At 42.9% G+C, this 102,121-nt stretch overlaps 2 protein-coding genes and 1 pseudogene across 2 annotated transcripts; 1 reads left to right on the forward strand and 2 right to left on the reverse strand.

Annotated features, from left to right (window-relative positions):
* Nucleotides 1-3,852: 3,852 nt before the first annotated feature.
* Nucleotides 3,853-6,052, reverse strand: LOC115796509 (E3 ubiquitin-protein ligase TRIM21-like). The gene has a single exon (XM_030752940.1). It carries the CDS (start codon nt 5,918-5,920, stop codon nt 4,286-4,288), a length of 1,635 nt encoding a protein of 544 aa, XP_030608800.1. The 5' UTR covers nt 5,921-6,052; the 3' UTR covers nt 3,853-4,285.
* A 23,719-nt stretch (nt 6,053-29,771) lies between these two features.
* Nucleotides 29,772-88,637, forward strand: LOC115798549 (NACHT, LRR and PYD domains-containing protein 12-like; annotated as a pseudogene).
* On the reverse strand, nt 49,730-52,256 carry LOC115796491 (E3 ubiquitin-protein ligase TRIM39-like). The gene is made up of 2 exons (XM_030752921.1): nt 52,166-52,256; nt 49,730-51,541 (listed from the first exon to the last, which is right to left on the reverse strand). Exon 2 carries the CDS (start codon nt 51,530-51,532, stop codon nt 49,892-49,894), a length of 1,641 nt encoding a protein of 546 aa, XP_030608781.1. The 5' UTR covers nt 51,533-51,541; nt 52,166-52,256; the 3' UTR covers nt 49,730-49,891.
* Nucleotides 88,638-102,121: the final 13,484 nt, after the last annotated feature.

The raw sequence follows: 102,121 nt of genomic DNA on the forward strand, positions 1-102,121 counted from the left end.
AGCAGAGTTCAGTCTGACTCTGACAGGAAGAGTCACTGCAGCAGGATATGCTGGTTCCTCAGAGCTGATGGTAGCCTCAGGTCTGCTCTCTGAAGCAGGATTAGAGCCTTAGCGAGCTAACTTCAGGTTTAACCCTGAGTTTTCAGAGCTATGAAGGTTCATCACTCCCTGCACTGCAGACCTAACCAGTGCCTACTGACCAATCAGATCTCTGGAAAAGAGCATCACCATCCCTGGAAGATCCCTCAGAGTGCAGATAACAGGAAGCTCTGCATTTCTTTAAGAGACAGTTTGAAGCAGGGTGTCAAACTTATTTTAGCTCACAGCTACAACAGCCAGTCATCAATGAGAAGTTCATTCTGGAAACGCTTACCTGAGCCACAACCAAGACTTGAAGTAATTGAAGCTCAAAGTGAAAGACGAGCCTTTAGTGAACTCCTTAAAATGTTCCTCACAGTAGAAGCTCTTCTTTAATGATCAGTCCTGTCACAAACTGATGAAGAACAGCCTGAGATATCTTCAGATTAGGGCTGGGCAATATGGACCAAAAGTAATATCTCCATATTTTTTAGCTGAATGGTGATATACGATATATATCTCAATATTTGTTCTTACCAAAAAGTATAAACAAAAAGGCACTTCAGAGTCAAAGCTACGTGTCCCAAATGTCACACACACATTTTTATTAATGTTCAGCTGTAGATATACATGAGAAATTGCTCAAAAATCAACTATTGGCATATTTAAATAATAATGCTCCTCAAATAAATTAATGCTTTTTCCTCTATAAAAAGACTCACAACTGTGCTATTAAAATGTAAATACAAAAGATACAGCACGGCGGTGTGGATGGATGGATGGATGGATGGATGGATGGATGGATGGATGGATGGATGGATGAGAGAGAGAGAAAAGATACGGAGCAAAAATAACAAAAGTCAACTTCACTGAAAAGTGCTTCCTCCTGTGTGTACTCCTGTACTGTGACAGACTGAATGAACAAAATTCCATCTGCAGGATTCTAGCATCACAGTAAACCCATAAACACTTGCGCTGACGTATCACAACAAAGGGCCCACCCGCTCAATGCAGCGTCTGCAAACACGCGAAAAAGACCCAGTTCCACTAGTTACGTCATGTGACTTAAGGCACAAGCCAACTTCTGCTGCCTATAGCAGGGCCCTCTTACTAGTCATGTGCGATACTGCACGATTTGGTATCAATCCAATACCAAGTAAATACAGGGCCAGTATCGCCAATACTGATACCAATACCAATACGTTTAAGTGTTTTGTGATTTTTTTTTCCCTTTGGATCATTAATTCGATAAAACCCAGAGTATAATTAGGCAAAGTTTATAGGTAAAGAGAAAATACATTAACAAAATAAGTTTTTAATCTGAAACAGAAAAGTAACAAAACAATTTTCCCCATACATGGTGATGTCTGGATTTATTTATTAAATAAAGTCTACAAAATGATCACTCAAGAACAAATTAAAACTTTTTTTCCAGGTAGACTATTCAGAAAGTATAATACAAAAATGTAATAAAAAATATCCCTTAATTCACAAATTTTCTGGATTTTTTTCTTAAATAAACAAGCTGTACAAAATTATCGCTCCACAACGTTATAAAACATTTACGCTTCCGGCCTCACCCCCTACTTCTGGCATGCAATTTGATGTAAAAAATATAAGACAATTTGGCCCTTTAGGTTAATTTTTTGACATTTTTCTACCTCATCTCAATTGGAGGGGAAATTGAAATGTCAAAAAAGTAACTTAAAAGGCTAAATTGTCTTTTTGATGTCAAATTGTGGGCCGGAAGTAGGGGACGGGGCTGGAAGTGGCCCGTGATCCGGGAGTGTGAGACCGCTAGTAAAATATGTTGTGTTGTGTGATGGCATAACCTCAAAACACTGCGGGGAGGGGGGGAGCAAAGTGTGGCTGCTCTGTGTTGTGACAGGAGGAGCACTTAATCAGTCAGCTCGCATCTTTCATGAACCCTCAGTACTGCATACAGGAGAGAAACTGAAGCTAAAATATCGATCTCATTACACAATGAGATCTCATTAAACAATCAATATATATACCAACATTGGTATTGATATCGATCAATACCAATATTGATATCAATAGTATCGATATTTGGATTGATATGCCCACCACTACCTCTTACCTGCAGCCAGGGACTCTTGGGGGTCCTGGCAATGCCAAAGCATAGGAACTGACCCATTACAAAGGCTGTATGTAAAGAAAGCATGCCGACTGCGGAGGATTTCAGGTATCCAAAACTCTCCGACCTCTCCGGAAAAAGTTGTTAAATTTGTCGCTAGTTGCTATTGGGGAAAAAAAGTTGCCAGCAAAGGCTGAAAAGTTGCTAAGTTGGGAACACTGCTATGCGGTCACTTCCTGCATGATAAAAGAGTGAAGCGGAGAGAGGCGGGCGGTGTGAAGCTGTGCAGAGACAAACTGCGAGAAAAGGTGAACTGGTGGAGCTACAAGTATGATTGTAGCAAGACCTAGACTATATTGATACTAACGTTATTGTCTCAGCTTATATCGTGTCTGAAAATATATCAGTATTTTTTAAAAACTCAATATATCACCCAGCCCTACTTCAGACCAACAGCGCATCTTAGTTTTACACATTTGAGTCTGCTGCCATCACACGTTCATTACACTTTATAACTACAACATTTTTCTGTCTCCATGATTCAAACTGCTCATTGAGATCCAGAAATATCTGAAACTTTCCAAACAGTTTCTCTCCCAAAGGAACAAATATCCATTTGATTGGAATATTGGGATGAACCACAGAAAGCCGTCCTGTGGGGCTTCCTCTGATCTTTCTCTGCTGAGCATCAATAAGAAACACAGATCCATGGGAGCAGCTTTATTCTTTAGTTTTTACTTCTGGCTGCAAAACAGTTTTCAAACATTTTCATTGTTCTCTGAGCTTTAAAACAGAGTTCAGTCTAAAACAGCAGCTGAGCCTTGAACTCTGACCTGACCTCAGACCAGCACGTAGGCCTCCTTCAGTGTGACTGTTTAACAGCTCCAAACCTGGTGCTGTTTAACAGTCACACTGAAGGATTCCTACGTGCTGGTCTGCAGAACAGGACTAAAACTGTCCTGCACACCAGAAGAAAACATCTCAGCAGCTCCTGAATTGAATAAAACCTTTTTGATGTGAACACACTCGTAGTTAGACTGATAAACTCTGGGCTGATTTATCCTGATGATAACCACCTTCATGTGATGAAATATGAAATCATTAATTAAGACAAATTTATCAGACATGAGGAGTATCCGTGAAAGAGGCCGGAAGACAACAAGGTGAGTATCAGCTGATATCCAGGAATCTGCCCAGCTTCATGTGCAGCTGTGTGCAGATGTTCGGAGCACACAGCCTGAAACCTTGAGCTGAGGGATCCACGGCCGACTCGTCCTGTGGGAGAAAATGACTGTGAGCTCCACAGCAGCCTCACAAACACATACATGCTGATTTTGCTTTAAAGAGTGATAAAAGAGGAGCAGAGGAAATAAGGACAAAATGAAGCCAACATGTGCTGAGAGAGAAGCTGGAATAAAGAGAAACTCTCAGAGTGACACACTGAAGCAGTTCTGATGAGCTCAATAATCACTAATCAAACACACACACCGGTTTAAATGGTTTCAATAAAGCACAGCAGCAGAGACTGAGCTGGCCTGGCTCAGAGCGCCCTCTGCTGGATGTTCACTCAAAGTGCTGCATTTACATTTCCAGCAGTCATCTTAATGCAGGCTGAACATCAGAGAGGAAACATAATGATAATAATAAACCATCAAAGGAGACAATAAAAGTTCATATTTTTATTCATGTCATTGTGAACAAGCGTGTTGTACATGTTAAAACAGCAGAACAGTTTCTCCATCCTGTTTCTGATCTTTAACACCAGCTGAATGAAAAGAATCAAATATTAACAGTACATTTGTACTCATATCCGTATACAGTATCTGCTTTAATGTCTGTGCCTTTAAACACTGAAAGAAAAGAAAAGGAGAGTTTCTACTTTCTCACACTGGACTTCCTCAAATGGATCATTTTCTTCAACTTGAAAACACTTTAACAAAACATCAACTAAAGCTCAGCTTACTGGCTTGTTCTGCAGCTTCTGACCGTATCTCATGGTCTTCATCAGCAGGTGCAGTTTGCTCGCTGCTGTTTTTAGGACTTCTTCTCTGTGTCGGCTTAAATGTTGAGATTAATCTGTAATTAATCCAGTTTCACCATGGAAACAGATCAGACTGATTGATTGATAGGACAGATGATCAGAGGAGCAGAGTTTTCACCACCATCATTAACTTCAGGAGAGAAGAATGGGTGGAGTTTCTCAGTGAAGGAGCAGCCAGTAAAGGAGTAGATAAGAGCTGCATCACCTACATCATAAAAGGAGACCAGACCCTCCTCATAATCCACAAACACCCCCACCTTCTCAGGATCAGACTGAAGAGAGAGACGAACTGGAGGATCATCAAAAGCTACATTAATATTTTTATGTAATGCTACAGTCCAGTAACCATTCTCAGGATTCACTGTGATGACCTCCTTCCTGCTGACTGACTCTGTGGCCACTCCTAAAATCAATTTGGTCTTTTCTTTAACCTGAACCTCAAAGTAAAATCTGCCTGAAGAGAAACTCTGATTTCCTAAAACACCTTTAGAAAATCTCTCTGGGTTGTCTGGAAGATTCTTCTCTTCATCTCCACAGTGAACTTGTTTTCCATCATCAGACAGGATGAGTTGAGGATTTGCTGTATCAGGATCAAGAGTCACATCCACTGCATACTGCTGGATCCTCTTCAGATCAGCCTCAAACAGTTCTTCAAACTCTTCATTGAGTGTCTTCTTCAGCTGATCCAAAGCTCTCACCACAGTCCCCTCATATGATGGTGGGTGGACAGTGACCTCTGTCCAGTCCTTGGGGGGTGGAGCAGCTTTCAGGGATGAGAAGCTCTGGAGGAGGTGGAGGTGGTCTTTAGAGCGTGAGAGCTGCTCCACCTCAGAGCTTCTCTTCATCAGCTCAGTGATTTCCTGTTCCAGATCTTTGATGAAACCTTCAGCCTGTTTCTCTGTTGTTTCCTGTTTGTCTTTGATTTGCTTTATGACCTCGTTAAAATTTCTCCTGAGAGACTTCTTCAAAGCAGTGAAGACCTGAACACCTTCTGCTTTCTCTCTGTCTGCAGCATCTTTACTCATCTTCACCGACTCTTTGATCTCCTCAATCTTCAGTCGTCTCTTCTGGACCATCTGTTGAATTTCAGCCTCAGTCTTCCTCAGTTCTGCCTTCTTTCCTTCACATTCTTCTTTTAGAGTAACAAACTCACGAGTCTTGTGGTCTTTAACAGAGCAGAGCATGCAGACACACGTCTGATCGTTCTTACAAAACAGCTCCAGAGGTTTATCGTGCTTCATGCACATCCTGCCTTCCAGGTTCTTCTCAGGATCGATCAGCTGATGTCTTTTTAGACGTGAAGCTGACAGATGAGGCTCCAGGTGAGTGTGACAGTAGGAGGCCAGACACATCAGGCAGGACTTCAGGGCCTTCAGTTTGGTTCTAGTGCAGACGTCACAGGGAACTTCTCCTGGTTTGGCAGCTTGTTGCTCTGAGCTGCTGCTGCTGACTTTCTGCTGAGCTTCATGTCTGAACTGAGCAACCATCTCAGAGATGAAAGTGTTGATGTGCAGCTCAGGTCTGGTGTAGAACACCTTGTTACACAGGGGACACTGGTACGGGAAATTATCCTTCCAGTGTTGAGCAATGCATGTTTTGCAGAAGTTGTGTCCACATGGTGTGGTGACTGGATCAGTGAACACATCCAGACAGATGGAGCACCGAAACTGATCTTCAGATAGAAGACAGCTGGCAGCAGACATGTCTGCACTCTGAGTGAGAAAGAAAAGAAACTGATTTGAGTTCAGATTCAGTTTGAATTCTATTTAAAGTGGACCTATTCTGCTTTCCCTTCTTTCCTGTCACATATCTCCTGTTCCAGTGGTGGATGTTCATGTTAAACATGACCAAAGGTTCAGACTGCTCTAAACACTCAGTGTCACACAGAATATGACTCTTTCTGTCTGTGACATCATTGTGAGCAGTATTGTCAGTCTCATGTTTTCCTCCTCAGACTCAGGGGATCCAATCAAACTAATAATACAAACAGTTTAACTTGCCAGAATTAAATCCTCCTTCCTCTCTCAGGTGTTTGGTCAGCTGTGCCATTAACTTCAATATTTAATGTGGAATCATCTCAAACTTCAACAGCACAAAATGCTGATATTTAAAAAAAATAATAACTATCTCTCTGCAGTAGATTCCTAAGAAAACAGTCTTTTTTGATGATGGACTTTTTCTGCTTTCTTGCCTAAATCAGCGTGACTCCCTCTTTGACCTACATGGAGCAGGATCCGGATCAGCAGCGTCAGAGATCAGGACTGCCGGAAGTAAATCTTCCTGATTTCATTAGTGTTTACAAAGTGTTAAATATCTGAGAGAGAGAATGGATTTTACACTTTTATAAAAAAAATAAATAAATAAATTTAGCATAGGGGCAGACCAGAGGTAAAGAAATTCTTTCTGCCTCACCCACGGTGAATCATAGCGTATTTACAGGTTATAAAGAGAGGAGGATCCACAGTTGGTCTCTAAAACAGGTGTTCATGATCGTCTGTACTCACCAGTGTTGGACATAAGCTCTGCTGTGCTGTTGAGAAAGGCTGGATGAGCCCAGGTTAGTGCTCCTTTGAAGACAAACAGAATTTGTAGTTCTCATTTGCCGACTCTTATGCTGAAACTCGATTTTCAGGTGTTGCACCACCTCTGACAGTCGGTTCCTCAGCAGGACAGGAATGTTTCTCACTAAACCTGATAAGGGGGAAAAATAGAAAACCACAAATTATTCATGGCCAAATACTTGTAGTGAACTTCCTGGAAGAGAAGCAGCAGTGGCACCTGGAGAATGGCCAGAAGACCACACCCACACAGGTGGAGAACAGGAGGAAATAGTAGTACTAGTAGGAATAGTGTCTGTGTTTATTCTCGACTGATTCCTGCATGACTGTATTTAGGGGTTGCACCAGTAGAGTCAACACTTTAGTAGCCACAGTGCTTCACTACATTTTTGGCGTTGTTGGCAGGATTTTTAGGTCGGCTCAGCCTGTTGTATTTCTATCTCTCTCTTTTTATTTTTTAGTTGGAACGGTCCTGATGGTTTTAGTTTAGCATATTTTGTGGAGAGGTTGGAGCAGGGGGAGAGAGGGAAGAGAGGTAAGGGACAGTGGCATATCATCAGTGATGGAGGAGCCAAGGATTGGTTAGACCACCTGCTTCAACAATGGCTGAATTACAGGCCCTCTTGGAGTAGCTGCAGCAGACAGTTAAGAGAACAGCTACAAGGACGACCCCCAGTGTTGGACCCAGTGCCAGGACCATTTACTGCTCAGCCAAATTTGGCCTCAGTTAATGAAATGAGAAATCTTTATGTGTATGCACCTTACGAGCGTAAATGTCCTAGGTTCACTAGGATATTGTCAGTGGACCTGTTAACAGTGGATCACTGTGTGGAGGAGGTGTGCAAATGCCTGGAAATCCATGATATGCCAAGAGCTGAACAAGTTATGTTTGTAATAGATCATCTTGATGGCAATACTAAAGCTAAGGTCTATTTTCATCCAAGTATTAGCAGGGGTGCCGAGCTTATTCTTATGACACAAACTGTCAGGTCATCGATGGTGTCAAGGCCAGGGCACACACCATCATTGCTAAGCCTAGGGATGGCATCTTGGAGATAAAAAAAATGTCTTCGTAGACAGCAGGCCCAGTTGGACACAATTATGAAACATATCTCTACCAGCTGTATTCAGCCTTCTCAAAGTGGTGTGGCTCCAATCTTCAGTTCAAGTAAGCCATTCCGTTTCCAGGTGGATGGCAAGCCATTTTGCCAACGGTTTAGTCATATTCACTATTTGTGGTCACATTGCCAGGTTTTGTAGGGTCAAACCTCCCGGGGGCAAGCCTGATGGTGGATCTACAACTGAAGGAGAAGTTCGTAGCTTGATGGTGGAAGGGGGCTCTGATTCCCGGCTATTGGGAAACGAAGAACCTCTGGTACAGAGAGCCAGGCATCTGGAAGGTAGGCTCATCTGAAGTGGTGAAGGAGAAGCCCTCTCATTTAATTGAGAGTTATCCAGTGGTGGAAGTTGAAACTGGGGGGCGTTATGGTCCCTTGCCTTCTGGGCACTGGATACATGGTCACCACTATTCAATTTTTTTTGAGAAGCACTTCTGGTCACAGGGGTGAGGTGGTTGAAGAAGTGTGGGTGGTTATGACTCCAGGCAGCTAATGGATAGTAAATTCCCTATATAGCCTACATGGACCTTGATGTGACTGTTTTGGGGGAACCATAAATAAAATGGGAGTGTTTGTGGTGGGGGACCCTCCAGAGGGCCTCATGCAACAGCCTCAGCATGTGCCTGGTCTCTTAGGCATGAACATCATTGGTTATTGCTAACATCTACTATTGGAACAGTTTGGTCCTGGCCTTTTTGAATCCCCTGCTCTAGAAGGCGCCAGTAAGAACCGGAAGGAAATTCTTCATAAGTTTCACCGGATTGAGGCTTTGAATACATCAGGGTATTTGGGTAAAGTTGAGGACGATTGTTTTCTTCTTCTGTGAAAACCGGAGGCTTCTCTGGAAAAACACAAGCGATCCGTTTACCCAGTCCACATGAGGGTGGGAGAAAAAGCTATTATCTCACAATTATTGTACTCAGCTGACACTTCAATAAATCTCATGGGAAAAGAGATCCTGTGTTCTGTCGAGGCAAAAATCATGTGCACCACTGATGAACTGTAGGCAGACTGTCAACCGAGGAAGCACACAGAGTGATGATGGTACAAATAGACACAGAATTTTTGTCTCATGTTCAACCTAAAGTGTTTTGGTTACAGCCAAAGACTGAAGATTCTATGCTGAACAAACAATGGAAAATGAAGGAGCTCTGGGTATGAAGGAAGCTGAGGAGCCCAGATTGCCCTACACTTAATGATTGACTTGAAAGATGAATCCAAGGACTATGAACTGTGCTTTGATGAACTGATCAATAAAAAAAAAATCTTTTTGCTGTTGACATTATCGGTTCACAGGGCATGGCTGCTGCTGTTACTCTACCTGAAAACTTGTAACAAGTGACAAATACTGCGCCACATGTCACTGCTGGTGGCTCGTGGACATACTCCCATTACAAAGAGCTGAAATTTTATTTGCTGAATGAGCTTCAACAGCTGAACTGCTGAATTGCTGAATAGCTGAACTGCTGAACAGCTGGATAGCTGAAAGGCTTGGCTTTATTTTAAAGCTTAAATGGTGTCTCTAGCTGAATGTATGCTGAAGTTATTCTATTTCAAAGCACAGCTGAACAGCTGGACTGCTGGATAGCTGAACAGCTGAATAGCTGAACTGCTGAACAGCTGGATAGCTGAACAGCTGAATAGCTTGGCTTTATTTTAAAGCCTAAATGGTGTCTCTAGTTGAAATGCCAGGAAATGCTCCAAAGAGCTTGAATCTGGCTGAAAGACTTTAAGCTGGTGAATGAATGCTCAATGGAAAATGGGACTTGAACCTGCTCTGTCTGCTTCTTGTGCATTGATGCTCTGTCTGCTTCTTGTCCAACAGTAGTTGGCTCAGTGGTAGAACTGAGCCAACTACTAGTGCAAACCTCACAAGCAGTGAGGTTTGCAAGCATACATATTGGAGAGCTCTGCCAAGCTACATGCTTGTAAATGCGCCAATTGAAAACACCTGCCAGGTGCACTGCTTACCAGCTGAGATGCATGCACTCTGTCAAATTTGCCTCGGCGCACCTGTCAAATAACTACTTCTAAGTCAAAAACCGTAGCTCCTATCAAAATCATTTTTGAACTGTGAGCGTCACAAGGACCTGCTCTAAACAGTGGTGTAATTTTATTTTCCTGGGCTCAAAATTGTGGCCGTGGGAGCAGTTTAAAAAAGGTGCTCATTTCTGCATTGGAGAAAATCATCTCTCTGAAATTACTATGGAGGTAATGAAGGAGTTGGAAGGTACTCCCTCTGTTTGAACGCTTATAGTTTAAAAAGTGTACATTTGACAGGGTTTAGAGACACATTTTTTGAAAGTAGAGAAGCAGCTCTACATTTTGAGCATAAAATGATGGCTGTAGCGCAAAGAGTGTGGACACAGCGGCAGTTTAAAAATAAATTTTCCACCCGAAGGTCTCCCACTCTACTAATCAGGCTCCCACTCTAGCAAACGCAATACACAACCATTATAAACTCTGAAACGGCTGAACAAACACCTTAAACTTAAACGCTCACTGTGCTTAAACTGTAAAAGATTTTGAAATACCAAGTAATAGCTGAATAGCTGAAAGGCCTGGCTTCATTTTAAAGCTTAAATGGTTTTTCTTGCTGAAAGTATGCTGAAGATATTAGCTTTTAAAGCCGGAAAGGATTTGAAAAGGATTTGAAACTTCCCCATTCATTTTGAATGGTATAAATAAAGATTATAAAAAAGTTCAATATCTTAAAAAGCATAAAGGTTACAAAAAAGAAAAGTAAAAGCATAAATCTTCAGAACAGGCTGAACGTTTTGATACCAGAACGGTGTCTGTAGCCCAAATGCTGCTTGAGTTTTTAGTGACCGAAGGTTTTTGGAGTACAAGAACAATACTGTGAATGCTTTGCAGCATGCACAGTAATTATCATTTTAATACAAGTAGTTGTTGAAACAGGTTCCATCTCAACTGAGCAAAACAAATGTGGTAAGGGGTCAAATTTGCCCAGCCTGGTACAGTTGAGCTGAAACCTGCAGTCAAATTACCTTATTATATGAAGTCATTTATATTCTTGTATTGATACATATTGATACATATATAGAAGGGAAAGTTGGGAATGTTTTTTATCACTGTTATATTGATATTTATTGTCACTACTCATGTATTTAAATATATTAGTTGCACACACTGAATTAATGAACACTGTATGCTTTAAGGTTACAGGGGTAAAGGTAAGGCCTGATGTATCTATATGCTTGAGGCCTTGGTGGGATGCAGGAACATCTTTGGGTCGCATGACTTGTAACCTCATGTTGTATTTTAGGAAGTCTTATGGCAAGTACGCAGACCCGCCTGTTTTTTTGTAACTTAGATTAGCAGAGGTTTTAATAGAAAGAAGATCCTTCATTATTACACCTGCCAGAGCTGTTGTAAATCATTGAGGTACCCTGGTGACGTTTGTTTCTTTAGTCCACGTGGGACACAAGTTGGCAGAGCCTCAACAGATGATTGGTTAGGGTTCAAGTTTCATGGGTGAGACTTTATGTAAATTAGGAGGAGTCAAAGGCAAGTTGTTTAAGATATAAATATGTTTCCCTCTTCTCTGTGTGTGTGTGTGTGTGTGTGTGTGTATATATCTCAGTCTTAACTATGTTACTGTCTGTGTCTTGCGTAACTAAGATGTCTAATAAACAGCCTGCACCGGAACCTGCTCATCCCAGTGATTTTTGGAAATTTTGGATTTAATTGGGTTTGAATTTTCAGCCAAAAGGAACATGGAGACCCCTAAAATTAGGAACCAACAGCTCTGACTCCTGAAATTTGCTTTGAACTGATGACACAGGATCGGCTTCCTGCTGCTTGGACTGCTGTCACTGATTATTTTAAATATGTTTGTCTCATAGGAAAAAAAACCTGAAATGATGAGAAACTGAATCAGATCAGGTGGGAATATTTTATTATTACAGTTTGACAGAGTAACAGATTAAGTGAATCACAGACAGAGTTATTAGTTTGGATCGGTCCTTCAGGCTGTCAGAGCATCACTTACAGCATTTGGCTCTTCTCCAGAATACTGCGTTCCTTTCATCGAGGTCAGCACTGAAGAGAGAGTTACACATTCTTCCTGACACAGCACAAAGCATCGCTACTGGCATGACAGAAGCATAATGATTATAAACACTCATATACCTTTTCCAACATTTCCCTTTTGTTCTATAATAATTATGCTATTAAAAAACAAACTAAGACAAAAACAAGCAACACTAAAGTATGAGGTATATAAATCAGGAGTAGTATAAATATGGCGGCACCCCCTGATAGGTTCAGATCATTTTAAAAACTCAGAGAACAAACACACAACTCTTTTGAACTTGCGCAAGGAGGAGAGATCCGTTCCTTGAACTCAGCTCTCAGCTGAGCGGAAGTTATCTGTCCTGGCGAACTGCTTCCTGCACAGCGCTTTTATTCGGATTTTCACAATAAGATCACGTGGGTTACATCAAACACAGTTTACAGCATGTAATAAACAACATTCTTGGCTTTTTCCTTACCATATATGGTCGTAAGCATACTGTGACATGTGCGCATGTAACATGGCGTATACGAGACACGTATCCTATATGTGTTCTCTGCAGGCTGAGAGCAGCCTGCAGGTAACTACAACTTCCTTTGTAAGAAATACCACCACGTGTTCCCATTTCAAACATAAAAACAACAGTATCATATGTACATAAAACAACTTATAGAAAATATACAAACAGAAGATATGATAATTTATAATAAACAGAATGGAATTTATACCATAACTCCAACATTTCCCCCCTGTTTATCATAACTTCACTGGCATCTTTTTACCACACCACTTGCTTGCACATTTTCAGTGTGGGTTTCATTCATTGCCAAATATATACATATTTACAAAATATCTGCAGTCATTTCAGCGTCTTGGTCGACCATCTGAAGCTGCAAATATGACACAACATAACCAGTAAAAATCTTTGTTATCATGGACCTGATGCAGGGCAGAATGCACATTGTAAACACACAAATCAACACTAACACACACAAAACAGGAGTGGGCATTTCAACAATACCTGCCACCAAGTTCCCGCATTTAGCCAGGAAAACCAATCACTCTGGCTTTCCTGAGTGTGCTGTTGTACATATTTTTGTAATTCAGTCAGTCTGTCGAGTGCCTCCCTTATGGCTCCACCAGTATTATCTTCATCTGGGATGTAAGTACAACATGTCTTACCAATAATCTTACACACGCCACCCTGGGACGCTGTCAAAAGATCTAATACTATCCTATTTTGCATCACCATTGCTCTGAGTGAACTTAACTCTTTTAAAGTTCCTTGTCCTAGAGCTATGGTTGTATTTACCAGACGTAATATTACATAGCGATTTATTTCCACTTGGTCACGCACAAATCCCAGTCCAATTCCTGGAAAGATAGACTGGGCAATCTTCGCTCCGACTCCCCAAATCCGGAGCTCCTCTGGGACTTCTGAATGGCTCGTGAGCCACTCTCCAACCTGTCGCTTCGTCTTGTGATGTGTATGACTGGCCTGGTACTGCATGAAAAAGACATGATCTGACACATATGCAACACTACACAGGCCTCCCCAATCTGGGGGAAGGGACACGTATGCTTTGTGACCACAGATGAAATACCAATCCGCTAACACTCTTGTTCCCTTGGGTCCTGGTGCTACTCGTGAGCACTGACTCAGCTCTCCAGTGTCCATCTGTATTCTGTAGGCCAGGTCAGACTGACATTCCTTCCTCCGTACAGTTAGATTATTATAACAAGCAATATTTTTGAGGCAGGTCAGGCATTGTCTCTCATCTGTTGGTGGACAGTACGAATAGGTAGCATTACAGAGAGTGGCTGGTAATCTACCCACCTTGATGGTTCCATTTGCTATAACACATGCTGGAAAAGCTTTCTCTGGCAAATGAGTCAACATCAGTACCTCAGGAAGGGGGTTAGCTAACTGGGGCCAAGTGAGCAAATCTGTTAACATAGAACAGTTTCTATTAATGGGAGAACTCATCCCCTTTACGTTAAGAATTGAGGTAAAATTTGCTTCACTCCATTTAGCTCTTCTCCCTGGATGTGTAGCCAACCCATAGAGACACCACGAGTGCTCCCAGCTAACATTGTAAGGCCTCAGTCCAGTCTTGTGTCCTGCCACTGGCATATGTGCACACACATAACAATTTGTCCAATTATTAACATGAGCTGTGACGTTCATTAACTGCCACCATTCATTGGTTGCATATTCATGTGGGTACTGGGTGTAATTTAATGAAGATGTTCCTCCTAAAATTAGCAGTGTGCTCACGCTGAAAATAATTATGAGGCTGCAGAAGGGCGCCATTCTAAAGGAGTAGGGATCAGTTGTTTTCTTCACTGGGTTGAGACGAAAAAACCACTATAAGGAATTTCCCCCTTTGTAACCAGACTTCCACCTTTACTCCGAAGTAATTGGCTCCACCTTCTTGCAGTGACTCAGATGAATCCACGTAGATCTTTCAGCGATTTTCACTGCTGTTGGTGTGGTCAGTAGAACTTGATATGGACCGTCCCACCTCGGGTTCGACCAGCACTTCTATTTGATGACCTTGACCAGCACCCAGTCTCCTGGCTGTATCAGTGGCACCTGTGGAGAGAAAGAAGATGCTTCTGGCAGCTTGTTAGCATCAGTTGTTTGCTTTATAAAAATTTCCTCATCCACTCACTCAAATCACAGCTCTCTTCTGCCTTCTATTACAATGAATATATTTCTTATGAATGTATATATATATGCACCAGTGTATACTTTATACATCTCTTATTTTCTTTAGTTTTAATATACCTTTTATTTTCTATATATTTGATTATATTAGATTATGTTATTTTCATTTTAGTAAGTTTTGACTTTTTATTATATGGCACTAAACAGGAGTGACCCTCCAATCTCATTGTATATCCTATATAATGACAGTAAAACCATTCTATTCTATTTCATACGGAGTAAGTCCTAATTCTGATGGTGTTATGCGCATGTACATTTCCACTAATAACAAAACTTTAACCCAAGAAAGTCCTGTCTCCTCATAACATTTGGCCAGTTTGTTTTTCAAAGTATCATTCTTTGTATCCCCCCTTTGGAGACATGGTCTGACCCATGACTCCATTTTTGCAAACCAAGGGAAGGCAGACAAGGTTTTTTTTTTTCTTTCTTTCTTTGAAGAAACCATCCACGAAGGGTGGAGGTACACTTAGCTCAAAAACGACACTCCTCCAGAGTAGCAAAGGCTTGAATCCCTGAAACAGAGGATCAGAGCCAACATGGTTGACACCATCAGGTAATCTGTGAAAGGAGCCACAAAAAAAATGGCATGTGGATTAGGTACTATAGGGGCTCTGGGAACAGCCCTATTTTTAACTCCACAGGGAAAAAAGGAATAGAAACGGGAGAAGACATGAAACAATAACTCCAGTAGCCAATAAGGAGTTAAATACTTGTGTTATGCCAGCAACAGCCTCTGGTTTAAGAGGATATTGTTTTTAACAAGGGCAAAAAGCAGATTTCAGTCTGATAAAAGGTTCACAGTCCCTAATAGGGCCTACATCATACTTTGGCATAAAATCAGAATTAGGACTCACCAAATTGCGTATTTCATCTAAATTTTTTAGAAAAATGAATTTTGACTTAGTTTCCACTGGTAGATATAATCGGACAAAGTTAGACTTAATTTTACTCCTGGAAGCTAAAACATTTTAGGCACTAAAAGACTGGGTGAACAGTTGTCCTGACTATTTTTCCTGAGCTTGGAACTGCAAAACTTATTTAACTGTATTCCCAGATGTGGACATTGAATAGATGTGGCGTCCACTTTAACTTAAATGAAACAAATAATGCATATTCACGGACAGTAGAATTTTTTGCTCCCGAATCAACCAAAAAAGAAAAATTTTCCCATTTACAATTAAATTTAGCATAAGCATTTTCCTATGCAATTCCAATGCAACTGTACATGGATGCATTAAAATAATATGTTACAGGAAACCTGCTGAGCAGGTTGCTGCACGTGTGCTAGACTGTGTGTTAGACGCCAGTAATGAATGAGTGTGTGTGTGTGTTATCTCACTTCCCTTTTCTGCTGATCAGGCAACTCGCCTTCATCTGACTTGTCTGGAGTCCTCCTCTCCGATCAGTGTGACACAGTCTGGTTAGTTCATGTTCCCTTCACCAGTCTTGGGCATTCGTTTCACCAATGACCCATCAGGCTGCAGTTGTAACATCTGTCATCTCGACGCACCTGGAAAAGTCACCCCTTCTTCTTCCACGGGCAACACTTTACCTAGTGACAACGATTCAGTACAGAGTCAATGTTGCTGTTCTCTGTCAGCATCTTATTTGTCCTTTTTTCTTCTGGTGGTTCTTCTTCTCATTAACCATCTCCTGCGCATGCTGCTCAGTTCAGTGTGACGGCTGTCACACTTCAGGTCTCTGCTCTGAGCAGCCGATCTGGTCTGTCTCCATACAGGAGAGAGCAGTATTAAGGGCTCTTCTGAGGTGGAGCTGTACTGCTTGTCTGCAGGTTGTGGTGCAGTAGCGACTCAATGAAGAGGTGGAGGTGGTGGGTCTCGTTTTTACCGACAATCATTCTGGTCCAGACGATGTCTGATCAGAGGGCAGGAGTCCAGATCTGGGTCAGAGATTTTCAGCGCTTATAAATTTGCCTGCAAAAAGGGCACAGAGAGATGAGGTATCACAAGTAACAACAAATGGAGTTGGCCCCAAAACCGCCACTCCATTAATTGGGACTTCAGCTGTTCTGCTGCTCAAGTTCTGCTAAGATCTCGCTCTCCACCGACTTCTTTAACTATTAATTTTCTATTCCTACGTTCCCATTTCCATTTTCCTTAACACTCAAACATTTCATTTGTTTTTCATATTTAGTCGTTTTACAAATTTTCACTTTTTTCTGCACACTCTAACCCAAAAATTTACAGATCCCAAATATTTGGATCCATATCTCTATCTCATTTTCATGTGGCACTGTCAGGGGAAGGGTTAACATCACTGCTCTAAGATCCCATTTTTCCTAGTGAGACGTCTCTCACAAGTTTTCTTCAATGTCTAGAAAACAAAGAAAAAGATCACATTCAATGAGGCCTAATCACCTTAAGTCAAACAACTTATCTTTAACCTCTTTTACACGTGCCTCAGTCTGCGTGCCACCCACTTGCTGGTGGGTGTTACGGCCGTGCCTCTAAGGCAGGGTTGTTGAATCCAGGCAGCTGTCCAAAAAAGAAGTGAAAATTCGAGTTCCTCAATTTGCAAATGCAAGAGGACTGAAGCTTTTTTTTCTTCAGCTGGGCCAGAGACTCGTCACTCTTTGTGGAAAAACTCACTGGATCTTACCAACAATCACCAAAATTGTTATAGAAATGTATTTATCAAATGAGGGAGAGAAGATTCCTTTACATACTTTATCACTCGTGCAAGGATTAGTCACATACATACATTCCTGAGTATGTATATGAATTCTGCCTGTTACAGAGAAACACAATGCACCTATATCTTTTTACACCCCCCTGTTCTCCCCCTCCTTAACCCTTCCATAAAGAAGAGGAGATCCTCCCCCAGTTACATGTCCCTACATAAAAGACTAACCAAAGGACAATAAAACTAACAAATGTGACCCCCATTAACACAGGAGATCCTGAGGGAGGAAGGGTGTGTGTAGGTTACAGATAAGGGAATGCTCATCTGGACAGTTTTTACAACCTACATTGATTCAATTCTATAGAATGCATGTGGATTATTTTTATAGCAAATTAAACATGCTCTAAAAATTTTATTTTTTATTTATTTTTTTTAAATATTTATTAAAACCTTTTACATTTAAATATTTACTTATCTTTACCATTCCCCCCTGTTGAGGCATGGTAAGGCCCATGGCTCAATAATGCTACAGTTGTTTTTTTGTTGGTTTTTTTTTTCCTAAAAGATAGATATCGCCTCATCCTTCCTGCTGTTAAATTTAATTGCTGCACTAAATCCCCCTCCTCCTCAACCTGTAAATTACCATCTGCCCCCTGTAACTGCGGGGGAGATGCTTGGGCTGGGGGAGATGGTTGAGGTGGGGGTTGCACCCTACATCCTCAGCCCTTAACAAAGCAGCAAGTTTCTTTGTTTTACCTTCTTTTGTTCTCTACACACTGCCCTTTTTTCTGCCTGCTCCAACCACGTTTTTGCCACCATTAACTCTTTCTTTTTCAACTTTCCTCTTCCCTTCTTTTGTTACACTTATTTTTAAATCTCCCACCAAAGTTTCATATTCTCTTAACTCCAACTTTCCACTAAGACCATACTTTTACTTCCATTTATCACAAAATGTGCTGCCCACATGCTGTCCATACATTTTAAATCCCCTTCTAGGGCAGGCTTACTCAGTTTACTGTTCATAATCCCCATTTTACTTCCCGTGCTTTGTCCCGATCGGACCACGTGTCCTTCTGGGACCTAATAACAAATCCGCCCGTCACTGTGTACTTCAACAGGCCGTAAAGTTCGTTGGCACCCGTAGGGTATCCCTTCACGCTGCTGCTTCCACGTCAAAAGGCGGCGTTCAAGCTCTCATTCACTCACATTCACACACATATACGCGTATTTTCGGCGCCTATTTTAAATCTCTAAAATCCGAATTTGGGAAACCTCTCTTCCTGGCGAGAGTTGCCTATTTACTTTCTTTTTATTACCAAAAGTAAACCCCACAGTACCGTCTTCTCCGCGGGTGCAGCCTGCCATTCCCAATGCAGCGTAACCACTGAGGATAACCAATTTTCTCCAGCCCGAAGCAGACCTATACCTCACTGGTCCAGAAATCTGGACCAAGGTTCAGAAGTATAGCGGTAACCACTGGAGTTCTTTTTTTACGTTCTTCCAACCTGAGCAGACCTGTGCGTTTCTGAACCGAAAACCACAGCGGTAACTATCGGATAAAACGGACTCCTTTCGGCGAGCCTACCTAATTTATAACGCGCGGCTTTCACATACCTGTGTTACAGTTGGTGTTACGTCCCCTCGGACTCCGGGAGAGCGATGAACGGCGCTGGAGGAGCGAAGCTAATCACCGGCCTGAAGACGAATTCACGGTTCAGGACTTCTCTTCAGGTCAACTGATGATCCTGGCTGTCAGACAGTCTTCGGTGTTCGTCTCCTCCAGCGTCAGTCAGCAACTGTCCCGATCCGGCTCGAAGGACCAAAAAATGATAGGTTCAGATCATTTTAAAAACTCAGAGGACAAACACACAACTCTTTTGAACTTGCGCAAGGAGGAGAGATCCGTTCCTTGAACTCAGCTCTCAGCTGAGCGGAAGTTATCTGTCCTGGCGAACTGCTTCCCGCGCAGCGCTTTTATTCGGATTTTCACAATAAGATCACGTGGGTTACATCAAACACAGTTTACAGCATGTAATAAACAACATTCTTGGCTTTTTCCTTACCATATATGGTCGTAAGCATACTGTGACATGTGCGCATGTAACATGGCGTATACGAGACACGTATCCTATATGTGTTCTCTGCAGGCCGAGAGCAGCCTGCAGGTAACTACAACTTCCTTTGTAAGAAATACCACCACGTGTTCCCATTTCAAACATAAAAACAACAGTATCATATGTACATAAAACAACTTATAGAAAATATACAAACAGAAGATATGATAATTTATAATAAACAGAATGGAATTTATACCATAACTCCAACACCCCCTCCACCACCCCACCTCCCATCCCCCCATGGTGCCTGTTTATGTTCGTGCATGTGCGTGTGTGTAAGCCTCGAAAAGTGGCGGCACTGTGTTTGCATGACATTGCGTGTCCTAACATGTCCTACTAATCCAAATTAATAAAAATAAAATATATTAATGTGATTTTTAATTAGAGTAGGTTTTTAAAATATAATGCATACAACTTCCCCCCAATGGACAGTACCACACTTTTTTTCACGTTAAAGCAGAGACCGTCGGCCAGGTGACACGGGTGATCAGCTGACACAGAGTTTTTGTTGTTTGGATTCACTGTTACAAACCAGGATAGTAAGAAAAGCCTGATGCTAGTGGATGTTTCCTAAGCTACTACTGCATTAATTCTGATGTTTAATTGTGAGGCAGTCACACAGGCGGCCTTTTAAATCAGCCTCAGCAGTGTTGCAGAACAGAATGTCACAAAGGCTGAAACAATGATGCTTTTCATGTGAACATAGATGTTAAACTGGCCAAAGAAGGATATAAAGTGTGAAGGCTGATGAAGCATAAAAAAAAAAAAAAAACATGACTTTGCAATGAAGAGGCTTCCTGCTCTTCCAAGGTGGAATTTTTTTTCCTTTTTTAGATTGGATTAATTATACTGCTCAGCTAAAAAGAACTTCTGTTTTGTTGATATTTAATAAAACAGAATCCAGTTTAACACCACAGAGCAAACAGCCAGTGTCACAAACCGGTCTTTAAGTCCGAAGTCTTTAAATCCAGTGATGTTGCTGTCGTTCCCAGCTCCAAATGCTCCTATATGAGCAGCAATGGCAGAACCAGTGACAGTCACTATTACAGAAGGTTGTAACATACCTTATCAACTGCAGCCATTTCCTCTCTTTCTCATCTGTAAAATGACAGCTGAGTGTTTTATTATTTTTTTTGGATTAGTTAAAACAATGCATTGTGGCATATTGAACACGAGAGTTTGGTTCTGGAAATGGAATTTTACGTCATCCCTTAACCGGATTGAAAAACTTCACTTTGAGGCTACACTCAGTAACAGAAATCTCCATCAAGCATTTTTACATGTTTCTAAATCCAGACTGAGCAATTCCTACCATTGCTCCTCCCTCCATACACCCCTCTGGGTGTTTCCTTCCTTCTCAACGTTCCTCTTTACTGAACTTCCCATTTCTTCTGCTGATGCTGATCGTCTCCATGTGAAGCTATGTAAAGGTAATGGAAGCGGTCTGGAATGGTTTTCTGGCTAACATTAGCTGTGTGCAGCTTATTTCCAGCAGAAATCTGCTGCCTCTCTCTGAGCAGGTGTGAATGATTATTTTCCTCTGTAGACCATCTCTAGCCTGTATAACAAAGATGGCAGTGGACTGTGTTGAAGCCTTGATTTGAGCGTTTTGTCTTCAGTTCCTGGGAGTTTCAGTTGCTGTTTGATGTTTATTGTCCTGGATGTTTGTGAGTCCGAAGGAACAAAGACTCTATGAGGAGTCTGAAAGTTTTCAGTGATCTGCAGTAAAATAACAGTGAGGAGCTTTTGTCACTCTCAGCTGGTGTTTGTGCTCAGCATGTAGGCCAGGTTCCAGGTGAAGGCTGCAGCTCTAGCTCAACAGTCTGAATCCTGATGTAACTGATGACTGATGTAAAATTCTTTCTGATGGTTTCTGTGGTCTAAAAGTCGATGATGCTCACAGATAAACATTCATGTTTTCAGCCTTTGTTCCTTTTACGCTCAGTTTCTGCTGCCAGAAATGTCCTGATTTGATGAATGTGCAGCTGCAAACATCTGGAGTTGGTCAGGACAGGTTCAGATGTTGATCAGCAGTGAAGCTGGAACAGCAGATTTCCTCTCAGTGTTGCAGGATCACAAAGTCCCACATTCAGAGACTTTTGGAGGCTACTGATCACTTCCTGTTGGCAGTGTTCTGGCTGAGATGATGCTGCTAACTTCAGAGAGGGTTCAGCCTTCACAGGAAATAAAAGAGGAAAAGTTGTGAGTCTGAGGAAAGATGTAAACGTTGCTGTGCAGTGACCTCCCTCACACATTTGATCACAGACATACAGCAGCTTCACTGCATTCAGTTGTCTGTTAAGACACAATCACTGCTGTGTTTCTGTGTCCCTGCTGGAAGTGCAGAGGGATGTTAGAGAGACAGGAGCGCCTTCACCTTCCTCCCAGGAGCCCCCGGAGCTGAAAAAGCAGCAGAACACAAAGAGAAGGAAAGACGTCTTTCCAGGAGCTCAGAAGGAACCCGCTTCATTTTCCTTCCACTCAAGAAAAGTTCCAGCAAATCAAGTATCTGAAAGATTAGAAATGAGAAGATCAAATCTATCAGGGGTCAAATGGGCAGAAAGATGACCTTTGACCTGAGCAGGAAGAAGAGAACTGTCACGTATCGTTGCGATAGGCAGGATTGAGGACCCAATGCAGGACTCCAGAGACAGACTTCAACTCAAAAATCTCAGCTTATTGCTGGAAAACCGAACTGGACAAGGCCAGCAGCATTAACTAGAAAAAACACTCACAGACAGAAATGCGCACAGCAGAGGAACACTATGACGACATCGCAACAGAGAGCAGAGGGATATGCAGACAATATATGCACAGGGAATGACGAGGGACAACAGGAGGCAGCTGGAGGGAACAGGTGGACAGAATCATACTAATGAAAACACGGGAAGCAAAATTCAACATGGCACACAGGGAGCAGGACACTAGGAAAATACAACAGGCACTGTAGCACTGTAGCTTTCACACACACATACATATTCTTCCCACTCCATACACTTACATACACCCAACATATCACTCCAAACACGCTGAGTGGGAGGAGGGGGAGGGCGGGTCCTCCACACCCCAGTTTCATGCACCCTGCCTGGGGTAGGGACTGGCTAGTGGTTTGGGGCCGGGTTGGCTGCTTCGCCGGGGTGCCACTGGCTCTGTGCTGGTACCCTCTCACCCACACTTGGTGTCCATGTAAGTTCTGTGTGTGTGCGCATGAATGTGTGACAGTCATTTGTGTGAGTATGAATATATGATTTGTGTGTGTGTGTGGTGCATGTGTGTGCATGTGTATGTGTGTGCGTGTGTATGTGTGTGGTACATGTGTGTGCATGTGTGTGAATGTGTGGACAGCAGGGCCTGGGCCTGTGGTTTGCTGAGCCTTGGCACCTGTGGGACATGGTTGCGAAGGGTGGGAGTCACCCCTCCCTATTACTCCTTATCGCTTCCTGCTGCTTCCTGCTGGTTGCCACTGCTGCCCCTGGAGTGCCGGGTGCCCATGGGTCCCGGGGTTCGCGGCCGGATGTCTTGGCGTGGTTCTTGACCCGCTCCCTTGGCGGTTGTGGCCTGGGGGTGGCTCGGGCCTCTTTGGCGTGGGGGGGGGGCTCTGCTGGGTGTCGGGCGGTTTTCGGGCGCCTGGGGCCTTGGGGCCGCATTCGCGGCTCGTGCGGGGGATGCCGGCCTGCGGCGGGGGTTGGCTGCTCATTGCCTCTGGCTGTCTGGACTCTTGCCGTTTGGCCGTGGGGGGGTCCGTCTGGGGTCTCCCTCCTTCCTCCTCTGGGGTGTGTGCGCAGTTGCCATCAGGATGTGTGGCCTCTCGTCTTCTGATGTCCTGGTGGGCCATGGCCGCGTCCCCTGGGTCCTTTCCCGTTTGCCTCTGGATCACGGGGGGCAGGATTGCAGTTTCTTGCCTCCATTGGTGAGTACGTTCCATGACAGAGGCACATGCAAGCAACAGCAGGATTGTGTGTGTGTGTGTGTGTGTGTGTGTGTGTGTGTATGTGTGTATGCGTATGTATGTGCATGTGTAGATATGTGGATATCATTCTTTGATTATTCTTTTCTCACCTTTGTTTTGTTTTTCTTTCTCACTCCTTTTCATACCCTTTCCTTTCTGCCTGTCACGCCTGGTATAAATAAATAAAATAAAATTAAAATACAAACTAAATACATGCTAACAAGAGTAGCCTATTATAGAACTTAAAGAGCTATTCTTGGAAAAGCAAATATGTTTGGTACACCAGCGTATTCGGATCATATTCTGAGTGCGAAAACTGCCAGATATGACAGGCTAAAAAAAAAAAAAAAAAAAAAGGAAAATACAACAGGAAGTAACTAAACAGAGACCAGGACTAGGATACATGAACTTGACACAAGGGGAGAGAATGAACAATAAACACACACACACACACACACACACACACACACACACACACAGGAATGCAGGGATGACTACAACGACCAAAGGAAACCGGAACTCATTACAGATAACCATAACTATAACAAACCAAGGATCGAAACCAAACTCAAACTCAGAACAGAATCTCAGGGAAGCAAAACACGAGACACGGGGCAAAAGGTCCTGGACAAGAACAACCTGAGGTTTCTCTGTTTTACAGTCTGTGACATCAGCACACGTAACAACAGCTAAGCAACCACCCTTCCTGTTTCTAAACACCTCTCTGAGCCCATATGTGGTGCAAACACTAAACCACTAACAGTTGCATGTGACCACAGGCTGTTCTTCTACTTCCTCTCCTAGCAGGCAGATATGTAGACAGCTTTGCTCTGTGGGTCTGCAGGTTTAGATCTGATAAAAAGCTGTTTCTTTCTACATACAATCTATATTTCCAAACACCTCACCATCATCTTATCTCCACTTGTTGGCAACACAGCCCACCACACTGAAAACTCCACAGATTTTACCAACAAGGTCCATAATCTTGTACTGAATCCAGATGAAACCATGGTGTCCTTTGTTGTGGTTTAACCTTTCACTTGCATACTCACAACTGAGGCAGTGGAGATCGTCAGAAGACGACTACAGGAAGACGACACCTTACAAAACAGAACCAGCTTCACCCCAGATCAGATTTGTGCACTTTTAGATCTCTGCCTTACCACAACATATTTCAAATACAATGATGGATTCTACAGACAAAGCATGGATATGCCATGGGCTCCCCAGTGTCCCCCATTGTAGCCAGTTTTTACATGGAGAACATGGAAAATGAAGCTCTTTGTTCTTTCAAAGGGATGGTACCTAGACACTGGTATGTAGATGACACCTGGGTCAAAATTAAAACCCAAAAAGTAGAAGCCTTCACTCACCACATCAACTCAGTGGATAAATACATACGTTTTACCGGGGAGGACATCAGAGATAACAAGTTACCATTCCTGGACTGTGCAGTGCTTATTGAGGAAGATGGAAGCCTCAACACTGAAGTTTACTGGAAGCCCACACACACAGACCAGTATCTCCTCTTTGACTCCCACCACCCTCTGGAACATAAACTTGGGGGGATCAGGACCCTACAACATCGGGCAGAAAGTGTTTCCCTTGAGGCAGAAGGGAAACAAAAGGAACACACATGTAAAGAAAGCCCTCAGAACATGTGGTTAGCCCAAACATGCTTTAAGAAAATGAGCCAAGATGCAAAGGAAAGAAGGTGAAGCACAAACTAGGGAGAATAAGAATGACAAGCGGAACAACACTGTCATCCCTTGTGTGGCAGGCTTGTCAGAGAAACTCAGAAAATTTTTTTCCAAGCATGACATCCCAGTATACTTCAAACCAAGTCACACTCTGAGGCAAAAACTGGTTTGTCCCAAAGAAAAAAGACCTAAACACAAAGTAAGCAACGTAGTATATCCTGTCCAGTGCAGTGAAGAGTGCTCAGACCTCTACATTACACCAAAGTCCTAAATAGTTTTCACCTGAAACCACTGATTGCAATAACCCATGCATCGTTTCACACCTTGGCACATGTGATTATGCAAATGAACAACAGAGGGTCACAGCCACCTCCAGGGGACTACGCCCACTGGGATTTAAATACTCGGGTCTCACCAATTTTTGGTTTGAGAACTGAAGAAGCCTTTCAGATGAGAGGTGAAACATCTTCAAGAAGCAAAAAAAAGCTCTAGAGACCAACTAAGAAGTTTTTCAGTTGAATTTCAGTAAAAAAAAAAAATCCTGTTAAAACTGTAACTCTGTTTATTAGGAACCTGGTGATTGAAAGCATCACTGCTGTCTGCAGCATCTGTGCAGAGTTTGAAGAAGAAAGCTAAACTTCTTCAGTCTCATGATGTTCCTGTGTCTCTACATCGTTTTCTGTGACTGCAGCTGTGTTTGAATGCACTGGAATGTGGTAATTGGAGCAGATAATAAGGATTTGATCTGGAGATAAATAACTAAATGCTGCTAATCTGTACTGGAACTCCCAGCAGCATCACGTGATTTCTTTAGGTTCCTTTTGTCATGGTGGGGGGGCTGTGTGCAGAGAGAAAGGACCCAAATGGAGGACAAATGCAGACTTAAACTAAAACTGTTTTATTCGCAGGAACTCGAATAATACAAAATACAAAAACCCGAAATCTCAACCAAGGCAAAAAAACAAACCAGAAGCCTGGGAGAAAGCGAAAAACAAAACACACAGCTAAGAGGGGAAAACAATGACGACGACGCAACAACGAACAGATGAAAACTAAGGGCTTAAATATACACAAGGTGATTAGGGCAAGTGAAAACAACAGAGGATGACAGGTGAACCAAATGAACCTAATGACAAAGGGGAAGCAAAACTAATCACAAAGCACAGTGAACACGAGACTGTCAAAATAAAACAGGAAGTGACTAAACATAACAGACGCAGACCTAACACTGAAAATTTGACAAAGGAAACATTACACAAAAACAACAAGGGAAACCAAACAGCATACTCAAACAACAAACTAAGAAATTAAACTATAAGAAACACTAATAAACATAACCTGAAAAGAACAACAAAAGAAAACTACATAAAAGAAACTCAAAACACTGGGCCACCGGCCCAGGACCATGACACCTTTGATCTTTAACCTTAGCGTAGCTCTGAGGCTGAAAGCAGTGTGAAGCCTGTGTCAGCAGCAGCTTGGTCCTGGGCATTGTTAGTGAAATAAATCTGCTCTCTGCCATTTCTACAGTCAGTTTGACCTGTTGGTTTGTAGGACTCCAGGAATGGAGGTATTTGGAGGCTGAAACCGGCTCTCTGGGACACGTTTTTGTAGTGAACTGATGTAAGCTGTGTCTCAGATGGAGTGGATGTTAGTCCAACACATCAGACATGAGCTCTGCAGCTGTCAGTTGATGTGAATGATGCATGAATGATGTGTGTTTCCTCTGCAGGTGAAGGTAGAAAGTGTGTGTGAGCTGATGTGAATTCAGCAGCATGGATCAGTGTGAGGACAGAGAGGAGGGAGTCCCTCCCTCTAAAACCACTCTGTGTGGGGAACATGAGAGCCAGACCAAAGCTCAGAGGTGAGATGACCATCTCTAACTGTCCATGACTCTTCTCCATGTCACAGCTCAGCACTCACATCACTGCTGCATCATTATTCACAGGAACCAACCTGAACCTGAACCCGAACCTGAACCCAGCTGTGAGTCATTGGAATATCCTCCTCCTGATTTTAAAGTCCAGCAGGCATCTGCTGCAGAGAGGTGAGCTGTTTGTACAGTAACATGAACTCTTTGGGAGTTTATTTAACTGCTGCAGTGTTTGTTTTTGTGCTCCAAACGCTTAGTTAATGAAACAGGATCTGTAATCTTATTGGGTAGAGTGATGTAGCTGATTACAGATGTTTTTCTTTAGGTCTGAACACTCAGAGAAGGAAAAGTCTGTTCCAGAGCAGCTGCTGGACATGCTGGATGATTTGGAAGAACAGGAGCTAAAACGTTTCCACTGGTACCTGCAGACTGTTTCTGTAGGTGATTTTCCAACCATCAAAAAGAGCCTCCTGGAGAAAACAAGCAGAACGAGAACAGTGGATGTTCTGATAGAAACATACACTGAAGGCTGTGTGATGGAGGTGGCGACATCAGTTTTAAAGAAGATGAAAAAAGGTCAGTCGGGGGAATAATACGTGAATCACTCAGTGCGGCATGAAGACACAACACTGTTAAATTTATTTGATGAAATGCATTGAAGCTTCAGTTGCTTTGAAACCTCACAGGTTTCTTTCAAAAGGCAGTTTTTGATTCCAGATTCATTGTCCTTCAGCAGGAACGTCTTCAGCCCAGGAAGCTTCATCAGATGGTAAGAGTCAACATCAGGTACAGGGAAGCTACACCCACATCATTAAACATCACCCACACATCTTTGCCATTTAAACTGTGGTAACACATTAAAATAACTACATAATAAGCATTAGTGATAATTAGTTAATACGTAATTCATCATCTATAAAGCATCATTCCTCCTAAGTATGTTATTTATAATCATGGATATAAATCTTTAATCTTGATTAATAAGCTCATCTATAACATGTTTATTAGCAGCATTTTTATTGTTTATAAATGATGGATTGACCATTTCTGAATACAAACAAGCTATGAGCTGTTAATGGATCATTTTACTATTTAAAAAAAGATACATGGATGATTAGCAAAGATTTAGATGCACAATTATTCATATGCAGGCTATGAAATGAGCTTTCTCTATATTGTATGTCATGGTTACTTCAGACAGTTAGCCATCATTAATTAAGTATTTTGTGTGTGTGTGTGTGTGTGTGTGTGTGTGTGTGTGTGTGTGTGTGTGTGTGTGTGTGTGTGTGTGTGTGAGACATCACCTGAAGCAAGGACCATCTATACCAGGTGTTTTCAAACTATGGCCTGTGGGCCAAACATTAAGATTAAGATTAAGATTAAGATTAAGATTAAGATAGTGTTTATTTGTCACATGCACAGTTATACACAGTACAATGCACAGTGAAATGTATTTTGTACCTGCAACCATATATACACACACATATAAATAAGAAGAATAAAAAAAAAAAAAAAGTAATTCACACTATACACTATACTCTATATACTATACACTATACACACTTTTATAAATTATAATATTTACATTGTGCAATAATGGTCCATTTAGGGCTCAGAGTTGAGCAGACGGATGGCTTGTGGGTAAAAACTCTTCTTCAACCTTTCAGTCTTAGCCCTCAGGCAGCGGTAACGCCGGCCTGATGGGAGCAGGGAGAAGAGAGCGTGTCCGGGGTGGCTGGGCTGTTTTAGGATCTTCATGGCCCTCAGCCTGCACTGCTTGGTGTAAATGTCCTGCAGGTTGGGGAGGGTGGTTCTGATGGTCCGTTCAGCTGAACGAACCACCCTTTTTAGGGCCATGAAGTCCTGCTTGGTGCAGTTTCCCATCCAGGTGGTGATGCTCCCACGCATGATGCTCTCGATGGTGCAGCTGTAAAAGTTCCTGAGGACCTTGAGTGGGAGCTTCAAGTCTCTCAGCCGCCTGAGGAGGTAGAGACGCTGTCTGGCCTTCTTCACAGTGATGTTTATGTGATGAGTCCAGGACAGGTCCTGTGAGATGGTCACTCCCAGGTATTTGAAAGTGTCCACTCTTTCCACCTCAGCACCACTGATGACAAGAGGATGGTAGTCCCTCTGCTGCTTCCTGCTGAAGTCCACGATCAGTTCCTTTGTTTTGCTGACGTTGAGCAGGAGGTGGTTCTCCTGGCACCAGTTCTCCAGGCGGGAGACCTCTCTCCTGTAGGCTGTCTCCTCATTGTGAGAGATTAGTCCCACAACAGCAGTGTCGTCAGCAAACTTGATGATGATGTTGGACTCTGACATGGCCTCGCAGTCATGGGTGTACAGTGAGTACAGCAGAGGGCTGAGCACACAGCCTTGGGGGGATCCAGTGTTGAGGGTGAGGGAGGATGAGGTGAGGTGACCCACTCGTACCACCTGTGGTCTGCTGGTCAGGAAGCTGTGAACCCACCTGCACAGGGATGGGCCCAGGCCCAGGTCCAGCAGCTTAGAGACCAGCCTGGAGGGAACTATGGTGTTGAATGCTGAGCTGTAATCTACAAACAGCACTCTCACATAGTTCCCCTTACATGGCCCGAGCTCAGATTTTATGTGGTCCATAAATGAGTTTTTGATTTTTGGCCCGCCAGCACAAGCAATGATTACAACTCAGCATGCAATTCCTCTTGGAGGAATGAAGGTAGGGTTGAATAACAGATGTCTGCTAACTGCTTCAAAGCAAGTCAAAGATTGATGATTAACCATTCACAGCCCATGATCTATACCTTAAAGCAGGTGTGTCCAAACTTTTTTCAAGTAAGGCCAGATTTGACAATGAAAGTGCCCAAGGCCCAACAGCTCCTGATGACATTATTGCCCATTACTGCCTCGGTGAGTAAAAAAAGAGGAATTTCATCATTGCTTGTGCCAGACAGCCAACCACTGAAAAAGGAAACAAAGTGAACAGTCTCTCATTTTTGTAATAGTTTCAGGTTAATGGAGAGAGACAGAATATCAACCAAAAATCCAGAATAAAAGCATGTTGCATAAAATTTAGAAACTGAGTCTTTTGAACCATTGCATTACGCTCATGTATTGAATGTAATCTTGAAACACATTTTAAGAAAAACTTCTTAAACATATAATTCAATTCAATTCAATTTTATTTATAGACCGCCAAATCATAACAAACGCTCACCTCAAGGTGCTTATGTATGAATCTCATGATTTCTAACTTGTCTTTGATTCCAAGAATGTAATAATTTGCAATGTAATGGCTTATTTTATGAGTTTGAGCAATTAGGGCTGGATCAGTTGAACCTGAACAATCTCTTAGTAAACTCAATAAATTTAAAAGATTATCACAAGGGAAAGCAGCACAAACCTACATCACCAATGTGGTTTGTGTGAAGTCAGAGTTTTGAAACCCTAACAAGATTCTTTTTCAAAATGGAAAAAATAGAAAAGCTTCCATGTACTTAAAAACAAAGCTCAGTTCTTCTTCAGATCCGAGGGGAAATGCCAAAATGCAATAAAGGGTTCAATGACTGTCCGGCGTCAAGCTAGCATGGATGGATGGATGGATATTTTTTTTTACCTTACATTATATAAACCACTCCACAACAGACTGCTAATGTTAAGCTCTGTTAAAAGTGTTTTTACTTTATTTTCATTCAGAAGCTCTGCAGAGGTGTCAGCCTGAACTCAAGTCTCATCTGAAGAAGAAGTTCCAGTATGTGTTTGAGGGTATCGCTAAAGCAGGAAACCCAACCCTTCTGAATCAGATCTACACAGAGCTCTACATCACAGAGGGAGGGACTGCAGAGGTCAATGATGAACATGAGGTCAGACAGATTGAAACAGCATCCAGGAAACGAGACAGACCAGAAACAACAATCAGACATGAAGACATCTTTAAAGGCTCACCTGGAAGTGATGAACCAATCAGAACAGTGCTGACAAAGGGAGTGGCTGGCATTGGGAAAACAGTCTTAACACAGAAGTTCACTCTGGACTGGGCTGAAGACAAAGCCAACCAGGACATCCAGTTCATGTTTCCATTCACTTTCAGAGAGCTGAATGTGCTGAAAGAGAAAAAGTTCAGCTTGGTGGAACTTGTTCATCACTTCTTTACTGAAACCAAAGAAGCAGGAATCTGCAGCTTTGAACACTTCCAGGTTGTGTTCATCTTTGATGGTCTGGATGAGTGTCGACTTCCTCTGGACTTCCACAACACTGAGATCCTGGCTGATGTTACAGAGTCCACCTCAGTGGATGTGCTGCTGACAAACCTCATCAGGGGGAACCTGTTTCCCTTTGCTCGCCTCTGGATAACAACACGACCTGCAGCAGCCAATCAGATCCCTGCTCAGTGTGTTGACATGGTGACAGAGGTCAGAGGGTTCACTGACCCACAGGAGGAGGAGTACTTCAGGAAGAGATTCAGAGATGAGGAGCAGGCCAGCAGGATCATCTCCCACATCAAGACATCACAAAGCCTCCACATCATGTGCCACATCCCAGTCTTCTGCTGGATCACTGCTACAGTTCTGGAGGATGTGCTGAAAACCAGAAAGAGAGGAGAGCTGCCCAAGACCCTGACTGAGATGTACATCCACTTCCTGGTGGTTCAGGCCAAAGTGAAGAAGGTCAAGTATGATGGAGGAGCTGAGACAGATCCACACTGGAGTCCAGAGAGCAGGAAGATGATTGAGTCTCTGGGAAAACTGGCTTGTGATCAGCTGCAGAAAGGAAACCTGATCTTCTATGAATCAGACCTGACAGAGTGTGGCATCGATATCAGAGCAGCCTCAGTGTACTCAGGAGTGTTCACACAGATCTTTAAAGAGGAGAGAGGGCTGTACCAGGACAAGGTGTTCTGCTTCATCCATCTGAGTGTTCAGGAGTTTCTGGCTGCTCTTCATGTCCATCTGACCTTCATCAACTCTGGAGTCAATCTGCTGGAAGAACACAAGCACAAGTTCTTCAAAGTCTTTAAAATAAAATGCAAACCAAATGTCTTCTACCAGAATGCTGTGAACAAGGCCTTACAGAGTCCAAATGGACACCTGGACTTGTTCCTCCGCTTCCTACTGGGTCTTTCACTGCAGACCAATCAGACTCTCCTACGAGGTCTGCTGACACAGACAGGAAGTAGCTCACAGACCAATCAGGAAACAGTTCAGTACATCAAGATTAAGCTCAATGAGAATCTGTCTGCAGAGAAAAGCATCAACTTGTTCCACTGTCTGAATGAACTGAATGATCGTTCTCTAGTGGAGGAGATCCAACAGTCCCTGAGATCAGGAAGTCTCTCCACAGATAAACTGTCTCCTGCTCAGTGGTCAGCTCTGGTCTTTATCTTACTGTCATCAGAAGAAGATCTGGATGTGTTTGACCTGAAGAAATACTCTGCTTCAGAGGAGGCTTTGCTGAGGCTGCTGCCAGTGGTTGAAGCATCCAACAAAGCTCTGTAAGTAAATATTTACCTTTATTTTTTTCAACTGAGTCAGTGATTTGTTTGAGCAGAGGTCACTAATTATTGTTGACTATCTTCTCCTTTGAAAGAATTTGCATCCCAAAGTATGGGAATTGTTCTCCTACAACTGCAACTACTACTCTACTACAACTACTCACAAGAAAAACCTTTACAAACACCAGAAGGACAGAGATTTGATACCATAACTGTCTTGCTGTGACAGTATGTGACAATGTTAAAAAAAAACACTATCATCATTAAATTCACTGTGACATAACATATCAAAATTTCCATCACTGGCAGCTCTCACTATCTGGAAGTCTTAGTAAAGTAGTTCAGATATCCCTCATAAAAGTTTTCCAGCTTCTCCTAGTGAGGCTAAAGTATAAGGTATAAGAACAATGTGTAATCCCTCCAGTGTGACATGCAGTACCCTGGGATATCCTATTAATTGGCTGTACCTAGAAAATAACAGGGGGGAGGCATCCAGGAGGGATCCTTATCTGAAGTTTGAACCACCTCAACTGGCTCCATTAGACATCAGGATCAGCAGTCTTTATCCTCTAACAGCAGCCCCATCAACCATACAAACCCATTGCTCACCAGAAACTGAAAAGAAATCAAATGAATCCCACTCATTTTAGATCACTTGGACCTCGCTCTATTATACCACACTAAGCAACTCAGTTGCAAAGTGCTTAGAGAACATAAAAAAGGCACAAATATAGTCAGCAAACTAAAGTTTAATTACTAGCTGGCTAAACCTTCATTGCATGCTATTCTCCTATTTTCTTTCACCGTATTTCTGGTCTCTTATCTTTCCCTTCATCTACTCAACAAAATGATGTGAATCACACAAAGTTGAATACACAGGTTTCCTCTTTGTACAGCATATCCTGCCTCACTCAGTACTTTGGGGAGTTTGTGGATTGGTACCAAGGTTATTGTTGTTAATGAAACTGAACGAAATGATGAAAACTGCAATTAATAAAGCATTTCTGTTAACTGAAATAAATAAAAATGATGATTAAAAGGAAAAAAATTTTAACTGACTAAAACTATATTGTGGGTTTACAAAAGTAACTGAAACAAACTGAAAATTTAGATAAAATGACATTTGTTTTTGTTTTTGTTTTTTATTTAAAAGCCTTGTGCATTGATATGAAATCATTTTTTCCCCTCTAGCAGTTTCAAGTGGCAGTGCCATCCAGCAACTGTGTACGGGTGTGTAAAAAGTCCAAAAAGTAATGGCAGCAGTCTGCCAAGAAAGCAGCGTAGCAGAGTCCCATATAGAGTTTCTTTGAGTAAGATAGCACAGATTGTAGTGAGTGTCTTGCTGTGGATGATTACAAATCTGATATTGGCAATAAGTCACCTTCACCTCCATCCATTATTCACAGCAGATGACTGCCCCTCCCTGAGCCTGGTTCTGCTGGAGGTTTCTTCCTGTTAAAAGGGAGTTTTTCCTTCCCACTGTCGCCAAATGCTTGCTCATAGGGCATCGTTTTGACTGTAGGGTTTTCTCTGTATTATTGGGTTTTTACCCACAATACAAAGCACTTTGAGGTGACTTTTTGTTGTGATTTGAAGCTATATAAATAAAATTGAATTCAGTTGAATTGAATTAAATGACATTGTCTATTTAAAATTATGTAGCAGCAGGATACTGAATCTCCAAGTCTCCATTTCAATTTCTGTCTAATGTGCAGACTTCAATCTATGTATCAGTTTTTAAATTGTGTTGAGAGAACAAATAAAACCAGAGTTATAATCAACAATTATTGTCTAGTAGAAAGAAAAAAATCACATCATCCTCTTTATAATTGTTGGGAAAATGCACCACATCAACCAATCAAAGAATTATATATCAAATGGTGGCATTTGGTTGTTGAGGAACCAGTAAAAGTTGAGGGACTGAAAGTGTGTTGTGTAGTGTAGTGTGGGGTCATGTAAAAGGCAAACAGTAACCAAAAAGCCACCAAAGGCAGACTCAAATGTAAACACTTTCTCCAGGTGTACAACAGGAGGAGGGACACACCTGGAAGTGAACTTTTTTTTTTTTTTTTGTGGAGTGGCACAAATAACTTGTGTAGCATTTTATTGACATCTAATTGTTTTGTAAATAGTTGTACAAAAATGCCTGAGGCATTGTCTGCATTTTAATGTAAGTAGTTGTATATAACTATATTGTTGATGAATTTGTATATTTTTTGTACACATGTTTGTGGTTTTCACAGCAAAACTTTTTCATCTTTTTCCTATTGGGATTTTATGTTTTTTGTGAGATTTTAGGTCCAGTGTGTATTTGGTTTACCATGTATCGTACTGTAAGCCGTAATTATTATTATTATTATTATTATTTTGCTTATACTTAATATACATACTTAATGATACTTGATCACAAATATCATGTTCTTTCAGATTAATTAATTGTGACCTCTCAGAGAGAAGCTATGAAGCTCTGTCCTCAGTTCTCAGCTCCCAGTCTTCTAGTCTGAGAGAGCTGGACCTGAGTAACAACAACCTGCATGATTCAGGAGTAAAGCTTCTGTCTGCTGGACTGCAGAGTTCACACTGTAACCTGGAAACACTCAGGTCAGATCAAGTGATATTTGTTTTTTGTTTTTTTTTTTTTCAAAATAAACATTTAAAGATTTTAGCCATTAAAAGGTAATACTGTAATCTTTTACGGAATTAAGAAAGCCTTAAAAAAAAAAAGGATTAAATATTAATAAGTCAACTAACTCTTTACCTCGCTGCACCCTGATTTGACTTAAACAGCAGTGTTTGTTGTGTTGTTCATCTTTTATTTTTCAGACTGAGTCACTGTAACCTCTCAGAGAGAAGCTATGAAGCTCTGTCTTCAGTTCTCAGCTCCCAGTCTTCTAGTCTGAGAGAGCTGGACCTGAGTAACAACAACCTGCAGGAATCAGAAGTAAAGCTTCTCTCTGTTGCGGTGCAGAGTCCACACTGTAAGCTGGAAACTCTAAGGTCAGGATTCAGATTTTCCCACCAATTCATATTATTGTACAAATAGCTAACCTTTATAGAATTATCAAGAGACCTTTTAAATTTTGCTTTTGGTGGATTATTAGACTCTAAATTACTGTCTAAAGAATTTTTGTATTCAAATATTTTTTTTGTTAAAGGAAAATTACTTCATGCACTGGTCAATTAGAGATTTAGGGCTATTTGCATCTATAACATAGTAATTTCCTTTCATAGTAGTAGAATTGCTCATTATCAGATTTGGAGTTATACAACATTTTATAAAAATAAATACAGAAAATACAGAAATAAATAATCAGATGGACTGTTTGTGGTTGGAAAACATGAACCAAGAATTTTGACTCTGACTTTTTCCAGTAATCAAATTTCTGTTGATTGTTGACTGTATTTTGTTAAAAGTGTTGCAGCCTTGCTGCATATGCCTCAATATTGTAGCATCATCATTTAGAAAACCTTTATGATGCATATTTTTTATGTGTTTTTACTATTACATAAAAAAGCTAGGGCTGTTCACTATTGGGCATTGATACAAGAACACAGGAACACCACATGTTTCTTTCAGCTGTGTAGCCAGTGTGGCAAAGAGTCTTTGCTCTGTTGAGCCCTGTATTCCTTTAGCTCTATGTAGTAATAACCTACTGAATATCTTCAAAAATAACATTTTCACCATCTCAAAAAAATTGGCACTACAGTGGTGAACTGGTTAGCATTGATAATGTTTTATGAGCAGTAAAAATTTGATTATCTGTCTATTAGCTGTTGTATATTAATGTCCAAACTGCCTCTGATGTAATAGATACCCATCATGTAAAAATCAAGTCCACAGGTTGAACCTTCATAGTCTTTTATTTACAGTTTAGAATGAATGTGCACATGTGTATATAAAAGGAGTGATATCAGTCATCTGTAGGTTTTTGTTTTTAACCTGTAGTGAGGCAGTGACGCACGGTCTGACTGGACTAACAGCTCTCTGTTTAATCACATTAATCAGTTCTGTGAAGTCTGAGGATCATAAAGTTATGTGATAACAGCTGAACTGAGTTTACAGACAACATTTTAATGATCATTTAAAGGCTGATCATCTTAAAGTGTTAGAACAATGGCTGCAGCCATTGTTCTAACACTGTTTATAAATTGAACAGGGCTTGGTGCTGCTACTAACAGTGCTAGCTGCTTCGAGTTTTATTTGTAAAGAACAGATTAGCTTACTAAAAACAGTAGCTAGCTATTCCTGACATGAAATCCTTTCACAAGCTAACATGAGTTAATCAGCAAAAAGGATACCATGTAAGAGCTATATGCTGCTGCTAGCAGAGTGGGGCTACATGCAGTAATTCAATTCACAACCTGTTACACAACCTGAGATGACATGTTGTCCACTGGGAATTGTCACTTATTATATAAGAATTATAATCAGAACTGCGGTAGAAGCTGAGAACTACAGGTTGGATGTGCTTGGGGAGACTTTTTATGTACAAAATAGTGCTGCCATCTGCTTTGCCAGCTGATTGCACCACTCAGTTTGTAGACCAAACCCGATTAGTAAAAAATCAAACTGTCTGACTCCAGCTTGTTGTTTTGATGAACCACTGTTGCAGCTGATTCAGACTCTCCACACAGTTCTCATTTATAAAGTGCTCTAAAAACCCAGACATTATGACTAATATTTTCATTTTTCCATTTCAGTGCAGCTAGCCAACAATGAAGAAACACTTACTTACTGCTTCACAGAGGGTGAAAGTGGACTGTGTATCTTTGGTTCTTAGATAAACTCATTGCTGCAGCCATTAGACATACAAAAGTGACACCCTTGGGCTGCTTTTAATTTGAGTTTCCTGGTTTTCCACTGAAAAGAATACAATACAATTTAACACCACAGTTTTTATTTTATTTTTGTATTTGTGTTCTTTATTTTTCAGGCTGAGTGGCTGTTTCCTGTCAGAGAGAAGCTGTGAAGCTCTGTCCTCAGTTCTCAGCTCGCAGTGCTCTAATCTGAGAGAGCTGGACCTGAGTAACAACAACCTGCAGAATTCAGGAGTGAAGCTTCTGTCTGCTGGACTGCTGAGTCCTCATTGTAAACTGGAAACTCTGAGGTTGGATTAAAGGATATTTTATTTTCATCAAATTACATAATTAACCAAGTACAAAATTTGGCTAATAAAAGTCAGCTTCATCTATTTCTTGTGGTGTCTTCTATTTTTCATATTTGTAAATCAAAGTAAAAATGTCACATTTCTAATGAGTTTTCAAAAAAATGAAAAAAGGATTCCAGCCAGCCCAGAAACAATACTAAAAACTGTTAAATCTAACAACTTATCACTGGACCATGAATGCACTTTAATGATTTTTTTGGGTTTTTTTTTTGTTCTTGCATTCTTTATTTTTCAGACTGAGTGTCTGTAACCTCTCAGAGAGAAGCTGTGAAGCTCTGTCCTTAGTTGTGAGCTCTCAGTCCTCTAGTCTGAGAGAGCTGGACCTGAGTGATAATGACCTGCATGATTCAGGAGTGAAGCATCTGTCTGCTGGAGTGGAGAGTCCACGTTGTGGACTAGAAACTCTCAGGTCAGGATTTTATAAACAGCTAATGCTTAAAGAATTGTCAGGTACCTTTCATTTATTTTTGGGTGGATTATTAGATCTATCTATAAAGATTTTCAGAACACTGTAGGAATTTTGTCATTTTTGTTCAGTTTTTTCCTTTAATGTTTGCATTAAAGTAGTGCTGCAACAATTTCTTGTTATGCTCACTGTGCTGAGGATTTTAGCTGTTATTTTTTCTTTATTTCAGCTATTACCTCCCAGAACAGATCGCTACAGCCACAGTATGCTAGCGGGTGCTTCCGTTAGCACTAGTGATCATTTGGTACTGGTACTTATTTGACTAATTGATGGAATAATCAATAGAATACTTGATCACTAAAAAAATCGCTAGTTGGAGGCCTACATTAAAGATAAATTTAATACTGCTTTCTTTCTTGTGATTATGAAAAAATTTAGAAAATGGTGGTTATTTGTTGTTACTTTATTAAGCTAACTTTAATTGAATAGATGGATAAACGAGGGCCATTGTATCTGAAAAACAGAAAAAGAAAGACAAAATGTCGACAGATGGATTATTGTTTTGTGTGTCTGCAGTCTTTCACACTGTCTGATCACAGAGGAAGGCTGTACGTCTCTGGCCTCAGCTCTGAGTTCCAATCCCTCCCATCTGAGACAGCTGGACCTGAGCTACAATCACCCAGGAGACTCAGTAATGAAGCTGCTGTCGGCCAGACTGAAAGATCCACGCTGGAGACTGGACACTCTCAGGTATGGAGAGAATCTCTGATAAAGGAGGAAGAGCTAGAAACCTTTTCTGTGTCCTTCAGTCACTTCCTGTTTGTTTCATGCACATGTGACATGAACAATCACACATCCAGGAACATTTTTCCTTTGCTCACAACAAAAACACTCTTGGAACTGAACAATAAGGGATATTAATGTAGGGGGTCTCCAATGAGAACTTCTCCAGGAACAAATTGTATATATCAGTATATTTAACAGTGCAGGATTTTGGGAAAAAAAAATTTTCCCTCTGAGCCTGTTCAGATTAGATTAATCTGTGTACAGAGAGTCCGAGGACATATTTCACCTAGCTTCCTACAAACTGGAAGCAGGGATACTGTTAGCCTAGCTTCATCCAAAGAAGGACAAACTGAAGCAAAAATGAAAGGTTTCTAATCAGCGCTGTGGTAAAAGCTGACAACTACAAGGAGATGTTTTCATTTAAATGCAGCAACCCTGCACAAATGCATTTCTGTACTTCTAGTGCTTTTCACAGACAAAGGTGTGCTTTGAAAAGCCAATACACACTATAAAATAATGGAAGTGACAACAATGCAATAAATCAATGCATTTAGAGAGAGATGACCCAGGTGCAGATACAGAGGCAGGAAGGAAGTGAAAAAAAGGAGCATTTATTGGGCCAAATGCAAAAGTCCAAAATGAGGAAACACAAAGTCCATCAAAGAGAAATCCAAAGCAGACACAGGAAAAGAGGACAGCATATCCACTGGGAGCTACCTGCAAACCAGACAGGTGGGAGCAAAGCACAGGTGCAGACGTTTAGAGAGTGTTTGGTGGGTGAGAGACGAGCTGATTGAACGGTGTGTAAATGTCAGGATTGGGGGGTTTTTGAATTCTTTTTTGATGGTGTTGCTCCTGTTGCTTTTTCTTGGATTAAGGGTTACACACTTGGGACCTGAGGTGTGATACTGACCCACAGCCTGTATTGCTCCGCTCTGGTACCCGTACCTTTTTCTGTAAGCTTCTGACCAGGACCGTTGCTAGGCTCTGAAACATTGGGGGCAGAGCCCAGCCCTAAAATCTTTTGGATTTTCACTCAATAAGGGAGCTGTTCTTAAAGGTTTTTACTATATTTGATGGGATGCATTTGATCCACACACTGAGCTCCACAGTGGAAGTTGTCCTTCTTTGTGAGATTATTCTGCATGATGTAATTGGCAGATTTCAAACTACTAGGAGGAGTATTAGGGCCACATTGAGAAAGAAAAATTGCACATTTTGAGAATAAAGTCAAAATTTCAAGAAAAAAGTCGGAATGGGTACAGCAGTTGGCAGTTGTTTCAAGTCAAACAACTGCCACGTCTGCTATACCCTCTCCAAACTGTCTTGCATACATGAGTTAGTGAAACTATACTTTTGAATCGATTTTTTTTTCTTTTTGTACATAAACACGATGCAGTGATAAGTATGAGGACGTATGTCTGTGTAGATTCTCAGTCATCCAGGTCATAGTAGTCTCTGGAGCTTGAAAAAGGCGACTGGACTTCTTTTTGTTTCTTGAAGACGTTTCACCTCTCATCCGAAAGGCTTCTTCAGTTCTCAACCAAATGAAAGGCTTCTCTCTCCACCATTTGGTTGAGAACTGAAGAAGCCTTTCGGATGAGAGGTGAAACATCTTCAAGAAACAAAAAGAAGTCCAGTCGCCTTTTTCAAGCTCCAGAGACTAAGTATGAGGACGTTAAAGAGATGGTGCAGAAAGCTGCCTCTGCTCAGAAAGAAAAAACACACAAACTGGCAATGGACAGATGCAAGAATATGGATGGTTGCACCTTCATGCAGTACAAAGGGGATATGTAGAATCACAAGACACAATAAAACAGCTGATCAACTTGTTTCATCTACCTGAGGTATTTTGTAGAGGGTGTGGCAGCCATGGGTGTTTGTTTGACCTGAAATGATGACTTTAATCGCAAAATTTTGACTTTATTCTCAACAATTAATTTTTTTTTCTCAACGTGGCCGTAATACTCCTTCGTATCAAACCAATTGTCCATTTTGAGTTCATTTCCAGTTTCAAGTTTTTTATAAAATAAAAAATAGAACTAAAAATATCAAGAAATAAAACAGAATTTATAAAAATACATAGATTGCAAAAAAATAAAATAAGCATCTACATACATAATGAAGATGATGAGTATTGCACTTGGTGAATGAATGTTGCACTAGTGAATGAATATTAGATATTGCACATTATAGGAGTGATAGATATTGTTCATTATGAATATTATAATATTGCACAGAGATGTGGGTGTTGCACAGTTGAGTGGGTGAATGTGAGAGTTCAGGGTGGTGATTGCTCTGGTGAAGAAACTGTTCTTGAGTCTGTTTGTTCTGGCTTTGATGCACCTGTAGCGCCTGCCAGAGGGCAGCAGGTCAAACAGTTCAAAGTCGGGTGTGAGCTGTCCTTGGTGAAAGGAGCCCACCCACCACTTTAATCATACTCTGGATCTTGTCCTAACATATGGCATAGAAACTGAAGACCTAACAGTATTCCCTGAAAGCCCCCTCCTGTCTGATCATTTCTTAGTAACATTTACATTTACTTTAATGGATTACACAGCAGTGGGGAATAAGTTTAATTACAGTAGAAGTCTTTCTGAAAGTGCTGTAACTAAGTTTAAGGATCTAATTCCTTCATTGTTATGCTCTTCAGTGCCAACACAGTGCAGAGCAGCTACCTAAACTCTGCTCCCAGTGAGGTTGATTATCTCGTCAATAGTTTTACATCCTCACTGCGTATAACTTTGGATACTGTGGCTCCTCTGAAAAGGAAAGCTTCAAATCAGAAGTGCCTGACTCCGTGGTATAATTCACAAACGCACAGCTTAAAGCAGATAACCCGAAAGCTGGAGAGGGAATGGCGTCTCACTAAATTAGAAGATGCTCATTTAGCCTGGAAAAAGAGTTTGTTGCTCTATAAAAAAGCCCTCCGTAAAGCTAGGACATCTTACTATTCATCATTAATTGAAGAAAATAAGAACAACCCCAGGTTTCTTTTCAGCACTGTAGCCAGGCTGACAAAGAGTCAGAGCTCTGTAGAGCCGAGTATTCCTTTCACGTTAACTAGTAGTGACTTCATGGATTTCTTTACAAATAAAATTTTAGACATTAGAGAAAAATTATTCATAACCATCTCAAAGATTATTCTTCATGTTCGGCTGCTTTCAGCACTACTGGTATTTGTTTAGACTCTTTTGCTCCAGTTGATCTTTCAGAGTTAACTTCAATAGTTACTTCCTCCAAACCAGCAACATGTTTATTAGATCCCATTCCTACTAGACTGTTCAAAGAATTCTTTCCAATTATTGATGCTTCAATCTTAAAAATGATCAATCAGTCTTTATTAGTTGGCTATGTACCACAGACCTTCAAGGTGGCTGTAATTAAACCTCTGCTTAAAAAGCCATCACTTGACCCAGCTGTCTTAGCTAATTATAGGCCAATCTCCAACCTTCCTTTTCTCTCAAAGATTCTTGAAAGAGTAGTTGTAAAACAGCTAACTGATCATCTGCAGAGGAACGGTTTATTTGAAGAGTTTCAGTCAGGTTTCAGAATTCATCACAGTACAGAAACAGCATTAGTGAAGGTTACAAATGATCTTCTTAGAGCCTCTGACAGTGTACTCATCTCTGTTCTTGTCCTGTTGGACCTCAGTGCAGCTTTTGATACTGTTGACCATAACATTTTATTACAGAGATTAGAGCTTGCTATAGGTATTAAAGGTACTGCACTGCAGTGGTTTGAATCATATTTATCTCATAGACTCCAATTTGTTCATGTAAATGGGGAGTCTTCTTCAGACAGTAAGGTTAATTATGGAGTTCCACAGGGTTCTGTGCTAGGACCAATTTTATTTACATTATACATGCTTCCCTTAGGCAGTATTATTAGAAAGCACTGCATCAATTTTCATTGTTATGCAGATGATACTCAGCTTTACCTATCAATGAAGCCAAATGACACACATCAATTAGTTAAACTGCAGGAATGTCTTAAAGATATTAAGGCCTGGATGACCTCTAATTTCCTGCTTCTAAATTCAGATAAAACTGAAATTCTTGTTCTCGGCCCCACAAATCTTAGAAACATGGTGGCGAACCAGATACTTACTCTGGATGGCATTACTTTGGCCTCCAGTAACACTGTGAGAAATCTTGGAGTCATTTTTGACCAGGATATGTCCTTCAATGCACATATTAAACAAATATGTAGGACCGCTTTTTTGCATTTGCGCAATATTTCTAAAATTAGAAACATCCTTTCTCAGAGTGATGCTGAAAAGCTCATTCATGCATTTATTACTTCTAGGCTGGATTATTGTAATTCATTATTATCAGGCTGTCCTAAAAGCTTTTTGAAAAGCCTTCAGCTGATCCAAAATGCTGCAGCTAGAGTACTGACAGGGACTAGAAAGAGAGAGCAGATTTCTCCCATATTGGCTTATCTTCATTGGCTCCCTGTTAAATCTAGAATAGAATTTAAAATTCTTCTCCTCACATACAAGATCTTGAATAATCAGGCACCATCTTATCTCAAAGACCTCATAGTACCATACCACCCCAATAGAGCACTTCGCTCTCAGACTGCTGGCTTACTTGTGGTTCCTAGGATACTTAAGAGTAGAATGGGAGGCAGAGCCTTCAGCTTTCAGGCGCCTCTTCTGTGGAACCAGCTTCCAGCTTGGATTCGGGAGACAGACACCCTCTCTATTTTTAAGATTAGGCTTAAAACTTTCCTTTATGATAAAGCTTATAGTTAGGGCTGGATCAGGTGACCCCGAACCATCCCTTAGTTATGCTGCTATAGGCCTAGTCTGCTGGGGGGTTCACATAATGCACTGTTTCTCATTCACCTTATTTACTTTGTTTATACTCCACTCTGCATTTAATCATTAATTGATATTAATCTCTGGCTCTCTTCCACAGCATGTCTTTCTCTCCCCTCAGCCCAACCGGTCGCGGCAGATGACTGCCCCTCCCTGAGCCTGGTTCTGCTGGAGGTTTCTTCCTGTTAAAAGGGAGTTTTTCCTTTCCACTGTCGCCAAGTGCTGCTCATAGGGGGTCGTTTTGACTGTTGGGTTTTCTCTGTATTATTGTAGGGTCTTTACCCACAATACAAAGCGCCTTGAGGCGACAGTTTGTTGTGATTTGGCGCTATATAAATAAAATTGAATTGAATTGAATTGAATTGAATTGATGTTCCTGGCTCTGCTGATGCAGTGGGAGGTGTAGATGTCCATCAGGGAGGGGAGAGGGCAGCCAACGATTCCTTGTGCTGTCTTGACTACCCTCTGAAGCCTCAACCTGTCTGCCTCAGTGCAGCTGCCATACCATACTGTGATACAGTACGTCAGCAGGCTCTCAATGGATGAGCGGTAGAAGGTCAGCATCAGGTTTGAGTCCAAGTTGTTCTTCCTGAGGACTCTGTGATGTTATCTGACCAAAAGAGATCAGCAGAGATGAGGACACCAAGAAACCTGAAGGTGTGGACCCTCTCCACACACTCACCGTTGATGTAGAGGGGAGCTGGGTCAGTCCTGTGTTTCCTGAAGTTGATGATGATCTCTGGTTTTCATGGTGTTCAGTGCAGGTTGTTCTCTGAACACCAGGCTGTAAACTTCAGGACCTCCTCTCTATAGGCTGCCTTATCTCCCCTTCAGATGAATCCAACCACTGTGGTATTGTCAGCAAATTTGACGATGAGGTTGTTATTGTGGGCTAGACTCGCTTGTGGTGCTCACAAATTAGCTGTGCAGCCAAGCAAGAACAAAAACATATAGAAAGCAGAGACACAAACACTCAGAGGAAGACATGAAATAACCTCTGACCCCCCTCCTCCTTTCAGGGTGGAGCCTGCTGGAGTCCGATGGTTGAGTCCAGGTCTGAGGAAGTGTAAGTGTGTTTTTAATGTGACTGATGAAAACAAAGCAGCACACATTCAACCATCTTCAAACTGTCACATCACTCATTCACATCTCTGATGTCAGGAGTCATCATCAAAGTGTCAATCAATGAACAGATGATGGATCAATAACTGCAGCTGGATTGTGTTTGTTCTCTCCATCAGATTCCTGTCAACTCACAATCAACACAAACACAGTGAACACAAACCTCAAACTGTCTGACAACAACAGGAAGGTGACACGTGTGGACGAGGTTCAGTCATATCCTGATCATCCAGACAGATTTAATGTTCCTCAGCTGCTGTGTAGAGATGATCTGACTGGTCGCTGTTACTGGGAGGTCGGGTGGAGAGGAAATGTTTCTATATCAGTGAGTTACAGAAGCATCAAAAGGAAAAGAGGCGGTGCCTGTTTGTTTGGATACAATGGTCAGTCCTGGTGTCTGAACTGCTCTGATGATGGTTCTCATTCTATCTGGCACAATAACTGTCATGCATCCATCTCCTCCTCCTCCTCCTCCTCCTCCTCCTCCTCCTCTGTCTCTAACAGAGTAGCAGTGTATGTGGACTGTCCTGCTGGCACTCTGTCCTTCTACAGAGTCTCCTCTGACACTCTGATCCACCTCCACACCTTCAACACCACATTCACTGAACCTCTTTGTCCTGGATTTAGACTCTGGTCTCATGGTTCCTCAGTGTCTCTGTGCTGAGCTGAGTGTAAAGAATCAGGATCATAATCAATTTATTGTCATTACATGTCAAACATATAACGAAATGGAGTTTCAGAACATCCATCCAAAAGACAAACAATCAAACAAACAAGGGAGATAAGTGTTCTGCAACCTTGCTGCCATCAGAGGCGCTGCAATTGAAAAAGATGGAAACAAAGCAAACACTATGGGGTAGGTGAGGAGAAAAAAATCTCATATGCCCCATTAGGGCACAATATGAGGCGAGTGGGTTCAGGGTTACTGTAGAGCTGACCCAGCTCTCACTTGACTAAACAGTCCTGATAAAGGTGGAATGTTCATCAGCAAACGGTCGCGAGGAGCACCAGTTCACGCAGATCACAAGACGGATGGTGCCGGGGAAGAGCATCTGTTTACATAACTTCCAGGAGAGAATGACATTCCAGCTATCCAAGGCCAGGCAGAGGAGCCAAATTCCAGATTATACACTTGTTTAGGTACAGGCAGTTGCTGATAATTTACTGACTGCCTTAAGTCTTACTGAAACTTCTCAACGGCGAATTCCAATCGGCTGAATTCTCTTGGTTCTTCCTCACCTTGCAGAACAGACACTTCTCCAAGATTAAACCATTTTGTCCACGGCCATGACTGAAACTGGCCTACAAGCCACAAGACTCGCTTCCAGCTTCCAGTTCAGCTCCAGCAGATTCTGAGTCTGAGTGTGTAATGCTCTGCACATACTTTCATATTGACCAGGCAGTCTTGTCCAGGCCTGAACGGCTGCCCAGACTTTCCCAATTTCCTGATAAGTCAGGAACCCTCCAAGTCCAATCAGAAAGTATCCTGTTACCAATAAGTCAAATATGTGAGCGTCTTCCACATCTTCAATGGACAAACCCACCAGGCACATTATCATCCAGTGTCCCCAGAAGTCCATAATGTAGCCAGCTGGGTAACTTCCGGTCGGACAAAAAACTTCTCCTTTTCCCAATCTTCTCGTCGAGAAAATCTGATCAATAGCGTTGAGAGACCAGCTGACCAAATCCATAGTTTTAATTTCCAGTTCAGAAATGTGTAAAGAGAGGCTCTAGAGCACAAGCCAAGCAGCAAGCAGGGAAGATAAGAAGAAGGTTGGGAGAGAGAAAAAAAGGTGTCCGTCTCCACGAGAGCAGGAAGAAGAAGCGTCCTCCTGTCAGTGAAACTCTGACTGTTGAACAGATAGTTCAGTCTGTACATGTCTGTCTCTTTCACTCACAAACACGCTTTCAGATTCATGGAAGCTGTGATTATTCCAGGATCCACATGTTGTTTTTCTGTCTTTTTCCACTCAAAGCTTCACAGTGAATATCAGGATGTTGTGTTTCTCTGAAGCTCAGTTCACAACCAGCTCCTCTGCATTTTCAACAAGTCTGAGCTCATTCAAATTAATCCAGTTGTTTGAGTTCTCTTTCTTAATGGCATTTTCCCAACTTCTCCACATGCTCTTAATGTTTGACTTATTTTTATGATGGAAGCAGGACAGGAAGCTCTCGGCAGGAGCACATTTTCACAATAAGAGCACATTTGCATGCTTTTTCTTTTGACCTAATCCAATGACAAAACCATGAACTTCCATATTGATCACATGTTGATGTGCAGCTCTGATGTCACTATTATCTCCTTGAACTCTTCATTGATGGTGATTTGTGGCCCTCTGCTGGTGAGAAGATGAACTGCATGAAGTGTTTTGAAATGAGCTTTTTCTAATTGAACTGCTGACTGCTGTTAACCACACTGAGACCAACATTGATGTCTTCAACACAAACACTGATGTGGATGAACAGTCACTAAAGACTATTAATGTATATTTGTGTCTTTAACATGTTTCTGTTTTTCACAGAGAAACTCTGGATTTGATTTCTGGATCTTTGCTCTTTTCCCTGCAGTTAGTTCCTACAATGACTTCATGATGTAAATCTCTAATAAACTTATCAAATGAACAGCATACTGGGATGTCATGCTTGGAGAAAATTCTTCTGAGTTTCTCTGACAAGCCTGCCACATAAGGGATGACAGTGTTCTTCCTCTTGTCATTCTTATTCTCCCTAGTTTGTGTTTGACCTTCTTTCCTGTGCATTTTGGTTGATTTGATGAAAGCTTGTTTGGGATAACCACATGTTCTGAGGGTTTTCTTTACATGTGTGTTCCTTTTGTTTCCCTTCTGCCTCAGAGGGAATGCTTTCTGCCCGGTGTTGCAGGGTCCTGATCACCCCAAGTTTGTGTTCCAATGGGTGGTAGGACTCAAAGAGGAGGTACTGGTCTGTGTTTGTGGGCTTCAAGAAACAAAAAGAAGTTCAGTTGCCCTTTTTCAAGCTCCAGAGACACGGAAATCGTCTGCATTTGCTCACTCAAGGAAGGCCCAAGGAGCATGATTACAGGATTACATGCACATGTCCTTAAATAACAGAAGGGATGCAGATGAGGAGGAAGCTGGCAGTTGATACAGTTTCACCAGCTGCAAGTAGTCCTTAGTTAAGTACAGTCTGTTCAAGACAACTTTGTGGTTTTCTTCCTCCTCGTTTAGGCATTGTCTGCTCAACAACAAGAATCCTGAAAAACAACTTAAACATAAACATGATTATTGTAAATGTATGATTTATTATAGGAGCACTAAACTTATTTTCCTAATGCCTGTGGAAGGAGAATTAGTGATCTTCCTAGAGAACGTATGGAGTCCTCACCACCCTTCCACTACTGTGGCATGGATAGTTTTGGCCCATTTATGACTAAACGGGCATAAGAAACAAAAATGATAGGTATTGCTTTAACTCTTGTCCATCCATCCATCCATTTTCTTCCGCTTATCCGGGGCCGGGTCGCGGGGGCAGAAGCCTAAGCAGAGAAGCCCAAGCTTCCCTCTCCCCAGCCACCTCCTCCAGCCCATCCGGAGGGACCCCAAGGCGTTCCCAGGCCAGCCGAGATACATAATCTCTCCAGCGTGTCCTGGGTCTACCACAAGGCCTCTTCCCGGTGGGACATGCCCGGAACACCTCACCCAGGAGGCGGCCAGGAGGCATCCTAATCAGATGCCCGAGCCACCTCAACTGGCTCCTTTCGATGTGGAGGAGCAGCGGCTCTACTCTGAGCCCCTCCCGGATGGCCGCACTCCTCACCTTATCTCTAAGGGAGAGGCCAGCCACCCTTCGAAGGAAACTCATTTCTGCCGCTTGTATTCGCGATCTTATTCTTTCGGTCACTACCCAAAGCTCGTGACCATAGGTGAGAGTAGGAACGTAGATCGACCGGTAAATCGAGAGCTTCGCTTTTACGCTAAGCTCCCTCTTCACCACGACGGACCGGTGCAGCGTCCGCATCACTGCAGAAGCAGCCCCGATCCGCCTGTCAATCTCCCGTTCCCTTCGCCCATCACTCGTGAACAAGACCCCGAGATACTTAAACTCCTCCACTTGAGGCAAGAACTCGTTCCTGAGCCGGAGATGGCACTCCACCCTTTTCCGGCTGAGGACCATGGCCTCAGACTTAGAGGTGCTGATTCTCATGCCAGCCGCTTCACACTCGGCTGCGAACCGTTCCACTGCGAGCTGGAGGCCCCCCCCTGATGAAGCCAACAGAACCGCATCATCTGCAAAAAGCAGAGATGAGACTCTGAGGCCACCAAGGAAGAAGCCTTCCGCCACCTGGCTACGCCTAGAAATTCTGTCCATAAAAATTATGAACAGAATCGGTGACAAAGGGCAGCCCTGACGGAGTCCAACACCCACAGGAAACACTTGTGCCATCCATATTGAGATGTTACACGATCTGCCAGCAGGTCTGTGTTGCTTTATTGCATTGCTGGGCTCAGTAAGACAAATTATTGTGACCAAAGAACCAATTTTGTAGTTGCAAAAAATGAACTGAATGCAGCTCCACAGGAAGTTGACACCCAAAGAGTGGTAACCTTCCTTACAGGAAACCAATGTGATTTGGCTTTTAATGCAACTCATGCTAGTAACACTTTATCTTGGTGTACAGACTGGGATCAGCTGAGCTGCTGTTCTGATATTCACTGATCTTTGAGGATTTTGCCATTGGAGAAATGACCAAAGGAGACAATAAAAGTTCATATTTTTATTCATCTCATGCTGAACAAGCGTGTTGTACATGTTAAAACAGCAGAACAGTTTCTCCATCCTGTTTCTGATCTTTAACACCAGCTGAATGAAAAGAATCAAATATTAACAGTACATTTGTACTCATATCCGTATACAGTATCTGCTTTAATGTCTGTGCCTTTAAACACTGAAAGAAAAGAAAAGGAGAGTTTCTACTTTCTCACACTGGACTTCCTCAAATGGATCATTTTCTTCAACTTGAAAACAAAACATCAACTAAAGCTCAGCTTACTGGCTTGTTCTGCAGCTTCTGACCGTATCTCATGGTCTTCATCAGCAGGTGCAGTTTGCTCGCTGCTGTTTTTAGGACTTCTTCTCTGTGTCGGCTTAAATGTTGAGATTAATCTGTAATTAATCCAATTTCATCATGGAAACAGATCAGACTGATTGATTGATAGGACAGATGATCAGAGGAGCAGAGTTTTTACCATCATCATTAAGACCAGGACAGAAGAATGGGTGGAGTTTCTCACTGAAGGACCAATCAGTAAAGGAGTAGATAAGAGCTGCATCACCTACATCATAAAAGGAGACCAGACCCTCCTCATAATCCACAAACACCCCCACCTTCTCAGGATCAGACTGAAGAGAGAGACGGATTGGAGGATCATCATAAGCTGTTAAAATATTTTTATGTACCCCTAAAGTCCAGTAACCATTCTCAGGACTCAGTGTGGTGCGTTCCTTCCTGTTGACTGACTCTGTGACCACTCCTAAAAACCATCTCAGCTTTTCTTCAACCTGAACCTCAAAGTAAAATCTGCCTGAAGAGAAACTCTGATTTCCTAAAACACAAACACGCTTAGAAAATCTCTCTGGGTTGTCTGGAAGATTCTTCTTCTCATTACCACAGTGAACTTGTTTTCCATCATCAGACAGGATGAGTTTAGGATTTGCTGTATCAGGATCAAGAGTCACATCCACTGCATACTGCTGGATCCTCTTCAGCTCAGCCTCAAACAGTTCTTCAAACTCTTCATTGAGTGTCTCCTTCAGCTGATCCACAGCTCTCACCACAGTCCCCTCGTATGATGGTGGGTGGATGCTGACCTCTGTCCAGTCCTTGGTGGGTGGAGCATCTTTCAGGGATGAGAAGCTCTGGAGGAGGTGGAGGTGGTCTTTAGAGCGTGAGAGCTGCTCCACCTCAGAGCTTCTCTTCATCAGCTCAGAGATTTCCTGTTCCAGATCTTTGATGAAACCTTCAGCCTGTTTCTCTGTTGTTTCCTGTTTGTCTTCGATCTGCTTTATGAGATCATTCAGGTCTCTGTCAACAGACTCCTTCAGAGCAGTGAAGACCTGAACACCTTCTGCTTTCTCTCTGTCTGCACCATCTTTACTCATCTTCACCGACTCTTTGATCTCCTCAATCTTCAGTCGTCTCTTTTGGATCATCTGTTGAATTTCAGCCTCAGTCTTCCCCAGTTCTGCCTTCTTTCCTTCATATTCTTCTATCAGAGGAACAAACTCATGAGTCTTGTGGTCTACAACAGAGCAGAGCATGCAGACAACTGTCTGGTCGGTCTTACAGAACAGCTCCAGAGGTTTATCGTGCTTCATGCACATCCTGTCTTCCAGGTTCTTCTCAGGATCAATCAGCTGATGTCTTTTCAGACCTTTCATTGTCAGATGAGGCTCCAGGTGAGTGTGACAGTAGGAGGTCAGACACACCAGGCAGGACTTCAGGGCCTTCAGTTTGGTTCCAGTGCAGACGTCACAGGGAACTTCTCCTGGTTTGGCAGCTTGTTGCTCTGAGCTGCTGCTGCTGGCTTTCTGCTGAGCTTCACGTCTGAACTGAGCAACGATCTCAGAGATGAAAGTGTTGATGTGCAGCTCAGGTCTTCTTCTGAACACCTTGTTACACAGGGGACACTGGTACCTCTCATTAACCTGCCAGTCCGGAGTGATGCATGTTTTGCAGAAGTTGTGTCCACATGGTGTGGTGACTGGATCAGTGAACACATCCAGACAGATGGAGCACAGAAACTGATCTTCAGATAGAAGACAGCTGGCAGCAGACATGTCTGCACTCTGAGTGAGAAAGAAAAGAAACTGATTTGAGTTCAGATTCAGTTTGAATTCTATTTAAAGTGGACCTATTCTGCTTTCCCTTCTTTCCTGTCACATATCTCCTGTTCCAGTGGTGGATGTTCATGTTAAACATGACCAAAGGTTCTGACTGCTCTAAACACTCAGTTTCACACAGAATATGAATCTTTCTCTCAGTGACATCATTGTAAGCAGTATTGTCAGTCTCATGATGAAGCAGACAAGTGTTTGACACAAAGCAGGAATCTTTCTAGGATTTTTTTTTTGTTTGATTCTTTTTTGACACTCTGAATCTGGTTTATTACTTTTTACTTTCACTACAGTTTTGACTCTGAACTGGAGCAGAATCCTCCCCCCAAGCGACGTCATCTCAGCTGTCACAGATCAGGACTGATTTCTGATTTTAATGTTTGCGCACTGTTAAAAATCAGAGGGAGGGTGATTTTTATATTTGTATCTAAAAAAAGAATTTAGCACAGGTGCCGACCAGAGGTGGGGAACTCTCTGCCGCCCCACCCACAGTGAATCGCAGCATGTTTACAGCTTATAAAGAGGAGGATCCACATCTGGACTCTAAAACAGGTGATCGTGATCATCTGTACTCACCAGTGTTGGACAGAAGCTCTGCTGTGCTGTTGAGAAAGGCTGGATGAGTTCAGTTTGATGCTCCGTTGAAGACAAACACAGTTTGCAGCTCTCACTTGAAGTTTCACTTCTGGACTCTGACGCTGAAACTCGTTTTTCAGGTGTTGCTCCGCCTCTGAGAGGCGGTGGCTCAGCAGTGAACAGTTCTTGGTAAACCTGATCAGTGCTTCTGTTCAATCAAAACCTATTTTATCTTTCTGGAAAAATGAAAAACACAAAATCTTCATGACCAAATACTTCCTGGAAGAGAAACAGACAACAGGGGGAGTAGCATCACCTGAAGGATGCTGTGAAGACCACGCCCACACAGGTGGCAGCAGGAGGAAACAATAAACAGCAGTTTAGAGACAGGAAAACAAGTCAGACGCTGAAACACCAAAGAAGCAGATGGACCGAGTCTCTCGCTGCTCATCAAAGTGATCAGAAGCAAAGCAGAGCAGTTTGAGGCTCAGAAGAAGCAGAAGCTCATGGAGCTCTGACTCCAGATGTTTGCTGGGAACTGATGACACAGGATCTGCTTCCTGCTGCTTGGACTGCTGTCACTGATTATTACTGATGTTTTTAAATATGTTTGTACCGCAGGAATAAAACCTGAAAGGAGGACAAACTGAATCAGATCATGTGGGAATATTTTATTATTAAAGTTTGACAGAGTAACAGATTAAATGAATCACAGACAGAGTTATTAGTTTGGTTCGGTCCTTCAGGCTGTCAGAGCATCACTTACAGCACGTGTAAAACTAAATATACGGAAATAATTTCATGTGACTGTTAACAGATACGGGACAAGATTCAAAGGGAGACCTGCACAGGTGAGCTGACAGTGCATCACTGCGTCACAGGAAATGCTGCGCAGCAAGGTCCCTATAGACAGAACACGTCATAAGTACCGTTAGGTTTACAAGAGGCAAGGGTTTAGATCACTGGCAGTTTCTGGATAAAATCTGAATTTGGTGACGTGCCTTATCACACAGGTTTGATGAACTATCCAAGGAAATCTGTCAGTTCATGGAAAGTAAAGGAAAAGACTCAAAGGCTCCGGGATGAAAGGTGTCTTGTGAGTTGCTATAAACTGGACAGACTGCGCTCTGAGTTTTCACAGCGCTTTGCCGACTTTGAATCACAGAAATTTAACTTTGAACTGCTCAGAAGTGAACTTGCAGTTGATGTAGAGAGAACTCCGACAAACATGCAGATGGACCTGATAGATCTGCGGTGTAACAGCACAGTGAGGGCAAAGTATGACTGTGTGGGGCCTGCACAGTTCACCCAATTCATTCCTGACATGATGCCACGACTCTGCCTACATGCTGCTCAGATCCTCTGCATGGTTGGTGGTACATACCTGTGGAGCAAATTTTCTCTGTGATGAAGATGAATAAAAACCACACAAACAAGCCTTCTAGCTGATGCACAGCTTCACTCCATCCTGAGAGCCTCCACAGCTCAGAGCCCAACCCAAACATAAATGAACCTGCAGCCACACATCTGGCTCAGAGAAATGGAAGAAGAGAGAAACTAAAAATCTTTTTGTTTCTGAGCTTTTTACTCACATCGCAGTTTTTATTTTACAAAATGTCATCAGCTTGAAATATTCCCATTCTGCCTGATGTTATTTTTGAAGAAAAATATAATTTCATGTTTTATTTTAATGTGTTGAGGAAAAAAGTTGCTGTATTCTGGCTGTTCATATTCATACTGCTGATTAAAGTATTTTCAGTTTTTAGATGTTCAGTAAAGGTTAATCCTGTTTGAATCACGACTTAGACTGTGTTTTTAGTTTTGGCCCGTCCTGTGACTGAATTTGACATCCATGATTTGCAGCATTTAAAGCAGCTGAATCTGTTTTCTAACATGTACCCAGTTCAGGGTCACAGAGGAGCTGGAGCCTCTCCCAGCTGAAACAATACTCAGAGACACATCGACTCTCCTGCACTGTCGTGTTGCTCTGTTGTATGTTGTGTGTGTTGTTTTGCTGTCCTGCAGCTGAGAGAGGAGCAAACATACTGCAAACCTGGGTATCAGTGTAATGGCAGGTACATGCTGTGCAGCTAAATTACAGCTCGCTGGCTAAAGTCGGCTGTTACTGTAGAAACTAAATGTTAGTTTTACTTTTTTTGTGCCATTACAGGATTTACTGATGGATAAATTCATAGCTTTATTTAAAAAGTCTGGGCCAATGAAAAGAGCTAAAGAGGTTTGATGATGGAACCAAAGGCACTGAATCACCTGCTGTTTAATATGAAAGTCGACTCGAGTCTCTTCAAACTCTGAACCTGGAAAAAGTTCCCGCCATTTACACTGAAGTCATGTCTCTGTGGTGGCTCTCAGATATTAATTATTGATCTCTATAATGTATCTAAAATCTTGATGCTGTGTGAGCTGTTACAGCTTACAGGTCATGTCTTAGTTCATTTAAAGTTTTAAAAAGCCTTGAACGTGTTTCTGTCTGTAGACGCTCTTTAACAGCAACACGAGCTGTTAAACACATTAAGGTCAGTAAGGTCCATTTGTTTGTGATTGGACAAAGTGAGCCGACTGTGATTAACCAGAGTGTTTATAACTCTGCTCTCAGTCGTTTGAGTCCTGGTCAGACTAACTGATCTGTTCTGCTGTCATGATGGTTGAATCTCAGTGTGGAGTCGGGGGGTCCTCTGACCCTCATCCTGGTGATGATGTGGTGGAGGGCAGACGCACCGCTCTGGATAACAAGACGTCTCTGCTGACGCCTCCTCCTCCTCCTCGATCCTTCACTGGGCCGCACTTCACAGAGTACAACCAGAACAACTACAGCTTATGATTGACAGGTGGTTAGCCAATGAGGAAACAATTTCACTGTGTATAAATAGACTAATTACAATAGTTATATATCACATATACTTGTGTGGTTACATCAGTACATATGGATGCCCGCAGTAAAATTGCTAAAGGTTAAAGATCATGTTAACTGTGTTCACTGATTTCTTTTTAAATAAAACTCTTAAGAATTATCAAGTTCAACCTTTCTGCACTCTGAGGGATCTTCCAGGGATGGTGATGCTATTTTCCAGAGATCTGATTGGTCAGTAAGCACTGGTTTCTCCTCTGGAGCAGGTTAGGTCTGCAGTGCAGGGAGTGATGCACCTTCATAGCTCTGAAAGCTCAGGGTTAAACTGTTAGCTTGATGGTTCTGATAAAATGTCAGACACTGTGCGCTACCTGAAGGTTGAAGTCAGGTGTGTGTGGCTGTCTTTCACAGACTGACAGTCTGACAGCTGCAGCTGCCTCATGAATGGGAGTGTCAGACAGGTGGTTCAGGTGCAGCAGGAGGGGCGGAGTCAGAGAGACGCTCAGTTTGTTGGATAAAACCTGCCAGCGAGCAGGTCAGGTTCACAGAGTCTGTTACCCCGGTATGATTTCAGGACAAACTTTGGATAACTGTTGTGTTTGAAGACAAATCCACATAATTATAGATTATTGATTGACTGGAATCAGACAGTTTGATGAGCAATAAAAATAAAATGACAGTAATGTTAATTGTAATGTGTTTGATTGCTGTCAGGTTATTACGTTCATATTTCCTTGATGGATCATTGGTTGATGTTTGATTGTCATCAAAGAATGAGCCAACAGACTGGAGTCTGAACAGCGCCCCCTGCTGGTTCCCTCTAAGTGTTGCTATCAGTCTGCAGTGATCCTCTAGGATGGATCTGTGCTGGCTGTAGTTGGTCCCTCACAGCTGCACACACAGTTATTGTGAGTTCAGTATCATGTGGTCACAAACATTCATTCATTTGGCAGTTTCAGCTGCTGCTCAGAAATCTGAGAACAAGGAGAAGTTAGATCCACACTGACAGGTGCAGACGAGGACGACGCGTTCATCGTGTGACCGCGTTTCCATTTGGACTCAAACTGAGCAGTCTACCTGCGGGGCAGGTGTGACACAGCCATGCTGCACAGCCTCATTGTTCAGGTGTGAGTCAGTGTGAGAGAGACAATGATGTGTGTTCATCAGTGCTCCATCAAACTGCTTCACAGTGACACTCACATGAACGCAGTGAAGCTGGACACAAACAGCTGATTCTGTGGATCCTTTCGGGATTTCAGCCACTCTCCAAACACACGTCAGGCTGGCTGTGAAAGCACAAAGCTGCATCCACACAGTCACAGCTCAAATCTGGACTCTGGTCCAGGAAGCAGCTTTAGGGAAACTCCTGAGATTTGGGAAACTCCCAGTTTGCTCTTACAGTACACAAAGAGTGTTGACTTAAAGTGTGGCTCAGTTCCTGACCTGGGATCTGTCCGCCCCCCCTCCTGCTGAGCCTGGAGCAGCTGTCTGTCACTCACGTCCTCATACAGTCCGCATCACAGCAGATACCAGAACGTTTGACCTTCAGACAGTCGCTTCAAACATCATTCATTGTTCAAAGACCATCTTTAAAATCCATCTCTCAAACTCTGTGACTCTAATTGTTAAAAAGCCCATCCTGCAGACCATGCGTTAGCAGCATGGAGGCAGCATGATTCGCCCAGTGACCAATAGGAATACATCAATTAATCATTGCTCGCTCGAGAGCCTAGATAGAGGGAGCCGCAGCGGCACGGAAGTTATTGGACAGAGCTGGAATAAAGCTGGTCTGTGTGCGTGCGTGGGACGAGTAGAGTAAGTTCACCTTGGGAGCATTGTGCTTGTTGTTTGTTCCACATAGATTTAGCCACGTTTTTAATAGTAATTACTGTTAGTGTACAAGCGGCTATGTTGTTGTTACATAAGCGAGTGTGTTAGCATTGCTTCACAAGCTGTTGTAGTGAGTAAGGTGATGGTTATGGTGGAGCTAATATGTGTCAAACTAAGTTAGTTTGTACTGTTACACCTGTTGCTGCCGACAGCACCTCTGTTAAACCATGTCAGAGCGGCGCTGCAGTGACCTGTTTGGTCCAGTAGAGGGCAGTGTCGACCCTCAAATGAGAGATTTCTCCTGTTGATGATTCTGCGCTCATGTCGCCTTACTTGTCCTTACTGTTCATAGGATAATTTGTTTGTTAATGACTGTGATGCATGCTACATAGACGTTGATTAGTTAAAAGTGATATTTGAATATTTTGTACCTATTGTAGAACCACATTTCCACTGGTCAGCCTGAGTGTGTGCTTATTGTGTGGCAACAGAAAATAAAGTTCTAACCTGATGTGACATCGTCTCATGTCTCTGACCGGACTGTATTAAATGGGGACAGCATTGTTAGTGGGTTACTGTGTCCGCTATTCAGTTCAATTCAATTTTATTTATATAGCACTAAATCACAACAATCAGTCACATCAAGGCACTTAAAATAACATGTTGATAAGAATAAAGTAAAATCCAGCACTGCTGCAAATAAATCCCTTAAAGTGGGTTATGGTCTTCTGGATTTGACGTTTTCAGTGAAAGAAAAGTTTCATTCAGTGACGTCTTCACAGGAACTCAAATGAATCCAGATCAACAGAATCAACTTACTGGGACTTCTGGACTGGAATTATAAAGACAGAAGCTGGTTAATGTGGTGGTTTCTGGTCCAGAGCAGTGAAATAAAGATTTGAACTGCAGCAAATTATTTTGCGGCTGAGTCGCTCTCAGTGCTGCTTATTTCTGAGGTGACTCAAAGACTTTAAACACAGTAAAACGTCCTGTCCCACAGCCTGAAAAAGGAAACTTGGAAATTGCTTCAGTTTGTCGCAGATCAGAGTGAATTTAATGTGAGTCATTGAACAGGTGTGAGCAGGTGTTGTTGCTGTGTGTCTGTGTTTCCAGCAGAGACTCAGCAGCAGGTTAGAATCAAGCAGAACAACATTTAGACATTTTCTGCGTTACCAAATGAATTCCTGCACATTCAGTCACAGTTCAGGATGTATCAGTAACGAGCTGCACATTTTAGAAGTGTTCCCCCAGCAGAGAGTCTGCATCACTCTGAGAACATGCTGTGATTGACACACTCAGTGACACTTCCAGCTGATTTTAAACTCTGAACATCACCTGCTGCTAACCAGGTGATGTCTTCAGCATCAGTTACCATGATTTAGCACATTCAGGCCGGTTTGTCAGCTTTTCTATGACTTTGTGTTGTGATGGTCATGTTCATTGTTGCTGTTGTGTTGCTGCTGTCATACTCTGTGCTTTGTGTTTGGTGTCAGTGGGTTCATGTCCACAGAGCTCAGCGTGCGCAACAGCCTGGTTGGATTCATACACAGAGGTGAAGGTCATGAATGTTGTGCTGCTGCTTCGGTGTTTAACTTTACATGTGAGTGAGTGATGTGCCATCATCAGCGATGCTTCACTGACAGCAACAAGAGTGTGTCTTTAAAGCAGTGTGTGCCACCAACAGCCTGCTGAAAGAGGCTGATCCACTGAAGCTGTGACTCTGATCAAGGTCAGGCTGAGGAGGTCAGGTGCTGCACCTGCACACGTCACACCCTCCTTCAGAGAGTGGAAGCAGCTGGACAGGTTACAGGAACACAGCTGTTCCATCTGTACATGGTGGACCTGCTGCAGGCAGCTGAACACCAGCCTGTGAGAAATGAACGATGATATTAAAGGAAAAATCTTTCCAGCGTGTTTGTGTAACATGACTTTTATTCAGAGGATGGTAACAAGAGGAAGCTGGTGGGGAGAGAGCATCTTTTAATAGATGAGGACCTGGTTTCCAGAAGCTTCCTCATACTGAGAGTGAGACGACATCTAGAGCCCATATTTATAAATCATATGTATCTAACAGACACCAAATTGTTTGTGTAAATGGGGAGTCCTGTTCACACACTATGGTTAATTATGGAGCTCCACAGGGTTCTCTGCTAGGACCAATTCTATTTACAACATATGTTCGTCTCTTGGGTAGTATTATTAGAAAACATTGCATACATTTTCATTATGTATATTGTTATGCAGATGACATCCAGCTTTATCTATCCATGAAGCCATCATCCTCAAAAGGTCAAAGGAGACAAAGTGAGAGGGTGAGGAGGAAGAGAGTTTGTTCTTGAGAGGAGCAAATTTCAGAGCATCATTCCCGGAGGGCACTGGAATTATGCTCTGCAGCTTTTCCTACTGGAAGTGATGGTATACAGTTCACGTCTGGTTAGCTTCAGGGAAGCAATTGTTCTGCAGTCGGTACATCTCCTGGTGGAGCTTATGCTGGAGATGCAGTCTAACATCTGATTGGTCAGTTATAGTTTACTGATGCATGTAACCTTGTGTAGAAAGACGAGTAATTGATGTGCGCGTGTTTAATCAGCCAATCAGATCTTGAGAGAAAGAGTCATACAACATGGTGGAGCCCCCTCCTCACTGAAGTATAAGTGTGAGGTGGTGCTCAGAGCTCCTAAACTGGACTCCATGAGGATATTTTGTGGCTGAGTTTAGAGTTCTCTGAGAGGATTCTCAGGATGATTGGGAATACTGGCACAGCCCAGGACAATCCTCTCATTCCCGCTTCCTCTCACTGGCCATCAGTTTGTACACAGACAGTAAAAAGCTGCATTTAGAAGACGGGAAAGTTGTTAGTGGAGCTTCATTCATGTGCTTTGTCTTCATTAAAGGGACATTCTCCCTGCTTTTGTTCTGAATGTGTTCGATAGACTCTCTGTCCTCTCTTGTGATTGGTTCTTTTGGTAGCCAGTGTGTTATTGTTTGTGATGAGTTAGGAGTGAACATGTGTTGGTCAGTAATCTTTAATGTTCTGTGCAGGATTTTGAGTTTTCTGTAGTGTTATTCTAGGTGATCTCTGGATTTGGGTTCATTATTCTGTGTGCTTGGTGTAGCTGTCCTTGGTATCAACAAATGGAGTCTCGACAGATGCTTAATTCTTTATTTCCATTTCAACACCTTCGTATTGCACTGTGAAAACTTAGATTAAAAAATACAAAGGGAGAAGGGGGTTAGTTTATTATAAATTTACATACAAAACAAACTCACAAAATACATTTCACAAAGAAGAAAGCTACTCAAATAAACAGTTTCAAACAAAACACAATAATATTCCAAAATAAATGTGAGATGATTACTGTTGAACTCAGAAACCAAACAGTAAAACATTCACACTTTGTTACAAGGTAAACGTACCTCGCTCCACTAGCCAAGGTGCTATTTAATGTAAACAGAGGTGTCCATGGGAACAGTCCGTCTACTTAACCCTTTATTTACCAAGAATCATACAGGCCACCAGGACAGTGACATAAGAATCTTCAAGATGACACATGTAATGAAAATTCAGCACACTGCATTTGGGTCCACAATACTACCTTCCACACAGCTGATCATAGCAGAGCTGTAAAATCAGAGTTGTTCTTCATCGTATGGTCAGGTGTTTGTGTGATTTAAGCAGTTCTTCTGTCCCCTCATCTCCGTCCCTCTCAGGTCTCTGTCTCAGCTTGTTTTTACTCTTCAGTATCTGTGGCTGGTCAGTCCAGACCTGCTCTTTGGTTCCTCTGTTTTCTTTTACAGTTCAAAGGTTTCCAAAGACAATATCAAAATGTTCTTATTTGCTAACCTTGTCTCTGTTTACTGAGTTCTGAAGTAGGTTCTTAGCTCCTCCCTCTTTCTTATCCACCTTTTCAGTTTCTTCTCTTTCAGTTTCTCATGTTGTTTTTCTGTCTCTTTGTGACCTTTCTTGGATAAGACCAGAGGCTCGCTGACTCCTTGGACATGGACAGGAAACAATCTGATCCACATGGTTCACACCTTTAACAAGGACTCAGATTTGTTCATAAATAAAAATAAGAAGAATGAGGAATAGAAGGAACAGAGCAGAATAAAGTTTTAATAACCTGGTTAATGTTCAAACACAGACGCACACACATAACGTGACACACTCAGAGATGTGTTTAGTTAAACTGTACATTCCTCTGCTGACAGCTGATATTTAAGACTTTAGAGAAACTGATGGAGCAGAATACGAAATGAGACTTTTTTATTGACTTTGTATAAAGTAAATCTGAATTGAAGTGTAAATCAAATGTATTTGGAAGTTCAAACTCCTAATGTGTGTTAACCTGTTGTTGATGCTTCACAAAGCTCAGGAGAGCTGCCAACTGAAACTCTGCTGCGTGCAGGTACCAGTTTTTCTACTTTAGTGATGAAGATTGTTTCCTTGGCTGTAAACAGCCATCATCATCAGCTTTTTTTCTCCTGAATTTGATGTAAGATGTAGGAGAGAGCTGATCCTCACTTTAATGAGCAGCTCTGGACCATCTTCTTCTGACCTGACTGTGTTCGAGCATCATGGTGCTATTTTATTCCTTTAAGGTTTTTCACATATTACCCATCAGACATAAAAGACTGATGGGCTACTGTCGTCACCCCTCTGAGTGGGTGGCTGGTTAGGGAACTTTGTGGACATGATAACCCAAAAACGATGTGCTGTCATGGTCCTGGTTTGTCAGCGCTCTGTTTTTGTTCTTTGGTATCTTGTTAAATGTATGATGTTGGGTTTCCTAGTTTGGTTCTTAGTTTGGGTTCCTGCTTTATTGTTTAGTTGTGGATTAGTTTGTGTATCAGGTTCAGTAGCTGCTTTGTATTACTGTTTAATCACTTCCTGTAAGCAGGAGGCCGGAGCATCAGAACTTTCCTGTTTTCATTTTAAAACTGTGTTGTGTAAACTGGGCCTGTAAGCATATACAAATTTTTTGCACCTATAAACAGTGATGGCATAGTTACCTTGAAAAACTAAGCTGATTACTGATTACTCCTTTAAAAAGTAACTTTACTGATTACTTAATTTTAGGAGTAACTAAGTTAGATTACAAATGACCTTATTAGTTACATTCAACAGCTGCCAGTGTTGTGCCAAAAAGTGATCATCTGCCAAAAAGCAATTTCCGGTATTTGCCAAAAAATGATTGCCTGTATTTAAATGGCTGTAAATGAGTTGTTGACCTATAATCTGTGAAACATGTCAAACATGTCTTTTAATGACTGATATCAGGTCATTTTGAGAAACAGCATTTCTATCACAAGGTAGGAGCTGCACTAGAAACGTCGGAATCAGTTCATGTCAGACGATCACTGTTTGGCACAACACCGACAACAGCCCTGCCTCCTCACTTTAGCACTTTGTCGCCAGCACATAGTGCACAACAATCCTTGATATTGACGGTGTTCAGGCGAGCGCGGGATGCTTCCAACCGCGACAACCTTTGAGTATGGCACAACCCGACTGTGCCATGGCTTGACGTGTGTGAGGACCCGATCATCACTGCTTGCAACTTTAATTTATTTTGACTTTGACTTTTGTTACCCCAATAGAAGTTGTTGTAGCTGCAGCTTAACAGTGTTTCAGCAGCAGAGTTAATCAGAGAGGGTGTATTTGATTGATGGCTCTTATGTCTGAAATACTAATAATTTAAAAATATTTGGACCACAAATGATGGAAAGAAGGATTTCAATTGATGCTCATATGAATGATGTGTGTTTCCTCTGCAGGTGAAGGTAGAAAGTGTGTGTGAGCTGATGTGAATTCAGCAGCATGGATCAGTGTGAGGACAGAGAGGAGGGAGTCCCTCCCTCTAAAACCACTCTGTGTGGGGAACATGAGAGCCAGACCAAAGCTCAGAGGTGAGATGACCATCTCTAACTGTCCATGACTCTTCTCCATGTCACAGCTCAGCACTCACATCACTGCTGCATCATTATTCACAGGAACCAACCTGAACCTGAACCTGAACCTGCACCTAAACCCAGCTGTGTGTCCTTAAAGAGTGACAGGTCTAAAGGTGCCATTGTTGATTTTAGGGCCCAGCCGGTATCTGCTGCACAGAGGTGAGCTGTTAGTAACATGAACTCTTTGAGAGCTGATTTGTTGTTGGTTAGAAACTGCTGTGCAAACATGTCAAGCCTTTGGTTTCTAAAGAGCTGAAAAATCCACTTCAGCAAACAGGAAGTGATGCTTGGGCAAATTTTTTCTTCCATCAGTCATGTTGTAGAAATTAAGAGGGGGTTCATTCTGCAGTGAAAACAATGACAACACCAACTTTACTGCACAGATTTCACTTTTACTCATAAAACTTTTAGCATCAAAATGACTCAAACACTGGTTATTTGGGTTTTTGTAAACTTCTAAACACAAAAGCCACTCTCCACTTTTCTCCACTCTGAAAATCCACCAAATAAAAGTCAAAGTATAGGGCGCCCGGGTGGCTTAGTTGTGACGCTGGCGACCACATACATATGCCGCGGTGCAGGTGGCGTGGGTTTGAGTCCCAGCCTGTCGCCAGTTTGACCGCGTCTTCCCCTGTATCCCCCCCCATTTCCTGTCTCTCTCCACTGCCGAGAAAAGCCGCTGTGGCCAAAAATGCAAAAAAAAAAAAAAAAAACCTTTAAACTAAAGTTTGATCTTTGTGGCTGTTGGAGATCAGTTCATCTTCTGTTCACTGAACTATTGACGGAAACAGAAATTTGAAGCTTTTCCATGTAAATGTTTGTAGGCTTCAAGCATCCATCTCTTCACACAACTCTGCACACATGGAACTACACTGACTGTGAGCGGAGCCCAAACACAGCTGACCTACTCTAAATCCTGCACCTGAATGCTTCCTGAGCAGACACAGGTGACTGATGCAGCTGCTGATTGGCTAACATGCAGCTCACATGATCTTAGCCAAAAGAAGCAGATAACCTCCCTGAAAGATGAAGTAGATAATCTTAAAAATGTGTTTAAATCCAAATTTTGTACCAAGTTTATTGTGGTGTCTTCATTACTGATGTTCATTCCCTGGGCTCCTGCAGTACCCAGGATTTCTGATATTGGTCCAGTCATATCTTCCTCACTTCGATTAATTAAAGGTAACCAGGGTTACACAATGTCACAAGGGGTCACCACAGCAGGTCTGCATGTTTTTGATCTGGCAGAGTTTTCCCACTTCATGCCCTTCCTGAGCCAACCCCAGTTTCTGTGCACCACTGCATCCTGATTATCTGAAGTGTGTTTTGGTTACAGGGTTTGTCAGTGGGTTTGTAACCTTATCTCCCAGCAGAGGGGATAAGTCTCATCTTAGGCAGTGACCTTGCTGGTAGAAAGCTGTTCCCTATGCTGAGAGCAGCAGACAGACCTGTGGGTTCTTAAACAGATATCTATACAGTATTGATTAAACCTCTCTAGGCCCTGTAGTGTATCCTGCCGCTGTTCTGACTCTATGCCCAGTTCAAAAAGCTGAGATTTCACCCTCTTAGATACTTGTATGGATTACTGCCAGGAAACAGCTGAGTCACAGCTAGTTAGCAGCTCTCTAGGCAAGTAGGAAAGGATAGATGTTGGAGTTTGGAAGCCAGAATTATGCATTTCATCTTAAGTTGATGATCATCTCAAAGGGCTGATTTTTCTTAAGTCAAATGTTTTACAGCTGATAATTCTAAAGAGAACATGATTTTGACCTTTGCTCAGGAAAAAGTCTCATAATTCGACTTCGACTTCCAATAATCCTGATTGGAATTCAGCTTCAAGTCAAAGGTAGAGCTTCAGGTTCTGACTGTCAGGTTTCTGCTCTGAGGTCCAATTTAAAGCTTTAAATACTTTTGACCCTGACGTTGTCTCGACATTAATGCTCAGCAGAGCACTCAAAGCAACACACTAATCCAAACTGCTGACTCTCAGTGGGATCTGCTGGATGAAAGAACATTTACAGCTACAGGGAGTCATTTACTACTTTTCCACCACCGAGGTGCCGGTGCTTGTGCCAGTGCTGGTGTCCATTTCAATAAACCGGCGAAACGCTTAAGAATGAGCCCACGTTTCCACCGCACTTGGTGAACTGATCCTTAACGTATGACTGTGGGCGGGTCCTCTTCTGGACACGGAAGTCAAAGGGCACAAACATGGGAAAATACGCTCCCCTTTTTTTGTGCTGCGCACATGCCAAACAAAGCTACTGCAGCATCTGTGTGCAGCACAAAGGTAAACACAGACAGCGATTACGATCAAGACAACAAGTACGCACTTTGTGTCCTTTTATCTGTGATATGAACTGATACAAAACAGCAAGTTCAGCCTTAGAGCCCAACCTAATTCACAGCCGTGAGAATCGCTTCACTTTTCTCATATAATACACACCATGCAGTGAAAAAGCGATAGAAAACTTTATGTTGAGTTAGCTGAGTCAGGCCCTTCTGCCGCTTTCGTCACGCCCTCTTGGTTCGAGACCAGCTAGCTTGCGGGGCCTGAGTTGAACCTGTTTTTTGGCTGAGCATCGAGTGCGTTCGTGGTGGAAAACCCGCTGAACGGTTCAAATACTGGCACCGGCACTGGAACCCCGTCGGTGGAAAAGAGGCCACAGAGTCTGTTTCTGTCCAAATGTCACTGACTGGATCTTTATCCTGTGCTTGAACTAATTCTTGATGGTTCCTCCACAGAGTGGATCAGGAGAGCTCAGAGGGTCCCAGTCGTCAGTCTGCCCAGCAACACCAAGCACACCTGGACTCCATATTTATGGTCTGTACATGTACAGCAACTACTTTTAAATCTATTCTGTTCACAGCCCATGCTTACTCCATGCTGCTCTTTGTAGACCAGTGGATTGTCTGTGTGTCCAACATGGATCTGATGTTTGGCTCTATGATTCAGTCTGATTGGGTCATTCATGAAGTATTCTGTTCCAGCTGCTGGAGGACAACATCATCACTTTTGTGAAGAACGAACTGAAGAAGATCCAGAAGATCCTGAGTCCAGATTACCCAGAATGTTTAGAGAGGGAGGATGAAGAGCAGAGGAAGAGCAGCAGAGATGCATTTGTGAAGATCACACTGGACTTCCTGAGGAGAATGAAGCAGGAGGAGCTGGCTGACCGTCTGCACAGCAGTAAGAGGATTTCTCTGAAGATTTAAGCTGCTGGATGAATGAGACATTTAATGATGTTTAAAGGGAGGAACCAACATTTGAACAAATTTGTCACTGTGATTTTATAAAAAATGACCTCGTATCTTTGTTTCTTTATTCAGAACATTTTGTTGCAGTTTGTCAACGTGAACTCAAATCTACCCTGAAGAAGAAGTTCCAGTGTGTGTTTGAGGGGATCACTAAAGCAGGAAACCCAACCTTTCTGAATGAGATCTACACAGAGCTCTACATCACAGAGGGAGGGACTGCAGAGGTCATTGATGAACATGAGGTCAGACAGATTAAAACAGCATCCAGGAAAAAAGACAGACCAGAAACAACAATCAGACAAGAAGACATCTTTAAAGGCTCACCTGGAAGAGATGAACCAATCAGAACAGTGCTGAAAAAGGGAGTGGCTGGCATTGGGAAAACAGTCTTAACACAGAAGTTCACTCTGGACTGGGCTGAAGACAAAGCCAACCAGGACATCCAGTTCATGTTTCCATTCACTTTCAGAGAGCTGAATGTGCTGAAAGAGAAAAAGTTCAGCTTGGTGGAACTTGTTCATCACTTCTTTCCTGAAACCAAAGAAGCAGGAATCTGCAGCTTTGAAGACTTCCAGGTTGTGTTCATCTTTGATGGTCTGGATGAGTGTCGACTTCCTCTGGACTTCCACAACACTGAGATCCTGGCTGATGTTACAGAGTCCACCTCAGTGGATGTGCTGCTGACAAACCTCATCAGGGGGAACCTGCTTCCCTCTGCTCGCCTCTGGATAACCACACGACCTGCAGCAGCCAATCAGATCCCTGCTCAGTGTGTTGACATGGTGATAGAGGTCAGAGGGTTCACTGACCCACAGAAGGAGGAGTACTTCAGGAAGAGATTCAGAGATGAGGAGCAGGCCAGCAGGATCATCTCCCACATCAAGACATCACAAAGCCTCCACATCATGTGCCACATCCCAGTCTTCTGCTGGATCACTGCAACAGTTCTGGAGGATGTGCTGAAAACCAGAGAGGGAGGAGAGCTGCCCAAGACCCTGACTGAGATGTACATCCACTTCCTGGTGGTTCAGGCCAAAGTGAAGAAGGTCAAGTATGATGGAGTAGCTGAGACAGATCCACACTGGAGTCCAGAGAGCAGGAAGATGATTGAGTCTCTGGGAAAACTGGCTTTTGATCAGCTGCAGAAAGGAAACCTGATCTTCTATGAATCAGACCTGACAGAGTGTGGCATCGATATCAGAGCAGCCTCAGTGTACTCAGGAGTGTTCACACAGATCTTTAAAGAGGAGAGAGGGCTGTACCAGGACAAGGTGTTCTGCTTCATCCATCTGAGTGTTCAGGAGTTTCTGGCTGCTCTTCATTTCCATCTGACCTTCATCAACTCTGGAGTCAATCTGCTGGAAGAACAACAACCAACATTCTTGTTACTTGAATTGCTTAGAACAAAACTATCAGGAAGAGCAGCAGAATCCACAGAGAAATTCTACCAGTATGCTGTGAACAAGGCCTTACAGAGTCCAAATGGACACCTGGACTTATTCCTCCGTTTCCTCCTGGGTCTTTCACTGCAGACCAATCAGAGTCTCCTACAAGGCCTACTGACACAGACAGGAAGTAGCTCACAGATCAATCAGGAAACAGTCCAGTACATCAAGAAGAAGCTCAGTGAGAATCTGTCTGCAGAGAAAAGCATCAACCTGTTCCACTGTCTGAATGAACTGAATGATTGTTCTCTAGTGGAGGAGATCCAACAGTCCCTGAGATCAGGAAGTCTCTCCACAGATAAACTGTCTCCTGCTCAGTGGTCAGCTCTGGTCTTCATCTTACTGTCATCAGAAGAAGATCTGGATGTGTTTGACCTGAAGAAATACTCTGCTTCAGAGGCGGCTCTGCTGAGGCTGCTGCCAGTGGTCAAAGTCTCCAACAAAGCTCTGTAAGTAAATATGTCAGCATACCATAATATTTAAAATAATTCACCAATTATTGAAAAAGGTAGAGATATTCTTCTGCCACTGTCACACACTGGCACCGTGCGAGTGGCAGCATGTTGCAGCAGCTCCCGTAGGTTCTTGTGCTTTTTCTGTGTTTTTCTCTATTTTTGTAATTTCCATAGTTGTGGAAAGATTTGTTCTCTTATCAATCGTGCACCATCCATCCATTCTCTTCCGCTTATTCGAGGTCAGGTCACGGGGGCAGGAGCTTAAGCAGAGAAGCCCAGGCTTCCCTCTCCCCAGCCACCTCCTCCAGCTCACCCGGAGGGACCCCAAGGCGTTCCCAGGCCAGCCGAGAGATATAATCTCTCCAGCGTGTCCTGGGTCTACCACGGGGCCTCTTCCCGGTGGGACATGCCCGGAACACCTCACCCAAGAGGCGGCCAGGAGGCATCCTAATCAGATGCCCGAGCCACCTCAACTGGCTCCTTTCGATGGGGAGGAGCAGCGGCTCTACTCTGAGCCCCTCCTGGATGGCCGCACTCCTCACCTTATCTCTAAGGAAGAGGCCAGCCACCCTTCGAAGGAAACTCATTTCTGCCACTTGTATTTGCGATCTTATTCTTTTGGTCACTACCCAAAGCTCATGACCATAAGTGAGGGTAGGAATGTAGATCCACCGGTAAATCGAGTGCTTCGCTTTTACACTAAGCTCCCTCTTCACCACGACAGACCGGTGCAGCGTCCACATCTCTGCAGAAGCAGCCCCGATCCGTCTGTCGATCTCCTGCTACCTTCTCCCATCCCTAGTGAACAAGACCCTGAGATATCTGAACTCCTCCACTTGGGGCAAGAACTCGTCCCTGAGCCTTTTCCAGCTGAGGACCATGGCCTCAGACTTAGAGGTGCTGATTCTCATGCCAGCTGCTTCACACTTGACTGCAAACCATTCCACTGTAAGCTGGAGGCCACCCCATGATGAAGCCAACAGGACCGCATCCTCTGCAAAGAAAGCAGAGATGAGACTCTGAGGCCACCAAGGAAGAAGCCTTCCACCACCTGGCTACGCCTAGAAATTCTGTCCATAAAAATTATGAACAGAATCGGTGACAAAGGGCAGCCCTGACAGTCCAACACCCACAGGAAACGAATCCAACTTATTACTGGATATATGGACCAGGCTCTCAATGGCCTGCAACAGCGGGCCAGACACCCCATACCCCTTTAACAATCTGGGATTTTTTTGGTACAAACCCCTAAAAATGTAATAAAATTTTTAAGTTAAAGCTGTTCCTAAACCCTTAGGACTATGTGAAAAAACTTGGGCATTTTGTAAAGGTAACATTCTGTATTTTTTTACCACAAAAGTAAGATTAACTCTAAGTGTAACTATCAGAAAGTTATACTCTTTGGAACAGACAGATTTGAAGATTTTTTTTCTCGCCTACATTAAAAAAAATAAACAAGAGTGTAGACAACTGAAGTTGGTACTTATGAACTAAAACACACCATGATTACAAAGAATAAGGTCTTGGCTATTCCCATTTCAAATTTGAAAACAATAGCTGTACAAATGAACATTTTATAGCATATTTCATATGGTATAGGTTGTGCGTTTTTCAGAGGGACATTTTTGGAGACTACAAATGGATACTTTGGATGAATTTAGATAACCCTGAAATATGCAATAACCTTTGAATGCTTCATCCTACAGACATCAATGAGGGCTCTAATGAAAGCTTACACTTAGAGGAATTAGAATATAGAGCCAAAGCCACTCTTCCTGTTTTAGAAATTCATATTTTATCATAAAAAAAGCAATAAAGAGTAAACTAAATGTGTGCATTATTAAAAAGTACTCCAAAGCAGTGCTATAGTCAACAAACATTTTAATAAACACAAATATTTTTAACTATTTACATATTTATTGGCACATTATTATTTTACATGTTGTTTTCTCTGTGCCAGTCATTGTAGCAGTCACAGTTTGCAACAAACACAGGGCCATGTTGCATGTTGCACACTTGACTGGAGTTTTTTTCATTTCACTTTAGCCTTTTTCTGTTCTTTTCTTTGTGTTTTGGCATCGTTTTGAACTAAAAACCCATCAAAACAGCAATAGCACACGTAAAACAACTTTTACGCATGAGCGCACAGAAATCCTGTAATGACTAAACTCTTACGCACGGTCCTCTCTTCACAAAACACAACAAAACTCACACAAACTACACATTGGCGTGTTCAAAACGTCATTGGCTAAACGTCTGTAGCATCGTTTTTATTCTGTGAGCTGATAGGTTGGATCTTCCACGCTAAAAGTTGGGAGTGAGCTTGTGCTAGTCTGTGACACTCATTGGCTGTTGCTCACTACAGACAGCCGTCACAGTGTCCCAGTTGGTCAAGTTAGGTGTCAATCAAAGCCTAAGACTCTGGGCAGCCATTTTGAACAAAAGCAGTTCATGTTAGCAGTAAATCCGAGCTTCTACAGGAGGTAAAGTTGGCAAAAAAGTGTCTCTACTTTTTTTCAAGAAATTTTTAGGCTCAAAAACAAAATTCAAATTAGAAGAAGATACAATGATTCTTAAGTGGTGTGCATATGATACACAGTTTACACCAAATAAGTTAGATACAAGATTTAAGTTATGGACACATAAAGGACTAACAGCAGTATGCAAGATAATGAAGGGAAATACACTATTAAGTTTTGAAATAATTAAAGAAAAATACTCATTAAAAACACAGGATTTCTACCGCTACCTACAGATGAGACACTTTGTCAGTGAAAAAATAAAAAGGATATCAGAATCAAGCAAACAGCTGCTGGATCTATTTAAAAGAGCATATAATTCAAACAAAGACAGAGGTATTATTTCAGGTTTATATAAAGGGCTTAGGAACATGAAAACACATTCGACCATCTATATAAAAACAAAATGGGAAATAGAGGGAGAATTAAATATAACGGAGGAAGAATTGATAACAATCTGGGAGTACCAATGGAAATGCAGTAGCTCACTAAGTTGGAGGGAGTTTGGCTGGAAAAGCCTGATTAGATACTTTATCACACCTAACCAGAAATCTCAGTACAAAGGTAACTCTCTAGCTTGTTGGAGAAATTGTGGAAGCATGAATGCTAACCATTATCACATATTTTGGGATTGTCAGACAATTAAAATGTACTGGAAGGGAATACATAATGCAATACGAGACATTTTAGGTAGCCATCTGCCCTTGGAGAGTAAAGTTCTTTTCTTTGGACTGGTGCCCAAAGAATGGCCGAAAAGAGACAAATATCTGTTTAATATCCTATTAGTGGCTGGTAAAAAGGCTATTACCAAAAAATGGCTCACTCAGGAAAGCCAAACTTTGAATATGTGGATGGACATTATAATGGACATATACAGGTTGGAGAGAATAACTGCAGAAATAAATCATAAGACAGATCTATTTGATTCACGATGGGAGAAATGGATAGACTATATAATAGCACGCAGGCCGGATACTACTTTGGTTAACTTTATTTAATGCATGATTCACAAAAACAACCACCCCCTCTCCTCAAGCGTTCATGTTCTTGATAGTTCATTGTACTATTGTACCTTTTTTGTAGTTCTGTGCTTTTTGTTTTTTTTTTATTTTATTTTTATTTTAATTCTATCATTACTTTACCCCAAAAATGGGACATTCGGACAGATACATGGCAATATGGTTGGAAATAGATGTATATTAATTTTCTGGATGCTGAATGTCAATAAAAATACAATTTAAAAAAAAAAAAAAAGAAATTTTTAGGTGCCCTAGTGGATGCGACTCGCGACTCGCATTTTTGACCTCATGGATGTTTTGGATTATATTCACTGGACTGTTATGGACAGAATGATGGGAAATTATCAAGATTTGGACTCGAGACAGCCTTCAAAGGTAGGGAACATCAAATTACTAGTTTCGGGTATTAGTTTAAAATACCCTGTGGTTTATATGCTGTGGTAGTTGTACCTGGGAATGGCATATATGTTTGGAAAGAGGAGAGCCCTAGCTTTCTTTTGATGTGTCGCATGTGTGTGTTTGCCAGGCAGGGACAGAGAAATTTGGCTGTAGAGTCAGAGAAGCTGCAGGACTGCCCGGATATGGGCCATCGGATTGTTATAGGGATACTCCTGCAGGAGCTCCCACAGGATACCACGAGGGACACGGTCGAATGTCTTCTCCAAGTCCACAAAGCACATGTAGACTGGTTGGGCAAACTCCCACGCACACTCAAATATCCTTGAGAGGATAAAGAGCTGGTCCAGCGTTCCGCAACCAGCACGAAAACCACATTATTCCTCCTGGATCTGAGGTTCGACTAACGGGTGGACCCTCCTTTCCAGCACCCTGGCATAGACCTTACAGGGGAGGCTGAGGAGTGTGATCCCCATAAAGTTGGTGCACACCCTCCGGTCTCCCTTCTTAAAGATGGGGACCGCCACCCCAGTCTGCCAATCCAATGGCACTGCCCCAGATCTCCACGCGATGTTGCAGAGGCGTGTCAACCAAGACAGCCCTAAAACATACAGAGCCTTCAGGAACCTGGGGTGAATCTCGTCCACCCCAGGGGCTCTGCCACCAAGGAGTTGTTTAACTGCCTCAGTGACCTCACCCCCAGTAATGGGCAAGTCATCTCCCTCGTCCCCAGACTCTGCTTCCACTAGAGAAGGCGTGTCAGTGGGATTCAAAAGGTCCTCAGAAGTATTCCTTCCACTGTCCGACTATAGCCTCAGTTGAAGTCAGCAGCACCCCACCTGCACTATAAAACATGTGAGTGGAGCACTGCTTTCCCCTCTTGAGTCGCCTGATGGTTTGCCAGAATCGCTTTTATGCTGTCCGAAAGTCTTTTTCAATAGTCTCACCGAACTCCTCCCACACCCGAGTTTTTGCTTTGGCCACTGCCCAAGCTGCGTTCCGCTTGGCCTGCCGATACCTGTCAGCTGCCTCCGGAGTCCCACAGGCTAACCAAGCCCAATAGGACTCCTTCTTCAGCTTGATGGCTCCCTTCACCTCCAGTGACCATCATCTGATTTGGGGGTTACCACAACGACAGGCACCAACCACCTTGCAGCCACTGCTCTGAGCAGCAGCCTCAACAATGGAGGTGCGGAACATGGTCCATTCGGACTCAATGTCCTCAGCCTCCCTCAGAATGCTGTCGAAGTTCTGCCGGAGGTGGGAGTTGAAGATCTCCTGGACTGGGGCTTCTGCCAGGCGTTCCCAGTGCACCCTCACAATACGTTTAGGTGCGCCAGGTCTGTCCAGCATCTTCCCCCACCACCTGATCCAACTCACCACCAGGTGGTGATCAGTTGACAGCTCAGTTCCTCTCTTCACCTGAGTATCCAGAACATACGGCCACAGATCTGATCGTACGATTACGAAGTCAGTCATCGACCTGCGACCTAGGGTGTCCTGGTACCATGTGCACTTATGGACATCCTTATGTTCGAACATGGTGTTCGTTATGGACAAACTGGTTTGCACAGAAGTCCAATAACAAAACACCATTCGGGTTCAGATCGGGCAGGCCATTCCTCCTAATCACACACCTCCAGGTCTCACTGTCATTGCCCATGTGAGCATTGAAGTCTCCCAGGAAGACTATGGAGTCACCGGATAGAGCACTCTCCAGCACCCCGCCCAGCGACTCTAAAAAAGGTGGGTACTCTGAACTGTTATTCGGCGCATAAGCGCAAATAACAGTCAGGACCCTTTCCCCGTCCCGAAGGCGCAGGGAAACAACACTCTCATCCACCAGTGAAAACTGCGACGTGCAGGCAGCAAGCCAGGGGTATACAAGAATACTCACCCCAGCTCGCCGCCTCTCACCGAGGGCAACTCCAGACTGGAACAGAGTCCAGCCTTTCTCCAGGAGACTGGTTCCAGAGCCCAGGCCATGCATTGAAGTGAGCCCAACAATATCTAGCTGGTATCTCTCAACCTCACGCACTAGCTCAGGCTCCTTCCCCACCATAGAGGTGACATTCCATGCCCCAATAGCCAGTCTTGAAAGCCGGGAATTGGTCCGGGAAGTGTGTGTGTGTGTGTCCTCGTGGTTTTTCATCATGGGGGGTCTCACTGAGAGGAGTGGCTCTGTGCTTACATACACTTGGGAATAGCTGCTAGCACTCTCCTAAACACAGCTACTGCCCAGAGCCAGACCCGTCATCCCGCAGGAACTCAAGAGGAGACGTTTTGGTGCCAGGCCAGAGCAAGAGTCAAAGCGAGAAGAAGGAAATATAAACCCTCGGTTCCATCTGTCATCATGGGGAACATGGGGTCGCTGGCTAATGAGATGGATGAGCTGTGGGCACTGATAAAACAGCAGAGGGAGTATTGGAGTGCAGTGCATTGTGCTTCAGAGACATGGCTGCACCCGGACCATAGTGCCACAGTACACGGCTTTTTTCCACTGTTCGGGCCGACAGAGACGTTAAGCTGAGCAGTAAGAAGAACGGGGGAGGCAATCGAGGACATGTTACTGTGAAGGAGCGTCTCTGCTCACCTCACATTGAACTTTTAGCTATGAGTATGCACCCATATTATATGCCACGTGAATTCTCCTCTGCTGTATTGATCGGTGTTTACATACAACCATCAAATGATGGAACAGTGGCATGTGACATCATACACGTGACTGTCGCTGACCTACAGCATATGTCATGTACTGCTGTAGCAGGCAAGATGGAGGACCCCAGAGCAGGACACCCAAGGCACAAGCTTAGGATTTAAGCTTTATTAACAGAAGTCAACAAAGGATGGGCTGGAGGGGAGCCAGCAGCACAAACTTTAACTGAAAACAAAATGTAACCTAACATGACTTGGCTTAAACATAACACATAGGGAAATACCGGGATGACAAACTAGACGGTAGACATGAGACGAGGGACTAAGACATGAGAACAAAATAGACATAGGACAAATGACAGAAAGGGGGGACATGGAAAAGGACAGATAAGTATAACAGAAAACCATGATAACCTAAAATCCTAATTCATAACTTAAAACATAACTCAAAGAAACATAAGGCACACTGGGCCAATGAAAGCATAGGTAACCAAATAACCCTCCTACCCCCTACCTGACACAACTGTACTTCATAGGAATATGCAATGTGCAATATGTGATGCCTTGATGTTTCTGATTATTTGTGCTTTTAATATATTTATGTGTAAATGTGTGAGTGCTTTGGTGTGGTTGCATTGAGTGTGTGGATGTGAGCATTGATCTTTTAGTGGTTGCACATGCTAATTTTGTTGTGTATCAATTGCATGATGACAATAAATCTATCTAAATCTAAACACCCAGAGGCTCTTATCACCATCACTGGTGATTTTAACCATGTCAGTCTGAACTCCACTCTGCCAACCTTTCAGCAGTACGTGGACTGTAAAACACGGGACAATCAAACTCTGGACCTTCTGTATATAAACACCCAGGATGCATACAAAGCCACTGCCCTTCCCTCACTAGGTAGATCAGACCATAACCTAGTCCTGTTAACATCACAGTATGTCCCTGCAGGTCAAAGACAAAGACCTGTTGCCACCAAGTCTGTGAGGAGGTGAAATCAGGAGGCCAGTGAGGCCCCGCAGGTCTGCTTTGACACAAGAAGCCCTGGATCACAAGTGACCTGAAGGCCCTACTGAATGAAAAGAAGAGGGTCTTCAGGTCTGGGAACAAGAATGAGCTGAGAAGGATAAAGCATGAACTGAAGGCAGGGCTGAGAAGGATACAGCATGAACTGAAGGCAGGGCTGAGAAGGTGTAAAGATGCATACTGGGATAAGCTGGAAACCAAACTCCAGCTGAATAACACCAAAGAAGTGTGGAGGGGGATGAAGCTGATCACAGGCCTCAATCTAAGAGATCAGCAGCAGCAGGGGGGCAGCCTGGGCACAGCCAGTGAACTTAATCAGTTTTTCAACAGGTTCAGTACCGATCCTAACACCTCCTCAGCCATCAACCCCCCCACCCCCTCCTCCATGCGGGGCTTGAGTGTGATGGCTGCCCAGGTGAGGAGACAGGTGGAGTGACTCCACCAAGGCACATCCCACATCAGTCCCAGGGTCCTGAAGTCCTGTGCTGCCCAGCTGTCTGGCATCCTGCAGTACCTCTTCAACCTGAGTCTCCTTCAGGAAAAGGTACCGGTGCTGTGGAAGACATCATGTTTAGCGCCGGTACCAAAGAAAGCCACCCCTTCTGGTCTTAATGATTTCAGACCAGTTGCCTTGACATCACATGTCATGAAGGTGCTGGAGAGACTGGTTCTGGCCTGGCTTAGCTTGCAGGTAAAATATGCTCTCAACCCTCTTCAGTTTGCTTACCAGTCTCATGTGGGGGTGGATGATGCAATTGCTTACCTGTTGCAGCGTGCTCACTCTCATCTGTACTGGTGGCATGCTGAGAATCATGTTCTTTGGGATTTCCAGTGCCTTTAATACCATCCAACCATGTCTGCTGAGTGAGAAGCTGCTCAGGATTGTGTCACCACTTCTGCTGTCTCCTGGATTGCTGACTATCTGTCAGAGATGCCACAGTTTGTATGGCTGGGGGGAACCCTGTCTGATGTGGTGGTTAGCAATACTGGGGCACCACAGGGGACAGTTCTATGTCCATTCCTGTTTACCTTGTACACCTCGGATTTCCAGTACAACAGTGAAACATGCCACCTGCTGAAGTTCTCTGATGACACTGTAGTGGTTGGTATATTAAGTGTGGTCAGGTGTAAAGGGAGCTGGTGAGGAGCTTTGTGGAGTGGTCCAGCAGAAATCACCTCCTTCTCAATGTTAGCAAGACAAAACAGATGGTGGTCGACTTCCAGAGGAATAACACTGTGACTAAGGCCATTAGCATCACAGGAGTGGATGTGGAAATGGTGGACAGCCACGGGTACCTGGGTGTTCACCTGAATGACAGACTGGACTAGAGGACCAACAGTGATGCTGTGTATAGGAAGGGGATGAGCAGACTCTACTTTCTAGGGAAGTTCAGATCCTTTAATGTGTACAGTAAGATGTTGGAGATCTTCTACGAGTCTGTGATAGTGAGTGCCATCTACTTTGCTGTTGTCGGCTCGGGGGGCAGCATCAGGAGCAACAAGCTGATTCACAAGGCTGGAACCATCATAGAGCAGAATTTGGAGACATTTGAATCAGGGAGGGACTGAACAAACTGCTCTCTATTATGGACAATCTCACTTTCTCCACTCCACACTAATGAGGCAGCAGAGCTCCTTCTTCCTCTCAGACTGATTCAACCTCACTGCCATAAAGAATACTTCAGGAAATCATTCCTTTCCTAACTCTTCTTTCTGTGACAGGTGAACACACCTGTCAGGACATAAGATCCTACACGCAAATTTTGTATCATATCATCGGAGCCTATCCCAGCTGACATAGGGCGAGAGGCAGGTACACACCCTGTACAGGTCGCCACCCTGTCGCAGGACCAACACAGAGAGACACACTCACACCTATGGGCCAGTGACCAATTAACCTAATCCCAGTAACTGCATGTCATTGGACTGTGGGAGGAAACCAGAGTCCCCGGAGGAAACCCACGCAGACACAGGGAGAACATGCAAACTCTGTGGTGCCTCGGTAGAATGTGGTGAGGATGGGAGGGGAAAGGTGTGATCTCCTCATCTGGCACAGGAAGTGCAGACACTGCTGAGCCTGTTTAACAAGTGATGAGATGTTTAGTGATGACTCCAGACTATCAGTCATACAGGTGGAACTGAGTGGCTCAATTTTGTAAAACACTAAACTGTTTAAAATTGTGTGAACCTCTGCAGTTCTGTGAAGTAAAATTAATGAAAATGAACAAAATGAAACAGAACAGGAACAAGTTGTTCAGGTACCAGTCAAAATTCAAATCTTTGTCAATATCAAAGTGAAGAAGGTCAACCATGATGGAGAAGCTGAGACAGATTCCGCAGAGAGTAAGGGAAGTCCTGAAGAGTCAGCTGAACGAGAGGAACAAGATCTGGGAAATCGACATCTGCACCCTGCTGGGATAATAAGCTGGTGAATGAAGAAGATAGAAGCCACTGACAAGGAGACAGGAAAGTTTCTTACCATGCATGGAGGGTTTCACCCCAAATCCAGCATCCTGAGACTACGCTAAGTGGAAGGAAGGAGGCCAAGGACTAGTTAGTGTCAGAACCACTATCCTAGATGAAACAAAGATTAATGAATACATCAGGAAGACGACCACAAAGGATCATGTTCAGTGAATACCTCAAGCAGCAAAAACCCGAAAAAGAAGAGGAAACATCATGGAAGTACAGGCTCCAGCACGGCATGTACCACTGGCAGATTGATGAAGTTGATGATATCCTAGAACTGAAGAAACCTTTCGGATGAGATGTGAAATGACGTGAAACCATGGTGGCTTTATTATCAGCTCAGGATGAAATCTACAGTTTCCATCTGTAACAGTCGTAATTGTGATGTCTCTTTACGACAGTCTGGTCTTTTCGTGTTGATGATGTCACCAGTGTGCGCCCACCGCTCCTCAGTAGAGAGCGCGGGAGTTGTGTTTTGCACACGGACATTTTGGCTTGAGGCGGACCCTTTCCTTTCCTTATTTTTTGTGCCGTCATAGGTTGTATGAACACTGCTCGTTTCCATGTGTGTTTATGTAGCAGCCGTTCAACCGGGCTTCATAAGGTTGTGAAGATTACGTTTATTAAAAGGGCAACACTGAAATTCCCAATGCCAGTGGGATTGTGCGTTTTTTGCTGCCAGATAAGCACGCCCGCCGCCTCCTCTTCACCACCGAACACAACCCAGACGTTACACATCTTTCTAAATATGTTAATCTGTCAGCCAGTTCCTCTCAATTATTTACTTTATGTTACTGTGGGAATCATCAAACCAGGTCCGAAACAGATAAAGGTCATCGATTCAGACCAGATCAGGCCTGCATGTAGTTCAGCTCTGCTGAAAGTGCTACACTAGAACAAGAATAGAATAGATTTTATCAGTGCCCCCCCCCCCCCCCCCCCCAAAAAAACGACGAAAACTGTGAAGCTGCATTAGGTTTGACAACAAAAGACAGAAACAGACCATCAGACAAGAATAGAGTATACATCAATCTAAAATAGACAAAAGGTAAACAGTCAGTAGTGTATATGCACAGTGATGGTTTATATAGAATAAAAGTGGAAACTACAATGTTGCACAAAAGATGAGTGACATGTTTAAAAATTGTACTTACCTACTCTTACACCACAGTCTTGAGCTGTGTACACACTGGAAGCACATTGGTAAGAACTTCACGTTGCCAACAGATATGTCTTGCATTCGCTTGTAGTTGCCAAATATTCACTTTCTATGGTCTATGGCCACCACCAACCTTTGGGATGGAAGGAGGAGTTACACTCTTTACTGCCAGCAGGAAGAAACTGTTTTTAATCTTTGGACATTCATCAGGTTGATAAGTTTTTACTGGACAGCTTTTATTATTAACATATTAATTACTTTTAAAAGTAACTCATGGTCCACAATGACGCACATTAATATTCCTGACACCACTCGATTTTATTTACCCATTGCCATGGTGAATCCTAGTATCAGAGGTTCATTAATGATTGCTTTATTTCTCAACTCACACATGTGCTTAACTCAGGGTCAACACAGACCAAGCTAACTGAACAAACTCTGATCAGCTTTTCTGGAACTGCAAACTGAGTTTCCATCTCAGAGTTCATCACCTCAAAGTTAATGGCTGCAGTCAGTTTGTTGAACCTGTCGCCTAGAATATGGCCCAGATCTGAATGAGATCTCATTTGTTGATTCTTGCAATAATCTACATTTGTCTCTGCTATCAGACAAATGCAGATTATTTTGAACTGAAGTCCTAGAATAAAAGCTTAAAGCTGCAAATAAAATTAACAAGTCCTCTTTCAATAACTACATGGTTGTAGTTATTGAAGTGATGGAGTGAAGCTTCTGTCTGTTGGAGTGGAGAATTGAAATTGGAAATGCTCAGGTCAGGAAAAAATAGAATCAGTAAGAATTGTAGCTTATTCAATTAACTTCATCCACATTTTGCTTTATGTCTGTATTTTTAGTATTTCAGTCTACATTTCAGGCTTGTTTAACATAAAGCAATAAGGGTTTCAGCCAGTCCTGAAACAAGATGATATTTTGCCAAATGTAGTAACTCATCACTACATCATGAATACACTTTCACACCAGTGTTTTCTGTCCTCTTGCTTGTGATTTTTCAGACTGGGTGGCTGTAACCTCTCAGAGAAAAGCTGTGGAGCTCTGTCTTCAGTTCTCAGCTCCCATTCCTCTAGCCTGAGAGAGCTGGACCTGAGCAACAATAACTTGCAGGATTCAGGACTGAAGCTTCTGTCTGGTGGGGTCGAGAGTCCAAATTGTAAACTGGAAACTCTCAGGTCAGAACAAAAATCTATCAGTAGAAATTGTAGCTCATTCAATGAACTTCATCCACATTTTGCTGTATATTTAGTATTTTTAGTATTTCAGTCTACATTTTTGGATTGTTTAACATAAAGCAATAAGGGTTTCAGCCAGTCCTGAAACAAGATGATTGATATATTGCCAAATCTAGTAACTCATCACTGCATCATGAATACACTTTCACACCAGTGTTTTCTGTCTTCTTGCTTGTGATTTTTCAGACTGGGTGGCTGTAACCTCTCAGAGAAAAGCTGTGGAGCTCTGTCTTCAGTTCTCAGCTCCCATTCCTCTAGCCTGAGAGAGCTGGACCTGAGCAACAATAACTTGCAGGATTCAGGACTGAAGCTTCTGTCCGGTGGGGTCGAGAGTCCAAATTGTAAACTGGAAACTCTCAGGTCAGAACAAAAATCTATCAGTAGAAATTGTAGCTCATTCAATGAACTTCATCCACATTTTGCTGTATATTTAGTATTTTTAGTATTTCAGTCTACATTTTTGGATTGTTTAACATAAAGCAATAAGGGTTTCAGCCAGTCCTGAAACAAGATGATTGATATATTGCCAAATCTAGTAACTCATCACTGCATCATGAATACACTTTCACACCAGTGTTTTCTGTCTTCTTGCTTGTGATTTTTCAGACTGAGTGGTTGTAACCTCTCAGAGAAAGGCTGTGGAGCTCTGTCTTCAGTTCTCAGCTCCCATTCCTCTAGCCTGAGAGAGCTGGACCTGAGCAACAATAACTTGCAGGATTCAGGACTGAAGCTTCTGTCTGGTGGGGTCGAGAGTCCAAATTGTAAACTGGAAACTCTCAGGTCAGAACAAAAATCTATCAGTAGGAATTGTAGCTCATTCAATGAACTTCATCCACATTTTGCTGTATATTTAGTATTTTTAGTATTTCAGTCTACATTTTTGGATTGTTTAACATAAAGCAATAAGGGTTTCAGCCAGTCCTGAGACGAGATGATTGATATATTGCCAAATCTAGTAACTCATCACTGCATCATGAATACACTTTCACACCAGTGTTTTCTGTCTTCTTGCTTGTGATTTTTCAGACTGAGTGGTTGTAACCTCTCAGAGAGAAGCTGTGGAGCTCTGTCCTTTGTTCTCAGCTCCCAGTCCTCTAGCCTGAGAGAGCTGGACCTGAGTAACAACAACCTGCAGGATTTAGGAGTGAAACGTCTGTCTACTGGGGTGCAGAGTCCAAACTGTAAACTGGAAGCTTACAGGTCAGGATTCAAACATTTACACCGACTAGCATTCAAAATTTATGTTTGGGTGGGTTAATGGAATTACTTCATAAATAAATCATTCCATCATCTTTGTTTATTTGTTCAAGAAAATGACTTCATGCAGTGGTTAATTTAGAGATTTAGAGCTATTGTCATGGTCCTAGGCTGGTGGCCCAGTGTTTATGTTCGTTTTGTTACTTCCTGTCTTACTTTGGTAGTGTCTTGGTTCTTTGTGCTTTAGGTTTATTTTTGCTTCCCCTTGTCTCGTCAGTGTTATTGTGCTCAGCTCTGCTCCCTGCTGTTTCCACTTCTCTCATGATTACCTGATGTGTATTTAAGCCCTCAGCTTTCTTCTGTTCATTGTCTCGTTGTCATCATTGCTCCCACTACTGTGTGTCTCCCTGTTCCCAGCTGTCCTCCTCCATTTAGTTCTGGCTCACATCCATTCCCAGTTTAGGTTCATTGTTGTCTTTTGTTTCTATACTCAAATAAACCAGTTTAAGTTCACTCTCTACCTGAGTCCTGCATTTCGGGTCTAACCGCTCCAGCCACACAGCCTGACATGACAGAGCGACACAACCATTACAAAGACCCTGCGGACTCAGATCTGTGGGAACAGCAGCGAGGTGTGCAAACTTATCTGCAGGAAAAGGTGCGGTGGAAGCCGTGGCTCGCCCCAGAGTGCGAGTCACGGTTCCAGGGCGCTTGTCCCGCCCTGGGAGGTCCTGGCTTTGGAAAGGAACCCATCATTGTTCGCCACGCTCTCCTCCTCTGCAGCTGCAGCGTCGCTCGCTAGCCATGCCACAGCAGCCATGCCGTGCTACAGCCGCATAGCAGCCACCCAAGCCTCTGGGGATTCGGCTCGATGGCTTCATGCTATCACCAGACCCTCCATCTTCTGCTACGTCACTTGCCAGCTCTGCTCCCCTTACACAACCTGCAGCAAGCCACGACCTACCCCAAGCGTCAGCAATGGACAATAAAAGAACAGACCCCCCTCATCTGCAGCTTCTTGCCATGCCATTCTCCTGTTCCACTGACACTCCGCCTGGTGTGAGTAAAACTGTGCCCTCTGTGACTGTTGATCCCTCAGAGGAAGTCAAGCATGACATCAATAAGTTTGTGACAGAGCTATGTGTCCAGGGGTTTCGGCAACCCTATAAGAAGCAAGGGGATGCCATAGCCCACAGGCTTCATGAACTGCTGCTTATTTACCCCTGGCTTATGGACTCATTGCCCCTGTTAACCAAGAACTAGATCAAAGAAATAACTTGTTCAGCTGCAATCAATTTCCCTCCCGAGATCCATAAAAAGACTGTGTTTTAATACTGTGGACACTTTTAAGACTGTGGCTCCCTCAGCCTTAGCTTCAGTTCCCTCGGTCCACACAGTCAGCGCTTCAGCTTTGCTCCCTTCAGTGGCTTTGCTTTCTTTAACCCCTTGGGCCCTCCGGTCAGTTCAGTTTCAGTCCGCTCATCTTCAGTTTCAGTCCCCTCATCTTCAGTTTCAGTCCCGTTTCAGTCAGGTTTCACCCCACCATGACTCTTACCTAGTTAAGTGGCTAAGAAAACAGATGGCAGTAACTTCACTTGTTTTTGCCAACACAGTGAGAGCAGCTGCCTAAACTTTACTCCCACAGAGGTCGATTATCTTGTTAAGTGCTGTAGCCTCACTGCGTACGATTCTGGATACTGAAGCATGATCATTTAGAGACCTTTATGAGGCATTATTTTACTGTGTTTTTTATTATTATACAAAAACATTCTGTAAAGTTAGGACAATGCACTGTTGTCTGTCCAAAACCTATTTTAACAATTTGATTAAAAATGACAGCAGAATGGTGAACTGGTTAGTACTGACAGTCTGTATGTACAACTCTGATAACTCATAGCTCAGTGTTCCGGTACCAAGCCCCAGTAATAACAACCAGTGCCCATATATACGTGCCTATGGGCAGTCTTCTTGCCCTCCGAGCTCAGGTCCTCTACCAGAAGCCTGGGAGCTTGAGAGTCCTGCGCAGTATCTTAGCTGTTCCCAGGGCTGTGCTGGGAGATCTCAAATTCTCGGATGTCGTTCCAGGAATCTGCTGGAGCCATTCTCTCAGTTTCTGGGTCACTGCCCAAGTGACCTAGTCACGACGGGGACCACTGTTACCTTCATCTTCCACATCCTTTCCAGCTCCCCTCTGAGCCCTTGGTATTTATCGAGCTTCTCCTGTTCTTTCTTCTGGATGTTGCCATCACTTGGTATTGCAACATATATCACTACAGCCTTCTTCCTCTGTTTGTCTGCCACTACTATGTTGGTTAGCCATCACAAGTTTTTCTGTATCTGGAAGTCCCACAGGATCTTAGCTCGGACATTCTCAACTACGCTTGAGGGCGTGTCCCATTTTGACCTCGGGACTTCTAGGTCATAATTGGCACAGATGTTCCTGTATACTATGCCGGCCACTTGATTATGGCGTTCCATGTATGCCTGCTAGCATCCTGCACCCTGCTGTTATGTGCTGGATTGTCTCAGGTGCATCTCTGCACAGCCTGCACCTGGGGTCTTGCCTTGTTTGATAGACCCCAGCCTCTATTGATCTTGTGCTAAGAGCTTGTTCTGTGCTGCCATGATTAGTGCCTCTGTGCTGTATGTCAGTCCAGCTTTGTCCAGCCAGTGGTAGGATTTTTCTGTATCTGCCACTTCTTCAATCTGCTGCTGGTACCTCTGCCATGCAGAGGCTTGTATTTCCACGATGGTCCCTGTTCTTGCTCTTCCTCTTTGTCAGGTTTGTGCTGCCTGAGGTACTCACTAAGCACATGATCCTTTGTGGCCATCTTCCTGATGTATTGATGGATCTTGGTTATTTCATTAAGGATAGTGGTTCTGACACTCAGTAGTCCTCTGTCTCCATCCTTCCACTTGGTGTACAGTCTTGGTGTGAAACCCTCCATGCATGGTAAGGAACTTTCTTTCTTGTCAGTGGCTGCTATTTCCTCTTTTGGCCAGGTTATTATCCCAGCAGGATATCTGACAACCAGCAGGGCGTAGGTGTTGATTTCCTGGATCTTGTTCTTCCCATTCAGCTGAATCTTTAGGACTTCACTTAGTCTCTGTAGGTACTTAAAGGTTGTAACTTTCCTAGTGGCCTTGACATGGTTCCCATTTGCCTGTGGGATTCCAAGGTACTTGTAGCTGTCCTCATTGTCTACAATATTGCCTTCTGGTACTTCAATCCCCTCAGTTCTGACTACCTTCCCTCTCTTTGTTACCATCCGACTACACTTTTCCGGTCCGAATGGCATCCCAATGTCACTGCCGTAGATCCATGTGGTGTGGATCTGTAAATCAATGTCTCCTTCACTCCTGGCAAACAGCTTGATGTCATCCATGTACAGGAGGTGGCTGATGTTTGCTCCATTCCGTAGTTGGTATCCGTAGCCAGTCTTGTCGATGATCTGGCTGAGGGCAGAGCAGTGGGGACAGAGCATCTACTTAGTAAATCCCACATTTGATGGTGATTTCTAGCCTGTAGTGTTGTTCTCCACATTCCTATTGAGTTCTTGATTAAGGCTTTTAGGGTCCTGTTGATCTTGTACAGTTCTATGCAGTCCAGGATCCATGTATGCAGCAACGAGTCATAGGCTTTCTTGTAGTCAATCCAAGGAGTGCACAGGTTGGTCAGTCTGGTCTTACAGTCTTGAGTGACTGCTTTATCTACCAGTAGCTGGTGTTTTGCTGCCCTGTTAGCTCTGCCAATACCTTTCTGGGCCCTGCTCATGTATTAAACCATGTGTCTGCTTATCTTAGCTGCTATGATGCTTGACAGGAGTTTCCATGTTGAACTGAGGTAGGTTTCAGGGCAGGGATCAGGATTGTCCGGCCTTCAGTCAGTCATTCCAGGTGTGTCTTAGCCTCTAGCAGCTGGTTCATTTGTGCTGCCAGGCGGTCGTGGAGTGCAGTTAGCTTCTTTAGCCAGTAGGTGTGTATCATGTCAGGGCCTGGCGCTGTTCTCCCCTGCGACTGAGAGTACACCTTGGATAGTTCAGATGGAGAATATCTGGTTTATTCTCCTGGCTTCGATCTTTCTGGTATACCTCTTCAGGTGGTTAGCCAAGGCTGGGAGTCTTTGCTTGACAGTCTCAAAGGTCTTAGGTATGGACAGTGTGTTATACTTCTTAGGCACCCTTTTCTTCATCACACCTTTCTGCAACTCTGATAATTACCTAACTTCCCTCCGTGCTGCCTTGATCTTAGCCTCTAGCCATCTTTTCCATGGAGGGTACTGCTCTTTGTTACTGTTCATCTTATAGCCAAGCATCTCAAGGATCACTACTGCCATGGTATACATCATCTGATTGGTTTCAGTGATGGTCAAAGTAGGGATTGATCTTGGTAGTCAACTTCAAGGGGTCCAGGTTTCTTTCTAATATTGTAGGGCAGGGATCCTCAAATCCAGGCCTCAAGGGCCGGTGTCCTGCAGCTTTTAGATGTGTCCCTGATCCAACACACTTGAATCAAATGGCTGAATTACCTCCTCAGTATGCAGTCAAGTTCTCCAGAGTCCTGCTAATGACTTCTATATTTGACTCAGGTGTGTTGAAGCAGAGACACATCTAAAACCTGCAGGACATTGGCCCTCGAGGCTTGTATTTGAGGATCCCTGTTGTAGCGTGTTACCTTACACCAGGGGTAGGGAACTCCAGGCCTCGAGAGCCGGTGTCCTGCAGGTTTTAGATGTGTCCCTGATCCAACACACTTGAATCAAATGGCTGAATTACCTCCTCAGTATGCAGTCAAGTTCTCCAGAGTCCTGCTAATGACTTCTATATGTGATTCAGGTGTGCTGGATCAGGGACACATCTAAAACCTGCAGGACACCGGCTCTCGAGGCCTGGAGTTCCCTACCCCTGCCTTACACTGTTACACAGCATAAGATGACTGTTGTTGTCTGCTGGGAACTGTAACTGATAAATGAAGCTAAATTGAATTGAATGGGTAGAAATGGATAGATGTTATTATATCTGACAAACAGAAAATAATTTTTCACAGATGGATTATTGTTTTGTGTGTCTGCAGTCTGTCAGGTTGTCTGATCAGAGAGGAAGGCTGTATTTCTCTGGCCTCAGCTCTGAGCTCCAACCCCTCCCATCTGAGAAAGCTGGACCTGAGCTACAATCATCCAGGAGACTCGGGAATGAAGCTGCTGTAGGCCGGACTAAAGGATCCACGCTGGAGACTGGACACTCTCTGGTATAGAGAAAATGTCTGATAGAGGAGGAAGAGTTGGAAACATTTTCTGTCACTCACTTCTGTTTTTCATGCAGATGTGACATTAACAATCACACATGCAGGAACATTTCTGTTAGCCTAGCTTGATCAAAAGAAGAAACGACTGAAGCAAAAATGAAAGTTTTCTAATCAGAGGTGTGGTAGAAGTGACAACTACAGGGAGATATTTTCATTTAAAGGCAGCAACCCTGCAGAAATGCATTTCTGTATTTCTTGTGCTTTTCATAGACATCACAGGTGCAGACAGTGAGAGTGTTTGGTTGGTGAGAGACGAGCTGAGCGGACGGTGTGTTTGTATCAGGATTGGTGGGCATTTTGAATTGTTACTGGATGCTGTTGCTTGTTCTTGGATTAAGGATTACACACTTGGGACTTTTGAAAGAACGATGGTAGTGGTACTGACCCACAGCCTGTATAGGCCTGCTCTGGTACCCTTACCTGTTTCTGGAAGGTTCTCACCAGGACCATTACTAGGCTCTGAAACATTGGGGGCAGAGCCCAGCCCTAAAGTCTTTTGAATTTTCATTCTCTAACAGAGCCATTCTTAAAGTTCTTTCCTATATTTGATAGAAAAATTGATGTGAAATTTCAAAGGTAGCTGAAGCTTGAAGTCACACGGTGATCCTGAAATAAGCAATCAGTGCAGTTTGAGTTGTTCAGCATTGTTCCTGTTTTTATTTTACGCAGCAGAAGGAAAAGCTTCAGAGAAAGAGCACAGATGACTGCTTCATGTTGAAGAAGCTGTTGTGTTAAATTCTCTTGAGTTTTGTGCACTTTTGATCTCCTTGATTGATCATTTCTGAAAACAGTTCTGAATCCAGTCATCCCTCGTGGTGCTCACAGCTTCACTTTCATTGTCCCTAAAGGGAATTTAGCTGTGCAGCCAAGCAAGAACAAAAACATATAGAAAACAGAGACACATACACTCAGAGGAAGACATAAAATAACCTCTGACCCCCCTCCTCCTTTCAGGGTGCAGCCTGCTGGAGTCCGATGGTTGAGACCAGGTCTGAGGAAGTGTAAGTGTGTTTTTAATGTGACTGATGAAAACAAAGCAGCACACATTCAACCATCTTCAAACTGTCACATCACTCATTCACATCTCTGATGTCAGGAGTCATCATCGAAGTGTCAATCAATGAGCAGATGATGGATCAATAACTGCAGCTGGATTGTGTTTGTTCTCTCCATCAGATTCCTGTCAACTCAAAATTGACCCAAACACAGTGAACACAAAACTACAACTGTCTGACAACAACAGGAAGGTGACACGTGTGAAGGAGGTTCAGTCATATCCTGATCATCCAGACAGATTTAATGTCCCTCAGCTGCTGTGTAGAGATGGTCTGACTGGTCACTGTTACTGGGAGGTCGAGTGCAGAGGAGACGTTTATATATCAGTGAGTTACAGAAGAATCAGCAGGAAGGAAACAGTGAAGGCTGTTTGTTTGGAGGGAATGATCAGTCCTGGAGTCTGAAATCCTCTAATTGTGCTCCTCGTTCTGTCTGGCACAATAACAGAGGAAACCTCAATCTCCTCCTCTCCCTCTCCCTCCCCCTCCCCTCCTCATCCTGCTCTCCCTCCTCCTCCTCCTCCTCTGTCTCTAACAGAGTAGCAGTGTATGTGGACTGTCCTGCTGGCACTCTGTCCTTTTACAGAGTCTCCTCTGACTCTCTGATCCACCTCCACACCTTCAACACCACATCACTGAACCTCTTTATCCTGGATTTATTATCAGTCCTGGTTCCTCAGTGTCTCTGTGTTGAGTTGAGTGTAAAGAGTGTCCTCCTGTCAGAGAAACTCTGACTGTTGAACAGATAGATCAGTCTGTACATGTCTGTCTCTTTCACTCACAAACACGTTTTCAGATTCATGGATTCAATCAGTTGATGTTTGAAACTGTTCTCAATGATTCCTTGTAAACTTCTTCCTCTTCAGTCCTTTAAAGATGGAAGCTGCCATTATTCCAGGATCCACATGTTGTTTTTCTGTCTTTTTCCACTCAAAGCTTCACAGTGAATATCAGGATGTTGTGTTTCTCTGAAGCTCAGTTCACAACCAGCTCCTCTGCATTTTCAACAAGTCTGAGCTCATTAAAATTAATCCAGTTGTTTGATTTCTCTTTCTTAATGGCATTTTTCCAACCTCTCCATGTGCTCTTACTGTTTGACTAATTTTTGGAAGCTGTGATGGAAGCAGGACAGGAAGGAAGCTCTCAGCAGGAGCACATTTTCACAATAAGAGCACATTTGCATGCTTTTTGGTTTTGAACTGATCCAATGACAGAAACACGAACTTCCATATTGATCAGATGTTGATGTGCAGCTCTGATGTCACGAACATCTCCTTGAACTCTTCATTGATGGTGATTTGTGGCCCTCTGCTGGTGAGACGATGAACTGCATGAAGTGTTTTGAAATGAGCTTTTTCTAATTGGACTGCTGACTGCTGTTAACCACACTGAGACCAAAACTGATGTCTTCAACACAAACACTGATGTGGATAAACAGTCACTAAAGGCTATTAATGTATATTTGTGTCTTTAACATGTTTCTGTTTTTCACAGAGAAACTCTGGATTTGATTTCTGGATCTTTGCTCTTTCCCTGCAGTTAGTTCCCACAATGACTCCATGATGTAAATCTCTAATAAACTCATTAATTGAACAGCATGTCTCCTAGTTTTTGTGTGTCCTTTGTGCTCTTCTACTTGTATCCAGTCTCTGCTGCTGTGTGCTGTGCTGCACTCACTCACAGATCAGAGTACATGTGCAGTTATCCCAGCAACACCAGGAGGAGACAAATGTTTGGCTTCATTTACAAACAACAATCTCAGCTATGGATTCAAACAGCAGCAAACATGCAAATGAATCCTATTCAAGCTCCACCTTTGACCTTTTCTTTTTCTTACAAAGATCGGAGCACTGGGAAGCGCAATGTTGGCTTTATTAAAATCAGAAGCTTGAAGCTGTCAGGGGTGTTACTCCCGTCAGTCACCACGAGGACAAGTTCTTTATATACAGATGGTTTATTCCAAGCTCACCAACAGGATCACTCAGCGTTGCCATCGTGAGAACTAATAAAATAAAAATTGTATTTAGAAACCTCACAATTCCTAAACAGTAACCATTAATTCCTTTCTTACACATTCAGCAAACTTCAATCATTTAGACATCATGTAACATGCCTTATAATAACACTATGACCAATATAAACCCAGTACATGTTAGGTTTACAGACATAAAATGCCTGTTTCATCACATTACATGGAAACTCAAATTAACAGACACCTTGAACGCACCTCATTGCCTGCTGTAACCAAACGGGAGAAATACGATCAACTTCGGAGTTGCACTTCACTCTTCTCAATGAGCGGATCAAAATTGGACTTGACACATAACTTCACCATAACAACTGACATGAGTCCTTTATATACTTAAGTCCTGTATGAAGATGGCGAGGAGATGCAGAAACCCACGCCCCCATAGTCCTTGTTGCTTGTGTCACACTCTAAAAAGTCCGCACTGAATGTTACTTCCGCTCCACTGAGTTCTGGACCAAACGCATTACTTAAAGGAACATTACAAATATTTGTTACAGACATACAAAGAAGAGCATTGAATAAATTCTGTCAGTAACACTCCCACCAAATCACCTGTGATTTTGCGTTAAATTGAACCATTGTGAATCATAACAAATCACATTTGAGATTAAAGAACAACTAGCGTGAAAAGTACGAAAGGTGTCAAGTGTGAAAGGTGTGAAAATGATTCATCCATCAGCTTCTAGTAAAGTTACTATCTTCTGAATGGGCCTCTCAAGATAGGTGGGTTTTGTGGTCCGCCTTCCCTTATTATCTAAAGTTGAATCGCTGATCAACAGCCTGATGCTTCTCACTTGTCCGTCCTTCCCTGGATACACATCCATGATCCTTGCCATTTTCCACTGGTTACGTGGTGCAGAATCATCCTTAAGTAGCACAATATCGTTGACCTTTGCATTTCTTCTCACCTTGCTCCATTTTTGCCGGTTCTGAAGATTTAACAAATATTCCTTCTTCCCACCGTGCCCAAAAGCTGTTGGCTAGGAACTGTACTCTGCGCCATCGTTTTTGAAGGTACAGATCTTCCTTGATAAACCTTCCAGGAGGGGGAGCAATAACGCTGGACTTCATAGTCAAGATGTGATTAGGCGTCAAAGGTTCTGGACCAGATGGATTGTGCAAATGTTCTGTTGTTAATGGCCTGCTGTTTACAATTGCCATAACCTCGTAGAGGAAAGTTCTTAAAGAACTGCTGTCAAGTCTTTTATCCGACTGGTCAAGGATGGATGAAAGGACATTACGTACCGTTCGTATTTGCCGTTCCCAAAGGCCACCTTGATGACTCGCAGATGGAGTATTCATAATGAACTCACATCCAAATTTTTTGAGTTTCTCTCCATCCATCTCCTTCATAGCTTCAGCAAACTCACGCCTTGCACCCATAAAGTTGCTGCCTTGATCACAGCGAAGTTGTCTGACACTTCCACGCAATGCAATAAATGAGCGCAGAGCATTGATCAATGCATCCGTTGTTAAGTCATTGAGCATCTCGATATGTATGGCTCTGGAGCACATGCATGTCAGTAAAAGTCCGTAACGTTTTAACTCCTTTCTTCCCTCTTTAATATAGATGGGTCCAAAGCAGTCCATCCCACAGTATGTAAAGGGTGGAGTCAACTCTGCACGCTCTTGTGGGAGGTCAGCCATCCGTTGTTCTTCAGTGCTGCGTCTATACTTCCTACACCTTGTGCAGTTGTAAATATGTGACGAGACTGCCTTACTGCATCCAAGAATCCAAACACCATTGGCTCGCAGTTCATTAACAGTCATACCCCGTCCCTGGTGTTGCACCCTTTCATGATAATGCTTGATAAGGAGTGTTGACAAATGGTTTTCCTTGGGAAGGATAGCTGGGTGTTTCACGTGAGGGTGAAGACTGGAGTGGGTTAAACGCCCTCCTACCCTGAGCACACCCTGCTCATCAAGGAATGGGTTTAATTTGTGCAATTTGTTTGTCTTGTCAGTTGCTTTGATTTGTCCATTTTGCTTACGACTCATTGTGTTCTTAGGGAAGTGCATGACTTGAACCAGTCTTATAAGAAAAACTTCTGCTTCCTTACGTTCTTCCAAGGTTGTGGGTTCATTGGACCTTAGTTTCTGGCCCTTCGCTCTACATTTCAGTGTGGCTACTGCCCGTACTGCTCTTGTCCAATCTGAAAACCTTTCAAGACGATCAAGCAGCGACCGCTCTTCCCTTGATTGAAGGTTGTGGGCATGAGCCTTTCGTAGTTCTGGGTCATTTTCTGAAATCTCTCCCACCATGATCAACCTACTTGGGAGCTGTAGTTGCCACAGAAAATCTGGGCCTCTAAACCAGTTCGATGTCTTTAGCTGTACAGCTGTCAGTCCCCTAGAAGAGTGGTCAGCAGGGTTGTCCTCTGAGGCAACATAGTTCCATTGGTCAGGATGAGTGCTCTGCCTAATACGCTGGACACGATTTGCTACAAAAACGTGAAATCTCCTTGCATCATTGTTGATGTAGCCAAGGACGACTCTTGAATCTGTCCAGAAGTATTCCTTCAGGCTTTCTATTTCGAGCTCCTCCCGGAGCATGTCACTTGTGCGTACAGCTACAACGGCTGCAGAGAGCTCGAGCCTGGGTATAGTTGTCACCTTTAAAGGAGCCACCCTTGCTTTCCCCATCACTAGGGAACAGTGTACTTCTCCAGATGCACTCACTATTCTCAGGTATGAACACTCTCCATAACCTGAAGCACTGGCGTCTGAAAAATGGTGAAGCTCATGAAGTTCGATTTCTCCCAAGCTTGATGGCGAAAAACATCGTTGTACCTTAATGCTGGCTAGATCTTGAAGACCTCTCAACCAGGATTCCCACTGAGGCTGCAGATGATCCGGAAGAGGATCATCCCAGCTAACTTTCTCATGACACATTTGCTGGAGGATTTTCTTCCCTGCAAGGATGAATGGTGCAACAAATCCGAGTGGATCAAACACTGATGCCACTGTGGATAATACTCCTCTTCTAGTGATAGGGTTTTCCTTTACCACTACTCTAAACTGGAACTCATCTGATGTGACACACCATTGGACACCAAGCGCTCTCTCCATGTATGGTTCACCGAGAGCCATATCCAAGTTTTTGGCTCCACCAGCACGTTCTTCCTCGGGAACAGATGACAATACATTCTTGCTGTTGGAGGTGAACTTGTGCAGCTTTAAGTTGCCTCTGCTGCAGAGCTGTCTTGCTTCATTCACCAGCTGGATTCCTTCAGTTTCAGTGGACACACTTGTCAAGCCGTCATCTACATAAAAATTTCTTTCTATGAAGCTGACAGATTTTTTGCTGAAGTTTTCTCTTGAAATTGCGGCAAGGTGTTTAAGTCCATAGTTAGCGCAGCCTGGGGGAAGCAGCACCAAATAAATGGACTTTCATACGATACACTGATGGCTCCGACTCCAAATCTCCATTCTCCCACCAGAGGAAGCGGAGGTAATCTTGGTCCTCAGTCTTGACATGAAATTGGTGGAACATGCGTTCTATGTCGCACATGATTGCTATTTTTCCTTTGCGAAAGCGACACAGGACACCAACAAGGGAATTTGTCAGTTCTGGACCTGTCAAAAGGTGATCATTTAAGGATGTTCCCTGAGACCGGGCAGAACAGTCAAAAACAATGCGTATTTTGCCAGGCTTTTGTGGATGATAACACCATGGTGTGGGATATACCACACTGGGTGTTTGTGAAGATCTGCATCTGGGACCTTCTCAGCATCTCCGCGAGTAATAGTCTCCTCCATAAAGGTTTTGTAGTCCTGATAATACTGTCTGTCTCTCCTTAGCTTTCTTTCTAGGTACTTGAGGCGATGGACAGCACACTGGATATTGTCTGGTAAGTTTGGCCGTTCCCCTTTAAATGGGAGAGGCATCTCAACATGACCATCTTCTTTGTGCCGGATTCCCTGTTTCAGTTTTGATAAAAACTGAAGATCATCTTGGGAGAAGTAGTTGTCCTCAGCGACCTTCTCATTAAAGTCACATTCAAGTGCCTTAATTATGTCAGATGAGATTACTTCTTTGATCTGTGTCCTGCACACATAGTGAACTTCATGGTTGCGACTGGATGGAAGCTGGAGTGATGGTGTCACTTGCCTTGTGATAACTTGATGGCTCACTCCAATAGCGTCTCCACCATCCATGTATGGGCTGGCATATCCAATAATGCTCCATCCTAAGTCTGTTCTCTGTGCAAATGGTTGATTTTCTTCACCAGACACCACTTCTCTAGGAAGAAGAGCTTGTGAACAGTTGTAGCCAATTAGTAAGCCAACTTCACAACTTTGAGGAAGAGCTAACTTATCAGCGATGTGCTCAAGATGAGCCCATGCCCTAGCTGTCTCTGGTGTAGGGATATGATCTCTATTTGCAGGAATGAATTTCCTTGTGTAAGCTGTAGGAAGAGTTATTTTCTTCTCTGAATTGAATCCTCTGACTTGCAAACCAGAGAGCCTTTGGCATGATACAACAGTAGTCTTAGAGGCCATGGTAGATAACTTGAGTTTGACCTGTTCACCCTTTGCCTTTAGAGAACGTGCTGTCTCTTCAAGAATGAAAGTTGTGTCACTCTGTGTATCAAGGAGTGCATAAACAAGTGTTTCTTTGTTAGGCTCTTTCACTGCTGAAACCCACACAGGAATAATTGTGGATGTCTGAGTGCTGGTGTTGTCATGCTGAACTCTGTTAGATGTCACCTCACTTATTTGTCTTGCTCTGGTTTCTTCTACTTGTTCGTTTCTTTTCCTGCAGCTATCGCCTTCCTTTGTTCTTTCAAACTTTCCTGACTTCTGTTCTTCCTTCCGATCCTCATGTAAGCAAGTCGGATGCCTTTTCTGGCATGTACTGCAAGTATTTCTATTCTTACAGTCTCTCGAATGATGTCCAGGTTTGAGACAGCCAAAGCACAGTTTACTTTCTTGAACAAACTTGTGTCGTTCTACTGTTGGTTTTTCCAGAAATCTTCTACACTTGTACAAACTGTGACCTGATCTTTCACAAAATACACAAGTTAAGGTGTCACTCTTCTCATCACTGTTTGTTGATAGAACCTTAGCTGCATGACCCCGCTTTCCTTGTGGTTTGGCCCTTTCCCCATCACATTGTTTCAAAGCATGGAGTGAGGTAACAGGATTGCATGCAATCTTTGCTTCCTTAATAAGAAACTGTACAAACTGGCTAAAGCTTGGAAATCTTCCAGTTTCTTCTTCTATTATTAAGACCTTTCGATTCCACCTTGAAGTCAGCCAGTCAGGAAGCTTGGAGAGGATTTTTTGATTTTCGTTGCAATCATTAAGAATCTCTAATCCATTAATCTGGGTTACAGCAGTTTCACAGCTATGCAGGAAGTCTACAAACTCCTGAAGCTCTAAGCTGTCCTTGGAGCCAATCTTGGGCCATGCATTTAGTTTGTCTCTGAAGGCCTTTGCAATAAGGAAAGAGTTTCCAAATCTTTCCTCTAAAACCTCCCATGCTGTAATGTAAGCAGCCTCTGTGCCTAGCAGGAAATAATTTTCAATGGCCTTCTTAGCTGGTCCACCAACGTACTTGCCTAAATAGTAGATTTTTCAGAGGCCAGTATATTTTTTCTGTCTATCAAAGTTTGAAAGGCAGCTTTCCAATTCTTATACTTCAGAGGGTCACCACTGAATACAGTTGGCTCTGGTATAGGAAGACGACTGGCACTGATAGAATCTGCCAACACCCTAGCAAGTGCTGCTATACTGCCATCATGCAGTGGCTGTGTAACGGTATGTTGTGGAGAAGGAAGCTCTGGTGCGTTAACATTTCGACCCTTGTAGTCAATTCTGTCACTTTCCTTCTCCCTTTCCAATCTGCAATCATGTAGCAACTGCCTAATTTCTTCTTCTGAATTTTCATCTTGCTCATATACTTGCATTGATGCCTTCGCAGCACTTAGCTGTTTGATTGCTTCCAACCGTTCCAGTTCCCTTCGCTTGTCTTCCAAAATTTTCCGCCTGGCAGCATTTTCCACCTCCAGTTTTGCCTTTAGCAGGGCTTCTTCTTCCTCCATCCTTAAACGTCTCAAAGCTTCAGCTGTTTGCTCTGCAATCTGTCTTTTATCTTCAGCTTCCAGTCTTAGAAGCTCTGCTTGTGACACTGCTGTTCATGTATAATTTCCAGAGTTGCTTCAGCTGCAGCAATTTTAGCTGCAGCTTCTTGTCTGCTCACGGATGTTGCACTGGAACACTTAGAGGTGACCCTTGATGATCTTTGTGAGTCTTTGCACACACTAGAGCTCTGTGAGTGCTTGCTGGTGTGATATGACTTCTCAGACATTAAGAAAGATTCATGTCCAATAAACTGTGTGTCAACTGGTTTCTTTCCTCTCAAATAACATTTTGCAGTCTCAATAACATTTTTCGTTATCTCTTCACTGCTGTCAATTCTGCGTCTTGCATTATTATCAGGATTGTCCACCTTACGCCAATTTTCATATGCTGTATTTAGTTCTCTGGATGCACAGGAGATGTTGTTTATTATGGTTTGTAGCTCTTCATCTGAACAGCTGCCAGAAAGTGAATGATGTGCATCCTTTGCTAGAACCTTCCACTTTTCATACTTAATCTTGAAGCTTTGTTCCAACTCTTTAATCCTGGGTTCAACATTTCTCTTCCCTTCTCAGTTAATGTTCGTGACCGATGGCTTTTGCGAGGTGCTTGTTGTACATCCTGTGTAGTTTGTGGACACTTACTCGTTGATGTCTGAACCTCTAATGTTCCTTGGGTTTCTTGCAGACCATCTATGTTCTGTGGAGGAGAACTGCACAGTGGAGGATATTCCTGGGGTTTGGTATTATTCCTTTCCTCATGTTTATCATAATCTTTAGATGCATTTGTGACTGACATGTTGGATTCAGTTGGGGTGAATGGATGCACTTGGGTTGATTTAGTAAAACCACAAAAGAACAATGCACACTCAATTTCACATTACTTAAATTAGCACCTCTTAGAGACTGATTATATAAACGTGGTTAAGTTGGATTAATCACAGAAGATGAACTTGCAGAATATCAGCGAACACTTTGAGTAATCTATTCTTACAAACTTAAAGTCCAAGACTTGTGAAACTTAAAGTTTCAGTAGCATGGGTCTGAAATTACCAACAATAATATGAAAGCATAAATAGCTCAACACTTTAAATTATCGTAAACTTGAATGTTCTTGATGCAGATATAATGAAAACACCTTAGGACCTATTTGCTTGCACTTTAAAGCATCCAAACTTGTAGGTGATCTTCAGCTTAAATTTCTGCAGCACACTTGAACCCTTCACTGTGTCTTTCCTTAGTATTGTTAGGACATTCAAACCCGTTCTTGGCTGGTGGCATCTGGTGGAGTCTTGTGCAAGGACATCTCTTGTAGGCGACTTGGGTTGTGTTCACTTCCTTCTCGTCCACTCTCAAGGAGCAGATGAGTTCTCACTGTTACTCCCGTCAGTCACCACGAGGACAAGTTCTTTATATACAGATGGTTTATTCCAAGCTCACCAACAGGATCACTCAGCGTTGCCATCGTGAGAACTAATAAAATAAAAATTGTATTTAGAAACCTCACAATTCCTAAACAGTAACCATTAATTCCTTTCTTACACATTCAGCAAACTTCAATCATTTAGACATCATGTAACATGCCTTATAATAACACTATGACCAATATAAACCCAGTACATGTTAGGTTTACAGACATAAAATGCCTGTTTCATCACATTTACATGGAAACTCAAATTAACAGACACCTTGAACGCACCTCATTGCCTGCTGTAACCAAACGGGAGAAATACGATCAACTTCGGAGTTGCACTTCACTCTTCTCAATGAGCGGATCAAAAATTGGACTTGACACATAACTTCACCATAACAACTGACATGAGTCCTTTATATACTTAAGTCCTGTATGAAGATGGCGAGGAGATGCAGAAACCCACGCCCCCATAGTCCTTGTTGCTGTGTCACACTCTAAAAGTCCGCACTGAATGTTACTTCCGCTCCACTGAGTTCTGGACCAAACGCATTACTTAAAGGAACATTACAAATATTTGTTACAGACATACAAAGAAGAGCATTGAATAAATTCTGTCAGTAACAAGGGGGAGTCTCAGGGTCAGGGTGCTGTCTCACTGCAGAGTCTTCAGGCTGAATCCTCCTGAGCTCACACACAGAATTATTTCTATATTTAGCTGATATTTCAAAAACAAAGCTCCATTGGAGTGAACAGAGATGAGGCCACTCTGACTGTTTGAGGTCTCTGCAGTTGTTCCAACTTCCAGCTGATCTGAGAGCAGTGAAAGCAGAGCAGCAGCAGCTTGTCTCACACGCTGGTCTCCATCATAGACTGCAATGAACAAGCAACCAGAGAAAAGCTGCTCCACCCAACAAGCTCCAGCCACCTTGTTCTGTGTTCTGTGATAGTAAAACCATTTTAGTATAGTAATTATGTTTTTCTCATTTAAGTTGACTGTGATAAAGAACGCCTACGAATGTGTTTCTTTGTGTTAATGAAACATAGGACAGAAGTGTGAAGATTAATATGCAGGGGTGAAAGTAAGCCAGTACAGTCCAGTACTGCATACCACTAAAAGATTCTGCGCCAGTATGCAGTACTTGGAAGAGGGGGCGCGGCTGTCTGCTGTACAGTAAAGCATTTTGGGTCAGAATAGATCTGCTAGCAATAAGCAGTCTAAAACACGACTGAGTCAATAAAGCTCTTTTTTTTTTTCTCATTTCAAATTGTTTCTGAACTGTTCGTGCTGTGCTGGAAACTCAATTCTCTAACTTCTCTCCCCTCAGAACTCGAGGATTTCATCAGAGGCCAAACTACAAAGTGTTCACCACTCTGTTTAATGTCTGTCTGCTCGTTACAAAATATCCAAATTAAAAGCAAAGACAGATTAACTAATTTTGTTTCATGTGACTCAGTTTCAAGCTAACAGCACAGTTTTGAAAACACGCTTATGACCGGAGATTTCATTTATGCTACACAACAGCATATTTACCTCCAAAACACAGTGGTTGCAAGGGGATTGGTGCATTCGATTTAATGGACTGTGGTATTTTACAGAGGTGGTGCACAGACGTATATATATATATATATATATATATATATATATATATATATATATGCATACATACATACACACCACACGTTTGTCATAGTACCAGCAAGAATTTAAGAGTATAGAGCTATAGTAAGGTGCAAAATCAACTTTCCATTTGACTCAGAGTTCTGTTACTTCCCTTTGTCTGTGCACCTTCCTGTTTCCTGTTCATGTGCTCAAGTGTGTGTATAAGATGGCTGAAGGAGAGAACAAACTGAACTTGTACTGATGTACATGCTCTTTAATTTTCTTGCAAGAGGATTAAAAGATTTCTACTGGAGATTGATCTGTGGCCTCTGGTTTTTTGATAAGTTTCTGAATTTATCCCACACCCATTGTCAGAAGAAAAAAATCTTCATTTATCAAGAACCAGGTGCTCACAAACAATACTCTTGTAGAAAGGAGTTTATTTTCTTGCAAGAATGGAGCAGAATACATACACAAGGAAGTTGTGTGTGTAGGTTCTCAGTCATCCAGGTCATAGTATCTCGGAGCTTGAAAAAAAGGCGACTGCAGACTTCTTTTTGTTTCTTGAAGATGTTTCACTCCATCAGAAAGGCTTCTTCAGTTCTCAAACCAAATAGTGGAGAGACCAGTATTTAAACCCCCGTGGGCGTAGTCCCCTGGAGGTGGTTATGACCCTCTATTGTTCATGTGCATAATCACATGTACCAAGGTGTGAAAAAAGCGTGGGTCATTACAATCAGTAGTTTCAGGTGAAATCAATTTGGGACTTTGCTCTATTGTATCATGTGACCTGTTGAGGTCCACTGGAACAAAGGTGTGAATGGGGGTTGAGACATCTGGAAGGGAGCTCAGGACAGAACTGTAAGCGGGGAAAGATGGTGACATAATTCACCTCCTCTGATGGTTGATGGTTGTTCACAGCGGACACAGACACTTGTTTACTCCTCTTTCAAACCATCTGTCTCCCTGTCAGAAATATGTGAACAGTTTCTCTTGACAAGCTGCCACATAAGGGATGACAATGTTGTTCCTCTTGTCATTCTTATTCTCCCTAGTTTGTGTTTGTCCTTCTTTCCTGCTGCATCTTGGTTGATTTTGATGAAAGCCCAGTTGGGATAACCACGTTTTAAAGGCTTTCTTTAAAATGTGTGTGTTCCTTTTGTTTCCCTTCTGCCTTTGAGGGAACCGCTTTCTGCCCGATGCTGTAGGGTTCCTGATCACCCCAAGTTGGTGTCCATTGTGCGAGTCAAAGAGTAGGTACTGGTCTGGTGTGTGGGCCTTCAAGAACAAAAAGAAGTCCAGTCGTCTTTTTTTTCAAGCTCCAGAGACAAGGAACGTGTCCGCATTTGCTTGCTCAGGAACGCCAAGAGCATGTTTTATACCCATGATTACATGCACATGCCCCCATAAATAACAGAAGCAATGCAGATAAGGAGGAAGCTGGCAGTTGATACAGTTTCACCAGCTGCAAGTAGTCCGTGGTTAGTACAGTGTGTTTCAAGATAACTTCGTGGTTTTCCTCTCATTTAGGCATTGTCTGCTCAACAACAAGAATCCTGAAAAACAACTTATACATAAGCATGATTATTGTAACTATATGATTTATTATACAAGCACTAAATTTTGTTTCCCTAACACCTGAGGAAGGAGAATGAGTGATCCTCCTAGAGAAGCTCTCACCACCCTTCAGCTACTGTGGCATGGCTCGTTATGGCCCATTTATGACTGGACGGGCATAAGAGTAGTAATATAATGCAGCTTTTGGCACCCCCCCCCCCCCCCCCCCCCCCACACACACACACACACACACACACACCCACCCACACCAACATCATTCCCCCCACACCGCACCCCCATCATGTGAGCGTGGCCAGGTGCGCCCTCGTGCGCATGCATATCCTTACCTGACATGCGCCTTTTGCTTTGGGTCTCTCCTCCTATAGGCTTTCCACCAAAAGCCTAAAAGCTGCATTATATTACTACTCTAAGGAACAAAAAAACATAGGCAATTGCTTTAGCTCTTGTACCGTCCATAACAAGATGTTTCCAGATCTGTCAACCGATTCTCTCATCATTTGTCTGCGTTGTTTTATTGCACTGCAGGACTCATTCAGACAAATTAAGTGTGACCAAAGAACAATTTTGTAGTTGCCAAAACGAACTGAATGCACCTGAGCATCTTCTGATATTCACAGAGCTTGAGGATGATAGGCACCAAAGGAGACAATAAAAGTTCATATTTTTTATTCATTGTGAACAAGCGTGTAATCAAATATTAACATACTTTGTACTCATATCCGTATACAGTATCTGCTTAGTCTGTGCCTTTAAACACTGAAAGAAAAGAAAGGAGAGTTTCTACTTTCTCACACTGGACTTCCTCAAATGGATCATTTTCTTCAACTTGAAACACTTTAAAACAAACATCAACTAAAGCTCAGCTTACTGGCTTGTTCTGCAGCTTCTGACCGTATCTCATGGTCTTCATCAGCAGGTGCAGTTTGCTCGCTGCTGTTTTAGGACTTCTTCTCTGTGTCGGCTTAAATGTTGAGATTAATCTGTATTAATCCAATTTCACCATGGAAACAGATCAGACTGATTGATTGACAGGACAGATGATCAGAGGTGCAGATTTTATAACACCATCATTACATCAGGACAGAAGAATGGGTGGAGTTTCTCCGTGAAGCAGCAGCCAGTAAGGAGTAGATAAGAGCTGCATCACCTACATCATAAAGGAGACCAGACCCTCCTCATAATCCCAAACACCCCCACCTTCTCAGGACGAGACTGAAGAGAGAGACCATGACGGAGGATCATCAAAAGCTACATGAATATTTCATATAGTGCTAAAGTGCAGAGGCCATTTTTTCAGGACTTGTGTGATGTGGTCCTTCCGTTGACTGACTCTGTGGCCACTCCTATAAAGCCAGCTGGATTTCCTTTGAACCTGAACCTCAAAGTAAAATCTGCCT

The sequence above is a fragment of the Archocentrus centrarchus genome, chromosome 2, assembly GCF_007364275.1.
Source record: "Archocentrus centrarchus isolate MPI-CPG fArcCen1 chromosome 2, fArcCen1, whole genome shotgun sequence".
Taxonomy (NCBI): Eukaryota; Metazoa; Chordata; class Actinopteri; order Cichliformes; family Cichlidae; genus Archocentrus; species Archocentrus centrarchus.

Excerpts from the sequence above, each read along its gene's own strand:
- LOC115796509 (XM_030752940.1), bottom strand. The coding sequence starts at position 5,920 with ATGTCTGCTGCCAGCTGTCTTCTATCTGAAGATCAGTTTCGGTGCTCC.
- LOC115796491 (XM_030752921.1), bottom strand. The coding sequence starts at position 51,532 with ATGTCTGCTGCCAGCTGTCTTCTATCTGAAGATCAGTTTCTGTGCTCC.